The sequence below is a fragment of the Ursus americanus genome, chromosome 27 (assembly GCF_024610735.1).
Source record: "Ursus americanus isolate L20-20 chromosome 27, mUrsAme1.1.p, whole genome shotgun sequence".
Taxonomy (NCBI): Eukaryota; Metazoa; Chordata; class Mammalia; order Carnivora; family Ursidae; genus Ursus; species Ursus americanus.
In genome coordinates, this window is record NC_142153.1 from 7552807 (window position 1) to 7674702 (window position 121896).

General features: G+C 35.6%; 1 protein-coding gene across 1 annotated transcript; it reads left to right on the forward strand.

The window, feature by feature from the left end:
* The first annotated feature begins 15890 nt into the window (after window positions 1-15890).
* Window positions 15891-105055, forward strand: LOC123780331 (A disintegrin and metallopeptidase domain 3-like). Its single transcript, XM_087856380.1, has 13 exons — window positions 15891-16216; window positions 16764-16846; window positions 29583-29638; window positions 35517-35595; window positions 58739-58815; window positions 59292-59469; window positions 63672-63734; window positions 68655-68726; window positions 68961-69127; window positions 70205-70286; window positions 80748-80887; window positions 90449-90635; window positions 104667-105055. The coding sequence occupies exons 1-13, from the start codon at window positions 16159-16161 to the stop codon at window positions 105000-105002; spliced, it is 1578 nt and encodes a 525-aa protein (XP_087712506.1). The 5' UTR covers window positions 15891-16158; the 3' UTR covers window positions 105003-105055.
* The last annotated feature ends 16841 nt before the right edge of the window (window positions 105056-121896 follow it).

Below are 121896 nucleotides of genomic sequence, written 5' to 3' on the forward strand. Positions count from 1 at the left end.
TACAAAAAAATACCCCTTCTTTTTTAATAGGAATTGCAGTTTATTGACATCTTAATATTTAAACTTCAAATCCATGAACACCAGTGTCTTTCTACTTTTTTTTTGTCTTAAAATTTCCTCAGCAAAGTTTTGTAGTTTTCAGCATACAAGCCTTTTGCTTCCTTAGTTAATTTTATTTCTAATTATTTCATTTTTTTGATGTTGTTAATGAAATTGTTTTATCGATTTCCCTTTCATATTATTCAGCGTTATTGTACAGACACGCAATTGATTTTTGCATGTTGACTTTATATCCTGCAACTTTGCTGAATTTATTTATTAGTTCTAAAAGTTTGTGTGTGTATGTTTGTGTGTGTGTGTCTGTGTATGTGTGTGATCTGTAAGGTTTTCTGCAGATATAAAATTATGTCATCTGTGAAAAGAAATAATTTTACTTCTTCCTTTCTGATGTAGATATTTTTCATTTCTTTTTCTTGTCAATTTGTTCTGGCTCAGATTTCCAGTACTGAACTGAATAGAACTGGTGAAAGTAGGCATGCTTGTCTTGTTCCTAATCTTAGAATAAAATCTCCCAATCTTTCACTATTGGGTATGTGAACTTTTCCTCTATAGCCTTAATTATGTGGACATAGCGTTCTTCTCTTTCTAGTTTCATGAGTGTTTTTATTTTGAATGTTTCTTAAATGTTGTCATATACTTGTTTTGCATCAACGGAAATGATCACATTTATGCCCCTTCTTTCTATTAAGGTGATGTACTACATTGATTTTTGTACTTTGAATCAGGCTTGCATGTCAGAAATAAACCCCAGTTGGTCATAGTGTATACTCCTTTAATATGCTGTTGAGTTTGGTTTGCTAGTATTTTGTTATCAATTGATTTTAGTGTCAAAATTCATCATGGTTATTGGTCTGTAGTTTCCTTTCCTTGTAGTCCTTTGGTTTGGCTTTGCTCTCGAGGTAATGCTGGCCTCATAAAACACATCTGGAAGTGTTTCATCATCTTCAATTTTTTTAGAGGAGTGTTGTGTTAATTCTTCTTAAATTTTTGGCAGTGTTCATCATTAAAATCTAATAGTGCAAGATTTTTCTTTTTTGGAAGGTTTTTTATTACTGACTTAATCTTTTGTTATAGGTCTATTCAGATTTTCTAGTTCTTCATGAATTCATCTTGATAGATTATGTGTTTTTTCCAGGAATTTGTCAATTTCATACAGCAATACCATTTATTGGCATAAGATTGTTCAAAGTATTCCCCTAATATTTTTTAACAATTTTCTGTAATATTGGTAGTAATGTTCCTACTTTCATTTCTGATTTTAATAATTTAAGTCTTTTTTTGTGTTTTTTGTTGTTTTGTTGTTGTTGTTGTTGTTGTTCAGTCTTACTGAAGGTTTGTCAATTTAGTTGAGCTTTTCAAAGGATCAGCTCTTGGTTTTATGAATTTCTCTACTTCTTTTCTATTCTTTATTTCCACTTTAATCTTTATTACTTCCTTCCTCCTGCCACTTTTGGATTTTGTTTGTTCCTCTTTCTAGTTCATTATTATGTAAAGTTAAATTGCTGATTTGAGATCTTTTTTAGGTAAGTATTTTATTATATAAATTTGCCTCTTAGCAGTGCTTTCATTTTATCTCATAAGTTTGGCCATGTTGTGTTTTTGTCCTCTTTTTAAAAGTGTGTTATTAAATTTCCTTTATGATTCCATTTTTGACTCAATGATTGCTTAATTATCTCTTTTTTACCCTTTAAGTGTTTTCAGGGGTTTCAATGATTTCCGCTTTTTTTTTTTTTTCTGATAATGAAGAACAAAGTCAAAAAGATAGGATTTCATATTATATTCTAAATGCTCAATTGGCTTTATATACAAGAAATTGATGACATTTTAATAATCATTTCTTTGAGGAAGCTTTCCTCGAAGATGTTTGTAAGATACACTGTTCTAAAACAGAGTAGTTTGTATAAATGTTAAGAGAGAGTTTCCATGAGACAGAGGAATACATTGGTGGCTTTTTTTTTTTTCCTTTTTCCTTTTTATTTAACATTTACATTATGCAGCCAAGATGGAGTAAATTGCCTACAGTCTATTTTCCTATTGATCACAATTAAATTCTTTGGGCAGAATACAAAATTAGCTACTAAGAACTCTGAAAATAAACAATATCAGGTAGATTGAAGACTGAAGTGAAAATCTGAAAATAAATTTGTAGGAGGATAAAGTTTGCAATTTTATTTTTTCTTTTTTCTGGTTTTAATCCCAAACAGGTCTGGCAGGCAATAAGTAAAAAGGCCATCTTTCTAGTGAAAGGAATGGAAAAAAGTATTCTCAAATGTTGGAAATTGTACGAGGGAGTGAATATTCATTCTTCTCTCTCTCCTTTTCTCCCCTGCCCTACTCTGAGGCTAACTCTAGTTATGGGATAGCACTACCACAAAAGTAGTGGCACTGGTACCTAAACCCTGAGGGAAGGATTTCTACTCAGAGGAAGTAGAAAAAAGGGGGCCCCAAATGTCTGAAAAGTTTGGGAAAACTATTGAATATTTTCATCACTCTTTTCTCTCACCACTTCACCTTTTAGTTATGCAAGTTTGCACAACAGTACAGAAGGCTGAACTCTGAGTTAATGTCATCTTTCTGAACAAAGAAAATGTGTAAAATGCCCCATCATGCAAGAATGGGGGAGAAATCACAAAAAAAGGAGAGAGGTAAAAAATGGCAACTCTAATTTTGGTGTGAGCTCGCATAAGTTCTGGACTCTACCCTGAGCTGTGAACACACAGAAACACAACCAAAGAAGTATGGTAAATTTTTTAAGAACTGAACTATGATGTAAATGTTTGCCCAAATCCCCAACTAAATCTTAAATGGTATATGCATCCAGCAAATCCAAGTAGTATAGAAAAACCTCTGAACCGACTTGGAAACTACTTTTCAAAGAAGATGAGATAGAATTTGTGGTATGAACCTAACCAGCATGATTTTTTGCTAAAACAAATAACAACAACAACAAAAACAGCATTCTCCAAAGAACATTAACAGGATCTAGAGCCTTACATCATAGTAGTAACAATGTTAAAAATATAATCCAAAATTGCATGGCATTCAAAAAGCCAGGAAAATCTGGCCAAAGTTTAATGAAAAAGGCAATCAACAGATGCAAATCCTGATAGGATGCACATTATAACCATCTTCCATGCATTAAATGTGAACTTTTTTTAATAATGAGAAGATAGACATTAGTAGCAGAGAAATTAATCTGTGAACTAAATGCAAAATTTAGTGTACATTACAATGTACAGTATAAAACAATACATGCTACTGAACAACCAATGAGTTAAAGAAGAACTCTAAAGAGAAATACAAAAAGAAAAACCTTGAGATAAATGAAAGTGGAAATACAACATGCCAAAATTTATGGGATGCAGCAAAAGAAGTTGTAAGAAGATAAATTCATAGTGACAAATACCTACATCAAGAGATAAGAAAAACATCCTAACTTTACACCTCAAGGAACTAGAAGAAAAACGAAACCTAAAGTTAGCAAAAGGAAGGAAATAACAAAGATTGGAGTGGGAATAAATGCAATAGAGACTAAAAAGACAATAGAAAGGATTGATGAAGCTAAGAGGTAGTTCTTTGAAAAGATAAAATTGACAAACATTTAGCTAGACTCACCAAGAAAAAGAGAGAAAAGGCTCAAATAAGTAAAATCAGAAATGAAAGAGGAGAAATTACAACTGACCACAGAAACACAAAGGTTCCTAAGAGACTACTATGAATAATCATATACCAACAAATTTGAAACATTAGAAGAAACGGGTAAATTTCTAGAAACATACAACCTACTAAAACTAAATCATGAGGAAATAGAAAATCTCAATAGGACAATTACTAGTAAGAAAATGAATCAATAATAAAAAACCTCCCATCAAACAAAAGTCCAGGACCAGACAGCTTCTCTGGTGAATTATACCATTTAAAGAATTAATACAAATCTTTCTCAAATTCTTCCAAAAAATTGAAGTAAGAGTAATAGCCCACACTCATTTTATGAGTCCATCATTACCCCAATACTAAAGCTAGACAAGGACACAACAAGAAAAGAAAATTATGGTTCAATATCCCTGATGATCATAGATGCAAAAGCCTTTAAAAATACAAGCAAACTCAGTTAAACATAGCATTAAAAATATCATACAATATGATCAAGTGGGGTTTATCCCTGAGATGCAAAGATGATTCAACATCTGCACAGCAGTCAATGTGATACACACATTAATCTCTCTCTTTTGGTTTGCATATGCATGGAAGTATCTTTTCCTATCTCTTCACTTTCAGTTTGCATGTACTGAAAGCCGAAGTGAGTCTGTTATGCATATACTTGAGTTGCAGTTTTTTGTTTTGTTTTGTTCTGTTAAGTCCATTCAGCCACTCTTTTGATTGGAGAACTTAATTCATTTACATTTAGTAATTATTGATAGGTAAGGACTTACTTTTGTGATCCTGTTGTTTTCTGGCTCTATTGCAGTTCCTTTGTTCTTTTCTGTCTGTGGTTTTCCTTTCTCATATGATTTTTTGTAGTCTATGCTTTGATTGCTGCTGCTTTATCTTTCGTATAAAGACTTTTGCTTTGTGGTTACCATGAGGCTTACATAAAACATCTGATAGTAATAACCATCTATTTTAACCTGATAAAAACTTAGCTTCAATTTCATACAAAAAATCTATCCCGCCATTTTATGTAGTTTACATATTTTTATATTGTTTATCCATTAACAAATTTTAAATATTAAAGGTGTTTTTAATACTTTGTCTTTTAACCTTTATCTTATAGTTATGTGATTTACACACCACCATTACAGTATTTGAGTATTCTGAATTTGACTATATAATAACTTTACCAGTGAGTTTTGTACTTTCATGTTACTAATTGCTGCCTTTTCATATTGGCTTGTAAGGGAGGTCTAATGACTCCAGATTTGGTTTTCTGTGAAAATTTCAGTTTTTCATTTCTGAAGAGCAACTTTGCCAGGTAAAGTATTCTTGGTTAGCAGTTCTTTTCTTTTAGCACTTTGAATACATTGTTCTACTCTCTCCTATCCTGCAGGATTTCTGCTGAGAAATCTGCTTATAGCCTTATGCATATTCCCTTTTATATGATAAGTTTCTTTTCACTTACTGCCTCCATAGTCTCTCTTTATATTTGATTTTTGATAGTTTTATTACAATGTGTCTCAGTGAAGTCCTCTTTACGTTGAATTTATTTGGAGTTCTATGAATTTCATGTACCTGAATGTACATATCTCTCCCCAGATTTGGAAAGTTTTCAGCCATTATGTCTTTGACTAAGCTTTCTGCTCCTTTCTCTTTCTCTTCTCATTCTGAAACTTCTCTAACTCATACATTTTTTTGATTCATCATGTTCATATTCAGAAAATAATCTTTATCAGATATATGAACTGTAAATATTTTCTCTCAACCTATCCTTTGTCTTTCTTTCCTTAATAACACCTTTTGAAGAGAAAAAAAATTAATAAAGTCCAATTTATTATTGCAATATATATATATATATATATATATATATATATATATATATATATGTATTTACAGATCATGGTTTTGGTGTATTTTTGAGAAACCGGTGCTCCATTGCCATAAAAATAGTGAAAGCAGAAATGTTTGTCTTGTTCCTGGTTGAAGACTGACAGCATTCAGTCTTTCAACTTTAACCATGATATTACTAGTAGGTTGCACATACTGTTATTTGAGGAATTTCCTTTCTATTCCTAGTTAGAATAGATAAGAGTGTTTATCATGGATTAGTGCTGTATTTTGTGAAATGCTATTTCTGTGTCCTTTGTGATGGCTGTGCATTTCCCTCCCTTTATTCTATGAATTTAGTCTCAGATATCAACCCAATCTTGTATCCCTGGGTAAATCCCACTTTGTCATGGTGTGTAATAATTTTTATATTTTTCTAGCTTTAGTTTGCTAATATTTTATTAAGGATTTTTGTGTCTATGTTTATTATATTGTGATGTCTTTGCTTGGCCTTGATATGAGAATAATATTTGGCTTATGAGTTAGGAAGTGTTTTATCTTTCTCATTTTCTATAAATATTTGTGTAGAATTAGTAATTTTTTTCTTTATGTATTTCATAGAATTCATCACTAAAGCCATTTGGCCTTGTGCTTTTCTTTGTAATTGGGGAGCACATTAGATTCTAGACAAATTTAAAGTTTCCACTGGCGTTACTTCCCATCAATCCTTCTCAGGCCCCTGTAGCACATGCATGTAGCCTGCATACACAGAAGGTTTATCACTACCCTTTATAGAGCTATTATTTCCAGGATCATCCCTTTAATTTCTGTCTGGTCTGTCACTAACCCCACCTGGGACCTCAACTTTGGGCTCATGGTGCTGCTGGTTTTACATTCATCCCCTATCAAGTTTGCTACTTGTATTCAAAATGTTGATGGACAGGACTTTTTGTCCTCTTCACCAGATCTAGAACCACTCCTCTGACATTTAATTTAAAGGTTTTCATGGCCAGTCCTGTCCTGGTAAAATAATAGCATCAACTGATCTGGGAGAGGGCATAAGACTCAGGGAAGACCACAGTTCCCACTATTCTTACTTGATTTTATGGCAGCTTTTCATAAATGGTTCTCACTTTTTGTTTGTTTTGATGAGTTTTTATAGCCCCGAAATGGTTGTTTTGACAAATTTGCCCAGTTTTATATTTGTTTTGGGGGTAAATGATTTAAATATATTTTCTCTCTCTCATAGCCCCCTCATCTAGACTTATCTGTACAATTTTCTTTGTTTTCTGTCTGACTTATCACAAATCCAGTACTGATCCATGATAAATACTGTCATCTAGGAATAAAAAGGGACTTCCTCAATCTGATAAAGTTATATACATATTGTACTTCTGCAAGCTCCCATCTAGGATAAATTCCCAGTGTGAAGAACTCAGTTTACATTTTCTTTAGTCCATGACTTCTGGTGATAAATTTTCTTCATTGTTGTCTGAAAATATTGTATTTCACTTTTAAAGACATTTTCTCTGCATTTAGAATAGGAAGACAGTAGATAGCGTGTTACTTTTTTGAATCTGTCATTTAGTAATCTTCCGGTTTCCATTGTTTCTTTTGGAAAGTCAATCTTAAATTGTATTATTGTTCTTTTGTTTTTAAGGCTTTGTTATATTCTGGTTATTTTTATCACTTTTTCTGTGCTTTATAACACTATTGTTGTAATGCATCTTAGTGGTTTTATTTTATTTTATTTTCTATTTTTAGAGATTTTATTTCTTTATTTGAGAGAGAGAGAGAGAGAGAGCATGTGTGAGCAGGGGGAGGGGCAGAGGGAGAGGGAAAAGCACACTCCCCACTGATCAGGGATCCTGATGTGGGGCTTGATTCCCAGGACCCTGAGATCAGGACCTGAGCTGAAGGCAGGTGTTTAATGGACTGAGCCACACAGGAGCCCTAGTGGTTTTATTTTAGTATTTATTACATATAATGCTTATTGAGTGTGGGCTCAATGTCTTGTCAGATTGTGATGCAGAATGCTGAGAACAGGTATTATGTTTAAAAAACTGAAAATAGGGGCACCTGGGTGGCTCACTGTAGGTTAAGCATCGACTCTTGATTTTTGCTCAGGTGGTGATCTCATGGGTTGTGGGATTTGGCCTCCACATTGGCTCCGTGCTCAGTGGAGAGACTGTTTGGGATTTTTCTCTCTCTCCTTCTCCCTCTGTCTCTCCCCAGCATTCACTCCCTCTCTCTCTCTAAAATGAATGGATAAAATCTTAAAAAAAAAAAAAACTGAAAATAAATTCCAATAATAGTGGTAATTAGGTAAACTTTACCATTTTTTAAAGATAGAATAAGCTTCAAATTGAATATGTTTAAGAATCAAAGAGAGGGATCATTAGCAAAAAAGTGATCTGGCTAACTACTAAATAGTTTATATCTATTAAAATGTTCAGTCATTATTTTTTTATTATAATATGTTACTGACCATACAGTACATATTAGTTTTTGATGTAGTGTTCCATGTTTCACTGTTTGCATATAACACCCAGTGTTCCATGCAATACATGCCCTCCTTAATACCCTTCACTGGGCTAGCCCATCCCCCCACCCCTCTCCCCTCTAAAACCCTCAGATTGTTTCCCAGGGTCCACAGTCTCTCGTGGTTCATTTCCCCCTCTATTTACCCCCCCCACTTCATTTTTCCCTTCCTTCTCCTACCAATCTCCCTGCTATTTCTTATGTTCCAAAAATGAGTGAAACCATATGATAATTGTCTTTCTCTGCTTGACTTATTTCACTTAGCATCATCTCCTCCAGACCCATCCATGTTGATGTAAATGTTGGGTGATCATTCTTTCTGATGGCTGAGTAATATTCCATTGTATATTGGACCACATCTTCTTTATCCATTTGTCTGTTGATGGAGATCTTGTCTCCTTCCACAGTTTGGCTATTGTGGACAATGGTGCTATGAACATTGGGGTGCATATGGCCCTTCTCTTCACTACGTCTGTATCTTTGGGGTAAATACCCAGTAGTGCAATTGCTGGGTCATAGGGTAGCCCTATTTTTAACTTTTTGAGGCACCTCCACACTGTTTTACAAGGCGGCTGTGCCAACTTGCATTCCTACCAACAGTGTAAGAGGGTTCCCCTTTCTCCACATCCTCTCCAACATTTGTTGTTTCTTGCCTTGTCAAATTTTGCCATTCTGACTGATGTAAGGTGGTATCTTGCCGTGGTTTTGATTTGAATTTCCCTAATGGCTAATGATGTTGAACATTTTTTCATGGTACTAGAAGTCCTAGCAACAGCAATCAGACAACAAAAAGGAATAAAAGGTATTCAAATTGGCAAAGAAGAAGTCAAACTCTCTCTCTTTGCAGATGACATGATACTTTATATGGAAAACCCAAAAGACTCCATGCCCAAATTACTAGAACTCATGTAACAATTCAGTAATGTGGCAGGATACAAAATCAATGCTCAGAAATCAGTTGCATTTCTATGCACAAGCAATGAGACTGAAGAAATAAAAATTAGGGAATTGATTCCTTTTACAATAGCCCCAAAAACATAAGATATCTCGGAATAAATCTAACCAGAGAGGTAAAGGATCTATACTCTAGAAACTACAGAACACTGATGAAAGACATTGAAGAAGACACAAAAAGATGGAAAAACATTCCATGCTCATAGATCAGAAGAATAAACATAGTTAAAATGTTCAGTCATTATTAACAGTAACAAGTAAGGCCTTCAATTGAAGTTTCAAAATTAATTGCATTCTTCTTTTTGTAAATTTTCAATGCATTATTTAAATCTTTTTTCATTAGGAATCGTATTTTAATATTTCTCTTTATTGAAAACTAATAATTCTCATTTATTGGTAAATTACAAGGATCTTCAGAGTAGAAATTAATATGTAAATATGAAATACTTTCTAAATAATATTCCAAATGCTACTATTTATAGCAACATAAATGGACACAGCTGTATTATATTGGAGTATACACATAATTACTTTCAAATAGCTGTTAAAATAATAAATGCCCATGAGCCTTTGGAGTGAATACAGTCTTGACATCTTTGGTTCAACCCAGTGAAACTGCTTTCAGACTTCAGGCTTTCAAAAATTCAAGACAATATATTTAAATTGTTTTGAGCCACCAAAGGGCAGTAATTTGTTATAATGGCCACAGACTAATAATTAGTTATGTCAAGTATCTTTTTATGTGCTTATTGACCATTATATATCTTTTGTGGAGAAATATCTTTTAAAATAATGTTCTACTTTAAAATTGGATTATTTGAGTCATTAAGTTATAATATTTCTTTATATATTCTGGATACAAGTTCCTTATCAGATATATAATTTGTAAATATATTATCCCATCTTGAGTTGTATAAGTTCTTTATATATTTTGGATACTAACTTTTATCCAAACTTGCTAATATCTTCTTTCATTCAGCAGGGTGTCTTTTAGTTTTGTTGATTATTTCCTTCACTGTGAAGAAGATTTTTATTTTGATATTGTTCAGTATTTTGATTGTGGTTTCAGGATTGTACTCATATGTCGAAACACATTGAGTTGAAGGTTTAAATGTGTACAAATTGTTGTACATCAATTATACTTTAATACATATATAAGAAAGAAAACCATAATAGGCAAACCTCTAAAGTCATTTCAAAATTTAATGCCTGCTTATATTTAGGTTTATATTTGTTACTTCATTTTTTGCTGTTGATTTCTCTTACTTTCTTGAGTGTATACATTTAGATTACACTTTTTATATTCAAAAGATATATGTTCAATATACATATTTGCAGTTTTTTTTTTTTAAGATTTATTTATTTGACAGAGAGAGACAGCCTGCAAGAGAGGGAACACAGCAGGGGGAGTGGGAGAGGAAGAAGCAGGCTCCCAGTGGAGGAGCCTGATGTGGGGCTCGATCCCAGAACGCTGGGATCATGCCCTGAGCCGAAGGCAGACGCTTAATGACTGTGCCACCCAGTCGCTCCTATTTGTGGTTTTTTAAACATTTTAATTTATTTTGTACCAGAGGAATTTTTTTCAGAATATATTATCCTCCAAATTGCAGGAAATATGCTTATATTCTCTCTTTAGCTATCTTAATGAATTTATGTTACAGGGAAGCCAGTTTATGGATTAGATGAGATATTAGATATTTATGATATGACAAAATAATATAATTTATCTCCCCAAGGATCTCTTAAATTTATCATTTCCATATATGGAAAAAAAATTGAAGATCAGTGTAAGTCCAATTGAACTCTGCTCAACCATCCACGGTTCCTGCCTCCATATAGCAGCTCTTCAGCAACATTCTACGTTTTTTCTCTACATTCACTATTAAAAATATGTGTGAGGGATGCCTGGGTGGCTCCGTTGGTTAAGTCTTGGACTCTTGATTTTGATTCAGGCCGTGATCTCAGGGTCATGAGATTGAGCCCTGCATTGGACTCTGTGCTAAGCATGGAGACTGCTTGAGATTCTCTCTCTCCCTCTTCCCCTCCCCACCCATTCACTATCTCTCTAAAATATATAAAATATATTGTATAATGTTTATTATATTAATACATATTAATTATTATATTTAATATTTTATATACCTATATATTATATAATTTTATATACCTATATATTATGTAATTTATATATACCTATATATTATATAATTTATATATATACCTATATATTATATAATTATATATTATTTATATAATTATATACCTATATATTATATAATTATATTTATATAATTTATACTATATAATTATATAATTTTATATACCTATATATTATATAATATAATTTTATATTCCTATATATTATATAATACCAATATATTGTATAATGTTCATTATATTAATACATACTAATTATTATATTTGATATTTTATATACCTATATATTATATATAATACATAAATATATAATATATATAATTAATTATATATTAATTTAATATATATTAAATGAAAACCAAAATATATTGTATTATATATAATATATATGAAAACCAAAATATATTTTATTATTTATATTATATATACATATATATATATGGAAACCAAGGAGAAAATACATATAAATCTCAAACTGCCTTCGCATTGACATCTGTTTTCTCCTTGCCTCAAATATTTAAACACTTGTGTCTTTAACAATGCTTTCATTTATCATCCATTGAAAGTTGTTGGTAAATTGCTACAGCATATGTCATGGCAGTATTCCAACTCCACTCTCTTACTATTTATCTCAAACTTTGGTTTTCCTCCTTGCATGTAACACAGTTTAATAAACTGTATAGCTGATTCTTTAGGTAGTTCAACAAATATTATTCAGTGTGTTGTTATGGACTACTTATTATATGCTAGACATTGTTCTAGGCACAGCGAGAAAAACAGAAATTAAAAAAAATAAAGATATCCTTGCCCTATGCAGCTTTCATTCTAATTAGGAAAGTATTACTATCATTACTATATTCTGTGTCCCACAGTAGACAATGCCTCTTAACATTTGAACTGCTACTTTTATCACCCCTTAAGTCTTTTTTTTTTTTTAAAGATTTTATTTATTTATTGGACAGAGAACGACACAGCGAGAGAGGGAACACAAGCAGGGGGAGTGGAAGAGGGAGATGCAGGCTTCCCGCTGCGCAGGGAGCCCTACCTGGGGCCAGATCCCAGGGTCCTGGGATTGCGACCTTAGCCGAAGGCAGACGCTTAACGACTGAGCCACCCAGGCGCCCATCATCCTCTAAGTCTTAACGTCTTTTCCATGTTTCTCCCTCCTTTATTTTTCAGAAAATAGTAATAGGTTATTAACTTAACGTTTTAATCATGTCTTTTTCAAAGTGTGATTTCATTTTCTTTTTACTTTCATATTTTATTTTCTAATCACTCCTTCTTATCCACCTTCACCCTTGCTATGTTTCTTTCTCCTAACCAGACCTTTCTGGCCCAAAGTATAAACTACGCCTTCTAATATCTGCAGCATCTCATCTCCTTTTCCTTCCCAACTTTCTTCATTATGGCTTCTGTCCCTGTTCTTCTGCCAGCTTCTTGCAAAGTCTTTTTGACTAAGAGAAAAATGTACCATTCAGATCCCCCTTGAAGAAGGGCTTTGCTACCCAAGGGAGGAGGGAGACTAGCCGACAGCCTCAAACTCTTAGTTGCTTTAAGATCTGTCTCAGGTGTTGAGCCAACTGCATGACTTTTTGGGAGTGCATTAGTTCAATTACTGAGCAAGCCACCTGTATGAAGGCCTAAACTTCATCTCCTTTAGTGAGTAATCTTTGCTCTGGAGCAACCCTTCTGGACTGGCAGAAACTCTGTCAGGTCTTTATTATGGTCCTAGTCTCCCTTTCCCAAATCTGTTTCCTCTTTCACCGCTGTTACTCACTGAAAAACCTTTTGCTCTGTAACTCTTCCTCAACTTGTGCTTCCTGGAGAAGACAAATGGGGACATTCATTACTGACTCATTACCACCAAACAATAATCACCTTCTCAGTTCTCATTCTGCTTGATCTCTGAGTGGCATTTGAAATTTCTAATATTCCACTTGGAAATTCTATTTTATTTTATTTGTAGTCACCCTAATATCTTCTAACTTTTACTCACCTTAACCTTTGTTAATGTCACTTCGAATCTGGATTCTTTTCTTCTAATCCCCAAATCCTCTGTGTTGCCCACAAGTCTATTTTGGACCACCACTTTCCTTCCACTCATTTCTCTTAGATGATCTTTCTTCAATTTCTTTTTTTATGTGTTCATAAGTTGATATATTTCAACTCAAGCTCTGGGGCATCAGACACCAATTTCCAGCTAGTCACCCAGTATCTATACCTGCTATTTCACAAGTTATCTCCAAGTCAACACCTTCAGCTGAACGTGTTATCTCCCTGTCCAACTCCGCTGTTTTCAAAATTGGTGCTCCTCTCATCCAGCAGCTAAGTCATCTTAACAATTTCATCAACCTCCATAATAAAATAGTCCACAAACTGACTTTCCTTCCAAAATATCTGTTGATCTACTACTTTTCTTTTTCTTCCACTCTAATCCTGAGGACCTAGACATTTTTGGCCTAAACTACTGAAACTACCCTTTAGCGAGCCTGTTGCTTCTAGTCCTCATCATTTCAATCCCACAACACCCAAATTATTACAAGTTATTCTAACACAAAAATCCACATTTATTTGCCCTGATTTGTTTAATTATTTAAGAATAAAGTCCTGTTATGCACTAATGTCCATATGAATCATTCACTCATCTGAATATGACTCACATCTCAAATGTCACAGCCTAAGCTCACTTGATATCTGTAGAGGAAACATAATTATCTTAGTTATATTATGAGAGAATTTGGAATATCCCTGTAACAGAGAATTTTTCTTTCTAGCTGTGGCATCGTTTGTACGTTCAGTTTTCTGTTAGTTTCTGTGGTACTGGAGACATGGATGTTGTCACATATATTTTGAAATCTGTCTAGTTCCAGGCTTGTAATAAGCATGTAAAAAACAACTGTATTAAATTCAAATAATTTGAATGTCCATAAATTATGCTCATTAAAAATGAACAGTCAATACCAACAATGGAAATACAGTAATGAATTTAAATAATAAATGCATATTTCTCCTTTTGGTTTCTTGCTGAACAATGATTTTTGGTAGAATCATGGACAATGTTAATAGTTACCATGCCTCAACTGACATATATATTAGACTTCAAAAATTTGATCAGGTTATAAACAATCAGGAAGAAACTACCTTAAGAGCAACATAATTAATCTTGATATGTTAATTCCATCAAGTTTAACATAAGTTGGTAAAAAGATAAAAATACTAATTTTAAGGTAGATAGAAATAATCAAATAAATGAATATGGTATACAATGTGCTTCACAACAAGAATAAATGATTAGGCTATAAACACTTTAGTGAAATATGCAGAATTGTTATTTGGAAGTTTCTTCTGTTATCATTTGTTACCTGTAAGAATATTTTCTTGATAGACACTAAAGTTAGATTTTGGAAAAGCATGAAAAAAGAATACATACTTTAATTTTTTAAAAGATTTTATTTTTTTTGAGAGAGAGAGAGAGCCAGAGACAGAGCACAAGCAGGGGGAGCAGCAGAGGGAGAGGGAGAAGCAGGCTCCCTGTGCAGGAAGCCCGACTCTGGGTTCAATCCCAGGACCCAGGATCATGACCTGAGACAAAGGCAGACACTTAACCCACTGATCCACCCAAGTGCCCCAAGAATATGTATTTTTAAAAGGCTAGCTTTCGCCATTTAATTTTTTTTCTTTTTTTAGACTGAGAAAACAAAATCATTTGGTTTTGTGGATAAATATTATATGTAAGGAATGCAAGCAAAAGTATTCCATGGAAGGACAACTCAAGAATTGTCTGGCAGGGATGCCTGGGTGGCTCAGTCAGTTGAACATCAGACTCTTGGTTTCCACTCAGGTCATGATCTCAGGGTCCAGGATGGAGCCCTTTTTGGGCTCCACACTCAACCTGGAGTCTTCTTTCCCTCTCCTCCCCCAGTGATCCTCCCTTAGGCTTTCTCTCTCAATTTATCTCTCTCTCTTTGAAATAAATAAAGTCTTTAAAGAAAAAAAAAAAAAGAATTGTCTGACAAAAATGTCTTTGCAAAATGGAAATTATGCAGTCATCAACTTGCACAGTAAGCCAAAAACTGAAAGTTCTTTCCAGGTTATTCCCTTTGCCGGTGTGAATGTCATACTGATGGGGGAAAAAAATTTACGTTTAACCTTTCGCTAGCCACAGATTTTCCTAAGAAGCCAAGTTATACACAATGCAATAAATAAATAATGGGAAAATAAAATTGTTCTTACAGGATCATTTCATAGTTGTGATTTCTTTTTTGGATTTTTTGCCTGATATTTAAATTGCAATTCCATACGGAGGGATTAAAACACATAAATACATCCATTTCATATTTAGCTTTTTATTTAGTTTCCTTAACCAAAGAGTTTTCTAAGAAACAAAGCTATCTACCACAGAATTGGTTTAGTACTAATTTTTTTTTTCACTCTTTATCTCTGTGCACGTATGTGTATTTGTTTTGACCTGAGACTTAAATTAGAAATCCAGCAGTAGATATGGTTAAAACAGGCATCTGTCTGCTACTAAACACATGGCGAATTTCCATTTTCTGTTTTCCTTCACTACAGTAATTCAGCCATTGCGCCAGAAACTACCACGTGGACTATTAACATTGCTAAACACTTCATCAGCAAATAGCCCATTTCCAAAGGAGAAAATGCACTTTATGACCCTTACATCACTCTTGAATGTGCTTCCAATGTCTGCGTTTTGAAAAATAAAGCCCAACACCCCGTGGGCAGCAGGAAAGGCCGGCGTGTGCCTCCAGGACTGCGGCTGCGGCTGCGCGCGTGGGTCCGCAGAGGGGGCGGGGTGGGCGGAGCCGCCGCGCCCCCCTCCCCCGCTCCCGCAGCTGGAGCCCCCAACCCCAGCCCCACCCAGCGAGATTGCAGGGACACCCGCGAGCGGCCACCGTTTTGTAGCCAACAGCCATCACCGTGGCGAGGCCGGCAGGCCCCGCAATGCTGTCTCTCCTGCTGATCCTCTCAGGCCTGGGCCGGCTGACCTCCGCGGGCCCTCGTGAGTGAAGGACCCTGCTCCATAGAGGGCCACTTGTCGCAGAGCCTCTGGGCGTGGCGGGCCCCAGAACCTCGCTCCAGAACCCCGGGTCTGGCCGGGGAGAGCCCAGCGTCTTGTCAGAGCTCGCCTAGAGTCAGATCCTCCTGGGCCTGCTGCTTGGAGGGCTCAGAGCGGGACTGGGACAGTTGCCTCTCACTTGCCTGACTCTGCACTTGGAGGAGAGGGCGCACATCTTCTGGGAGGTGGGGCCTCCAGAGCAGCGCTTCTTTGCTGCTGGGGCTGAGGTCAACATGTCCCAAAAGGCTCTGGATGGTGGAGGGTCACGCTCCAAAGTGGTTGGTGGAGGGAGCCTCTTCCTGGAATGTGCAAAGTCTGATTTCGTGGCAGGTGTGTGTGTGTGTGTGTGTGTGTGTGTGTGTGTGTGTGTGTGTGTGTGTGTGTGTTGGGGCTTGGAAGTTGGAAGAGTGACGTGATGTGAGAGGACAAGTGAAGAATAAGGACGCTGCCAGGCACTGGGGAATGCTCACACATGTTTTCCTTGCTGTAGGTCCTGAAACATCACTTCTACAAATTACAGTGCCGCGGAAGATTGGGACAAACAGCAGCGACGGTGAAGTTTCAGAAACGCATGTAATTAAGAAATCCGTTTTTTAAGTTGTACTTTTATACTTATTTTTGTGACAGAGTGTGCGAGTTAAGGGGGAGGGACAGAGACAGAGGAAAAGTGAGAATCTTAAGCATGCTCCCTACTGAGGGCAGAAGTTAATGGGGGCTCCATCTCTGGATGGGAAATTGTGACCTGAGCTGAAATCAAGATTCAGGTGCTTAACCAATTGAGCCACCCAGGCATCCTGTGGAAATCCCTTTTTTAAAATGAATATTTTATTTTTATTGGACTACATGACCCAAATCAATTCATGCCTATCCCTTTGAAATTTTATGCTCTATTTATTGTGTTAAAGAGTCCTTCTGTCTGAATGAAAGCAAGAGTTTTGATTTTTTTTTATTCGTTAAATAATATATGAACATTATGAAACTACTTTAAAACACAGACTCGGGGAAAAAGTTCCCCAAATCCCTATCACACAAAATACAGTCACTGGACTATTTGTCTAGAAAATAGGGACATTTGAATATTCTTTGTAAGTGAGGTCACAATAAAATGTACCTTGTAACATGATTTTAAAATGATAATATATAAAGAACTTCATGACCATATTTGAGTATATTTACATATATAAATCTTTGTTAAAAGGAAAGTACCGATATTTCTAATCTGATTAAAATAAAACATACATTGTCAACTCTAATTAGCACAGAATGTTTTTTAATGGTAAAGCTCTTCATGTTGGTGTGATTTTTATGAATGATTCATTAAGTATAATTTCTGTGACATTTCTTTGACATATAATTTGTACCCATTTTATTTATATTTTTATAAATACATATGTATTTTATATATATGTATATATATATAATTTATTTATATAAATTTTTATTTAGATTCCAGTTAGCATGCAGTGTAATATTTGTTTCAGGTGCACAATATAGTGATTCAACACTTCCATACAACACCCAGTGTTCATCACAAGTGCGCTCCTTAATCCCCATCACCTGTTTAACCCTTTCCCCCATCCACCTCCCCAATGGTAACCATCAGTTTGTTCTCTATAATTTAAGAGTTTGTTTCCTGATTTGCGCTTTCTCTGTCTTTTTACCCCCACTTTGCTCTTTTGTTTTGTTTCTTAAGTTCCACATATAAGTGAAATCATGTGGTATTTGTCTTTCTCTGACTTACTTTCCTTAGTTTATTAATCTCTAGCTCCATCTATGTCCTTGCAAATGCCAAGATGTCATTCTTTTTTATGGCTGAATAATATTCCTTGTGTGTGTGTGTACAGCTTCTTTAGCCATTCATCAATCGATGGACACTTGGGCTATTTCCATAATTTGGCTATTGTGGATAAAGCTGCTGTAAATGTAAGGGTGCATGTATCCCTTTGAATTAGTATTTTTTGTATCCTTTGGGTAAATAACTAGTAGTGCAATTCCTGGATCATAGGTAGTTATATTTTTAACTTTTTGAGGATATTCCATACTGTTTTCCGTAGTGGCTTCACTAGTTTGAATTCCCACTAACAGTACAAGAGGGTTCTCCTTTCTCCACATTCTCTCTAATACCTGTTGTTTTTTTGTGTTGTTGATTTTAGCCATTCTGATAGGTGTGAGGTGATATCTCGTTTTGATTTGCATTTCCCTGAGTGATGAGTGATGTTGAGCATCTTTTCATGTATTTTTTGGCCATCTGGATGTGTTCTATGGAGAAATGTCTATTCATGTCTTCTGCGTATTTTTTAATTGGATGGTTGTTTTTTGGGTGTTGAGTTTGATAAGTTCTTTATATATTTTAGATACTAACCCTTTATGAGATATGTCATTTGCAAACATTTTTTTTTCCCATTCCGTAGGTTGCCTTTTACTTTTGTTGATTGTTTCCTTCACTGAGCAAGCAGAAGTTTTTAATTTTGGCGAAGTCCCAGTAGTTTGGTTTTGCTTTTGTTTCTCTTGCTTCAGGAGAAATATCTAGAAAGAAGTTGCTATGGCAGATGTCAGAGAGGCTGCTGTCTGTGTTCTCTTCTAGAATTTTTATGGTTTCAGTTCTCACATTTAGATCTTTAATTGATTTTGAGTTTATTTTTGTGTGTGGTTTAAGAAAGTGGTCCTGTTTCATTCTTTTGCATGTTGCTGTTGAATTTTTTCAATACCATTGTTGAAGAAACTGTCTTTTTCCCATTGGATATTTTTTCCTGCTTTGTTGAAGATTAATTGACCATATAATTGTGGGTTACTTCTGGGTTGTCTATTCTACTGATCTACATGTCTGTTTCTGTTTTAATCACTACAGCTTTGTAATATAACTTGAAGTCTGGAATTGTGATGCCTCCAGCTTTGCTTTTCTTTTTCAAGGTTGTTTTGGCTAGTTGGGGGTCTTTTGTGGTTCTGTGCAAATTTTAGGATTGTTTCTTTTAGCTCTGTGAAAAAGTGCTGTTGGTATTTTAACAGGGATTGCATCAAATGTGTAGATTGCTTTGGGTAGTATAGGCATTTTAATAATGTTTGTTCTTCCAATCCATGAGCATGGAATATCTTTCCATTTCTTTGTGTCATCTTCAATTTCTTTCATCAGTATTTTATAGTTTTCAGGGTATAGGTCTTTCACCTTGGTCAGGTTTATTCCTCAGTATCTTATGGCTTTTTGGTGCAATTTTAAATTGGATCAATTCCTTAATTTCTCTTTCTGCTGTGTCATTATTGCTGTATAGAAATGCAACAGATTTCTGTAAATTAATTTTGTATCCTGCTACTTCACTGAATTTGTGTATGAGTTCTAGCAATTTTTTGGTGGAGTCTTTTGGGGTTTTTTTATATAGAGTGTCATGTCATCTGCAAATAGTGAAAGTTTTACTTCTTCTTTGCCAGTTTGGATGCCTTTTAATTCTTTTTGTTTTCTGATTGCTGAGGCTAGGACTTCCAGTACTATGTTAAATAAGAGTGGTGAGAGTGAACATCCCTGTCTTTTCCTGACTGTATAGGAAAAGCTCTCAGTTTTTCCCCATTGAGGATGATACTTAGCTATGGGTTTTTCATATATGACCTTTATTATGTTGAAGTATGTCCTCTTTAAACTTACTTTGTTGAGGGTTTTTATCATGAATGGATAATTGTACTTTGTCAAATGCTTTTTCTGCATCTCTTGAGAGGATCATACTGTTCCTATCCATTCTTTTATTAATGTAGTGTATCACATTGATTGATTTGCAAATAGTGAACCACTCTTCTAGCCCAGGAATAAATCCTACTTGCTTGTGGTGAATGATTTCTTTAATGTATTGTTGAATTTGGTTTGCTAGTATGTTATTGAGAATTTTTACATCCATGTTCATCAGGGATATTGGCCTAAACATCTCTTTATTACTGGAGTCTTTATCTGGTTTTTATATCAGGGTAATGCTGGCCTCATAGAATGAATTTGGAAGTTTTCCTTCCTTTTCTACTTTTTTGAATTGTTTGAGAAGAATAAGTATTGACTCTTCTTTAAACGTTGGGTAGAATTTGCCTGCGAAGCCATCCTTCCCTGGAATTTTGTTTGTTGGGAGTTTTTCGACTACTGACTCAATTGCATTGCTGGTTATTGGTCTGCTTAAGTTTTCTGTATCTTCCTGTTTCATTTATGGTAGTTTATATTTCTAGGAATTTGTCCATTTCTTCCATGTTATCCAATTTGTTGGCATATGGTTTTTCATAATATTGTCTTATAATTGTTTGCATTTCTGTGTCATAGGTTCTTATTTTTCCTCCCTTGTTTGTAATTTATTTATTTGATTGCTTTCTCTTTTCTTTTTGATAAGCCTGGCTAGAAGTTTATCACTTCTATTATTTTTTTCAAAGAACTAGCTTCCGATTTCATGGATCTATTGTTTTTTGGGTGTGTGTGTGTGTGTGTGTGTGTGTGTGTGTGTTTTAGTTTCTGTCTCATTTATTTTTGCTCTATTCTTTACTCTTTCCTTCCTTGTGCTGCCTTTAGGCTTCAATTGTTCTTTTTCTAGCTCCTTTAGATGTAAGGATAGGTTGTATATTTGAGATTTTTCTTGCTTCTTTGGTTAGACCTGTATTGCTATATACTTCCCTCTTAGGACTGCTTTGGCTGTATCCTAAAGGTTTTGGACTATTGTGTTTTCATTTTCATTTGTTTCCATGTGTTTTTTTTTTTTTAATTTAAATTCAATTTAGTTAACACATAGTGTATTATTAGTTTCAGTTGAGTTTAGTGATTCATCAGTTGGATATAACACCCAGTGCTCTTTACATCAAGTGCCCTCCTTAATGTTTATCACCCAGTTACCCCATCCCCCTACCCATCTCCATCCAGCAACCCTCAGTTTGTTTCCTAATGTTCAGCATCTCTTATGGTTTGCCTCTCTCTCTATTTTCATCTTATTTTATTTTTCCTTCCCTTCCCTTATGTTCATCTGTTTTGTTTCTTAAATTCCACACATGAGTGAAATCATATGGTATTTGTCTTTCTCTGTCTGACTTATTTCACTTACCATAATACCGTCTAGTTCCATCCACATTGTTGCAAATGGCAAGATTTCATTCTTTTTGATGGCTGAGTAATATTGCATTGTATATATACGCCACATCTTTTTTTTTTAATTCAATTAACATATAGTGTATTACTAGTTTCAGAGTTAGAGTTCAGTGATTCATCAGTTGTATTTAACACCCAGTGCTCATTACATCATGTGCCTTCTTTAATGCCCATCACCCTGTTATCCCATCCCCCACTCCCCACCCCTCCAGCAACCCTCAGTTCGTTTCTTATGATTAAAAGTCTTTTATGGTTTGTCTCCCTCTCTGATTACGTCTTATTTTATTTTTCCCTCCCTTCCTCTATGCTCTTTTGTTTCTTAAATTCCACATATAAGTGAAATCATATGATAATTGTCTTTCTCTGATTGACTTATTTCACTTAGCATAATACCCTCCAGTTCCATCCACATCGTTGCATATGGCAAGATTTCTTTTTTTTTTTTTTTAATGGCTGGAAATACAAATCAAAACCACAATGGGATATCACCTCACACCAGTCAGAATGGCTAGCGTTAACAAGTCAGGAAACAGCAAAAGTTGGCGAGGATGTGGAGAAAGGGGAATGCTCTTACACTGCTGGTGGGAATGCAAGCTGGTACAGCCACTCTGGAAAATAGTATAGAAGTTCCTCTCAAAGTTAAAAATAGAGCTACCCTACAACCCAGCAATTGCACTACTAGGTATATAACACAAAGATACAAATGTAGTGATCTGAAAGGGCACCTGCACCCCAATGTTTATAGCAGCAATGTCCACAATAGCTAAACTATGGAAAGAGCCCAGATGTCCATCGACAGATGAACGGATAAAGAAGATGTGGGGTGTGTGTGTGTGTGTGTATGAATATTACTCTGCCATGTGTTTTTTAAATTTATTCTTTGATTTCCTGGTCGATCCATTCATTGCTTAGTAGCATGTTCTTTAACCTCCATGTATTTGTGATGTTTCCAGATTTTTTCTGATGATTGACTTCTGATTTCATAGTGTTGTGCTTAGAAAAGGTGCATGATATGATTTCAGTCTTTTTGTTTATGTTGTGACCTAATTTGTGACTTAGTATGTGATCTATTCTGGTGAATATTCCAGGAGCACTTGAAAAGAATGTGTTATTCTGCTGTTTTAGGATGGAATGTTCTGAATTTATCTGTTCAGTCCATCTCGTCCAATGTGTCTTTCAAAGCCAGTGTTTCCTCGTTGATTTTCTGTTTAGTTGATCTGTCCATTGATGTGAGTGTGGTGTTAAAGTGTTCTACTGTTATTGCATTATTATTAGTTAGTTCCTTTATATAGTTCCGTTATATTAGTTAGTTCCTTAAATAATATTTGTTATTGTTTTATATATTTTGGTGTTTCCATGTTGAGTACATAAACATTTACAATTGTTGTATCTCCTGTCAGATTGTATCCTTTATGATGATATGGTGCCACTTGTTAACAGCCTTTGTTTTAAAGTCTAGTTTATCTGATTGTACTCTTTCTTCTGACATCCATTTGGTTGATAAATATTTCTCCATCCCCTTACTTTTCTTCTGTAGGTGTCTTTAGGTCTAAAAATGAATCTCTTGAAGGTAGCATATAGATGGTCTTGTTTTATTATCCATTTTGATACCTATGTTTAAACAGCTTTTAGTCTGTTTACATGCAAAGTAATTGTTGATAGATATGCATTTATTGCCATTTCATTATTTATTTTGTGTTGTTTCTGGGCATTTTTCTGATCCTTTCTTGTTTTTGTCACTTTTGGTCTCTCCTTTGCACTCAAAGAGTCCCTTTTAATATTTCTTGCGGGGCTGGTTTAGTGATCACAAATTCTGGAATACTCTTTATCTCTCCTATTCTGAATGATAGCCTTGCTGGATAGAGTATCTTTGGATGTAGATTATTCCCATTTGGCACTTTGAATATATCATGCCACTTTCTTCTGGCCTGTCAAGTTTCTGTTGAGAAATCTCCAGCTAGCCTTAATGGGCCTTCCATTGGAAGTTAAGGACTCCTTTTGTCTTGCTGCTTTTAAAATGCTTTTTCTTTATTACTATATTTTGCAAACTTAATTACAGTATATCTTGGTGTTGGCCTGCTTTTGTTGACTTTAATGGGAGTTCTCTGTGCCTTCTGGATCTAGATGTCTGTTTCCTTCCCTAGATTAGGGATATTTTCAGTTATTATTTCTTCAAATAAATTTTTTGCTCCCTTTTATCTGTCTTCTTCTTTGGAGACTTATAGATAGCACAGAGAATTGTTAAGAAGGTGAATGTCCACCTCAGTTTCCAAAGATAGTAAATTTGAACTGAGTTAATTTTTAGATATATGCACACTCATATTTTTAATTTTTGTGATTATTTGTAAGTTTGGTATAAGTCTGTAATCTTGATATATCTATATCTATATCTATCTATATCTATATCTATCTATATCTATATATTTTACCCAAATAAATTTCTTTTGACACAGGTAGAAATACAATACCTGCTTATATATTACACCTAAAATAATGAGGTTATTTGAATTAATAATTAAATAAATTGCCAGGAAATCCTATTAGTCAAATGGTTTTAAGTTTTTATTATTTATTTTTTATTTATTTTAAAAGAGAGAGGGAGAGAGGGAGAGGGAGAAAGATAGCAAGCACAGGGGAGAGGCAGAGAGAGAATGAGAGAATCTTAAGCAAGCTCCACACCCAGCATGGAGTCTGATGTGGAGCTCAATCCCAGGACCCAGAGATCATGACCTGAGCCAAAATCAAGAGCCGGATGCTTAACTGAATAAGCCACCCAGGTGACCTGGTTTTAAAATTTTAGACAATATTCAAGGAAGGATGATGTGTCCATTTCAGAGACTGGAACACAGAATAGAACATAAATTAACTAATCCTTCCAATCATTTAGTAATTTTTAAAAATATTAATGTACCTTTGACAAGGAACAAATAAAGTATGAGAAAGAGAAATTATAGGTCCTTTCATTTAACTAAATATTTAAAAAGTGAAAGCAACACATAGTTGTAGAACATTATGACCAAGTAGATTTTCTCCTCTGTTGAAGGATGTCTTAATAGTAGAAAAATGTATTAACCTACCACACTAATATATCTTAAAATATCAATGAATGTGTCCAAAAGAACATTTTAGAAAATTACTTACACATTCATACATACATATTCACCAACTATGCATATAATACTTCTCTTCAGAAGAGAATGGCCTCAGTGTGTTTAAGTGGATCCAGGGAACAAGGGCAGTACCAACCAAAGCCATCTATAACTAATATCATACTTAATGTTTTACACATTACAGCATTCCATTTTAGGATCAGATAACACAGAGGTGCCTATTATTTCCATTTTATTCAGTAATTAAAAATATAAAAAAATTAAGAAAAGAAATATTTAAAAAATAGGGTTTAAGAGGTAATACATAGACCAGCTATCACATAGATCATATTTCTGCTTTGAGTAACTTGGGTATACGGTGATGTCACTAACTACCTAATATCCATAATATAGAAGGGAAATTATACAGATTTATTCTCAAACAATAGAAAGAGGAGAGATACTAAAGAAGTAGTACTTAAATCAATTTGTGTTCCATTTAGTTTGCATCTATGCAGTTACTGTTAGCAATACCCATTGTGAAATAAATGATTTGAGGGGCATCTTTATACTAGTAAATCTCTGAAAATTGCAACTTGCTTTTGTCCTTCAGAAAGCATCTTTAAATTCTAAATGATTATGAAACTTTGTAGAAAACTTACGTATTACATCAGAATGGATCAAATGCTAAAAATAAAAAAAGTGAAACGTGAAAAGTAAGCTCGTGCAACTATAACAATAGCAGATAAAGTTAAAGAAATACTTCAAGAGATGAAAGGTACCTTAATGATAATATGATCAATTTATCCTGAAGATATCACTAAATCTGTTTGTTCCCAACAACACAGCTCTAAAATATGTAAGGTCAAAAACTACGGATTAAAGGAGAAAGAAATAATATCACAAAAATTTGGGGAGATTTCAACACACCTTTTTCAAAAGCTGTAAGCTTCCAGAAGACTGAACATGAGAAGGTTTAAAATGACTTATCCAGGAAACTGTACCCAAAATTCAAATTCTTTGCAAATGTGGAAATTGTACCCACATTGACAATGTGCTATGCCACGGAGGACGTGTACGTTTTATGATGATGTCACAGATAAGGGTTCTTGGGGATGTAGTCTTTGAGAAGATTCCTGTGAAGGCAGTTTTTTAGGGTATGCTCTTGTGATGAGCCCCTGTGGAGAGGGAGGGGAGGAAGTGAGAAGGGGGAGACAGAGACTCAGTCACATCTCAACTTAGTGTGAAGCTAGCATGGCCCATCAGTATCTGGAGTTGAGGTGAGGGACTTCTCATTAAATGTGGGCTGTCTCAGAAAGTTGTGACTTGGTGTGAGGTGACCCTCTGTAGCTGAGGCAATTCCCAAAGAGAACATGGAGATGAAGAGTGTTCTTACAGTTAGGGTTACTTCCATTAATCTGAAAAGGGGACCTGTGCTGTATTCTTTCCCTCTTCTTTTCAGCTTCATTCTTTTTCAAATTTTTGTCTTCTGTACCATGTAATCATTCCTCTGCTTCTTCCATCCTAGTGGTCATCACATCCAGTTGATGAGGTTGTGGAATATAGGTGAGGTTCAGTGGGGTGGAGTCCAGAGCCGACAACCAATAAAGAATTCTTGAGGCATCTTTGGCGCAAAGTGGTGGTTTATTAAAGCAAGGACCCCTGAGCAGAAAGAGCTGCTGCACCGGGGTTGTGAGGGGTGGCTGATTATTTACCATGGGGTTGGGGGAGGTAAGGAAAAAAGGGAGGTTGAGAAAGTATTTTCATATGTTAAAGAACATTCGTAGGATAACTCTGGTTATTGTCAAGCCAAGGCGGTCCCTCCCTCTAATGAGGCACTAACAGGAAGACTGTTGGGAGCCTCCCAGAGAAATGTTACATTCCTCCTATCACAAGTCCTTGTCAATGGGCTTCAGGTTTAAAAGATATTCTATTTTATTTACATTTCCTTCTGCCTCCGCCTCCCTCAATTTTATGGAGGGGATCGTATTGTTAGGGCTTCAGGAAACTGAATTATGGGTCTCTGGAAATTAGGCTATTGATAAGAAAGCTTCTTCCTTGTAAATCACTAGGACATGTGTAAACTGACGGAGACTCAGGTCTTGCAGGATTGTGATCTGTTTAGTTAACCATTTGTTTTACTTTTCCTTAGCTTTTGGGCAGCCAGGGGTGCCTGAGGAATGTCACGTACATACATCCCATGGTGGGGGGGGGTTGCGGGGTGTCAGTTTCTGCTTTGTCCTTAGCTTGCCTTCTGTTCCCTCATCACAGTCAGTTTCGAGTCTCGGTTATTATATTTTTCATTTTGGCCTGACTGGTTTTTAAGTCTATTTTTTTCCCTGTGGTAAGGGACTCCCTGGTGTCTTCTATGCTTTTCTCAAACCCAGCTAGTATCCTTATGATTGTTGCTTTAAATTCTGGATCAGGTATATTACTTATATCTGCTTTGATTAAATCCCTGGCTGAGACCTTTTCTTGTTTTTTCTTTGGGGATGAATTCCTCCATCTTGGCATTTTCTCTAGGTCTCTGTCTTCTTCTGTGTGTTTGAAAAGCCAGTTAGGTTTCCTGCTCCTAAGAGTAATGGTTTTATGAAGAAGAGGTCACATACTGTCCAGGGCCTGGCACTTCAGGAAGTGTCTCTGGTGTATGCTGGGTGCACTCTGCTGCTGTGTTTAGGGGGCTCTTTCAGGTCAGTCTCCTTGCCTGAAGTGAGGGGGGGGGGTGTTTGGATCTTGGCCAGAGTGTGGCAAGTTTTAACTAGATGTGCTCTTATTTGCTTGTTTAAAAAGACCTGAGACCTGAAGTTTTGTAGAAATCTATAGTCAGTAGATGTGGTGTGTGCAGGTGTTGAGGTTGGGGAACATACGTGAGGTTCAGTGGGGTGGGGTCCAGAGCCAACGACCAAGAAAGAATTCTTGAGGCGTCTTTGGTGCAAAATGGTGGTTTATTAAAGCAGGAGACAGGACCCGTGGGCAGAAAGAGCTGCTGCCCCGGGGTTGTGAGGAATGGCCTATTTTATACCCTCAAGTGGGGAGGGGGCTAGGGATAGCGTTAGTCTCTAAGGAATTTTGGAAGCAAGGTCTCCAAGACCTTGAGGGGGCTAGCTACTGTTGGGAAAGGGTCATTTATTACCATCTAATAAAACCTTAGTCATGAGACCCTTCAGATGTATATTGGTGGGCCATATGCTTGGGGGATGATTGCCAACATGTATCGTGGGGGGGGGGTGGGCGGTTAGAGATAAAGGAAGTTTCCAAAGGAATTTTTATACGTTAAAGTAGACTTACAGGATCTTGGTGGAAGGGAGGGGATCAGGCCAGGACTGCCTTTTGCCCTTAGGAAAGTATTAACATCGAGGCAGCTGAGGTCCTAGAGGAATGTCACTGTGCCTGTTTCAAGGACTTGTCAATGGGCTGTAGGTAGTAAGGACAGTTTCTTTGTCCTTTAGGGCAGCCAGGAGTGCCTGAGGAATGTCACATACATCCCATGGCGGGGGGGGGGGGGGTGCAGGGTGTCAGCTTCTGCTTTGTCTTCAGCTTGCCTTCTGTTCCCTCATCACAGGGGTTTGTGCTGGTCTTCTTGGGGAGGGGCCCACTGTTCCAGTTCTCAGGTACACTTGCCTGAGAAAAGCAGCACCTGCAGAGTGAGAAGCATGGGACTTGGTGTAAGAGCTTTAGGCAGTCAGTGTTGGTGGTGTGCTGCTTATGAAGTTAGTTTATGCTGTGGGGCAAGAGAGAAATGGCACCAGCCACCTTCCTCATTCCTGGAGAGGGGAATTCACACTTGCTGCTCCCCAGGAACTCTTCCCAGAAGAACGAACAATCTCCCCTCCCGTGTCGCAGGAATCCCTCAGATTGCTGCCTTCACCCTGTCTGTATCTGCCTCCTGCCTGCCTGACAGCACAGTGCACCTTGGGCTCTATCCCAGGCAGGCCAGCTGAGTTTCAAAACTCCAGACTTTAGGACCTGGGCTGGTGTGGACCCATGCTGGTCCTCTGGGGTAGGGTGTCGCTCTTCTGGGACTGATGCAGGTTCATCCCAGAAGGGCAGTCACACCAAAGCACAGGGGCACAGAGTTTGGGGTAAAGTGCAGCAAAGGGCCAGCGTCCAGGATAGGATAGGCTCCCTCACCAGGTGTCTTGGCACCGATGCTGAAGAGCGGGAGAGGGTGATGGTGCCCATTGGCTCTTTTTCCCCAGAGAGGCAATGCTGCCTCTCCCAGATGCACTCCAAGAAGGGGGAATGTTCTCTCCTAGTGCCTCCCAGGGATCCTCAGATCACTCTGTCTGTCCCTGGGCTGCCCTCTGTCTCCACAGGAGCACTGCAGCACCCTCAGGGCTCCACACCTGCCACACCACTAACTTTAAAACTCCAGTCTTTGAGCCCCACTGGTCGTAAAACCTCCCAGAATCAGCCCCTCTCATTTTCCCAGTCAATGGCTTTGGGGAAGTGTTATCTCCTGTGTGCTCCTTCTGTCTTGGCTCTCCCTGTGACCAGGGCTCCCGCCCCTCTGCAGTATCTGCAATCCTTTTCTCCCCTAAACCATGTCTTCGCACCTCGTACCTTCTACAATGTGGCCTCTTCTCTCTAGTGCAGTCCTCAGCTTGATTTCTTGGGTATTCAGAGTGATTTGAGAGTTACCTGCCTGTGTTCAAGGGATGAGGCAAGCCTGGGGTCCTCCTACCGCTCCGCCATCTTAGCTCCCCAGGACCTGTGCTGTCTTCTTTAATTTTCAATTTATTTGGGCTAGAAGTCAGAAAGTAGAAAAAAGATAATTAAATTCAAGTTTCTTCAAAGATTACTCAACATATCTAAATGTAACCATTTTAAATTAAAATTTCATTATAATAAATTCTAATGACTAATGCTTTTAGTTTAGAAATAGATTTAGACTCCTTGATTTTATTTACATTGAATTATGATTAATTCTGTCATATGTACAGAATTACGTATTTGATTCTGTCATACGTATTTGAAGAAAGATAGGAACATACATGTATATATAATTTTGAGACGTGTGTGATACCATCTGTTTACATGAATGAGTACTTACCTTTAAGAAATTATAGCTTTTGAATTAAGAATTTTAGTACTAATTACTTTCTCTCTGAATACTTTGCTGTAGGTCACTTATGCCATCAAAATTGACAGGGAAATATATACTTTCCATCTTGAAAAACAGTAAGTGGCCATTTTTCTTTTCATACACTTCTTTTTCTTTTCTTCGGTTTTTACAATAACTACCCTACGTTGAGCCCAAAAAAGAGCTTGACTATTGTATTTATTTAATATGTTATATCATTGTGATTTATGACAGATTTCAAGTCTTCATCTTGAGATTTTGAATCTAGTATGGAGCCAAGTTCTAATTTAATGACACAAGTATTAACGTATATTAGGTAAATTAAAATCATTCTATGTAACTCCTTGAAATATAACCACAATAACATTAAGGGAATAATTTTATTTGTACATGTTTAATTTTGTTCATCATGTCGTTTTACATATTTATGTGACTTTAAGCATTTTACTTGATATTAGACCATTTTTTTCTCATCTTGGTATAATATATAATCTCTTAAATTTTCCGTTTTTTACTTTTGCTCTTTGAGAAAACCAATAATGATCTTGTGCGTATATTTTTCCACCATTTTCTATTCTAAATTTCATCTTTCCCTTAGATAAAACATATAGAAACCAATCAAAAAAGTTTGTTTTTGAACAAATGGGAATACTGTTTTGCCCCTAGCAGGTCTTATTCAATAATGGTGTTCATTTTCTTGCTCTATGTATATATTTTAACTCATTTTTAATAGATAACATTCCATAAGTATGTAATATTGATGGATAATGAGATTAGTTCCAGGAATTATCACTATAGAGTCTTGCAATAAACATCCTTGTATGTATATCCTTATGTAATAGAGATTTTGTTTTGTAGGCTTGATATCAAGAAATGGGTTTCTGAATCAAGAAGTATGAATAATAATAATAACAACAATAACAAAAGTAACTGACATTTATTGAGTACAAACCAAGTACCAGGCATCTGTCTTCCTTCCTTCCGTCCTTCTTTCCTTCCTTTTTCTCTCTTTCGCTCTCTCTTTCTCTCTTTCTTCTCTCTTTCTTCTTCTTTCTTTCTTTCTTTCTTTCTTTCTTTCTTTCTTTCTTTCTTTCTTTCTCTTTCTGTTTAGAGAGAGAGAGGGAGTGTGCATGCACACGAGTGGGGGATGGCAGGGAGCGACAGAGGGAGAGAGAGAGAGAGAGAATCTTAAGCAGGCTCCATACCCAGCTTGAAGCCCAACATGGTGCTTGATCTCATGACCCTGAGATCATGACCTGAGCCTAAATCAAGAGTTGGTTGCTTAACCAACTGAGCCACCCAGGCACCCCTTTGTCAGGCATATTTCTAAGCAATTTGCATGTAGTAACTGATTTAATTTTCACAACAACCTTCTTTATTACTCACCTTTTGTATTAGGATTTTGAGAGATATTGCCAGTTTCTGAAATCAGTTTAGATTTTCAAAAGTATGTAAGATGTGCTAAAATATTATATTGCATCTTTGTGTCAATTTATATTTCCCTAAATAATTTCTCTAAACAATTATCAGCTATTTGCATTTTCATTTCCTATTTAATATTTATTTTTCAGAGCAGTTTTAAGTTAACAGCAAAATTGAGTGGAAGGTACAGAGAGTTTCTGTATGCCCCTTGCCCCCACATGTGTAGAGCCTCCCCTGTTATCAACATGGCCCACAAGTGTGATACATTTGTTATAATTGATGATCCTACATTGATACATCATTATCACCCAGAGTGCATAATTTATATTAGTCTCAAAAATTTTATATTGACTTTTTTCTTTTGCTTAAAAATTAAAAAGGAAAATTCAGAGAATTGTATAAAAGTTAGTTTCTCACCATGAGTGACACATATGTGAACATTTTCTTTATATATTTTTCTAAATGTTTACATTGTAGGTAAGAGTGAAATCTATTATTCCCATGCCCAGGCATATTCAGTTCTTTCATTCCCCAGTGCTAATCACAGTTATGATACTGACACATACTCTTCTGTCATATTGTTTCTTCATTCATCTGTATGCCTAGAGATTAATAAGAATCATGTTTTGAGTATTGCCTCAAATAGACATAAATGACACAATACTCCTCTATATAATTTATTTATCTTAATATGGTGGACTACTAAAGTGACCCCAATTCTTTACTTCTCCCTGTATCTTCACTCTTCACCTTATAACTTTGAGTTCCTGTCATCAAGAGGTGGAAAATATACATCTTCCCCAGCCTCCCTACTCCCCAGCTCTTGGATCTGAGTTTATCTATGGAAGACCAACTTCATGGGTATGTGGTCTCTCAGGGTCCCATGGTTAGAAATGCCCTGTATGTTGTTGCCATGAGATTCTTAGTACTTCTGGGGAAAAAACAAAACAAAACAAAACCCCTCATATTTTCATTCCATCATGGGCCTTGCAAATCATGTGGCCCATTCTATGACTTGTGACTTACTTTGGCCAAAAAGATGTTAGCTGATTTGATTTAAACACGGGTTTGAAAAATCTCTCCTTCTTTCCTGCTCTCCATCTTGTTTCTCGGCCATCATCATGAGTATGTGCTTGGGCCAGCTTCCTGAAAGATGGAGACAGGTGGAGCACTGCCAAGGTGCCCTAATCATCCCTAGATCAGCCAACATTCAGCTGAACGAATGAATCCAGAATCCAGATGAATGAATGAATCATTCAACATTCAGCTAAATGAGTGAATGAATCCCAGACCATTGAGCAAGCCTGGCCACCATTAGCAAAACTACTACTGATACTCACTCATGACCCAGAAGTGTGAGCAGATATTTATTAGGTTCTGGTTCTGGGGTTGTGCTTTTTGTGCAACATTTTGTATAGTATTATTTTTTGAGGTTCATCCATATTGATATGTGCAAAGTAAGTTCATATATTTTAAATACATATGTAACTATCAAATAAATATATCTTATTATTTATTTACCCATATTTATAGCAAGAAAAGGTGTATTGTGGATATCCTGGGCACCAGTGAAATTGACGGGTTATAAATGATGCAGTTCTCCAGAGTGCTATATGCTTCCCAATTTTACTTGAGGGTTTATACCAGTTTTCATTCATATCAATCATTCAAAAACATTTATTTTCTCTATATTCTCAACAAAATTAGTATCTTCACTTATTTGTTTTTGTTAATTAATGGATAAGAAATTGTATTGTATTGTATTTTAATATATGGTAATGCTCTATTCTCCTTTATTTTTTTAGAAGATTTTATTTATTTATTTATTATTTATTTATTTATTTATTTATTTATTTATGGGGGGAGCATCAGAGGGAGAGGGAGAAACAGGCTCCCTGCTGAGCAGGGAAACCCACGTGGGGCTCAGTCCCAGGACCCTGGGATCGTGACCTGAACTGGAGGCAGACGCTTAACAGACTGAGCCACCCAGGCCCCCCTTTGTTCTGCTTTAAATAAGGCTTTCAATATGTTTTAATTGTTGTTTAGGAGTACCTTTTCAAATGTTCACTGACTACACTAATTGGATTTCTTTCCCTATGTCTTGTTCTTTCTTTGGGTTTTTAGTTTTAATTATTTATTTTGAGTTATTTTCAGTCTGTGGCTAATCTTTTTAAATTTTTTCTCCACAGTCAGATTGTGGGAATTTTTGTTTACTGTAGATGTTAAGCCCTTTATCTGTCCTAGATGTTGCACACATGCTGCCCAGCCTCTTGGTTTCTTACCTCCTCCCCCATGTTTGTGGGATTCATTGCTATAAAAATGAAATTTTCATGTAATCATTATATTCATTATTTTTATTGGTTTTCAGATTTTTCTCTTGTGTCTCTCATATTCTGAATTTGTATTATGATATTCCTATGGTATTAAAATTTATTTTATATCTAAGATATAAATCTGAGGCATTCGGTATTTTACAACTGTATTGCATTTCCCTAGTTTATCACTGTTTTCTTAATTGCAATTTTATGCTGACTCAGGTTATTGTTTATTTAGTATACTTTCACATTGTTTTCTTCAGATAGAATATGCAGATGGTATGTTTTCTGGATCTGTGCATATCTGCAAATGTCCTTTGTGTTCTCATAATTGAATAACATCTTGGCAGTGTGTAGAATTTGTGAGTCCTATTCCTTTGCTATTAATTTTTATAACATGATATAGTTAATCTTACATCAGTTTTCCAGTATGTTTTGTGTACATATGAGTACACATTCATGCATGTGTGGTGTTTCATTAATCCCCCCGACATATAAATGCCTGAATTTTTCATTTTAGCTTTAAATCACTGCACATTATTTAAAAATTTATGGAAATCTGTGTTTTCCTATTGGGTCATATGGATCTGCCCTCTATAGTGTAGTTTTTCCTCCAACTATTTTTAAATCTTTATTTGGCTGTGTTTTTTACTAGCAAAATATATTCTCTTTATTGGCTAGGACTCTATTTCTGTTCTTGGCAAACAAATTCTCTGACACATTTATTGAATTATTTATTTTCATCTGTCATCATTTTAGTTCCAGAGTGTCTTTTTTTTTCTTCTTAAAATGATCTACTCTGAAAGCTTACTAACTTTTTAAACTTTTCTTGAAATAATGATTATTTTCTTTAACCAAATTCTTCATTCAACTTCGTTAGGAACTTGCTTTTATGTTTTGCCTTCCGCCCTTCTGTTGTTCATTTTCCTTACACTGGATGTTGTTTTCCAGTGAGTGGTCATGGGTATTTCTGTTAATTCACTGATCAAGGCAGATCTTTTTGTTGTTTTTTGTAGAAGCAAAAGTATACTTTTGAGGATCCAGGTCGAATGAACTTGCAAACTAAAGTTTTATCCTTTTAATTATGCTTGTCAGAAATCTGTTGAATTTCCTTTTCCTGTGGATGCTTCTGGATCCCCATTTCCACCACCTCCACTGACATGCTCGTTACTAAAATGTGGCTCTGCCCTTGTGCTAGAATTCATGTTCCAGGTGCTTGCACCTCAAGCTACCCAGGCCATTTGGCATTTGCCCTTGAATGTAGGTGGAATATGAGCTGTTAAACACCAGTTTTGTTTTGTCTGGGAAGATCTCTAGTTTTGTTATTTGAATCGAGGAAAAGGAAGAGCTGTCAGGAATGAGAGAAGATGAAGCAGGTCTGGAAAGAGAAGTAGTGGTGAATGTGCACCCTCCGTAGGTCCTCTCTGATTCTGGCCTTGGACTGTCCCTTAGTGTTTGGATTCCTTGAGAAAGCCTGGTCTCCCGGCACTAAATACTGGTGTAAAATTGTTCTGTAATAATCGCAATCTTCTCTGTGAGAAGATTACACTTCAGCACCATGTATATGAGTCTTGTCTATAGAATTCATTTAGCTTATGAAATTTGAGCAAAGCACTAGCCTCCTGCTTCTAAATGAAGGCTTTAAGAACTATTGTATGCTTCTACAATTTCTTTTCTCCTTCTGCTACAAGAAAGGCATGTTCCAAGGGGTAGGAGGTATGTCTTTTCCCAGGTTCCAGAAGGAAGGCAGTGTGGAGCTGAACCTGCAGTAAACTTGGGAAGAACATTCATTGTTGTTTTGAGGCATTGAGAGTTTGGGGGTTGTTCTCACCACAGTATAATTTCATGAAAACTAATGGGAAAAGGATATATTTTTTTGTTTCTTATCAATCTATGGCTACTTGTTAGCAAATGTTAACAAATTAGCAAATATTTTTGCTATGAGATTTATTGATTGTTGAATCTAAAAGAAAACTTTCCCATTGGAATCCGGAAGTCCTGGTTTCTAGCATATGTAAATCTATGTCATTTTGGTGTCCCTACTGCTATCGGTTATACTGCTTAGTATTTTTTCTTATACAAAATATGCTACCCAAAAGGAAATGAGATAATGGAGAGATGAGCCCATTTAATTTTTGAATATTTGAGTTTGTAAAATTGAAAGTGAATTTTAATGTCATGATTCTGTTTTTGTTAATGTTACTATTACAATGAAGTGTCATTGCTTTGGTTGAATTAGGTCATTTTTAGACCCTCATTTCCTGGTGTATGCATACAACAAATCAGGAACATTGTATCCAGATTCTTCATTTATAAAGGTAAGTTTTCCTTTATGCTCTGTAGATTTACGTTTTCTGTATCATTAAGGTGCCATTGGCAGGAAGAAAAAGGATGCTTTCTACCACCCAGAATTATCGGGCAAACAGATCAGAAGCCCAAATATAATGTGGCTGTCACTGTGAAGGCAGATTGAACAGAACAACTACTTTTCAAATTTGGAGCTCCGGAATCTCTTATCCAAAAAGGTTATTTAAACTACCCGAAGCATTAGCAGGTTTCTGAGAGAGAAAGAAAGTGGGTTAAAGAGCTAAGAATAAGAGGCCCCCTAAATACAGAGTCATTTTAATTGAGATGTCATAGGACCTGAGCAGTGGAGGAAGTGGTGGAAATTACTTTGTGGAAGGACCTTATAGAAAGAATCTAAATAGTTCTCATGTGAAACACAGAAGTTTGCATTGTATCCCAAAATGCAGATAGGAGTCAAGAAATTTTTTTTAAAGATGTATTTATTTATTTATTTGAAAGAGAGATCATGAGCAGGGGCAGAGGGAGAGGGAGAAGCAGACTCCCCACCGAGCAGGGAGCCCGATGTGGGACTCGATCCCAGGACCCTGAAATCATGACCTGAGCTGAAGGCAGACACTTACCCAACTGAGCCACCCAGCGCCCTGGAGTCAAGAAATTTTTAAGTGTGTGAGAAAGTTAACTTTAGTCTGTGAGATATTTCTTTTGTGAGAAGAGATGGGAAAGAAGTAAATGCAAGCGAAGGCTCCGATTCTGTTGCTATATTGCAATTGAGAGATAATGAAATTAAAAACAAGGTAACTAGTACAGCATTGTCTTTGTCACCACCTGCAAGTAGAAAGTGGAGCAAAATACATGAGACACCTGTTTGGAGATGTTTGACAATAGTCAGGTCAGAATTTTTTTTCCTCTGAGAGAAAAAAAAAAAAAAAAGCCCAGAAGGTGAATCACTTTGACCTTGGCCCTTCTGACTGAGGATAGTCTTAACCATAGCATAGGGAGTTGGAACCAACAGAACTTGAAGAGTTTGCAGTTGAGAGCTACTGAAACAACTGGAACTGGCGTGACACAGGACCAGAGAAGAGGGAGCCATCAGATGTATGATTTTTTTTGCAGGGAGGGGAGTTGTCCTTATACTCTTGACTAAAGATTAGGCTGCCTGTGTGCTGAGACTCTGCTCAAGAACAGAGTGTAAAATGGAGGTAATACTATCACACAGTGTTGGGAGATGTCGGATTTTCAGCCTAGGCAGAGTAGAGTGACTTTGCTAAAACCCCAGACATTCAGCTGAAACCAGAAAGGCTAACCCTTAGGAGGAAGGATCAAGCTCTAGGGTAAGAGATAATCTTATCACCTCATGGAACTTTACATCAAAACCCAGGGATATACTGTATGGTGACTAACATAATGTAATAAAAAAAATCATTATAATAAAAAAAAATCTTATCACCTCTCTTCCCTACCCCAATGCCTAAAACTCAGCAACAAGAGGATTAAGGAATTTTCCATTAAATTAATTGCCTTCCAATACAAAATGCAATACCCTATAAAGAGTTAAAACATAGTAGAGGAAGGGAATAATGCAGATAAGGGTAGAAATCAATGCGAGAGAACAAGGAAAAAGAATAGAAAAAATTAAAGCCCAGAATTTAGTTCTTTAAAAGGACTAATTGACATTAATAACCCCTAGTAAGACTGACCTAGGACAATAACAATTTCCATCAATATTAGGGATGAAGGGAGACATGATACAGAACATAAAATGATATTTTGAAGTATTATGAAAACCTTGTGTTAATAGATCTGGTAATTTAGATGAAATGGACAGCTTTCCTGAAAAGGGCAACTTATCAAAATTGAGGGGAGAAATAACAGAAAATCTCAATCACTTGAAATCTATTTAAGAAATTGAATTTCTAAACAACTACATTCCCATACCAGGTTTAGATGTTTTCACACTTTACCTATTGAGAGATATAATGGTTGTGTCCAATTTAGCTATTAAAAATAAATGTTTCTATGAACATTCACATGCAGTTTGTTGTGTGGATGTAATTTTTTATTTCTCTGGAGTGCATGTCCAGGAATAGGATTGCCAGGTCATATGGTAAGTATGAGTTTATTTTTTTAAAATTTTTATTTAAATTCAATTTAGTTAACATATACTGCATTGTTAGTTTCAGGAGTAGAATTTGTTGGTTCATCAGTTGCATATAAAACCTGGTGCTCATCACATCAAGTGCCCTCCTTAGTGCCCATCATCCAGTTACCCCATCCCCCCGCCAACTTCCCCTCCAGCAACCCTGTTTGTTTAATTACTAAACTGTTTTTCTGAGTAGCTCTACCATTTCATATTTCCACTGCCAATGTATGAGAAATAAGGACTGTATTTGCCACCACTTGGTATTATCACAATTTTTAAAAGTTTTAGCCATTGTGATAGATGTGTAGTGATTTTCTTATGTAATTTTGATTTGCATTTTCCTAATGACCAGTGATGTTGAACATTTTTTCATGTGTTTGTCATCTTCTGTGAAATGTCTTTTAATATCTTTTACCCATTTTCTAATCCTATTGATTGGTTTTTTACTGTTGATTTTTGAGTAATTTATATATTCTAAATACAAGTCCTTTGCCAGATATGTGATTTGCCAATATTTATTTCCAGTCTGTAATTTATCTTTTCATCCTGTTCATAAGGTATCTCACTGATCAGAAGTTTTTAATTTTGCTGAGGGTTATCAACTTTCCCTTTTACGAATGGTGGTTTAGTTATCAAACCTACGAACTCCATATATCTTTAGTTCTTAAAGATTCTGTTTCCCTAAAAATTTTATAGTTTTATTTATATTTAATTGTATGTTCACTTTGATACAGCTTTGTATAAGGTGTGAGATTTGAATCCAGTTTCATTCTTTGGACTGAGGATATGTATTTGTTTCAGTATCACTGATAGAAAAGGCTGTTCTGCATTGACTTGCTCTTGCATCTTTGTCAGAAAGTCCGTGGGACATATTTTTGAGGATATATTTGTGGGTTCTTCATTCCGTGCTATCCTTTTATGTGTCTGTACTTCTGCCACTCTCATGCTGTCTTCTTTAATTTACCTGCATATTAAGCATTTATGTAGACTATAGTGATACCTCCCACTTATTCTTATTTTTCAAGATTTTTAGACTATTCTGGATATTTTGCTTTTTCATATAAATTTTAAACTAAACTGCTCTACGCATACAAACAAACTTGCTAGGGTTGTGATAGACATTATGTCAAACCTATACGTCAGTTTGGGGCAAGTGACATCTTCAGTATGTTGAGTCTTCCAATCCATGAATTCAGTGAGTTTCTCCAATTGTTTGGTCTTTCTCTACATGTCTTTTATTAGCATTTTGTAATTTTAGCATTTGAATTCTGTACATATTTTTTTAGGCTTACACCAAACTATTTCATTTTCTTTGATGCAATTGTAAATGGTATTGAATTTTAATTTCAGTTTTTATATGCTTGTTATTATCTAGAAATGAATTTTGTTTTAATCTCATGGCTTGCAAACTTGTTGAAGTTACATATTAATTCTATGATGATTTTTTTGCTTTTGTTTTTGTTTTTTTTGGTAGAGTCTGAGATTTTCTACATGGGCTTGCCATTTACAAATATGAACATTTTTCTTTTTTTATTTTCAATTTTTTGTGCTTTTATTTTCTGCTTTGCCTTTCTGTGCTTGCTACAACTTCCAACACAGTGTCGGATCACAATAGCGAGGGCAGACACCTTCATTTGTTCCCAATCTTAAAGATAGTTGTAGGGTTGTTTTTAAACATAATCTTTATAAAGTTGAGGACATTCTCCATTTCTAGTTTGCTAAGATTTTTTTTACATAAAAGTGTGTGTGTTTAATTTTATCAAATACTTTTTCTGCCTCAGTTGGTAAGATCACATAAATCTTTTTCAGCCTGTTGATATGATGGTCTGCACCGTTTGACATTCAAATACTGAAAACATTATTGCATATCTAGAAAAGCTACAACTTGGTCCTGCTATATAATTCTTTTTATTCACGACTGGGTTTATTTGCTGATAATTTTTGTTGTTGTTGCTGTTCTCAAAGTTCATGAGAAATATTGGTCTGTGAGTCTGTGGCCTTCTTTTTTTGTATGGACTTTGACTAATTTTTGTATTAGGCTAATAAATTAAATCGGGCGGTATTACCTTCTCTTCTATTTTCTGGAAGAAGTTGTGTAAAGTACATGGTAATTTTTAAGATACTTGGTAAGATACTTCTGTGAAGTCACTGGGGATTTATGTGTGTGGGGGAGAGGAGATTTTTAATTTCCAATTAAGTATTTAATAGTTATAGGAATATCTTGTTTATCTGTTTCATATGTATTGTTCTGGTGGTTTGTGGTTTTTAAGGAATTGGTCCATTCCATCTCAGGTGTGGAATTTAGGGGTATGATTTTGTCACGGTCCTTATTATCCTTTTAATGATACAGGAGTGTTTTGTTCTGCACATCAATGATTGTTGTCTTCTCTCTTCTTAACTTTGTCAGTCCTGCTAGAGATTTTTCAATTTATTGAATTTATCAAAGAACCAGCTTTGTCTTGCTTTTTCCATACTGTTGTCTTACTTTTAATGTCAAAGCACTTGACTGTTAGGTTTATTATTTTTTCCCTTATGCCTTACGTTGGGTTTATTTTCCCATTCTTTTCTATCTGTTGAGGAAAACATTAATATTATCAACCTGTGACCTTTCCTCTTTTCTATTGTAAGCATTTTAGTGCTAAAATTTCCTGCTCAGCACAGCTTGAGCTGCAGCCTGAAATAATATGTTGTGTTTTCATTTTAATACAGTTATATGTATTTTTAAAATTTCCTTCGATGCTTCTTGTTTGACCCATGAATTTTTAAAAAGTGTGTTATTCAATTTCCAAGTGGTTGGAGATTTTTCCTGTTGTCTGCTGATTTCTAGTTTGGTTTCATTATGGTTAGCAAGCATACTTTATATGATTTTAGTTCTTTTAAATTGGTGAAGGTTTGCTTTACGATCCAGTATATTGTATGTGTTGATGAGTGCTCTTGGATAGTTGGACAGTATGTGTACTCTGCTGTTGGGCTGGAGTCTTCCATAAATGTCACGTAGATCATATTGTTTGATGCTGTTGTCCAATTCTGTATTTTTACTGATTTCCTGTCTAGTATTATCAATAAGTGAATGGAGTGTATTGAATTCATCATTTATCATTGTGTTTTTCTGTCTTTCTCTTTTAGCTGTATCAGTGTTTACTTCACATACTTTGAAGCTCTGTTGTTTGATGCCTATACGTTTAGGATTGTCATGTCTTCTTGATGGATTGATGCTTTCATGAATATATAATGAGTCTCTTTGTCCCTAGTAGATTTCTTTGCTAGTAAGTCCACTTTATCTGATATTAATAAAGCCAATCTGCTTTATTTTTATGAATATTTTCATGTTATATATCTTCCATCCTTTTAATTTCAATCTACCTACGTTATTATCTTTGAAGTAAGTTGCCTGGTGGTTTCTTTACTCCCATATCCTAGCACTTAGTATTTTATTTGGTGTTTTTAGACTTTTACATTTAAAGTAATTATTTATATGTTAGGGATTTTGTTTGTCATAATGTACATATATATTTCTCTCTTTTTTCTGTGTTTCCCGTTCCATTGTTCCTCTCTTGTTGCCTTCTTCTGTGTTACTTGAACATTTTTAGAATTGCATCATGATTTATTTATAGTGTTTTAAAGTATTTTCCTTAATCATAGTTTTCTTAACTTTTGCTCTAGATATTATAATATACATGTATAACTTATAATAGCTGTACCATTTTAGCTGGATTTTTTACTAGTTCAAGTGAAATATTAAAAATTATTTCTATGTAGGTTCCTTTATCCTCTGCATTATAAAAATATAATTGCCAAAATATTCCTCTCTATTTCTTAAGCATCACATGAAATTTTATGATTTTCTTTTTTTTTTTTAAAGATTTTATTTATTTATTTGACAGAGAGAGAGAGACAGCCAGCAAGAGAGGGAACACAAGCAGGCACAGTGGGAGAGGAAGAAGCAGGCTTCCAGTGGAGGAGCCTGATGTGGGGCTCGATCCCAGAACGCTGGGATCACGCCCTGAGCCGAAGGCAGATGCTTAACGACTGAGCCACCCAGGCGCCCTGAAATTTTATATTTTCTTTCAACTACTAAATATGATTTTAAAAACTCATGATGGAAAAGATAGTCCATTATATTTACCACTATTTTTACCTATTCTGTTTTCTCAAATCCTTGATGTTCCATATCTTCTTATGATATTTTCATTTTTAGAATTTCTTTCTGATATTCTTTAAGGATATGTGTGCTAGTGATAAAATCTTCTGGTTCTCTTTTGTCTGACAAAGTCTTTCTTGTTCTTCCATTCTTAATGGATAAATTTGCCAGACATAGAGTTTATGTTTGACTGTACTTTTCTTTCAGCACTTGAAAATTGCTGACATTTCTTTCTAGCCTTCATTACTTCTTCTTCTTCTTTTTTTTTTTTTTTAGATTTTATTTATTTATTCGGCAGAGAGTGAGGGAACACAAGCAGGAGGAGTGGCAGAAGGAGAGGGAGAAGCAGGCTCCCCACTGAGCAGAGAGCCCCATGTGGGGCTTGATCCCGGGACCCTGAGATCATGACCTGAGCCCAAGGCTGACACTTAACCAATTGAGTCACCCAGGCACCCCTAGCCTTCATTACTTCTGAGGTGAAATCTGCTGTCGTTCAAACTGTTGTTCCTCTGTAGGTTATGTAACACTGTTCTCTGGTTACTTTGAAGATATTTTTATTGTTTTTGCTAATTGTTAATTATGATTTTTGTTGTGGGTTACTTTGGTGAGGAGAGGTTGCGGGGTTGTCCAGAGCCCAAATTATTGACCAGGACCCATGCAGTGTGCACTTGTTTTATAGGGACCTTAGGGATGTGGGCTTCTTGATTTTTCAGCCTGCCTTCTGGGGGAGGGGCCTGCCGCGCTGATACTCAGGCAACCCTGTTTGGGTAGAGTCTCCGTGTCCCCTGCGAGGGGGGATGGGGATGGGCACACTGTGAGCCGTGCTTTCCAGGCTTTTGTTCTCTGGCAGCTTTCCCTGGCGGTTTGCTGTGCCTCTTCTGAGAGTCAGAGCAGCAGTGGCCAAATCTCAGCCTCTGTCTCAGAACAGAGAGATCGCAGTCTGCTCTCCACTGAGCTCTTCTGGCCACTTTAACTGTTTCTGTTGGTGCTGCTAAACCCTGCAGCGTCCTGGGATGTGTGCTCCACAGCAGGCGTCCTAGCCCTCACTTCCAGGGCCTGCACGTCTCTGTCCTTTGTGTTTCTAACACCACCAGCTGCCAGCCGCCCCCGCAGCTCCGGAGCTCCGTTTCAGTGTGGCTCACGCGCACTCCGGAGCTCTGGTTTTCAGTCTGGTCTCGTGCGTTCCCTGGCTCACCGTCTCAGTCTGCTCTCTCGAGGGTGCTGGTCCGCTGGTCCGCGAGTCCGCCCGCTCCCCCGTGCAGGTGGCTACCGCTTCCCGACGCCCGAGCTCAGGGGCTCCCTCCCCCTTCTGTTTATCTTCAGGTTCATGGCTCCCCGCTTCATACCTCAGTACTCAGCGCTGGAGATGTTCATTGTAGAGATCCAGATGTATCTTCCTGCGTCTCAGGCTGATTCCGTGGGTGTTCAGGATGGTCTGGTACCTCTCCAGCTCCACTCAGGGGACCAGCTGAAAAAGGGGACCCCTACTCCTCTGCCATCTTAACTCCTTCTCCTACCATGCCTCCTTTTAAAGTCTGTTGTGGGTTACTTTGGGTCCATTCCCTTTGCAGTTCACTCAGCTCATGGAATCCAAATGTTTATACCATTCATTGATTTTTGAAATTTTCAGCCATATTTCTTTTTCTTAGTTTTTATATTTTATTTTATGTGATAAAAATACTTAGCATGAGTTCCACTCTCTTAACCAATCTTACGTATACATTACATTATTATTGACTGTAAGTATGATGTTTTATAGAAGATGCTAGAACTTATTCATCTTGCTTGACTGAAACTTTATGCTCATTGGTTAGTAACTATCCATTTCCCCCTTTCCCCAGCCCCTGGAAAGCACCATTCAAGTCCTTGGAGGTATGAATTTAAATATTTTAAATATTTAATATAAAAGGAATCATGCAATATTTGTCTTCCTGTAACTGGCTTATTTCACTTGGCATAGTGTTCTCAAAGTTTATACATGTCACATATTGCAGAATTTACTTCTTTCTAAAGGATGAATAGTATTCCATTGAGTGTATATACCATATTTCTTATCTACCTATCTACTGGTGGACAATTAGGTGGTTTCCACATCTTGTCTATTTTGGATAGTGCTGCTATGAACACAGGAATACCAATATCTCCTCATGATCCTGATTTCAGTTCTTTTGACTACACAGAAGTGCTATCACTAGATCATATGGTAATTCTACTGTTAGAAAACTGAGTGAAGACTCAGTTTTCTATAGTAACTGCACCATATTGACTCCCACTAACAGTGTACAACAGTTCCAATTTCTCTACATATTTGCCAATGTTTGTCTTTTTTTATATAATAATAGCCATCCTAACACGTGTGAGGTGATACCTCTTTGTGGCATTGACTTGTATTTCCCTAGCGACTAGTGATATTGGGTGTATTTCATATACCTGTTGGCCATTGGTATGTCTTCTTTGGGAAAATGTCTATTCAACAATTTTAACAATGTTATGTCTTGCAATCCATGGACACAGAATGTTTTTCCATTTGTTTGTGTCTTGTTTAATTCGTTTCACCAGTGATTTGTAGTTTTCAGAGTACAAGTCTTTAACCTCCTTGGTTAAATTTATTCCTAGGTATTTTATTAGTTTTGTGTGTGTATGTGTGTGTGCGTGTGCATGTGCGTGTGCGTGTGCGTGCATGCACACCATTGCAAATGGAATTGTTTTCTTAATTTCCCTTTTAGATAGTTGTTAGTATAGAAATGCAACTAATTGTATTTTTGTATGTTGATTTTGTATTCTGCAACTTACTGAATTTCTTGTGTGTGTGTATATGTGTGTGCATGTGTGTGTCTGTGTGTGTATGTGTGTGTGTAATCTTTAGGGTTTTCTATATATGAGATCATGTCCTCTGCGAACAAAGACAGTTTTACTTCTTCCTTTCTGATTTGGGTGCCTTTTATTTCTTTTTCTTGTCCAATTGCTGTAACTTCCAGTGCTATGTTGAAGAACTGGTGAGAGTGGGCATCCTTGCTTTTTTCTGATCTTAGAGAAAGAGCTGTCAATTTTTCACTGTTGAATATAATGTTAGTTTCATAAATAGCCTTTAATAAATGGGCTTTTTTATATTATATTGAGGTTGGTTATATCCTAGTTGGTTGAGAAGTATTATGAAAGTATGTTGAATTTTGTCAGACTCTTTCTCTGACGATATGCAGGTGATTTGTGATTTTTATACTCTAACTGTTAATATGGTTTATCACATTAATTGATTTTTGTGCATTAAACCATCCTTGCACTACAGAGATAATCTAACTTGGTCTTCATGTATAATCATTTTACATTTTTGGATAACGTTGGATTTGGTTTACTTGTATTTTGTTGAGAATTTGCATCTATATTCATGAAGGTTATTGACATAGTTTTCTTGTGATTGTGTGACTTCTATATCAGGATAATGGTATCCTCATAAAATAGTTTTGAAGTGTTCCTTCCTGTTTAATGTTTTGGAAGAGTGTGGGAAAGATTGCTGTGATTTTTACTTAAATGTTTGGGAGAGTTCATCAGTTCATTTGGTTTGGGGCTTTTCTTCGTTATGAGGTTTTTAATTACTGATTTAGACTCCATGCTTGTTATGTTTGTTCAGATTTTCTATTTCTTCATGATTCAGTCTTGGTAGGTCCTATGTTTCTAAGGACATGTCCATTTTCTATGACAATCCGTTGTTTGTGTATAATTATTAATAGTATTCTTTTTTGATCCTTTTTATTTCTGTGACATCAGTTTTAATTTCTTTGCTTTCATTTTTCATTTTGTCTATTTGTGTTTTCTCTTTTTTCTTACTTTGGCTGGGGGTTTATCAGTTTTGTTTATCAAGCTGTTCATAAAAACAACTCAGTTTGATGATTTTTTTCTGTTGTTTCCTCTTCCTCCTCCTCCTCCTCCTCCTCCTCCTCCTCCTCCTCCTCCTTCTTCTTCTTCTTCTTCTTCTTGATAGTAAAGCAAAGTTTATTGAGTGGTAGTACAAGGCTCCCAAAGAGAGAGGAGACCCAAGAGGGTTGCCCATTTATTTACTTTCTGTTTTCTTTATTTCTGCTCTAATCTTTGTTATTTATTTTTACTACTTTGGCCTTAGTTTATTCTCTAGTTTTAGCTTTTTAAAAATTTCAAAGTATGCTCCACACCCAGTTTGTGTGTGTGTGTGTGTGTTATTTTTTTATTCCTATTCAGCCACTCTATGTCTTTTGTTTGTGGAGTTTATTTACATTTAAATTATTGACAGGGAAGTTATTTAGTATTAAAATTTTGTTGTTTTGTAGTTATTTTGTCTGTCTTTTCCTATGTTGTTGTCTTCTGTTGTGTTTCACTGATTTTTAAAATTTTTTTCCCTTGTCTTTTTCTTTTGTGTACTTTCTATTGGTATTTTCATTTTGATTACCATGTGGCTTACATGAAATACTATATAGTTATAACAGTGTATTTTAAGCAAATAACAACTTTAGTTACATACAAAAATTTACGATTTTACTACTCCCCCTCACACTTATGTTATTGATGTCACAATTTACATTATTTCCTATTATGTATCTTTTAACATATTTTTAGTTAAAGTTAGTTTTGATATTTTGCCTTTTAACATTCATATTAGAATTAAAAGTGATTTACCCACCAGGATTTCAGAAATATAGTGTTCAGAATTTTCTATATATTTACCCTTACCAATGAGTTTCATTTATTTTTATGCCCTTATGTTGTTGTTTAGCACCCTTTCATTTCTACTTGAAAAACTCCCATTTGTATGTATTGTCATGTAGGTATAGTGGGGAGAGCTACCTTGACTTTTGAAATATCCCTGCCCTGTCTGATTCTGATGCTTGCTTTATCTCTTCAGATTGTTTTTTGACTTTTAGTATGCCTTGTAATCTTTTTCTTGATAGTTGGACGTGATGTAATGGGTAAAAGGAACTGCTGTAAATATATTTTTAGTAATGTACTCATGAGGTGTGGGGAGAGAGAAGGTGTCCTACAGTCTTATGATTAAGTCTCAGTTTTGTAGTAAACTTATGCCTCTGCACTATGAACTTCACAGGGGTTTCTCAGTTTTATTTCCCCTGAATGCAGGCCCTCTTACGAACAGAGTGCTCTGATGTATTTCAGAATGGGTTCTTTTGCCCTCCCATTGCTGAAAGTATGAGGGGTTTTTCTCTGATATTTATTATGGCAACTTTGTCAAGCTCCTGTAGGTAAATCTCACAAAATTCTGGGGGCTCCCTCATGAGTTGTCTGGAATTTTTATTCCAGATTTGTCCATACCAATCTTCTAGCGTTTCATCAGTTATAATCAGAATTACATGCCCTGATACTGGTTCCAGCAGCACTTTTCACTACTGATTCTGTACTTTAGTAATCTGCGTCTCTCCGTGTTCTCTCCAGTCCTGGAGTATGTGATTTGCTCTGTGTCCTTGCCTCTCTTACAAATCCAAGAAGACTTGTTGATTTTTCAGTCTGTTCAGCTTTTTGCATGCTGTTAGGGTGGAGTGGTGACTTCTAAGCTTCTTACATGTAGGACCAGGAACCAGAAGTCTCTTACTCATTTCTTCAGATTTGCAGGGTATAATGTTTTGGGCTGACTTTTTTTCCCTCTCAGTACTTTGAATATATCATCTCACTGCTTTCTGGCTTGCAAGGTTTCTGCTGAAAAATCTACTAAAAGTCTTAATATTGTTCCATTATATATGATAAATCAGTTTTCTCTTGCTGCCCTCAAAATTCTCTCTTTCTGTTTCACTTTTGACAATTTAATTATAATATATCTCAGTGTGAATTTCTTTTTTTTAATGATTTTATTTATTTATTCGACAGAGATAGAGACAGCCAGTGAGAGAGGGAACACAAGCAGGGGGAGTGGGAGAGGAAGAAGCAGGCTCATAGCGGAAGAGCCTGATGTGGGGCTCGATCCCAGGTCGCCTGGATCACGCCCTGAGCCGAAGGCAGAAGCTTAACCACTGTGCCACCCAGGCGCCCCTCAGTGTGAATTTCTTTAGGAACATTTTATTTGTTGTCTTTTGAACTTCTTGGATCTAGATATTAATTTTCTTCTATACGTTTAGGGAGTTTCAAGCCATTATTTATTTGAATAAGCTTTCTGGTTTTTTTTTTAAATTAAGATATAATTGACATATAACATTTTGGAAGTTTAAGGTATATAGTTTGTTGATTTAATGCATTTGTATATTTCAATATGATTACCACTATAGCACTAGCTAGCTCCTTTAACATATCGCATTATTCCTTCCTTTTCTCTCTTTGCCTTCTGAGACTCCTATTATGTGTATATTGTTCCTCTTGATAGTGTTTCATAAGTCCCTTAAACTTTTTTCACTCTGTCAATCGTTTTCTTTTTACTCCCCTGACCTGTCTTTGAGTTCAGTTAATTTTTCCTATGCTTAATCTAGTTTGCTATTGAAACTTTCTAGTGAAATTTTTGGTTCAGTTTTTCAGCTCTGTGATTTCTATTTGATACTTTATTTTTTCAAATTTTTATTTAAATTCTAGTTAGTTAACATAAAGTATTATTTCAGTTTCAGGAGAATTTAGTGATTCATCACTTATATATAATACTAGTGATCATCATAGCAAGTGTCCTCCTTAATATAAATATCCCATTTAGCCCATCCCCCACCCACTTCCCCTCCATCAACCCTCAGTTTGGTCTCTATTGTTAAGAGGGTCTTATGGAAAAAAAAAAAAGTCTTATGGTTTGCCTCTCTCCCCCCCCTTTTTTTTTTTTTGCCATATGTTCATCTGTTTTGTTTCTTAAATTCCACATACAAATGAAATCATATGATATTTGTCTTTTTCTTACTGACATTTTGCTTAGCATAATACACTCTAGATCCATCCACCTTATTGCAAATGGAAGATTTCATTCTTTTTGATGGCTGAGTAATATTCCATTATATATTTAAAAAATCACATCATATCTTGTCTTTATCCATTCATCAGCTGATGGACGTTTGGGTTCTTTCCATAGTTTGGCTATTGTTGATAACGCTTCTCTAAACATCAGGGTGCATGTACCCCTTCAAATCTCTATTTTTGTGTCCTTTGGGTAAAATCCTAGTAGCGTAGTTGCTGGGTCATAGCGTAGTTAGTTCTATTTTAAACTTTTTGAGGAACCTCCATACTGTTTTCCAGAGTGACTGCTCCAGTTTGCACTCCCACCAACAGTGTAAGAGGGTTACCCTTTCTGTGCGTAATTGCCAACATCTGTTGTTTCCTGATTTGTTAATCTTAGCCATTCTGACAGGTGTAAGGTGGCATTTCATTGTGGTTTTGATTTGTTTTTCCCTGATAATGAGTGATGTTGAGCATCTTTTCATTTGTCTATAAGCCATCTGCATATCTTCTTTGGAAAAATGTCTATTCATGTCTTCTGCCCATTTTGTTATTGGATTGTTTGTTTTTTGGGTGTTGAGTTTAATAAGTTCTTTATATATTTTGGATACTAATCCTTTATCAGATGTGTCATTTTCTAATATCTTCTCCCATTAATAAGTTCTTTATATATTTTGGATACTAATCCTTTATCAGATGTGTCATTTTCTAATATCTTCTCCCATTCCATTGGCTGCCTTTTAGTGTTGTTGATTGTTTTCTTCACTGTGCAGAAGCTTTTTGTCTTGATGAAGTCCCAGTAGTTCATTTTTGCTTTTGTTTCCCTTTCCTCCAGATATGTGTATTGTAAGAAGTTGTTGTGGTCAATGCCAAAGAGGTCTCTGCCTGTGTTCTCCTTTAGGATGTTGATGGTTTGCTGTCTCACATTTAGGGCTTTCATCCATTTTGAGTTTATTTTTGTGTATAATGTAAGAATATGGTCCTCATTCTTTTGCAGGTTGCTGTCCAGTTTTCCCAATACCATTTGTTGAAGAGACTGTCTTTTTTTCTATTGGAAAAATACTTTTATTCCTACTTTGTCAAAGATTAGTTGACTATATAATTGGGGGTCCATTTCTGGGTTTTCTATTCTGTTCCATTGACCTATGTGTCTGTTTTTCTGCCAGTACCATACTGTCTTGATAACTACAGCTTTGTAGTATAGCTTGAAGCCTGGAATCATGATGTCTCCAAGGTTTGCTTTTCTTTTTCAGGGTTGCTTTAGCTATCTAGGGTCTTTAGTGGTTCCATAGAATTTTAGGGTTTTTGATCTAGCTCTGTGAAAAATGGCATTTTGGTAGGGATTTCATCAAATGTATAGATTGCCTTGGCTAATATAGACATTTTTAAAAAGATTTTTAAAGTTTATTTTAGAGACAGAGAAAAAAATGCAAGAGAGTGGAGGGGCGGAGTGGGAGGGAGAAGCAGAGTTAGAGAATTTCAAGCAGACTCCATGCTGAGTGCAGACCCTGATGTAGGGTTTAATCTTCCAGACCCTGAGATCATTACCTGAGCCAAAATCAAGAGTTGGATGCTTAAGCAACTGAACCATCCAGGTGTCCCAGGTAGTATAGACATTTTAAAAATGTTTGTTTTACCAATCCATGAACATGGAATGTTTTTCCATTTCTTGTGTCCTCTTCAATTTCTTTCATCAGAGTTCTGTAGTTTTCAGAGTACAGATCTTTTACCTCTTTGGTTAGGTGTATTTCTATGTATCTTACGGGTTTTTGTTGCAATTATACATGAGTTTGATTCCTCATTTTCTTTTTCTGTGGCTTCATTATTGGTGTATAGAAATGCAACATATTTCTGTACTTTGATTTTATATCCTGTGACTGTGCTGAATTCATGTAGTAGTTCTAGCAATCTTTTGGTGGCATCTCAGGTTTTCTACATAGAGTATCATGTCATCTACAAATAGTGAAAGTTTGACTTCTTCCTTGCTAATTTGGATGCTTTCTATTTCTTTTTGTTGTCTGGTTGCTGAAGCTAAGACTTCCAGTACTATCTTAAATAACAATAGTGAGTGGACATCCCTGTCATGTTCCTGACCTTAGAGGAAAAGCTCTCAGTTTTTCCCCATTGAGGATGTTATTAGATGTGGGTCTTTTTTATATGGCTTTTATGATGCTGAGGTGTATTCCATCTATGACTACTTTGTTGAAGATTTTTATCAAGAATGGATGCTGTATTTTTTCAAATGCTTTTTTCTGCATCTATTGAATGGATCATATGGCCCTTTTCCATTCTCTTACTGATGTCGTGTATCACATTGATTGATTCGAAAATATTGAACCACCCCTACAACCCAGGAATAAATCCCCTTGATCATGGTGAATAATTCTTTTTTTTTTTAAGAGACACAGAGAGAGAGAGAGAGAGAGAGAGACAGATAGCACACAAGGGGGGAGGGGCAGAGAGAGGAGGGAGAGAATCCCAAGCAGGCTCCACACCCAGCACAGAGCCCAACACAGAACTCGATCTCAAAATCCTGAGATTATGACCTGAGCTGAAATCAAGAGTCAGACGCATAACCAACTGAGCCACCCAGACACCCCATGGTCAATAATTATTTTAACATAATGTTAGATTCAATTTGCTAGTATGTTGTTGAGAATTTTTCATAGTAATTTTCCTTTTTAGTGGCATCTTTATGTCTGATTTTGGAATCAAGGTAATGCTGGTTTTATAGAATGAGTTTGGAGTTTTTCCTTCTTTTTCTGTTTTTTTTTAAACAGTTTGAGAAGAATAGTATTAACTCTTCTTTAAACGGTCCAGTAAGTTTCTCCTGGGAAGCATCTGGCCCTGGACTTTTGTATTTTGGGAGATTTTTGATTACTGATTCAATTTATTTTCTGGTTATGCGTCTTAAATTTTCTATGTCTTCCTGTTTCATTTTTGCATGTTTCTATGAACTTATCCATTTTACCAGATTGCCCAGTTTGTTGGCATATAATTTTTTCATAATATTCTCTTATGATTGTTTGCATTTCCATGGTATTGGTTGTGATCTCTCCATTTCATTCATGATTTTACTTATTTGGTTCCTTTCTCTTATCTTTTTGAAAAGTCTGGCTAGGGATTTATCAATTTTATTATTTCTTTTAAAGAACCAGCTCTTAGTTTAGTTGATCTGTTCTACCAGTTTGTTTGTTTGTTTGTTTGTTTCTAGTTTATTTCTGCTCTAATCTTTATTATTTCCCTTCTTCTGCTGGCTTTCAGTTTTATTTGCTGTTCCTTTTCTAGCTCTTTTAGGTGTAAGATTAGGTTGCATATTTGAGACTTTTCTTGCTTCTTGAGGTAGGCCTGTATTACAAAATACTTCCCATTTATGACTGCCATTGCTGCATCCCAAAGGTTTTGGACTGTCGTGTTTCCATTTTCATTTGCTTCTATGTATTTCTTCAAATTTCTTCTTTAATTTCCTGGTTAACTCATTCATTCTTTAACCTCAATCTTCTTTTTTTTTTTTTTAAAGATTTTATTTATTTATTCAACAGAGATAGAGACAGCCAGCGAGAGAGGGAACACAAGCAGGGGGAGTGAGAGAGGAAGAAACAGGCTCATAGCGGAGGAGCCTGATGTGGGGCTCGATCCCATAACGCCGGGATCACGCCCTGAGCCGAAGGCAGACGCTTAACCGCTGTGCCGCCCAGGCGCCCCAAACCTCAATCTTCTTTAATCTCCATATATTTGTGGTCTTTCCAAATTTTTTTCTTGTGGTTGACTTCAAGTTTCATAGTGCTGTAATCTGAAACTATGCATGGTATGATCTCAATCTTTTTGTACTTGTTGAGGGCTAATTTGTGACCCAGTATGTGATCTCTTCTGGAGAATGTTCCATGTGCACTCAAAAAGAATGTGTGTTCTGCTGCTTTAGGATGAAATGTTCCGAGTATATCTGTTAAGTCCATCTGGTCCAGTATGTCATTCAAAGCCATTGTTTCCTTTTTGACTTTCTACATTGCTGTAATGAGGTGTTAAAGTCCCTTACTACTATTGTATTATTACCAATGAGTTTCTCTATGTTTGTTATTAATTGAGTTATATATTTAGTTGCTCCCATGTTGGGGGCATATATATTTACAGTTATTTGATCTTGATGGACAGAACCCTTAATTATGATATAGTGCCTTTCTTCATCTCTTGTTACAGGTTTGGTTTAAAATCTAGTTTTTCTGATATAAGTGTGGCTACTCCAGCTTTCTTTTGATATCCATTAGCATGATAGGTGATTTTCCATCCCCTCACTTTCAATCTGCTGGTGTCTTTAGTCTAATGTGAATCTCTTGTAGGTGGCATACAGATGGGTCATGTTGTTTTTGTTGTTGTTCTTGTTTTTTTAATCTGTTCTGATACCTATGTCTTTTGATTGGAACATTTAGTCCATTTACACTCTGAGTGATTATTGATAGAAAAGACTAGCGCCACTGTGTTACCTGTAATTTTGCTGTTTCTGATGATGTTCTCTGTTCCTTTAGAGTTTTTGTTGCTTTTGGTCTTTCTTTCCCACTCAAAGAGTTCTGTTAAATATTTCTTTCAGGGCTGGTTTTAATGGTCATTAACTCCTTTAGTTTTTGTTTGTCTGGGAATCTCTTTATCACTCCTCCTATTCTGAATGACAACTTTGCTGGATAAAATATTCTTGTCATATTTTTTCTCATTCAGCATGTTAAATATATCATGTCACTCCTTTCTAGCCTGCCACATTTCTGTGGATTGACCTGCTACAAGCCTAATATGTTTTTCCTTGTAGGTTAAGGACTTTTTTTCTCTTGCTGCTCATAGGAGTCTTTCCTTATCTGTTTATTTTGTGAATTTGACTATGATATGTCTTAGTATGGGCCTGCTTTTGTTGAATTTGATGGGAATTCTCTGTGCCTCTCCAATTTTGATGTCTATTTTCTTCCCCTGATTAGGGTAGTTCTCAGCTATGATTTGTTCAAATAAACCTCCAATTCCCCCTCTTCTTCTGGGACACTTATGAAACGAATATTATTATGCTCTAAGGCATCACTGAGTTCCCTAATCTACATTCGTTTTCTTTCTCTCTTTTCAGCTTCATTATGTTCTATAATTTTATTTTCTGTATCACTGATTTGTTCCTCTGCTTCATCCATCCTTGTTGTCATTGCATCCGACCAGTTTTGTATCTTAGTTATAGTATTTTTTATTTCACCCTAACTAGTTTGTAGGTCTTTTATCTCTGCAGTAAGGGATTCCCTAGTGTCTTCTATGCTTTTCTCAAACCCCACTAGTATCCTTATTATTGTTGTTTTAAATTCTGGTTCAGTCATCTTACTTATATCAGTTTAGATTAAATCCTTGTCCCTTATTTCTTCCTGTTCTTTCTTTTGTGATGAATTTCTCCATGTTGTCATTTTGTCTATGTCACTGATTTTTTTGTGTGGTTGTTAGGAAAGCCTGTTATATCCCTGCTCCTGAGTGTAATGGCTATACTAAAAAAAAGTTCCTATAATGTCTTGGGCCTGGTGCTTCAGGAGGTGTGCACTCTGCTGTTGTGTTTCAGCTGCTCTTTCCCTCAGGTCAGTCCTCTGCAGTTTCTCCTTGCCTGCAGTGGCAGGTGTTTGGACCTTGTTCACTATGTGGCAAGTTTTAACTAGGTGTGTTTTGGTCTGCTTATTAAAAGAAGCGTATCCTATTTCTGCTAGAGCTGAAGTTTTTCAGTGCTCTATGATCAGTGGACTTGGTGTGTGCGAGGAGTTTGTGCTGGTCTTCTGAGGGAGGCGCCTGTTGCACTGATTCTCAGAAAGACTTGCTGAAGTGGTGTTATACCTGCAAGGGTGTATGGGGGCAGGGCTTAGTGTAAGCGGCTCTGGTCTCCACTGGGGTGATGCTGTGTTGCTCACTGAAGTTGGTCAGTGCTGATGGGGCGGAGGGGAGGAATGACATCACCCCACTCTCTTCTCCCTGGAGTGGGTAGTCCATACCTGCCACTCCTGAGGGAGCTCTCACAGAAGAGCAAACTTTCACACTTCTTGTGTCCCCAGCTTCCATCAAATCCCTGTCTTCACCCCGTCTATGTCCAAACTATCTGCCTGCCAGGTGGCACAGTACTCCTGTGTTTAACTCAGGTGCTCAGTTGAGTTTCAAAATTCCAAATTTTAGCCACCCATGTGGTGGGGACCCATGCTGATCAGTTAGAGGTCTTGCCATACTGTGGCCAGTGCCAGTTTGTCCCAGAAAATCAGTCACATGACCACACAGCAGTTCGGAGTTTATGGTAAAGTCAAGGTTTGCTGCCCTCAGCCAGTGTCTCTGGCCCTAGGCTAGTGAACAAGGCACTATATTGGCACTACTAATTCTTTTGTCCTTGCAGAGGCCATTCTACTACTCCCAAATGCACTCAAAGAAGAACTGTTTTTCCCTATTCAACCCATGGGATTTTCAGACTATGTTGCCTGCCTCTGGACTTCTGCCCTCCCTCCCTACTAGAGCACCGCTGAGCCCACCCAGGCACCACCCCAGTGATGGCCCGGACTTCTAAAACTACAGACTTTGAGCTCTGCTGCTTACAAAATCTTGCAGTAGTCAGCCCCTCTCCTTTTCTCAATCAGTGGTTTTGGGACAATGATGCAATCCCCTGTGTGCACTTTCACTCTTTCTCTCTCTCTCTTTCTCTCTCACTCCTCTATCCATGATCAGGGTTCCCTCCCCTTCATAGCACCCACAGTTCTTTTCTCCCCCAAATCAACTCTCTGCAGCTCCTACCTTCCACAATGTGACTGTTTCTCTACCTGTAGATGTGCGGTTTGTTCTCTCAGTCCTCAGATTGATTCCTTGGGTGTTGAGAATGATTTGATATTTATCTAGCCGTGTTTGAGGGATAAGGCAAGTTTAGTGTCCCCCTCAACCTCCTCCATCTCAATTCTATCCTGTTTCATGCTTTAAGAAAATATTTTCTCTCTCTCTTTTTTTAATTCTCACTTTGTTCATGCATAGTTCTTTTGACTTCAGTGAGCGTTTTTAATTCTCTGTGAAGTAAATTATTTAATTTCATTAGGATAAGTTTCTAGAGATGTCTTCTTCCTTTGTTTGAAACTTCTTTTCCTGATTCTTCATTTTACTTGACTCTGCTTTGGTGTCTGCTCATTAGACAAAACTAATTGCTTTGTCCAGTCTTTCCTGACTGGCCTTGTACAGAAAAGGATCCTTAGAAGTTATCCTGGCCAATGATTTTGGGGGTCTCTACCAAATCTTTATCTCTCCAAGGGGAAACATGCATCTGTGTCTTTTTTTCCACTCTGTCTGTGTTGGGCAGGAGAGAGACTCAGTAGCATCTACCCTCACGAGCTTCTGCCTCTGTTCTCACCCTAGCAGCTGTATTGTGCTTGGCCCATCTGTGCTCCGGGATTGGTGAGACAGATGCTGATTCTGTGGGCAGTTTTGGTGAAGTAAGAAAACTGCACACATGGATCAACTTTTTTCTTCCCCAAGGAGAAGCAGAGCTGGCATCTTTTTGTCCATTTACTCTGTGCTTAGTGGGGACATGGGGGGAGAAATCAATGGTGTCTACCAGCCCAAGTAACCATCTCCATTTTTGCCTGGATGGTTAGATTATGCTGAACCCATCAGAGCTCCAAGACAGGTGAAACAGGTTCTAGTTCTTTGGATAGCCCCTTCAGAAAAATTTGGGCACTAGACAGGTGGACAAACCCTTCTCATGCTTTCGTTCAAGCTGAGAGCCAGAGGATCTTTTTGTGATCATTTGGCAGTGGTCTGGGGTAGTGTCTTTGTTGAAAGAGTATGCCAAATCTCCATACTGGCTTGGTGACTCTGATTTTGCATTCTCCCAGAGTCTGCAGGGGCCTTTCAATTAGTTTCTGATTTCTTATAAAGGAAATTTGTTTGTGAATTATTGCTGAATTAGTTTGTTTTTTAAGGGATGGAGGGTTCAGGGCTTCCTACTCCACCATCTTTCTGGCCAGAGTTTCAGCCTTTATTTTTTTTTTTTTAATACTTTTTAGCCCCAAATTCTTTCTGTTCTTCTTGTCAGATTCTGATAGCTATTTTAGATCTTTTGTTATTGTTCCACAGGTCCTTGAGGCTCTATTCATTTTCTTAGTTCATTTTTCTCTTTTTTATATGTTGAGTAACTTCTGCTGATCAGTTCTCAAGTTCACTGATTCTGTCCCTTGCCATCTCCACTTCACTTATAGACCTATCAAGTATGGGTTTTTGTTGTTGTTGTTGTTGGTAGGTTTGTTTATTATATTTTTTAGCTCACATATTTTTATTTGTTTTTTATTACTTCTATTTATTTTCTGATATTTTCTGCTTTTTAGTTTTTTCAAGATTATTTGTAATTGGTTACTGAAGCAATATTATCACAGCTACTTTAAAATCTGTTAGTTCCAGCCTGTGACTCATCTCAATATTATTATCAGTTGGTTTTATTTTCTCATTCTTGTGATTTTCTTTGTTCTTGGTATAGCATATGACTTTTTGGTTGTATTCTTAACACTCAAATCTAGTTTTTAGACAATAACCCAGGTTAAGTTTAGATTTATTGTGGTTTGTTGTACCAATGACAGTTTCACTTTTTGGGGGGCTTTTAGTGTTATTCTATTGTGATTTGTTCTTCTGACTCTTCTCAAGTGCCTGTTGGATCTCTGCTGGTGCAGCCTATAGTGGTAAAAGGTACTTTCCTGGGCCTTTGTATTGCTAGGTGGGGTTGGGTGATGAAGGTCCCATGGTATAGAGAACATTTATTCTGGCTCTCTCTAACCCTGTTGGTGTACTTCTCACTCTTGCTCTATTAGTGCCCTTGGGTGAGAAAAGTTCCTATCTGGGTCACTTTTTGTGCTTTGTGTTGGGAGTGTTGAGAATTATCTTATGAGGCTCATTTTCTCCCCTGGCACAAGGCCAGGAGCTACAGAGACGGACCTACTCTCTGCTTCTGGGTAGAGGGTTGGAACGTGGTTTGCCTTATACCTTTTTGTGAAGGGCTTGTAACATAGTCTGCTGGAACTAGTGCAGGCAGAGGTGGCTGCTGCTGTTGCTTGGCATGGGGCAGGGTATGCTCCACCACTGTTAGTGGGTGGGGGATAGGAGTTAAGCCTAGTTTTGAGAAAAAGTGAATGGTTCCTGATAGAGATGTATGTCTGGGAGCTAATAACATATAAACAGATTCATAAGCAAGATTGCGATGACACTAAAGTTTTCATAGCACAGCATTAACAAAGGAATAGGACTGACTCTAGATATCAGTAGATTTTTTAGGGGAAGAAAAGGAAATAGTCACTTAATGAGAATATTAGGGGAGAACCTGGGTAAACTAATGCTGTGAAAGTTCATGGGGAGGAGTGCTTGAACTGATGTTGGTGGGATGTTAAATAGATTAAATAATATGGTGAGATATTAAAGAAAAATAAAAATGAGGAAATAAATGTCAGGATGCTTTTGGGTAACTTAGAAAAAAAGTGAAGTGTTGACGTTTGAAGTCAAACTAATGTTCTTTATATTGAGTTAGCAGTTATAGATTATATATTCAGGATTATATATTCAACTATACTCAAATAAAAAAATTAAATAACCTGACAAAAGGAAAAGAATCCAACTGAGTCATTAAACGTAATACTGTAAAATAAACTAAGATCATAGAACAGAATAAAGCAGAATAAAAGTTAGGAAAAAAAACAAGAAAAAGTGTGGCTGAGAAAGAAAAGACATAGATAAGAAAGTTATTTGTCAAAAATTTAGAACTATAGCAAGAATTATTTTGTGGAAGGACAGGAGTCATGATTATTTTTAGGCAAAAGAGGGTTAAGAGAAAGAGATTGTGGATAGATAACAAGGAAATGGGATATCTGGTGAATAATATTATGGTAATTACTAAATCTGAAATTTTGATGTTGTCTAGGAAGTAAGGATAAACCAAAAAATTTATTTAAAATCATTCATGAATGTATCCTCATATACTCCTTTTTAGGGCCATTGCTTTTATCAAGGTTATGCCACAGAAGTTCCAAAATCAGCTGTGACCCTTAGCACCTGTTCTGGACTCAGGTAATGGCATATTCCAGAGATATACATAACTAAAAATCTTTTGTGACCCTTTAATTTTTAGAAACATCTTAAAGGATAGAGTGAAGGCAAAGAAAATAGACTTTTGTTGTGTTTCTTCTCATATACTTTCCTTTCCTTCTCCTCATCTTATCATTTTTCCTATTCTCTTTGTCTCCATCCCAGGCTGACAGTCATAAAACTTACGCAGGAAAACTCCCACTAGTATGAAGAATATTCACAGTCCTCAGTCCTCTGTCATACTAAAACCACAATAATTCTAAATGACATAATAGACAGAAAATGGTATAAAATTAAGTTTGAAAGTTTACCCATGTAGAAGGGAGGATTCTTAGACATTAGACTGCAAAGACCACTATTATATTTCTATAAAATGTTCTTATTTAGTGGTGATTTATATTCTCAGTGGGAAATCCATATTAATTTTCTTTTTATTTTCTATGTGTTTAAATATGTAGGGGATTTTTGCAATTGGAGAATGTCAGTTACGGCATTGAGCCATTGGAATCTTCAACTGTATATGAGCATATGCTTTATCAAATAAATAATGATAAAATTGATTTTTCTCTCTTAAAAGAAAATTTTCCTATGCCCCAATTGGTACAAAAGTCCTACAAGATTCTTGTGAAATCAAATGTAAGTAACCCCTCTTATGAAATCTTCATTGGTGTTGCTTCTTATAAATTTATTCACATTGAAATGTGTTATATTTGGGAAAAAATTTAACTGATATTGACTATACTAAACGCTTCTGTTGTAAGATATTTATTTTAAATACTTTTTATGTTTAGTCATAATATTTAGAAACAGTAATACATATAATCACACATAATTTAAAAATCAAAGTACTCATATTTCCCTAATTGAAAGTGTTTTTATGCATATAGTTTCATTGTTACCAAATTTGCATACTGCTAATATATGATATCCAGATTTGCTTATTATTAGTTTGTCTGCAGTTTCCTTGACAATGCATGTTTTCTTTATTATTTGATAAAAAAATTATAATTAGAAAAGAGGGAAGAAATTGTTCCAAAGGTCATCATCTAGAAATAGTGCTTAGAATTTTTGATTATTTGTTCCAATTCTTTTTATATATCCAGTTATAAATGTAGATATATAAATATATATTTTTAAACAAAAAGTGATATAACCACATATGCTTCTTTGAAATTTCCTTTTTGCTATTAAGAGGATAATACACATCACATTACACTTACTATTTACAATTAAATAATAAGTGGGTTAGCAACTATTAAAATATTAAACATATGCGTTTGCAAGGAAAATAAGCATAGAACATAACGTTATTTTCTAAAAGTAAATGCAGTTGTGGAATCCACTGTGATCATTTTGAAGTATACTGCTTTATAGCTTTACATATATATATATATATGCATAAACCTGAAATATATATATTGTACACAATTATGTCATATTTGTATATTTATATTTTTACATTAAGTAATCAGTTTGCATGCATGTACCACAGTTTTGAACAATTACATCTTGACTATAATTGCTTACATGTAAGGGTAAGCATATTTCCAAAGGCTTTTTGATATATACATATATACGTATAGATATATGTATATATGTGTATGTATATATGTATATGTATACATATATGTATGTATCTTTATCTATATCTATATATAGCCTAATTTTCTCCTCATTTGTACAACTTTATATTTTATCATCAGTGGTTAAATAAATGAATCTCTGTCCACACATTGTCATCACAATTGGATATCATATTGAAGAGAAGCAAAACAAAATAGTTATGAATGAAATCTGAATTGAATTTATGATAAACTCCATCTCCCTATTGCTTTAATTTGCTTTTATTTATTTTGACAGTGGTATGAAAGTTGATTAATAAAACTGCACTTTCAGAAACTAAAAAAAATGAAAAGTGTAACCATATATAGAGATGAAAATTTCATTTTTGATGAAACTAAGATGCGACCTCAAACTTTATGCCAGCTCTGGAAACCATCGGCATATTGTAATACAATATTAGACACAATTGAAACAATTTTCACCACTGAAATAGAGCACTGTCACATAAGTAAATTGAAAAACTTTAAAAGATTCTATGAATACTCTTCTGTGGCGGAGGAAGAACCTGAAGGGATGGACATAACTTTGGAAAAGACAAATAACACTGCACTTGAAGCCATTCCCCTCCAGTGAATTAGCAATAACTCAGAGATTAGACAACAAAGAGATAACATACTGTCCCAGTTGCCTTGGTTTGAATTCCAAGTCTGTTTTAGTCATAAGAACTTGGGCAAATGTTTAAATGTTCTTATCTGTAAAAAAATAAAAATAAAAATAATACCTAACTCATACAGTTTTTTCAAAGATTAAATAAGTTTATTAATAGAAATTATTTAGCATAGTATGTGGACAGATAAAAAAGTGATCAATAAAAATCACTACTATTAATATTTGCACACTGTATTTTCTAATGTAGTGGAGCAAGGTAATTGCAAGTGATGATGGAAAATTTGGGCACAAAACAAAATGTAATAATGAAGTAAAATAGAGACAAAAGTTTCAGAACATAAGAAGAAACCAGGATTATCACTGCAGGAATGGAGATAAATGACTATTGATATGTGTTTGTGAATTTTATCTTTCATGAAGTAATTCGATAATTGCTTTTCATCCTGAATTTGATAGACTTATCTATAGGTTTGGTTAAGCATGTTTCCACATGACCAGTGCTTTTACAAGCACAGATATATAAAATTAATATCTTCAATATATCAGATTTTTAAAAGGAACAGAAAAAACAACATAAAAGCTTATATTTTAGGTATATTTTTATATTTTTGAAAGTAAACAGAAATAAACTTATAAACAAGGTAAACACCTTCATTATAACCAGAGTTGAAAAGTTGACAGAAAGCAAACAAAATACCATAAAGGGCTTATCTGTTGAAAGCATCTTGGGCACATGCATTTGCTCATCCCTCCTTTAAGTCCCCCTAAAATGAAAAGGGATTTTTAAAATATCAAGAACATACAAAAACAAACAAACAAAAAAAACCAGGAAAGGAGTAATAACAATGGACATTGAAGAGCAGATAGCTAGTTTAAAAATCTGAATCCTAAACTGGTAATTGGGATAGGTTATGGGAAACTTGAAATGTACTGCAGTACTCTTCATATGTTTCTGGAATTGCATGTCCAGTTCCCTCAGGGATTTTAAAGGTGGGCCTAAGAAGATAAATGGTTGAAAATAAGTTGTGTAAGTATGTAGGAACTGACAGACCACTGGCAGTTGTTTTCCTTGGGGAGTCTAGAAATGGGGACACCAGGTACAGATGTTCTGTTGTATTTCCCAATAGAGGAGGAATACCATACTGAAACTAGTGTGATTAAGTTAAACTTGGCACATTGGATATTGGGAACCAAGCTTGCACATTCTAAGAGGTATATTGGAAGACCCTCTTCAGGAGGGAATCAAAACAAAAACAAACAAAAAACTAACCACATTAATAGCAGGGTTTTCCCAACCAACAACCCAGACAGAATTACTCTCTGTAAAGACAACAGCTCATAAACTCCATATGTAGTTATAAAGATGTTGAAATAAGCTATTAAATGCTCAGTTGCTAATATGAAGAGGCACTAAACATATGATCAATTTAGTATGAAAGATAGGGACATTAATAAATCAAAATTTTCAAGTTTGAGGTACCAAAGAATACAGAGGGTGAAGAAAACAAAATAAGAATGAAGTGCTATTTAAAAAATAACATTCAGAGGATAAGTAACAGTTGTTGGAAATTAAAAGTATGAAAATAAAAATGTAAAAACTCAATAGAAAGTTCAAAGGATAAAATTCCAGAAATTACACAAAAAGAAAGAACAAAGACAAATGACGGAAATTTGGGAGATAAGAAATGAAATTAAAATGACAATATAGGTGGGCGCGTGGGTGCCTCAGTCCATTAAGCATCTGGGTTTCTGCTCAGGTCGTGATCTCGGGGTCCTGGGATGGAGCCCTGAATAGGGATCCCTGTTTGGCAGGGAGTCTGCTTATCCCTCTCCCTCTGCCCCTCCCCCTTCTCTCTCTCTCTCTCTCTCTCAAATAAAATCTTTTAAAAAATAAAATAAAATAACAATATGGGTGATAGAAGTTTCAGTATGAATAAATAGAGAAAATTGAACTGAATAACTCATAAAACAATTTAAGAAAAATTCTCAGAGTTATTTAAGATTGGGGCTTCTGGTGGCTCAATTAATATAACTGTGATAGAATTAACATAAATAATTAAAAGTAAAAAATAATGAGAAATTAAAGGCAATGTTTGGGGGAAAGATGATGGGAGTTAATTTAGCGTGAAGGTTGGAGGAGGGTCCAAGATGAAGTTTTTTAGGAAAAGGAAACATGGGTTCTCCCTCATTTCATTAACTTTTTTGAGGAATCTAATTATAAAGAATATAAGATAAAAGCTTTTGATTTGTTCCTAAAACTTTTATTTGAATCTCACCTGCTTATTCTTTCAGGGACCTCCATCCTCTCATTTTCCTATTCCCTATATCTATATCTTTATGTATCTTTAGCAAACTATCCTATCATCTATCTATCTACCATCTATCTATCTATATCTATCATCTATCATCTATCATCTATCTATCTATCTATCTATCTATCTATCTATCTATCTATCATCTATCTATCATCATCAGTCTGTCTATCCCTTTCTGTGTGTGTGTGTGTGTGTGTGTATATAATGTGAGTGAGAATAACAAACAATATAAGAATTTTTTCTTATGTTTTATTTTTCTGTTTTATTTAATTCATGTCCTCTGTTTTACAGAAAGATTCAGATGAACAATTGAAAAAAATTCTGAAAATACAAATCATTATGGATAAAGCTTTGGTATGATTATTGATATTGATAATATCTTTGTTTTGTATTTAAATTCAAAGGGAATATGAAAATGAGAATTCCACTTGTCTGAAATACAGATATATTTTACTCTGTTCAAAATATGTATCTTGAGTGTAGCAGGACATAAAGAAATGTCAACTGCCTTTGCACTGACATTGGGGGACTAGTATTTATAGTATTGATTTCAAAATCAATATAGAACTCTAGCAAAAATGTATAATTTGTATGTATGGAAGGGTTCTACTACATTTTAATATAGTCAATTATAATGAGCTGCATGTATTTCTGGATCCACCCCAAATAGTGATGAAACTCTTACGTAAATTAATTTTCATTTTAAATTAAGCTATTTAATTTATTATTCAATTGGAGATTCCTGTTATTAAAAAGACCTTTTATAAGGTTATTTTTTGCTTTATAATTTCTTGGATTCTCCTGGATTCTCTGATGGAAATTTTCTATTTTAAAAGTGGGAAGAATTATTCATAGGAATACTCATTTAGTTAGGGAACATATTTTTAAAGATTTTATTTATTTATTTGAGAGAGAGAGCAGGGTGAGGGGCAGAGGGAGAAGCAGACTCCCTGCTGAGCAAGGAGCCGATTATGGGACTTGATCCCAGGACCCTGGGATCATGACCTGAGCTGAAGGCAGACGCTTAACTGACTGAACAACTCAGGAGCCCCAGTTAGGGAAATTTTTGTTTATATAATCAGTTTTAGCAAAACCATTATGCGTAGCAATTAGGAAATATGATCTTTTCATTATCATTGATATTTTTGAATAAGATATGTCAATATGTGCCATAATTTTCAAAATTAGATTTTGTCGATAAAAGGAACTATTTAGATCTTTAAGTAATTTTTTATAAAAACAACAGGAAAAAATAGGCTAAATAATAAAGAATAAAGAACATATAATTTTATTATCAGGAGATAATTTTATGTACACATTTCCTTTTTTAAATACACACACACACGTATATATACACACATGTATGTGTATGTTCTTATACCTTTGTTTTATATATGCTATTTTGTAAGTTATTTCATAATGTTTTCCCACATATTAATAAAATATATTATTTTAATTTAATTTTAACATTTACATAGTGTCTGATTAATATATTTAATATAATTTAATCTATTTTACTAGCTAATGCCCTTTGGGGGGGGGCATTTAGATTTAGGTTTTGTTGTTATATGGGGAATAATACTCTTTTGTCTTAATACTAGTATCACAAGCATTGAAATTACGCTCTGCCACAGCTGCCCCCATGAGGTTGATAATATTAATTCTAGACAGCCTATTTTCCTCTCTCCATTTAACTGGATAACTTCTTTCATTCCAATAAAAACAGAAGGCATTTTCAATGCAAATGTCATCACGAGAAAACAACAACAAAGAACTCCAGAGCTTTTATATCCTATGATTAGTATTCCCTCTCTTTTTTAGGTTGTTTATCTGTCTTAAATTTTAAAATATGACTTTGAAAACTATTTTTTTCCTTACTCAGATAATCCCTGCCTTTTCATTAGAATGTTTAGTTGACTTAATATTTATCAAAATGGTTTCTCCAATCTATGGAACATAAGAACTAGGAAGATCAGTAGGAGAAGAAAGGGATAAAGAAAGGGGGGGTAATCAGAAGGGGGAATGAAGCATGAGAGACTATGGACTCTGAGAAACAAACTGAGGGCTTCAGAGGGGAGGAGGTGGGGGAATGGGATAGGCTGGTGATGGGTAGTAAGGAGGGCACGTATTGCATGGTGCACTGGGTGTTACACACAACTAATGAATCATTGAACTTTACATCAAAAACCAGGGATGTACTGTATGGTGACTAACATAATATAATAAAAAATATAATTATAAAAAAAAATAAAAAAGAGTACATTTATCATAATGAAAAAAATGTTTATCAAAATTACTAATACTGTGGACGTAGGTTAAGTACTGCTATGCTATTAGTGTTCTATTTGTCCTATTATTCTTTTGTTCCTCCTTTGTTACTCTTGGATTACTGGGTTATTTTTAGCTTTTATCTTTGTCTCCTATATTGTTTTTTTCTGCGATCTCTTTTTATCCCCCACATTTTACCCCAGTGGTTTCTCTATTGGTTGGAATTAACATTCCTAACTAGAATTAATATTATACCCTTCACATATAATGTAAGAGCTTTATAACACTAAAGTTCCATTTAACTCCCATGTGAATATTAACCCCTTAACAAGTATATCATTGGCAGATATCTTCTCCTTTTCACGGGTTTTTTTTTTGTTCTTGTTGTTGATGATTTCTTTCACCATGCAAAAGCTTTTTTTTCCCTAAAAGCTTTTTATTTTGATGTAGTCCCAATAGTTAATTTTTGCTTTTGTTTTCCTTGCCTTAGAAGATAAATCTAGAAAAATGTTACTGGGACCAATGTCAGAGAAATTACTGCCTGTGCTTTCTTCTAGGATTTTTATGGTTTCAGGTCTCACATTTACATCTTTAATCCATTTTGAGTTTATTTTTGTGTATGATGTTAGAAAGTGGTCCAGTTTCATTCTTTTACGTTTAGCTGTCCAGTTTTTGCAGCATCATTTATGGAAGAGATTGTCTTTTCCCCATTGTATATGCTTGCCTCCTTTGTTATAGAGTAAATAACTATATAATTGTGGGTTTATTTCTGGGCTTTCTGTTCTGTTCCATTGATCTATGTGTCTACTTTTGTGCCAATACCATACTGTTTTGATTACTACAGCTTTGTAATATATCTTGAGATATGCAATTGTGTTACCTCCAGCTTTGTTCTTTCTCAACATTGTTTTGGCTATTTGGGATCTTGGTGGTTCCATCACATAGCCATAAAATACAATGAGGTCATACTATTTGTGACAACATGGATGGACCTAGAAACTATTATGCTAAATAATATAACTTAGACTGAGAAAAACAAGTACCATATGATTTTACTCATATGTGGAATCTAAAAATAATAAACAAGAAGCAGAATTAGACACGTAAACACAGAGAAAAAACTGATGGCTGCCAGAGCGGAGGGAGTTGGGAATTAGGTAAAATGGGGGAACGGGAATGGGAACAACAGTAATGGAATGAATGTTATGGGAATAAAAGGCACAACATAGCATTAGAAATAGAGTCAATGATATTGTAATAGCTTTGTAAGGTGACAGATAGTAACTACACTTGTGGTGAGCATAGGATAATGTGTATACTTTTGAAATTACTGTGCTGTACACCTGAAACTAATGTAACATTTTGTGTCAACTACACTCAAATAAAAAATTAATGAAAATAATGGTAAAAATAACCCTATGTGATATTTTCTGAAACGAAATTTGTCAATTTCTATAGGACCTAAGGGCGATAAACTCTTTTGTAATTCCTTGGCACCCTGTGGTCCCAAATCCAGCTGTTATTCTTTTTTTTTTAAATTTTTTATATAAGTTCAATTAACCAACATATAGTACATCATTAGTTTCAGATGTAGTGTTCAATATGTGATGTTACTATCTTTTACATTGTCCTGTGTTATAAACCACAAAATAATTTTTAAATATTCACTTGTTTAAATAAATTAAGGAAAAAAAAGAATTTAATTTTCCCCTCATTTTACCATTTTCAAAGCTCTTCTTTCCTTCTTATAAGTCTGTGTTTCTGATATTTCTGTTTAGCCTGTTAATGAATTTGCTTCAGCTTTTGTTCATCTGAAATTATTTTTATCTTCACTTTTTAAATATTTTATTTGGAAATATTTTTAAATTTTCAAAAAAGTTGCAAGAATAAGAATAAGACAAGAAATACTTATACTCTCTTTACTTAGATTTATTAATATTGTATCCCATTATCACTTGTGCTCTATTTGAAAGTAAGTTGTAAATTGCATCATGGAGCTTTTTTTTTTCAGTGTGCATTTACATAGAATAAGATCCTTATCTTATAAAACCGCAATAGAGTTATTCATGTAAGGAAAAATAACATTGTTAAAATACTTTTTGTCAAGTCTACCATAACTTAATTGCATTATAGTTGGACAGTGTGATCTAAGTGACACTTAATGTTTTTTATTCAAATAACTTTTTAATGACCTAATATGGGTCAATTTATATAAAACTTCCATGTATGTTTGAAAAAATATATATACATATACATTATCTGATTGCTTTATGTAAGCCTTTATTCACCTTTACTCATACCACACATGTTGCACTGTGTAAATATACAATATGATTTATTGAGAAAGGTTACATACAGAGAAATAGCAAAGTACAAATAATTTCCAGAGACCTAGGAGGATAACATCTCCTTCGTCTATATCAGACAACTCTATCCATTTATTTTCTGTTAGTAGTTTTCGGCAGACCTGCTGCAGATTACTGAAGATCTCAAGCTGCCACTTTTCATGTTTTCAGCAAAACCTTAGAAATGGGTGTACTCATACAATTAAAGTATTTAAGAGGAAATATGTGATTTTTGTTTCCTTGAATGAGGAAAATTGCCTGAGTTTATTCTTATTATTATGGTACATTGTTTATCCAGGATATGTAGTTCTGTTATCTTATTGCAATGAAGATAAATGGTGGCAGATATAGCAGATAAAAATGACTTAGTAGCTTAGAGATTTGAGTCCTGGTTTTTATCTTACACAGTCTTGGAGCCTGAACTTTCAACCCTTCATTTTTATATGTGTAAAGAGGAAAATACTCACAACCTTCTCATTTTAACATTACTGATTGATATGTAAGCTTCATATGTTTAAGCCTAAAACTTACTAAGCAATTGATAAATCTTAATTCTGCTTTTTTTCCTTTCACTGAACACCACCTTATTTTAACATTTTATATTCATTTAAAGTGTGATCGTGTAGTAATTTTCACTAGTGAGACAGAATTTGTCTTTCAGTTTGATTATATGGGCTCAGAAGTGGCAGTTGCAGCTGAGAAAGTTGTCCATATCTTTGGTCTAATCAACACGGTAAGTGTTTATGTCTCGTTTAAATATTAAACATTGCTCTTAATGCAATAAGATTGTTTGTATAAATAGCATTTGCGATTTTATTAAAAAGTATAGTCTTCCCAATTAGTTTCATCCACCAATGGATTTCATCTCCAGAAATGAGTAAATTGAATATATTAGCATTATGTATAGAGATGAAATATAATACTCATGACTACCTAAACCTGTATGTGATGTATCTTCTATTTTTAGATGTTTTTCCAGCTTAAAGTGACTGTTAAGTTAACTTCCTTGGAGCTCTGGTCAGATCAAAATAAGATTTCAACTAAGGGGGATGCTGATGAAGTACTACAAAGATTTGTTTCATGGAAAGAACGATTTTTGTTTCAAAGATCTCATGATATGGCATACTTATTAATGTAAGTGTGTTTTTTGCATTGATATAAGTTTTATCAAATTATATGAAATGTTAGCTATCAAAATTATATATAAAATATATTATGTATAATGATAAGAAACCTCAAAAATTGTATGTATATTGTTAGCAAAGTGCAAAATATAAAAATCTGATAACAATGTAAGACACTGAATCATGGTAGGCCATTATTCTCAGAGTAGACTGTTTATCCATGAAAATGTAATAAACTTGAAAATTTGGAAAGCCTTGGGAGAAACATGGGGCCTCAAGGGTTTTGAAGATTTACTCAGAGGTAAATAATTGAAACCATCTTTTTAACATTAAATAAAATATAAATTAGTTAACAGAATGCAGTAATTGCATATAAAGCTGGTTACGATGCGAAACATTTAAATAGTAGTATGGTTACCTTCTGGTATTTATATACTTACCCAAGGTGTGGCTATATAACCTATATGTATTGTACCTTTCAAAAGTTTTCCTTTTGCTTGACTCATTTGATTACATGGAAAAAATAAACACGCAATTCTGAAGGTCTTAAGCAATATGGAATACATTTATACATCTGTTGGTATTTCCTGTGGCATTTAAAGTCAGATTTGGGGACTCAGGAGCCATATTAACAGGAGTGAAATGTGTGAGGACGCTTTCTGTGTCCTGTCTTTTTCTGTTAGCGTACTGCACATTCTCTTCTCTCTCCCTGTCCTCCAATCCGATGTTTTTTACACACCTTAAAGGACCACTATGTACAAATCATGGCAGTAAGTTATCCTGACTTGTACACCTTAGAATTATGTCCATCCAGTGGTGGCAACAGTGATGATTAATGTTTTGGAAGGATTAGGCACTGCTGGGTTGGGGGCTGTGCATCATATAATGTTAAAGTAGACCTTAGAACTTAACTTTTCAGGAACTGTGGGAGATTACCCAAATACGAAATGATTGAAAGCATGAGATGTATATGTAATATTTGTATTTTAAAAAATGTAGCTTTATTGAGAAATCCAATTCTTACAATGTCATTAAGTTAGTAATAATTTAAAATGCATTTATTCAAAAGAAAAATTTTATTATTTAGTTACAGGGACCATCTTAATTATGTGGGAGCAACATATCATGGAATGGCATGCAATCCAAAGTTCGCTGCAGGAATTGCTCTGGTATGCATTTTATTCCCATCTATTCAGTAATAATATCATGTTTTGAAAGTTAATATTCACTTCAAGGAGCCAAAGTACAGAGAGTATATTCACCATGCTGTTTTGACACATTTTCATAAAATAATTTTTATTTGGATTTTGAAACTCAAATATTACAATTTTTAAAAGATTTTTTTTTTGTGGTAAAATACGCAGAACATGAAATTTACCGTCTTAACTATTTTAAGTATATATAGTTCAGTAGTGTTAAGTATGTTCCATTGTTGTGTAACAGATCTCCAGAACTCTTCATCTTGCATATCTGTAGCTTTGTAGCTTTTCACCAACATTGTCTCATTTTCCAAACCCTCTCGCCCCTGGCATCCACCATTCTACTGTCTACTGTGAATATGACATTTTTGGATTCCACATATAAGGTGATCATACGATATTTGTCTTCATATGTCTGGATTATTTCTCTTAGGATAGTACCATCTAGGTTCATCTGTGTCATTGCAAATAGCAGGATTTCATTCTTTTTATGGCTGAATAACATTCCATTCTGTGTGTGTGTATAGGTGACATTTTATTTTTCCATTCTTCTGTCAATGAACACTTAAGTTGTTTTCAATACCTTGGCTATCATAAATAATGCTGCAGTGAATGTGGGAGTACAGATATCTCTTTATGATGCTGATTTCAGTTATTTTGGATAGAAATGCAAGAGTGAGTTTGCTGGATCATATGGTAATCTTATCTTTAATATTTTGAGGAACCATCATACTGATTTTGAGAATGGTTGTGAAATTTTATTTTATTTTATTTATTTATTTATTTTTTTATTTTATGATTTTTTATTATATTATGTTAGTCACCATACAGTACATCCCCGGTTTCCGATGTAAGGCTCGATGATTCATTAGTTGTGTATAACACCCAGTGCACCATGCAATACGTGCCCTCCTTACTACCCATCACCGGTCTATCCCATTCCCCCACCCCCCTCCCCTCTGAAGTCCTCAGTTTGTTTCTCATAGTCCATAGTCTCTCATGTTTCATTCCCCCTTCTGTTTACCCCCCCTTTCTTTATCCCTTTCTTCCCCTACCGATCATCCTAGTTCTTATGTTCCATAGATGAGAGAAATCATATGATAGTTGTCTTTCTCTGCTTGACTTATTTCACTTAGCATTATCTCCTCCAGTGCCGTCCATGTTGCGGCAAATGTTGAGAACTCGTTCTTTCTGATAGCTGAGTAATATTCCATTGTATATATGGACCACAACTTCTTAATCCAGTCATCTGTTGAAGGACATCTCGGCTCCTTCCACGATTTAGCTATTGTGGACATTGCTGCTATGAACATTGGGGTGCATATGGCCCTTCTCTTTACTACGTCTGTATCTTTGGGGTAAATACCCAGTAGTGCAATGGCTGGATCATAGGGTAGCTCAATTTTTAACTTTTTAAGGGACCTCCACACTGTTTTCCAGAGTGGCTGTACCAACTTGCATTCCCACCAACAATGTAGGAGGGATCCCCTTTCTCCACATCCTCTCCAACAATTGTTGTCTCTTGCCTTGTCTATTTTTGCCATTCTAACTGGCATAAGGTGGTATCTCAGTGTGGTTTTGATTTGAATTTCCTTGATGGCTAATGATTTTGAACATTTTTTCATGTGTCTGTTAGCCATTTGTATGTCTTCATTAGAAAAGTGTCTGTTCATATCTTCTGCCCATTTTTTGATTTGTTTATTTGTTTCTCGTGTATTGAGTTTGAGAAGTTCTTTGTAGATCTTGGATACCAGTCCTTTATCTGTAGTGTCATTTGCAAATATATTCTCCCATTCCGTGGGCTGCCTCTTAGTTTTTCTGACTGTTTCCTTGGCTGTGCAGAAGCTTTTAATCTTGATGAAGTCCCATAAATTCATTTTATCTTTTGTTTCTCTTGCCTTTGGGGATGTGTCATGAAAAAGTTTGCTTTGGCCGATGTCGTAGAGGTTGCTGCCTATGTTCTCCTCTAGAATTTTGATGGATTCCTGTCTCACATCAAGGTCTTTCATCCATTTGGAGTTTATTTTTGTGTATGGTGTGAGATAGTGGTCAAGATTCATTCTCTTGCATGTAGCTGTCCAATTTTCCCAGCACCATTTGTTGAAGAGACTGTCTTTTTCCCACCAGATGTTTTTTCCTGCTTTATCAAATATTAGTTGCCCAAAGAGCAGAGGGTCCATTTCTGGGTTCTCTCTTCTGTTCCATTGGTCTATGTGTCTGTTTTTGTGCCAGTACCATGCTGTCTTTGTGATCACAGCTTTGTAGTACAGCTCGAAATCCGGCATTGTGATGCCCCCAGCTTTGTTTTTCCTTTTCAACAGTTCCTTGGAGATTCGGGGCCTTTTCTGTTTCCATACAAATTTAAGGACTGTTTGTTCCAGTTCTTTGAAAAATGTCCTCGGTATTTTGATCGGGATAGCATTGAAAGTGTAAATTGCTCTGGGTAGCATGGACATTTTAACTATTTTAATTCTTCCGATCCATGAGCATGGAATATCTTTCCATCTTTTTATGTCTTCCTCAATGTCTTTCAAGAGTGATTTATAGTTTCTAGAATATAGGTCCTTTATGTCTCTGGTTAAGTTAATTCCAAGGTAATGTATGGTTTTTGGTGCTATTGTAAATGGGATGGATTCCCTAATTTCTCTTTCTTCGTTCTCGTTATTCGTGTATAGAAATGCAACTGATTTCTGAGCATTGATTTTGTATCCCGCCACGGTACTGAATTGCTCTATAACTTCTAATAGTTTGGGAGTGGCTTCTTTTGGGTTTTCCATATAGAGTATCATGTCATCTGCAAAGAGAGACATTTTGACTTCTTCTTTGCCGAAATACCTTTGATCCCTTTTTGTTGTCTGATTGCTGTTGCAAGGACTTCTAGTACTATGTTGAATAATAGTGGCAAGAGTGGGCATCCTTGTCGAGTTCCTGATCTTAAGGGAAAGGCTTCCAGCTTTTCCCCATTGAGAATAATATTTGCAGTAGGCTTTTCATAGATGGCTTTTATGAGATTGAGAAATGTACCTTCTATTCCTACACTCTGAAGGGTTTTAATCAGGAAAGGATGCTGTATTTTGTCAAATGCTTTTTCGGCATCAATTGAGAGGATCATATGGTTCCTGAGTCTTTTCTTGTTGATATGATGTATCACGCTGATTGATTTGCGAATATTGAACCATGCTTGCATCCCAGGTATGAATCCCACTTGATCGTGATGGATAATCCTTTTAATGTACTGTTGGATTCTATTAGCAAGTATCTTGTTGAGGATTTTGGCGTCCATATTCATTAGGGAAATCGGTCTGTAATTCTCCTTTTTGAGGGGGTCTTTGCCTGGTTTGGGGATCAAGGTAATATTGGCCTTATAGAATGAGTTTGGTAGCTTTCCTTCTGTTTCTATTTTTTGAAATAGCTTTAGGAGAATAGGTATTATTTCTTCTTTGAATGTTTGGTAGAATTCCCCAGGAAAACCGTCCGGGCCTGGAGTTTTGTTATTTGGAAGGTTGTTTATCACTGACTCAATTTCTTCATAATTAATTGGCCTGTTTAAGAAATCAATTTCTTCCGGTTTCAATCTTGGTAGTTTATAGGTTTCCAGGAAGGATTCCATCTCTTCCAGATTGCTTAGTTTATTGGCATATAGCTGTTGATAAAAATTTCTAATAATCCTTCCAATTTCAATGGTGTTCGTCGTGACCTCTCCTTTTTCATTCATAATTTTAATAATCTGGGTCCTTTCTCTTTTCTTTTGGATAAGTCTTGCCAGTAGTCTGTCAATTTTATTGATTCTCTCAAAGAACCAGCTTCTAGTCCTGTTGATCTGCTCTACTGTACTTCTGGTTTCTGCTTGATTGATTTCAGCTCTAATTTTGGTCAACTGCTTCCTCGTGCGTGGATTAGGCCTGTCCCTCTGTTGCTGTTCCAGCTTCTTGAGGTGAGAATTTAAAACTGCATTTTAGGTATTTCTATTCTTTTGAGTGAGGCTTGGATGGCTATGTATTTCCCCCTTAGGACTGCCTTTGCAGTATCCCATAGGTTTTGGACTGTTGTATTTTCATTCTCATTGGTCTCCATAAATTGTTTAATTTGATTTTTGATTTCCTGGTTTATCGAGTCATTCCTGAGCAGGATGGTTTAGTCTCCAAGTGTTTGAGTTTCTTCCAAATTTTTCCTTGTGGTTGAGCTCCAATTTCAGAGCATTGTGGTCTGAGAATATGCAGGGGATAATTTCAATCTTTTGGTATCGGTTGAGACCTGTTTTGTGTCCCAGAACATGGTCTGTTCTTGAGAATGTTCCATGGGCATTAGAATAGAATGAGTATTCTTTGGTTCTGGGGTGTAGTTTCTATATATATCTATGAGGTCCAACTTGTCGAGTATGGCATTCAAAGCCTTTGATTCTTTGCTTAGTTTTTGCCAGGGTGTTCTGTCTATTTCTGATAGTGGAGTGTTGAGGTCCCCTACTATTAATGTATTTTTATTTATATGTCTCTTTATTCTGGTTAAGAGTTGGCTTGTGTATCTTGCTGCTCCCCTGTTGGGGGCATATATATTTATAATTGTCATATCCACTTGTTGCATATTTCCCTTAAGAATAATATAGTGCCCTTCTGCATCTCTAACGATAGTCTGTAGTTTAAAATCCAATTTATCTGATATGAGAATTGCTACCCCAGCTTTCTTTTGAGGTCCATTGGCGTGAAAGATGGTACTCCATCCCCTTACTCTCAGTCTGAATGCATCTTTGGGTTCGAAATGAGTCTCTTGTAGACAGCAAATGGATGGGTCATTTCTTTTTATCCAATCTGCAACCCTGTGGTGTTTATGGGATGGTTCAAACCATTTACGTTAAGACTGATTACTGAGAGATATGATTTTAATGATGCCATGTTGCCAGTAAAGTCTTTGTTTGTATTGGCTGTGACTTTCTGTTTTGTATCACTCTTGGGGCCTTTTTACTTTTATAGAACCCCCCATAATATCTCCTGTAGGGCTGGTTTCGTGGTTACGAAATTGGTTAGTGACTGGCGATTCTGAAATGTCTTTATTTCTCCATCAATTCTGAATGACAGCCTTGCTGGATAAAGGATCCTTGGCTGCATGGTTTTCTCTGAAAGAGCTTTAGATATGCTCCCCCAACCCTTTCTCTCATTCCAGGTCTGTGTAGACAGGTCTGACGTAATTCTGATGCCTTTGCCTTGGTACGTGAGAAATTTCTTTGCCCTGGCCGCTTTCAATACTCTATCCTTGGATCTAATATTTGCGAAATGCACTATGATGTGACGTGGCATAGGTTTGTTGTGGTTGAGCTTGGGAGGGGTCCTCTCTGCCTCTTGGACACGAATGTTTGTTTCCCTTGCTAGATTAGGGAAGTTTTCAGCTACAATTTGTTCAAATATCTCTTCTAGACCTCTGTTTTTCTCCACCCCCTCGGGGATGCCGATGATTCTAACATTGGATCTTTTCATTGAGTCAGTAATCTCCCGTAACCTACATTCGTGGGTGTGGATTTTTTTAAGACCGTCTTCTATTTTCATTTTTTCCTCTATTAACCCATCCTCCAATTCACTAACCCTTTCCTCTGCTTCTGCGACCCTGGCCGTCAGAGCCTCTAGTTTTGCCTGCATTTGGCTCATAGAATTTTTAATTTCTGTCAGATTCGTTCTCATTTCTGTCCTTAGGGATTCTATATTCTCAGTAACCTTTTCGTTAATAGTTTTTTCAATTCTACTCATCATTTTGACCATCGTTACTCTGAATTCCATTTCTGATAATTTGGTTACATCCATATCCATTATTTCTGTGGCAGAGGCCACAGACTCACTGTCTTTTCTTTGCTGGGGGGGGGCTTCTCCTTCTTGTCATTCTAATGAGGAGAGGTTGCGGGGTTTCCAGAGCCCAAATTATTGACTGGGTCCCAGGCCGTGCCCCTTGTTTTATAGGGATCTTAGGGATGTGGGCTTCTTCTTTAAAGATTTTATTTATTTATTTATGTGGCAGCCAACCAGCGAGAGAGGGAACAGAAGCAGGGGAGTGGGAGAGGAGAAGCAGGCTCCCAGCGGAGGAGCCCGATGAGGGACTCCTTTCCGGAACGCCGGGATCACGCCCTAAGCCGAAGACAGGCGCTCAATGACTGCGCCACCCAGGCGCCCGGGTTGTGGGCTTCCTGATTTTTCAGCCTGCCTTCTGGGGGAGGGGCCTGCCGCGCCGATACTCAGGCAACCCGGTTTGGGTAGAGTCTCCGTGTCCCCTGCGAGGGGGAATGGGGATGGGCACTCTCTGAGCCGGTATTTCCAGGCTTTTGTTCTCTGGCGGCTTTCCCTGGCGGTCTGTTGTGTCTCTTCTGAGAGTCAGAGCAGCAGTGGCCGAATTTCAGCTTCTGTCACAGAACAGAGGGTTTGCGGCCCGTTCTCCACTGATGTTCTGGCCACTTTAACTCTGTTACTGTTGGTGCTGCTCAACGCTGCAGCATCCCGGGATGTGCGCCCCACACCCGGCGTCCCAGCCCTCACTTCCAGGGCCGGCGCGTCTCTGTCCTTTGTGTTTCTAACACCGCCAGCCGCCCCGCGTGCGCTCCGGAAGCTCCCGGTCTCAGTCTGGATCCGGTGAGCGCACCGGGATTCCGGTGTTCCGCAAGATGCCTGGTGGCACGCGCACCCGGCTCACGGTCAGTCTGCTGTTTTGCGGGTGCCGACCACGAGCCCGCCTGCTCCCCCGTGCAAGTGGCTGCTGCTTCCCGGCGCCCAAACGCGGCGGCTCCCTCCCTCTTCCGTTTATCTTCCGATATCTGTGCGCGGTTTCATGGCTCCCTGCTTCGTACCTCAATACTCAGCGCTGGAGATGTTCATTTGTAGAGATCTAGATGCGTCTTCCTGCGTCTCAGGCTGGTTCCGTGGTTGTTTAGGCTGGTCTGGTACCTATCCAGCTCGACTCGAGGGACCAGCTGAAAACGGTGTCTCCTACTCCTCCGCCATCTTAACTCCACCTCCTGGTTGTGAAATTTTATGATTCCACCGGCAGTTCACATTATATTCATCACATCCTCACCAACACCTGTTATTTTCTGTGGTTGCTTTTTTTTTTTTTTTTTATGGTAGCAATCCTATTACGTATGTGGTGATATCTCAATGTGGTTTTGATTTGCATTTCTATGATTATTAGTTATTAAGAATCTTTTCATATGATTTTTAGTCTTTTGTATATCCCCTCTGGAGAAATGTCTATTCAAGTCTTTAGCCCATTTTTAATTGGTTTATATGAATTTGATTTTTTTATTCTTGGATTGTAGGAGTTCTTTATATTTTGGATGTTAATCTGTTATCAGGTGTATGATACGCAAATTTTTTCCCCCACTTTGTAGGTTGCCTTTATAATCTGTTGATCATGTCCTTTGAAGCACAAACATTTTATGTTTGGTGTAGTCCCATTTGTCCATTTTTGCTTTTGTTGCCTGTGCTTTTGGCATCATAGCTAAGAAATCGATGTCAAACCTAATGTCGTGAAGATTTTCCCCTGTGTTTTCTTTCAAGAGTTTTATACTTTGGGGTCTTACATTTAGGTTTTTAAGCCGTTTTTGAATTAATTTTTGTGTATGGTGAAATATAGAGGTCCTAACTTTATTCTTCTGTATGTGCATATCCAATGTTCCCATCACCATTTATTGAAAAAGTTACCTTTTCTTCATTGAGTATACTTGCTGAAGAGACTGTCCTTTCTGTATTATGTTATTTTGGCACATTTAACCATATATGCAAGGGTTTATTTCTAGGGTCTCTCATCTATTTCAGTGACATATATGTCTGTCTTTATGCCAGTACCATACGTTTTGATTACTTTGTTTTATAATATGTTTTGAAATCAGGAAGTGTGTGTCCTTCAACTCTGTTCTTCTTTTTCGAAATTGGCATGGTTATTTATGGTCCCTTGAGATTCCATATTAATTTGGGGATAATTTTTTCTATTTCTATTAACAGCTTAACTTCAATTGAATACAAAAGCACTACTCCTTTATAATTCTAGTCCACACTTTGTGTTGCTACATAGATTATAGAATTTGTTTTGTTTCGTTTGGTATTTGTCCTTCCAATTCTATACAATATTTAAAAGTAAATTTATCCACCAAAATTACAATAATGCATGTTACTATATTTGTCCATGTATATACCTGTATTACAGAACTTTATATTTTTCTTTTGGCTTTGGGTTGCTGTCTAGCATCCTTTCTTTTCAACATGACTACCTCCATTTAGCATTTCTTATAGATCACGTCTAGTGGTTATTAACTTTTGTTCATTACCTCAGCTTTTATTTTTCTGAAAAAAGTCTTCATGTCCTCATTATATTTTGAAATACAGTTTCGCCTGATATAATTTTGGTTGACAGTTTCTTCCAGCATTTAAAAAGTATTCATCCCGATCCCTTCTGGCCTATAAGGTTTCTTCTGAAAAATCTGATAATCTTATGGGAACTCCCTTATAGGTGACAGGTCAGTTTGTCTTGCTGCTTTCAGGATTCTCTCCTTGTCTTTGGCTACGGGGAATCTTTGTGAGTCTCTTTGGATTTATCTTGGTTGGAATTTGTTGAGCTTCTTTTGTATGTTCACTCAGATTTCTGAAGTTTGTAATCATTATTTCTCCAAATAAACTTTCTGTTCCTTTATTTCTCTCTTCTCTTTCTGAGACCCATTATAGAAATAATACATACATTGGTCTGCTTGTTGATGTAAATAGCTTCTTTTTATATTCTTCATTCTTTTTTTCTTGTTATTTCTCTCACTGGATGATTTCAAATGATCAGCCTTCAGGTCTGATTCTTTCTTCTGCCTGATCAAATCTGATTTTAAATAATTCCCTTAAAATTTTAGTTCATTTATTGTACTTTTCAGCTCTAGAATTTTTTAAATAATATTTTAAATCTCCTTGTTGATATCTATACCAAGAATTTATTCAGAATTTATTCAGATATCATTTGAAAATCAATTAATGTAACCAATTCCACCAATAGGTTAAACAAGAAAAATTCTTTGATCATATCAATAGATGCAGAAAAAGAATTTGACAAATCCCACACCATTTGTGATGAAATTTAGGAAAGGAGGTCTGGAAGGGAATTTCCTTAACATGAGAAAGAACAGCTAGAAAAAACCTATAGCTAACACTTCAATGGTGAGAAACTAAATGCTTTTCCAGTGAGATCAGGAAGAAGGCAAGAATTTAGCTTACCAGTCCTTTTCAACTTTGTACTGGGAGTGCAAAACACTGGTAACACAAAATGCTGTAAGGATGAAGAGCAACAGAAACTCTCATTCATGAAGATGGGAATGCTAAATGGTACAGCCACAGTAGAAGACAGTTTGGGGATTTCTTACTCTTACCTATGATCCAGCAGTTGTCCTCTTGGCAGTCACCCAAATGAGTTGAAAACATGTCCACACAAAATCATGTACATGAATATTTATAGCAGCTTTATTCGTAATTACCAAAAATTGGAAGGAACCAGATGTCTTTTAATAAGTGGATGATAAAAACACTGAAATAAATACATATAAAGAAATGTTATTGAGTGACTTAAGAAGTGAGCCATTAAGCCATGAGAAGATATAGAGGAATCTAATACTTGTTAGTGAAAGAAGCCATTTGGAGAAAAAGCTAAATGCTGTTTTATCCTGTATTATACTGTATATTGTACTGTATTATTATTCTGTGATATTCTATAAAAGGCAAAACTATGGAGATAATGCAAAGAGCATTGATTGCCAGAGGTTTCTGTGTTGCCAATATCGCTACTTCTCAAGTTTTAGTTTTTAAGACAAAAGAAATGCTACTTGCAAGGTGTTCTAGTATTCTCCCTTCTTTAGAAAACAGTTTGATTTATCCCCCTAAAACTATTTCTGAAGTCAAAACTAATTGCCAAGTGAACCTTTAAGAATCTGTGTATTTTTTCTGAGTGTTCATTTGAAAAGTAATATAGTTACTGAAGCAATGCTTAATCTTCTCAATTTAAAAAGAAATTAGGGACAGTTGGGTAGCTCAGTCAATTAAGTATCCAACTCTTTATTTTGCCTAAGGTCATGATCTTAGGGTCATAAGATTGAGCCCTATGTTGGTTCTTTCTCAAATAAATAAATCAATAAATAATAAAAATAAATTTAAAACAAATTTAAAAATAAAAAAAACAGGATTTAAGTCAGTAATGTCATAAAATCATGAGATTGCATTAATCTTAATTGTTATTTCTCAATGCCATTTGGACTAAAAATGCTATTACTCAAAGATAATAACAAAATTTACCTAATATTTTCCACATTTTTAAACAAATAATGAACTTTTGTATACTAGTTCACTTTTTAATTTGTATTTGCATTTACTTGAAAAGATAAAATAAGTGAAGAAACAACTTAGATAAAAATTCTGATTTTTTTTTTCTTTTTAGTATCCACAGACGATAACTTTAGAGGCATTTTCCGTTGTTATGACACAGTTGCTTGGAGTGAGTCTGGGATTAACATATAATAATGATGCCTTCACTTGTTACTGCCCAGGAACTGCATGCATAATGAACACCAAAGCAATGTAAGGTTTTATTTTTGTCAAATCTATATCTTCCCTTGGGAAACGTTTGTAGTATTTTTAAATGTATAATCTCTTCCAGTATAACCTGATTAAGAATATTTTTTATTAAATGAACATGCACTTATTTAATGTTACTAAAGGAAGGGAGTACTTTATATTGTAAAAAATGTGCTTAATCATTCTATATTCTATGTGATAGTGTAGAGAGAAGGTGGATGTTGATGATGACTTTCTGGGTAAAATTTACTCATTCACCCCCAGATTTTTAATGAGCACCTACTGTGTCCTGGTTATTGTGTTAGGTTGACTACAAATGATTAACAAGATACATAAGTCATAAATATATTAGTTCATCAGGGACAGAAAATTAAAAGTGGGTATAAGAACAAACAAAATATAAATAGTTTAAGATAGGTGCCAAGAAGAAAATAAATAGGGAAAATATGGGGAGAAAAAATTTTCTGATACAGTAGTCTGGGAATAATTATGGAAATAATTATGTTGGGATCTGAAAGAGAAGGAATGAATCTGGTTATTAAAGACCTCATTGAAAACTTTTCAGTGAAACCAAGTGAAGTAATAGTTGAATAGGAACAAGCTCGAAAAACTTGACAGACTGAAATAAGGAGGTTTCAGGGACGATAAAAATGGGGGAAAAAAATAGCTGAGACTATAAGGAAGAATGTTTTAGACATAAGAAAAAGAAGTAACATAGAGTGAGGCTAAAGAATCAGGGGAAGAAGTCCAGGATGTGATATAAGAATGTAGAAAAGAGCCTGATCATGCACTCATGATGTGGGAATTGGGGTTTTATAACAAATGTAATGAAATATATTTTTAATTGGTTCATTCAGTATGGATACTAAAAATTATCTTGTAAAATATATCAGAGAGAGCACTAATATAGTGATATTTGGGAAATGATGAATTTCACAATAATCAATAGCCATTTCTTAAGACTGAGAGAAAAGGAGATGTCAAGAATTATTTGGAGGTAGGGGTTCTGGATCAAGAAGGCAATATAGGAAGAATCTGAACTCATGTCCTCCTACAGACACAACAAATCCATAGCTATGTATGGAACATTTTCCTCTAAAAAATATAAAAGTTAGCTGAGGACTCCCTACATATTGGGCGAACAAGAAAAAGCCCATATCAGAGTGGGTAGGGGAGGCTAAGACATAATCTTACATCTTTCTGTAATTCCCACCCCTCCCATAACAACCCACAATTAGGAGGAAACTGAAATCAGGAGTTTCTCCATGAGGAATAAAGGGTTTGAATCCTCATTGGACACCCCAACTGTTAAGATAGCAGGTACTCATTTGGCTCTGTCCATCTGTTGTACTCTAGAATGTCAACTTTTAGAGTTGTCTGGCATACCAATTTTGGTAGCTGCTACCCAAAAGGCAACCTTTGATCACCTACCTCTCGTGGCCAGAAAGGTTTGTATTTCTGGGTCTCATGGAGCTATAACAAATGAAGAGACAGTTCTTGGCCAGCTACTGCTTTCCTAACATTGCAAAGATAACAGACTGAAACACAACCTCAGACTTTCTGTGAAATGGCCTATTTGCTCATCCTGGAGCTTCTGCATGAGGGTAAGGCTTCTGGTTTGGGGCACCTCTGGAGTCCTACTAAGGTACACTCTGGAAATGGAGTCTGTGCCATTTTGTGCCCTTGCTCTGCTTTATAACAGATCTCTGAGATCTCAGAGAAAGGAACTTTTACAATCATCTGGTACCCCAATTTTTAAAAATGCTGCACAGTGGACACCTCTGTATCTCCTGGCTCTTTTGGCCATCAGGATGTATGTTTGTGGTCCCATAGCACTGTGTATATTTTCATACTTAAAAATATGTTGCTTGAGGGTCTGTCTTCCAATCACCCTGAACCTAGGTGCTGATTGAGATCCTCCCCTTTGGGGCAATGAAAAGTCTTGGTACATCCTTCACCACTTGGAGCCAAAAACTAAAATATGCTGCTTGGACAATCACAAGAGTTTAAGAGACAACCAAGAGTTAGGACAAGATTGAATGGCAAGATTCATCTCCTGTGTGAGGCCACCCCTTCAAAACTAGAAGAGGTGGCTGTTTCTTCTAATACATATCAATGGACAGAGAAAAAAACAAAATGAAGAGACAGAGGAATGTGTTCCAAGCAAAAGAAGGTGGCAAAACATCGGCAAAGGACCTTAATGGTAGAGAAGTAAATAATCTACCTAATGGATTTGGAGTACTGGTCATAAAGATGCTCATCAAGCTCAGGAAGAGAATGAATGAATAAGGTGAGAACATCAACAAAGAGTTATAAAATATAAGAAAATACCCAATAGAAGTCATAGAACTGAAGAATAAAATAACAGAACTGAAAATTCAATAAAGGGATTAAACAGCAAAATAGATGAAGAACAAGAAAAGAACAGTGAACTCAAGAATAGGGTGGTGGAACTCACAATCAGAGCAGCAAAAAGAAAAAGAAAATTGTAAAAATGAAGATAAATAAGGGGCTTACTGGACAAATAAAGCAGACCAATATTCACATTATAGGGATCCCAGAAGGGATCCCAAAGGGACAGAAAACTAGTTAACATTTGTCACCATAAAGAATAACATGTCTTTTTTTTCTTGCGATAAGAACTTTTAATATCTAATCTCTTAGCAACTTTCAGAAGTGCAATACAGTGCCCCTCCACCCTTCCACTCCTGGTATGCACCCTTGGCCAGTACAAGAGCGCCATCCAAGCAACAACCCATCCTGACATATCAAGTGGGTGCCATCAGCCAGCACTAGAGCCCCTCCCAAGGGCCCCACACTGGGGATCCAGCCACATACTGGCCTGCAAGAGTCATGGCCTGGACTCTCAGGTGGGACAAGGGCCAGCCCTAATCACCGGTGTGCCAGTAGCAGTTGTGGCTGCACCTCACAGGTGCACTGAGAGACAGCCCCACTAACCAGAAAGTTTATACCAGTCATGGCCTACCCAGAACAGGAGAATGCACACAGCCCATACAGGAGACAGTCCTGGAGCAACTGGCTTTGGTGTCCAGGTGGGTTTGCACTACTGGGCCCAACAGGACTACCTTCTGCTTAAAGCCACTCCTTCAAGACATAACTACCTAGTACATAGAAACAAACAGAAAGAAGCAAAATGAGGCACCAGAGGTTGCAAATGAAAGAACAAGACGAAACCTGAGAAAAAGAACAAAATGGAGATAAAGTTCAAAGTAATAGTCATAAAGGCGGTCACCAAACCATAAGAAGAATGGATGATCACAGTGAGAACTTCAACAAAGACATAGAAAATATGAAAAAGAACCAATCAGGCTGAAGGATACAATAGTGAAATAAAAAATACACTAGATGTAATCAACAGCAGATTAGATGATGCAGAAGACTGGGTAAGCAATCTGGAAGACTGGATAGTGGAAAGCACCCAGAGAAGCAAAAAGAAAAAAATAATTTAAAAAATTGAGGTTATTTTAGGGGACTTCTAGAGTAACATCAAGCATAATAGCATTCATGTTAAAGGTGCCCCAGAAGAAGAAGAGAAAGCGAAAGAATCAGAAAACATATCTGAAGAAATAATGTCTGAAAACTTACCTAATCTAGTGAAGGAGATCCAAGTTCAGGAAGCACGGAGTCTCAAATAAGATGGAACCAAAGAGAGCAAAGACACATTATAATCAAAGTGTCAACATTTAAAGATCAACAGAGAATCTTGAAAGCAACAAGAGAAAAACAACTAGTTATGTATAAGGGAACCCCCATAGGATTATCAGCTGGTGTTTCAGCAAAAACTTTATAGGCCAGAAGGGAGTAGCATAATATATTCAAATTGATGAAAGGAATATTTACAATCAAAATATGGTACCCATCAAGGTTATCCCTCAGAATTTAAGGAGAGATGAGGAGTTTCTCAGACCAGCAAAACTAAAGAGTTCATCAATACCAAAGAGGTCACACAAGAAATGTTAAGGGAATTCTTTCAATAGAATAGAAGAGGCCATAACTAGAAATAAGAAAATTATGAATGAAATGAATCTCACTGGTAAAGGTAAACATATAGTAAAGGCAGCAGGTCAACCACCTATGTAACTAGTACAGAGGCTGAAAGACAAAAGTAGATAATCATCTACCTATAATTGGTCACACAAAATAAGATGTCAAATATGATATCAAAAAGAAAACATAGGGGGAGTATAAATGTAGCACTTTTGGAACACACTTGAACTTAAGCAACCATCAACTTAAACTAGACTGCAATGTACATAGGATATTACATATGAATCTCATGGTAAACACAAAACAAATACCAATAATAGTTACACAAAAAATAAAGAGAAAGGAACTTAAACATAACACTAAGGGAGGTCACAAAATACCAACAGAAGACAGCAAGAGAAGAAGAAAACAGAACTACAAAAACAGTAAGAAAACAATCCATAGAATGGCAGTAAGTACATATCTATCAATAATTTAAATATATAAATGGACTGAATTCTCCAATCAAAAGACATAGGGTATTTAAATGGACAAATAAAAACAAGACATATATATATATATATATATATATATATATATATATATATATATATATATGCTATCTACAATAGACTCATGTCAGATCTAAAGACACACAGAATGAAAGTGAAAGGATGGACAAAGATATCCCATGCAGATGGAAATGAAAAGAAAGTTGGGTTGCAATACTTCTAACAGACAAAATAGACTTTAAAACAAAGGCTGGGGCGCCTGGGTGGCACAGCGGTTGAGCGTCTGCCTTTGGCTCAGGGCGTGATCCCGGTGTTATGGGATCGAGCCCCACATCAGGCTCCTCCGCTATGAGCCTGCTTCTTCCTCTCCCACTCCCCCTGCTTGTGTTCCCTCTCTCACTGTCTCTATCTCTATCGAATAAATAAATAAAATCTTAAAAAAAAAATAAAATAAAAAAAATAAAAAATAAATAAAACAAAGGCTGTAGTAAGAGACAAAAAGAGATCATTACATGGTGATAAAGGAATCAATCCAACAAGATGATGTAACACTTGTAAATATCTATCTGCTTAACATAGGGGCACCTAAATACATGAAGTATATATTAACAGATGCAAAGGGAGAAATTGACAGTAATACAATAATAGTAGGAGCTTTAACACCCCACTTATATCAATGGATAGATCATCCAGACAGAAAAATCAATAAAGAAACATTGGCCTTAGATGACACATTAACCAGATGAATTTAATAGATGTATATAGAGCTTTCCATCCAAAATTGGCAGGGAGCACATTCTTTTCAAGTATACATGGAATATTCTCCAGGATAGACCATGTTAGGTCCCAAAACAAGTCTCAATAAATTTCAGAACTTTTAAATCATATCAAGAATCTTTTCCAACCACAACAATATGAAACTAGAAATCAATTGCAAATCAATCAATTTAACTTTAGTAGAAGAAACTAAATAATAAAGATGAGTGGAAATAAATGAAATATATACTTAAAAATTAGAAAATCTAAGGGAAACTAAAAGCAGATTATTTGAAATGATAAACAAAACTGATAAGCCTTTAGCCAGACTTTCAAGAAAAGAAGAGAGACATTGACTGAAGACAACACACAAAAAATGGAAAGATATACCATGCTTATGGATTGAGAGAATTAATATTGTTGAAATGTCTGTACTACTGCATATATAGATTCAATGCAACCCCTATCAAAACCATGACATTTTTCACAGAGCTAGAACAAATAATCACAAATATGTATGGAATCACAAAAGACCCTAAGCAGTCAAAGCAATCTTGAGAACAACTAAAACTGGAAGTATCACACTCCCTGATTTCTTTTTTTTTTTATTGGTGATCATTTTTTTAAATGTTTTTTTATTATATTATGTTAGTCACCGTACAGTACATCCCTGGTTTCTGATGTAAAGTTCGATGATTCATTAGTTGCGTATAACACCCAGTGCACCATGCAATACGTGCCCTCCTTACTACCCATCACCAGTCTGACCCATTCCCCCACCCCCATCCCCTCTGAAGCCCTCAGTTTGTTTCTCAGAGTCCATAGTCTCTCATGCTTCATTCCCCCTTCTGATTACCCACACTCCCTGATTTCAAACTCTACTACAAAGCCATAGTGATCAAAACAGTGCAATGTTGGTAATTAGGACACCTGGTGCATTTGCTTGGGGGTTATTTTTTATTGAGTTTTGATTTGCATAAAAACAAATGCACATATTTTACCTGAACATTTTGATGTCTTTTGACAACTTATACATCTTCACAAATACCATCCCAATCAGGATATAGAATACTTCCCAACACCCCCAAAGTTCCTTGTGTACCCTTCCAGTCAACCCTCCCCCCAAGGCAACTACTTCACCAATTTCTATCACATTAGATTAGTTTCATCTGTTCCAGAAATTCATATACACAATAGGCAATGTTCATGTCTGACTTCCTTTGCTCAACAGAATGTTGTTGTATGCATCAGAAGTTCATTCCTTTTTATTGCTGGCTAGGAGTCTGCTGTGTGAAAAAAACACAATTTGTATATCCGTTCATTTGATGGACATTGGATTTGTTTCCAGTGTTAAAACTTTATTAATAAAGCTGTTATGAAAATCCTTGGCCCCTCAAAACAAAACAAAACAAAACAAGAGTGCAATGTTAGCACAAAAACGAACACATAGATCAGTGGAACAGAGTTCATAAATAAACTTACACTTAAATGGTTAATTAGTCTTCAAAAATTTAGGCAAAAAATACAATGAGGAAAGACAGTCTCTTCAATAACTGGTGTTGGAAAGACTGGACAACTACATGCAAAACAATGAAAGTGGATTTTCTTGTATCATATACAAAAATAAAGTCAAAATGTATTTAAAGACTTAAATATAAGACTGGAAATTATAAAACTTTCAGAGGAAAACATAGACAGTAAGCTTTAGACATTGGTCTGAGCAATATTTTTTGGATCTGTTTGGTCAGTAAAGGACAATAAAAGCAAAAATAAACAAATGGGACTACATAAAACTAAAAAAACTTGTACAATGAAGGAAAACGTCAATAAAATGAAAAGGCAACCTACTGAATGGGAGAAGGTATTTGCAAATAATATACCTAATAAGGGGTTAATACCCAGAATGTATAAAAAACTTGTACAACTCAACACTAAGAAAACAAATAATTCCATTAAAAATTAACAGAGGACCTGAATAGGCATTTCTCCAAAGAATACATACAGCTGGCCAAAAGACTCATGAAATATGCTCAACTTCACTAATCATCAAAGAAATGCAAATCAAAACCACAATGAGATATCACCTCACACTTGTCAGAATGGCTGTTATCAAAAATAAGAAATAACGAGTGTTGGTGAGGATGTGGAGAAAAGGGAACTCCATGCACTGTTGATGGGGATGAAAAATGGGGGAGGCGCTATGGAAAATAGTATGGGAGTTCCTCAAAAATTAAAAACGGAACTACCATATGATTCTGCAATGCCACTTCTGGGTATTTATTTGAAGAAAATAAAAACACTAATTTGAAAGGATATATGCACCCCTATGTTCGTTGCAGTATTGTTTACAGTAGATAAGGGAGCAACCTAAATGACCACTGATAGATATATGGGTGAGAAAATATTTTTTATATATATCAGGTATGAGAAAAAACTATGAGATCTTGCCATTCGTGCAACATAGATGGACCTAGAGGGTACTATGCTGAGTGAATAAGTCAGAGAAAGACAAATACCCATGATTTCACTTATCTGTGGAATCTAAAAAAACAAAACAAGCAAAACAGAACAAAACAAAACAAAAACAACAAACAGAAACATACCGTAAATACAGAAAGTAAATTGGTGTTTGCCAGAGATGAGGGGATGGGAGAATGAAAAAATAGCAGAAAGAAACTAAAAGGTACAAACTTCCAGTTATCAAATAAATAAGACATGGGGATACAATGTACAGCATAGGAAATATAGTTAATAACACATAACAACTTTGTATGATGACAGATGGTAATTAGATTATCATGGTGATTACCTTGTAATGTATACAAATGTTGAATACAAATGTGCAGGTGAAACTAATGTAAGATTATTGTCAATTACCCTTCAATAAAAAGAAATAATAAAAAAATTCTATTCTCCACTAAAAGGAACTGGGACACCTTGGAGAAATGATTGATTCTAGGGCTAAGGCAGAAATATCAAATGAGTGTGGAACATCTCACGCATGTCAGAATATAAGGAGGTGTTCAAAAAACTATGGAGATTTGTCAAAGGGACACAAAACCAGTTTGAAGTGGCTCCCGGTAGCCAAATCAGGGCAATTCGAATGTCATAAATAACAATGATAGTAATGGATTATAACCCAGTTAGTATAATTGGAAAACATGTTCAGAATTAAAATTGTGAAACATTTGTTAGTATGCAATGAAAACAGACTCAGCAACGATTCCGTAATTAACGTTGCCAAGTTGCATAACCTCAGCGTAGTTACGAGAAAACATTTTATGATCCTAAATCCTAAATTGAGGAAAAGGATTATTTTAGCAAATAATCAGCCTGTAATCATAAAACTTTTCAAATTCAAGAACAAATGTAAATAACTAAACTAAACAAACTTAGATATTGAGAACTAAATGGTTGATTCTGAACTGTATCCTATTGCTATAAAGTGCCAATACTGTGATGATGGGGAAATTTGAATGGAATCTGAGGATTAGATGTTAGTAATGTGTCCTATCTCTGATTTTGAAGGGTATGCTTAAGGAGAATTCATTTCTATGTAAGAATTATACATTAAAATACTTAGAGTTATTAAGATTGTTTTTGGCAATTATTCTTAACTGTTTCAGGAAACAAAATTTATTCTTTGAACTATATTGTATCATTTCTCTAAGATTTAGATTGCTACAAAATTAAACAAAAGCCCATTAAGCAGTACACTTAGAAATCTACAAATTTAAAATGAAAAAGAATCTTGGACTTACAGATTTTATGTACTCAATGTTGATATATTTTAGTTGGTAGATTTTGATACCAAAGAATAAATAACCCTGATTTTTCATTAGCATAATCATCTTTTCTTCCTTCAGCTTACATAAATTTCCTAATGCATTTCATTTTCTTATAACTATTACTTATTATTATAATGATAATAATTATATTGACAATAATAATGAAAATAAGATATATTTAAAGAGAGCTTTTTGTGTGTGAAGCACTGTTAAGAGTTTTAATATATTCTAACTCATGTCATTTTAACTTCCTCTACATGCTAGCTATTATATGGAATTACGATACAAAGGGACTTACTGCTTTTATTTATGACTTGCATTAGGAAAAAAACACATGAAACTATTAATACACTATATGTTAACTAACTGGTAGTTAAATAAAAACTTAAGGGGGAAAAAAGCTTCTCCCCTTCCTGGCTCTTCTGTAAGTGAAGTGTACAGAATTCATAGTACTCTATTGAAGAGGGTTTCTTTGAAACTGATTTTCATCCATTTATCTGAAGAATATAATTTATTTTTAGACGTTCCCATGGTGTAAAGTTTTTTAGCAGTTGCAGCATGGATGAATTTAAACGTATGGTTTCACAGCCTGAATTTGAATGTCTTCAGAATCAAATAGTTTCAGAAGTGGCTTACCAAGGAAGAAGTTCACTCTGTGGCAACGGAATTTTGGAACCGCCGGAACAATGTGATTGTGGTAGTAAACAGGTCAGTGACAAACATAATAGTTTATCTAAAGATTTTTCTTGTGTTTTCTGTGTAGCCTTATAAACATAGATGTGATATAAAATGGAAAGACTTTTTTTTTCCCCCTAAATGCTGCACCATTTATCAAATATCTAAGGGAGATGTTGGGGCATGTGATAATTGACTCATGCTGAATTTAAAGCATTTGAAGAGTTTAAGTAAAGGGTAAGTGTAGCGTGGATTAAAGAGGTAGATTTTCTTCATTGTGTAACCACTGATAGCAATACCCGCTTTTCTGTATTATAAACACGGTTAACGTCAATACTATTACCATCACCTCAGTGATCTCCTGAACACCTCCAAAGCGACTGCGTTGGTTCACTAAGTTATTACATGTGTATTGTTTATCTCCTCATCTCCTAATTTCCATTCTTGCAACTGTGGGATCTTTATTTTTAACTCGACTTCACAGAATTTGATTAATAATAATTCTTGATGTGTTGTTATATTTAGCTTTTTGCTATTTTTTAAATTTGTGCTTGGTAAGATGGCTAATCATTGAATTTTGTTATAACCACTTTCATATAATTATAAATAGTGATAATTTTGAATATTTCATATTTGCTTGAGAAGATGTGAACTGTTAGGAACAAAATTCTATATAATTTGGTTGCATTATAATTTTTAAGTTAATGACTCATACTCTATATTTTTATTAGTTTCGTTTGCTTGAACTCTCAGTACTTAAGAAATAATATTGATACCTCCAACTATACAGTTGTATTTGCCCATTCTCATTAAAACTGACTCAATTCATACTTTGTATATTCTGAAGTTTTTTATGTGGTGCAAACATATTTACAATTTTTATATCTTCCTAGAAATTTAACATTTACCTTTAAATACTGAATCTGTTTTTCTCTCATGTTGCTTTCTGTTTTAAAATCTATCTGGTCTGGCATACATCTGTATCCGTACACACACAGGCTTTCTTTAATTCTTATTTCCCTGATATTTTTCTATTTACATTTAGTTTTTGTGTACTATTAAGTTCAATATTTTCATTGGGTTTTAATTTATTATTCACTCTGTCTTTGATATATTAGATTATCCCTGTAAACATTATTATGACTTTTTGCCTATTGTTTTAATTAACTAGAGTCCATAATTTATCCATTTGTTTTTACCTAATGACATCTTTCTGTCCCAAGATCATCTCCAGGATACCTCATTACATTTACCTGTTATGACTTTTTTTTTTTTTTTTTGAGAGAGTAGGAAGGGGTCTAGGGAGAGGGAGAGAGAGAGAATCTTAAGCAGGCTCCACACCCATCCTGCAGAGCCCATCGCAGGGCTGGATCTCACAACCCTGAGATCATGACCCCAGCCAAAATGGAGTTGGGCACTTAACTGACTGAGCCACCCAGGCACACCTGGCTGTTATGACTTCTATGGTCCTCTAGACTACATATTATTTATAAGTTTAGTTGTCTCAAATGTTTACATTTTCTATGTAAATGTAACTTTTCACTTTGCCACATCTGTTTCTCAACTGAATTTTTTCTTTTGATCTGTATGTTTTGTTTTCTTTCTTCCACTATTTCTTTCAGTGATTCAGTAAATACGTACTTTCTCCCTTTAGTGATTATCCTTGCATTTTTTTAAGAAATATACTTAAGGTTTTACCATATCTGGGCCACATTCCCCCCAAATAACCGGATTTATGATCCAATTAACTTACATGACATTTTTGTAAAATATTTAATTTCTGTCATTTTTATTTACATTAGAAAATACTCCAGAGATTTTATTCAGAAGATAGTTGCTTTATTTGATCTAACATTCCTTTTGCTTATTAAGGGTTTTTTTTTTTCCATGTAAAAGTTTCCTTCTGAGATAATGTCCTTTTGAATTATATTCTATTCCTTAAAATATACATAAATACATACTTAAAATATACTTTATATATTCTCTTTATGTATGTTCTCTTGATAGGGCAGTTCACTGCCCACTTTTGTTTACCAAAAAAAAAAAATATGTATGTCGTACTCATCATTTCATTGTGATATATAATACACATGAATAATGAATGTAGAGTGTTAACAAATAGATACTTAACAAGCACCTGAATAACTTACTCTAAGGTCAAAACAAAACCTTACCTCTGCCAAAGGAGTTCTGTGTTCACATGCCCCTTTCTTCCAACCATCATTTACAATGTAATGATGATCATTTCAGTGTTTTACTCTCCAACATAGTTTTACCTCTATTTTTTGCAGCCTTAGGCAATATACTTTGGTTGACTGTTTCGTACATTTATATTGCAGTCCTATGGTTTATATCATTTGGTAACTCGGCCTTTCACTCAATATTATACTTGCAAAGTTCATCTATTTTTGAATGTAGCTGTTATAGTCCAAATGTTTTCATTGCTTTTAGTGTTAATTTTTATGAATAATATAGTTCATTTATTGATCTGTTCTATGTCAGTGAAAATGTAAGTTTTATTATTAAGACTCATGCAGTTATGGCTTTTTTTGCACATGTTTCCTGCTGAACATGTGCCTGCATTTCTCTAGGCTGTACCCCAATAGGTGAACCTGCTATGTCCTGAGGTAGATGTGTATGTATTTTTTGAATTGAGAATGTCTTACCTACTTTGGGTTTTCTTATTCTTGAATGGTCTGTGCATGTCTTTCATACATTTTTTGGCTATTTCATCAGCATTCACTTCTGTAAACTATCAGCAGTCTATCACTTGTTGGTAGAAGGCTCAGAGGTACGCTGTTTCTCCAGTAAACCAAGTTTTCTTAGCATGAGACAGGTCTTGTAGGCAGGACCCCAATGATCTAATAGTTCAGGTGAAGCAGTAGGTGGGCTGGTGATATCAGTTTCTTATGGGTGAATAGCCTTCTATTTGTGGGTTTACCAGTGTCAGAGGCCAATGTGTTTATGATGGAACTTTTGGGGGTTTTCCCACCCAATTAGATTGGATTGTATCATAAAGAACTTTTAATGGGAATATCAGAATCATACCTTTACTTCACTGAACTATGGAATAAAGTTCTTTGGTTCCAATAAGCCAGTGAATGTCAAAGGAAATTCAGGGCCAGAGGATGAAATCAGCTGTGTATAGTCAGAGATGCCTGCAATTTCATGGGATCGTAATTAGAAATAGGGCCCAATGGCAAGGCTTTCTTCCCCCATTATCCTGGACTGCTTTCAGTGATCTTGTTGCTGAACTCCACCTACCTCCAATGAAAGTTACCTGGTTTTTTTTGGTGATTCATATACCAGCATATCAAGAATATTATTTGGATTGTAAAGTCTGTCTTTAGTCATATATGTTTAAATTAAATAGCATGCAGCATACAGCAATAAAGTTTTTCAGTGCAGACCATTATAAAAATGTTATGATTGTGACAGAATTATCTACATACTCGATAATGTATCACATTTCACAAGAGTTAGTATAATCCAGAGAAGACACATCACTGTGGGAGTCCAGAGCAGTAAAGCTATGCTCTAAGCATGCCTGATGAAATTAAAATGAATTTGGTCAACTTCCCACAATGGTATATAAAGTAGTAGCTATACTCTTTGCTATATGCCAAAGGCCATTAGTGGAAAAAATATTTTAATTTTTTAAAGATTATTTATTTATTTGTCAGAGAAAGAGAGAAAGCGTACAAGCAGGGGGTGCAGCAGGCAGAGGAAAAAGCAGGCTCCACGCTGATCAAGGAGCCTGATGTGGGACTCAATCCCAGCATCCTGGGATCATGACCTGAGCCGAAGGCAGACGCTTAACCAACTGAACCACCCATGCATCCCAGAAAAAATGTTTTAATTATTGTTAATTTGTTGTTCACTCTGGGTACAAAGGTTTCTAATTCTTGTTTATATTTCTGTGGTATAATGCAAGCCTCTCCTTACTCAGGACTTCCCCAGCCCCAGAAAGTACTTCTTCATTTTTTCCTTACATGTGACATTTTACAACTTTTAAATATTTTAGGAGTACAGGCAGTTCTTACTTTATCCAATCATTATAGAAGCTATGAATACATATCATGTTGAGAACCAAGAAAAAATTTATCAAGGGATTAAAACTAACACAAGAACAAAAAAATACACAAAAGGCATAAAAAAACAATAGCCAGGTTAGTTCCAGTGTTGACTAAGCTCAAACATACATTTTCAGAATGTGTTACCTGCTGTAAAATATTAATCTATTTTTAAAAATAGTTGATGATTTTTAAAAAAATATAGTAATAGATTTGTGGCAAAATAGAGCAAATAACACAGTGAACTCTATGTACCCACCCCACCCACTACCCCAATTCCAACGCACAGTTTATTTATTATAAGCATCTTATGTTAGTGTTGTACATTTGTTATAATGGATGAGCCAGTATTGATACATCATGATTAACTAAATTCAATAGTTCACCTTTCGTGTTATACAATTTTGAGGACTTAAATAAAATTTATAATGACATGTATTCACTATTATAGTATCACACAAAATAGTTTCACCACCCTAAAAATCCCCTGTGTTTCACTTATTTAACCCCCCTTCCCTTCTCCCTAACTTTTATTTCTCTGATCTGTTTTGGGTCGATTTTTGCAGAAAATATAATGTCTATGTCCAATTTTTTTTTTTTGCATATGCACATCCATTTGTTCCAACAACATTTACTCAAAAGATCATTCCCTATTCAATTGCTTTTGTTCTGTTCTCTTTTTTTTAGTTAAGGTGGGAGTGATACTTCCAAGCCCTTTACATGTCAGAGCTGAAACCAGAAGTCCCTGAATTGCTCCAGTTTCCATTTCACTGGTTAGCACCTTCAGATTTTGAATGATCCATTTGTTTTGGGAATTTCAGACCCGACTGATATATTTCCCTATCCTCTTTGGAGCCTCAGGCTGCCAGCTTTGCCACTTTTCCTCTAGATGGCCTAATCTTGTCCTTGGGAGACCCCTAGGTAGCCCATTGGAACCATCACTTCCACAAAACACACAGAGTCAGCAATGTATGACCTGAGTGTGTGCCTTCTTAAAATTTGTGGTGTTAGGTGGCTTGACTGCTTTACCCAAGTCCCACCATTGGTAACCAATATCTGTCATTGCCCCAGTAATTCTTTTCTGTGGGTAATACTGGCCTTATAAAGTACCTTGCCACACTGAATAGGGTCTACCTCTGTGATCATTAGGATCTGTGAAAATGATGGTGTGTTACTTTTGTGGATAAGTCAGAAAGAACAGTTGTAACATCTGCATTTTATAGCATATAGAGAAACACACACAAATGTTCACGTGTTCCCAAAATATATTTGGAATTTTTTGTGCAGTTTATGTTTAGGTATGCAATCTATCTGTAATTTTGTCTTACATGGCCAAAGGGACTTCGAATATAAGATCAAGCTAAGGACTTTGATAGTGTTAGGCATCCTCTATTATCTAAGCAGATCCAATGTACTAATGACAAGGGGCAGGTCAGAGTCAGAGGACATGTGAAAATGATATTTGGAGATGTTTTTCTGCTGATTTTGAAGGTGAAGATTCCATGAGCCAAGGAATGCAGGTGGCCTCTAGAATCTGTAAAAGGTAGGGAAATAGATTTTCTCTAGAGCTTCCAGAGAATTCACAGCTTTCAACATCTTGATTTAAGTCCAGTAAGACCCCTTTTGGACTTTTAATCCCCAGAATTATAAAATAATGCATGCGCAGAGTTTTAAGCCACTAAGTCTGGTAGTTTTTTGTTTTTGTTGGGTTTTTGTTGTTGTTGTTGTTGTTTTTACAGCAGAAACAGGAAATGAATACAAGACTGTGTCAATTCTGTGTTTCTTTTGATAGGCAAATTCCTTGAATGTATTTTATCTATTTCCTGCCAAGTAGCCTGCAGTTTTCTCAAGAGAACAATAATTTGGCTATCATAGCAAGCCTAGATCCAATACATTGACCTATTTTGGGAGAAATCAATTGCTGCCAAGACATCTGTTGCAATCTCAGCAACATTTTGCTGATGCGTGTTCAAGGTCCAGTTCTTAGGAGACTGAAGCATAATGTAGGAGAAACATAAATACCAGAAGGGACCTGTAGGAGGTAATCTATATTCTATACCCCTTCTCCACCAACTGAGCCAGCTAGGCGTCCCAGAAATTACCATATTCAAAGACTTTACTGCCTATCTTGAGTGTGTGTTCCACTGGGAGCTAACTCTTGGTTGTCTACCTACCTTTTAAAATTTCTTCTTTAGGAATACATTTCAGGACACCTGGGTGGCTCAGTCGGTTAAGTGTCCAACTCTTGATTTCAGCTCAGGTCATTATCTCAGGGTCGTGGGATGGAGCCCCGTGTCAGGATCCACGCTCAGTGGGGAGTCTGCTGGAGATTCTCTCTCTCTCTCAAATAAATAAACCTTAAAAAAAAAGCATACATTTCATCTTTCTGAAGATGAAGATCTTCTGTAGCCCAGTAGTGAGAGAGAATTTCTCCTAAGAACAGACCATCAGATTCCTCATTAGATTTTCTCTGGCGTAATATCCAGATCTACATGGTCTTATGACTCAGACTTGAATTATTGGTTGGTTTCTTTTTCTGGCCCTTGGCTTGTAGGGAATTTTGTCTACATTTTGTAGAAGTGCGTATTCAGAGTATTTTATTGCCCAGTTCCTGAATATTTTTTCAGAGATTATTCCTGGGACACAAGAAGAGATTCAGTTGTTTCTGATAGCTTGGTCACACTGTTTATATGAACTGATTGATCTGATTTACATGCCTATTTCAACATCTGGGCACTCTTAGTCTTCATTAAAAACCTAGGATGGAGTCACGGTGGACCAAAGAAAAACGGTTGCTTGCCCCACTAGATTTCAAGGGCATCTATTGGAAAATTGGCATTTATCTTGGATAGGCCATTGTTTTATTATAGCTGTAAAGCCTGTTAAAAACAAGGTAACAGGGGCGCCTGGGTGGCACAGCAGTTAAGCGTCTGCCTTCAGCTCAGGGCGTGATCCCGGCGTTATGGGATCGAGGCCCACATCAGGCTTCTCTGCTGGGACCCTGCTTCTTCCTCTCCCACTCCCCCGATTGTGTTCCCTCTCTCGCTGGCTGTCTCTGTTGAATAAATAAATAAAAAATCTTTAAAAAAACAAAACAAAACAAGGTAACGGGACCACAAGGGAGTCACTTGGGCAACGCCCCATGTTACTAAACCAAGACTTAATTGGTTTTAGCTCTCCCAGAAATAGAATCTTAAACCAGCCAATCAGGAATCACCTGATCAGTATTAGTTATTGCCCCTGCTGTCCCCTAAAGGAATGTAACTTTGCATTAACAAGCCTGCTTTTTTGCTAGTATAACTTCCTTGTTCTTGCTCCCTTCTGCCTATAAAATTATTTCATTTTGTACGGCTTCACAGATCTTTCTTTGGCTAGACTGGATGCTGCCCAATTTGAATTGAGTTTTGCTCAGTTTATCTTTTAACAAGACCTTCTGCAATAAGCTGCAGTCAGTCTTTACATTCTCTTCCTCCATGTCCCTATCATTAACCAGAGTGGTCACTGACCAGTGATGCTTAGAGCGTGAGGTTGGTTCTTAAGCGACCACGTGATTCCTAGTCTTCAGATCCCGAAAAACCTGCATTGATCCCTAATATGTTAGTCAGATGAACCTAGGTTTTAGGATTTCATTAGGCTTTTCCCTGCATATATCTCTAATTTCTTCCCTTTCTCGTGCATTAAGAACATATCTCGGTAAATGTTAGAGTGACTAACTGCTCTTGATCACCAGGGATTTTTCTATCTATATTTATGGCTACCAGCAGAAGGAAAGTAGTTTTATTTTCTTGATAGTAGATGAATGGACAACCACCACAATAAGCTTTCCTTAATATTACAAGACCACCAACCCCACTGATGGAAATCATCAGGAACCTCAAGAATGATGGTCAAAGACCATTAGTCCCCATTATCACTGAAAACTTCAGCAACCAAGTTAGCTCCACACCTGGCCCAATGATCCACAGAACCCATCTGTCTTTACAGGCATTGTACTTTGTCTTTTGTTTCAGCACAAAGATTTAGGATGTGTCTAGGTAGTCTTCATTATATTTATTTATATTGTTTTCCTTCTGGCTTGCTGAATTTTGTTTTGTTTTTTGATTTGACTTATGTTATACTTAATTAGATGTGGATAAAATAAGTATTAAAATATTTACATTACCACAGACAGTTCTCCCATAACTCCATTGACATGGAGGAGTCAATCCCATTAGTACCTGAAATTTCTAATCCTGTCACAACATATTATTTTTGCCCACTACTGAACTTCACTTGAATGAATCATAGATTTTGGATCCTTTTTGATTCTAGATTTTTTGCTTATATTTTTGATATTTAACTGCATAATTGAACATATCTATAGTTCATTGGTATTTATTGTGGAGTAGTATTTTTTTTTAAAGATTTTATTTATTTATTTGACAGAGACAGCCAGCGAGAGAGGGAACACAGCAGGGGGAGTGGGAGAGGAAGAAGCAGGCTCACAGCGGAGGAGCCTGATTTGGGGCTCGATCCCATAACGCTAGGATCACGCCCTGAGCCGAAGGCAGATGCTTAATGACTGCACTACCCAGGCGCCCCTGGAGTAGTATTTTTTGTATGAATATAACATTGTTTATTTGTGCAATTACTTATGAACATTTAGGTTGTTTTTGGTTTCAAGTATTATGAAAAATGCTTCTAAAGAATATGTCTTTTTTTTTTTCTCTCTATTTCCAGGAATAGAATTTCTGGGACATATGTTAATTTGTATTATTAAATTTGTAACAAAGCATCAATCTGCATTTTAAAATCCTCGTAATATTTTATATTCAAACCATCTATGTATGAGAGTGGCAGTTGTTCCTTATTCTTACCAACTTCTGTTACTTCCAGTCTCTTGCATTTTCGTCATTTCAATGTGTGCTGGTATTTCACTGCAGTTTTAATTTGTATTTCCCTGATGACTAATCATACTGGACAGTGTCTCATGTGGTTGTGAGACATTCGTATGTCTATGTCTCCTTTTTGAATGTTCACATATTTTACAAATTTTGATGGGATTTTTTAATTATATGGTTATAGGAATTCTTAATATAAACTATATGCAAATCTTTTGCCAGATTTTCTCCGAATATGTGGCATGGCTTGTACTTTGTGTCCTATCAATCCGAAGGTTGTGAAACTTTCTCATAAGCGTTCTTCCAGAAATTTACTGATTTTAGCTTTAATGTGTATGCCCATAATACATTTTGAGTAATTTTTGTTGTTTAAATAGTAGGGCATATTTTTTCTCTGTATGTATATCCAATATCTCTAGGCCCATTTGTTGGAAAATATCCTTTTGCCATTGAATTACTGTGCTATCCTTATTGAAAAACAGTTCACATACTTTGTGTTTTATTGATCCATATATCTATCCTTACACCAATATCAGTCCTTCTTACCCTGACTCACAAAATTAGGTAAATTGTGTCTTCATATTTTGTATTTTTTCCTGAAGATAGATTTGGTGATTTTAGGTCTTTGTATTTCTATGTAAAATTTGGAATCAACTTTTCCATTTCTACTCATACCCCCTAAAAATATAAAAACTTTGCAAAATTTTGATTGGGATTTTTTTGAATCTATACATGAATTTGTGGGGAATTAATGTATTCAGAATGTGATTTTCAAACCATGAACATAGGTATATCATTCCATTTATTTAGATGTCTCTAATTAAATTAAAACCTAAATATTTCATGTTTCTGAATGTTATTATAAATTGTGTACCTTTTTAAAAAATCCATTTCCAGTGTCCTTTGCAAGCATATAGAAATAGAATTAAATCATAAAAGTTGATTCCTCTGACAACCAGCTTAACATTACTTTGAATGATTGATCCATATTTTGGAAAATACCTGCAAAATGTCTAAATTAAAATGATCAAATAATCCCAGTGAATATGTGAAAAAAGAATATACTTTTGGAGTTTATTCCAGAAGTAGAGAAACATTTCAGTACTTTCCAACATCTATCAAAATGAACAAGAGACAAAAATTATGATATTAAATATTGAAAAGATATTTGATAAAAGTTTGGATAACTAGAAGTAAAAAAAATATTTTTTTGATTTTTCTAATTTCTCAATGGCATACCACATTTACTTATTTTGTTTTCTATTTTCAAGATTTCATTTATCTGAGAGACAGAGAGAGGGAGCGAGAGCTAGACAGCACAAGTGGGGGAGAAGGAGAAGCAGGCTCCCACAGAGCAGAAAGCCTGATGGTGGGGCTTGGTCTGGGGGCCCTGGGATCATGACCTGAGCTGAAGGCAGCTAATTGATGGACTGAGCCACCCAGGCTCCCTAACAGTTGCCTATTTTAAAAAGTTCTCACACCCAGTCCCATGGTGGGATTCCATTTTTAAACCATGATTCATTGAACATCAATTTCTAAGCCCAGCATTTAGTATAGCTTTCCATTATACATCAAGTATTGTCGAAAGATGCTCTTCACTATAGGCTTTCTCTTTGATTCTAGCTTTTGGAGGCTTTCTCTTTCATGTCATTGACCCCCCCCCCAATATTAATATTTAGTGTGTGTTCAATCTTCTGTTACTTTACTAAATACTCTTGATAATTTTTATTAAAATCTTAATATTATGAAGCATAATACATTCTTTTTAATAATGAAACATGAAAATGGAAAAATATCTGACTCCTGTAAATATTAAACATATAATAATAACTTTTAAAAATTTTATTTATTTATTTGACCCAGAAAGAGAGATAGTGAGCACAAGCAGAGAGAGTGGCAGGCAGAGGGAGAAGCAGGCTCCCTGCTGAGCAAGGAGCCTGATGTGGGACTCAATCTCAGGACCCTGAGATAATGACCTGAGCCAAAGGCAGATGCTTAACCGACTGAGCCACCCAGGCACCCAATAATAACATTTTAAAATATGCTTTAGTACATGCAGTAATGTAATTGAAGACATTGACGTTGTATCTAATTTTATATAGTATATTATATAACAATCTAGATATTACAAAAGATCGGGAATAAATTATGAATAATAATTTTATAGAATATATAAAAACAACTGATAAATTTAATTTCTGTTTTGGGAAAGAGATATATCATTATAGCTTCTTTCACAACACACTCCTCAAATCAGTCAACAAAAAATAAATAAATACATACTATATATAACACAAACATTTTACACATACACTAAGACTCACATATTTACTGGGGTTAGGGTGGAAGAAATTTTTATCCATAAACTCAAGAACAAACCATGAAAAAAGATGATAGTTCTCAGAGTTCTACCATTTCACAATCTCACAATATCTAAAATTTACCCAAACAAACAAACAAACCCAAAATGCACCAAAACAAAAGTCAGTTGTCAACGACAAATTGTAAAACATAATAAAGATATAGTAGTTGCCAGGGGTTATTATAATTAATATAAAAGTGCTTACAAATACAGGAAATAAACAGAATGCCTTACAGAAATATATGCATAGAAATATAAACTAAACCAGAATATGTATTTTTAAGAATTTGTAGCATTAGTAATGAAAATAATAAAAATTGAAACAGATGTAAGCACTTAGTTATTTTTGCCTTTCACACCTATCAGTTTACTAATTTTTAAAATATTACTATCAGTCTTGTGAAACATCACTCTTGCACTGAATAGATAAGTATATAGAAAGAAGTAAATAAGAGTATTTTATAGTCTTTAATATTTTTGTACTCTATGACCTAATAACTTCTAGAATTAATCTTTAATATAAAATCTTGGAGGCAAAAATAATAATAAAATTTTCATTGAAACATCCTTTAAATAATAAAATATTATAATATCAAAACCTCTATTTTGTTACATTCATAAATTTTTATATATTCTCAAAATGATATCTTGAGGAGAATTGGGGAGATGAAAAACTATTTATGATACAATAAATGTAAAAACTTTTAAATTTACAGTGTATATATTTATGAACACGAAGAAGATTGACAGAAATTACATTAAATTTTTAACAATTCAGTTTCTTAAGCATGAATCATAAATAATTTCATTACTATCTTTTTTTCCTATACTGGAAATATATTAGTTTCATATGAAGTGGTGTTAAAAATAAATACAGAAGTAAAAAATCATACTGTGATTGTAATTAAGAGACATACTCAAGTATATTTTGACAATAAAGAAAATGATTTATTTGATTGAAAATTCCTATTGAACTTGATTACATTTACCTTTAGCATTGCAAAAAATTTGAAAAATGCTGTAATCCTGAAGATTGTACTCTGACTGAATTTGCAGAGTGTGGCACTGGGCCATGCTGTAATAAAGATACTTGCCTGGTAAGCTTTCAAATTACTACAGTATTTTCTTTCATGATTTTTTTTTTTGTTCTTGTGCATTCACTTATTTTATTTTTTTCCCACACAACTTTCAAATATATAACTTTAAATTCTTGATTCATACACAGTTGACTTCAGAATTCAGAAGATGTTCTTAGACTTTTTCCAACCTCTTTCTTATCTTTGCCTTCACTACGTTGTTTCAATTTCTACTCAAGATCCATCCAGTTATCCAATACCAATTCCAGATTATTTGGACACAATGGATTCCTCTTGGTCATACCTGAGGCCATAACTGACTGTAGCTCTTCATGATCCAACAACTTTACAAAGTTACAAAGAAGCCACGCAACACACAGTTGACGTACAGTGTTTGAATAAGCTAATAATAATAATAATAATATAATAAATCATCTCATTTTGAGAACAGCAGAAATGGAGTCCATGTAGAATAGTCAGCATGTAGCATTTCTAATACTGAAGTTTAACTTTGGAAGGACTCCTGGTCCCAGAATTAGATTGAATCCTTGACTTCCCTTGAGAAGTTTTCCATTCAATTTTCCTTTATAGCTACACTGAAAGGACACTGAGTAAGATTTGTCTTTTGGGGATCACTTCATTGAAGCACCTTGCCTTTTCTGTGTCACGTTCAGGAGTCAGCGACAATTATAGAAGCTGATTACTTAGAGATCTTGATTGCCAGATTTCAGATTTGCCAGGTTCTCTGTCAATGAAATATCTTCTAACGTCATTCTACTTCGTTCTATGTGTGCTCTTTTCAATGAAATATCTTCTAACGTCATTCTACTTCGTTCTATGTGTGCTCTTCTTCATTCTGTGTGCTAGTAATTAAAGCCAGTGGTCACTTGTCTTCAAGCACGAATATAGAGGCAAGCCTAGAGTTTCTACTACTTAGCAGTAAACCTTGTCTCTCTTCCCTTCACCAGGGCTCTCATCTTGGCCTTTGTCTCCAAATCAGCAAGATTGAGCACAAAAGCTTTTCTACACAGTCCCTTTCCCTTCCCTTAGACACGGGATAATTCCTACATTTGGCAGAGCCTTTAAAAACATTAGAGTGAAAATCATGTACCATGACACTTGCCATTTTCAGGTGAACAACTTAGTGGCATTCAGTACATTCACAATGTCATGCAACTGCCACCTCTATCTAGTTCCAAAACATGTTCCTCACTCAAACAGGAGACTCCCATCCCTTTAAGCCCATGTTCTCCTTTCTCCCTTCCCCTCAGTCCCTGGCAATCATCAATTTTCTTCTGTGCGGAGTAGCCTATTCTGGATATTTCATATAAGTAAAAGTATAGAATACGTGAGCCGTTGTGTCTGGCTTTCTTCACTTAACATAGCATTGAAGGTTCATCCACCTTGGAGCATATGTATCAGTACTCCTTTAAATGGCTGAAAATATTCCATTGTGTGAATATACCACAATTTGTCAATCTATTCATCCACAGATTTACATTTGGGTTTTTTCCAATCTATTTCACTGGAGCTTTCAAGTAAATTCATAATTTGACTTTAAGTAGTTAAAAATGTAATAACAGAAATGACAGAAATACATTGCTCTTATTTAAGTTATGTTACATTTTTGGTTTACTTTTTTACAAAAAAAATTGTTTTTCTTTGTCCTACAGATATCTGTAAGAGGAACTGTATGTCGGAAAAGCAGAGATCCATGTGATTTTACAGAATATTGTAATGGAAGAACTGAATTTTGTGTACCTGATGTGAGATCTGCTGATTTAGAACCATGCAATAATAAGACTGCCTATTGCTACCAGGGAATATGCCAAGATACAGATAAACAGTGTGCAGAATTATTTGGAAAATGTAATAGTTGTGCTTTTTTCTGGGGTTCATTTTCATTATTTTATCTTGTATTTTTTCCCAGCAAAGTTGACATTATATTAGCTTCAGGTGTAAAATATAGTGATTTAACAATTCTATACATTACTCAGTGGTCATCATGATAAATGTATTCTTTAATCCCCATCACCTATTTCACCCATACCCCCCACTTCTCCCCTCTAGTAACCATCAGTTTGTTCTCTATAGTGAAGAGTCTGTTTCTTGGTTTGCATCTCTCTTCCCCCCCTGCCCCGCCGTTAGTTTGTTTTGTTTCTTAAATTTCACATTTGAATGAAATCATGTGGTATTTGTCATTCTAAGATTGACTAATTTTGCTTAGCATTGTACTCTAGCTCCATCCATGTCATTGCAAATAGCAAGATTTTATTTTTTTGTGGCTTAACGATGTTCCATTGTATATATATACCATTTATTCATTGTCCATTCATCTATCGATGGACATTAAGGCTGTTTCCATAATTTGGTTATTGTGAATAATGCTGCTGTAAACATAGAGATGCATGTATTCCTTTGAATTAGTGTTTTTGTCTTTTGGGGATAAATACCCTGTAATATGATTATTGGATCATAAGATAGTTCTATATTTTAGCTTTTTGAGAAATCTCCACACTGTTTTCTACAGTGGCTGCACCAGTTTGCACTCCCACCAACAGTGAAAGAAGGTTTTCTCCACATCCTCACAAACACTTCTTATTTCTTGTGTTTTAAATTTTTTAAATTTATTTTTTTAATTTAACTTCAATTAACAGATAATGTATTATTAGTTTCAGAGGTAGAAGTCAGTGATTCATCATCTTATATAATATCCAGTGCATTACATCACATGCCCTCCTTAATGTCCATCACCCAGTTACCCTATCCCCTGACCCCTCCCCTCCAACAACTCTCAATTTGTTTCCTATGATTAAGAGTCTCTTATGGTTTGTCTACCTCTCTGACTTCATTGTTTTACTTTTCCCTTTCTTCCCCTATGATCCTCTGTTTTGTTTCTTAAATTCCACATGAGTGAGATCATATGGTAATTGTCTTTCTCTGATTTATTTATTTTGCATAGCATAATGCTCTCTAGTTCCATCCACATTATTGCAAATGGCAAGATTTCATTTTTTTGATGGCTGAGTAGTATTCCATTATACGGATATGTGTGTGTGTGTGTGTGTGCGTGTGTGTGTGTGTGTGTGTGTGTGTGTGTGTATGCACCTGTGCCGCATCTTCTTTATCTATTCATCTGTGGATGGACATCTGGGCTCTTTCCATAGTTTGGCTATTGTGGACATTGCTTCTATAAACATTGGGGTACAAGTACCCCTTCAGATCACTACATTTGTATCTTTGGGGTAGATACCTAGTAGTGCAATTCCTGGGTTGTAGGATAGCTCTATTTTCAACTTTTTGAGGCACCTCCATACTGTTTTCTACAGTAGCTGCACCAGCTTGCATTCCCACCAATGGTGTAAGAGTGTTTTCCTTTCTCCACATCCTCACCAACATCTGTCATTTCCTGACTTGTTAATTTTAGCCATTCTGATCAGTGTGAGGTGGTATCTCATTGTGGTTTCCATTTGTATTTCCCTGATGTCGAGTGATGTTGAGCATTCTCTCATGTTGGCCATTCATGTGGATGTCTTCTATGGAGAAATGTCTATTCATATCTTCTGCCCACATCTTGACTGGATTATTTATTCTTTAGGTGTTGAGTTTGATAAGTTCTTTATATATTTTGGATACTAGCCCTTTATCTGATAAGACATTTGCAAATATCTTCTCCCCATTCCGTAGGTTTTCTTTTAGTTTTATTGACTGTTTCCTTTGCTGTGCAAAAACTTATTATCTTGATGAAGTTCCAATAGTGCATTTTTGCTTTTGTTTCCCTTGCCTTTGGAGTTGTGTGTAGCAAGAAGTTGCCATGACCAAGGTCACAGAGGTTGCTGCCTGTGTTCTCCTCAAGGATTTTGATGGACTCCTGTCTCACATGTAGGTTTTTCAACCATTTTCAGTCTATTTTTGTGTATGGTATAAGCAAATGGTCCAGTTTCATTCTTCTGCATGTGGCTGTGCAATTTTCCCAACATTATTTGCTGAAGAGATTATCTTTTTTTTTCCATTTGGATATAATTCCCTGCTTTGTCAAAGATTAGTTGACCATAGAACTGAAAGTGTCCATTTCTGGGTTCTCTATCGTGTTCCATTGATCTATGTGTCTGTTTTTGTGCCAGTACTATACTATCTTGTTGATTACAGCTTTGTAATAGAGCTTGAAGTCCGGAATTGTGATGACACCAGCTTTGAATTTCTTTTTCAACATTCCTTTGGCTATTCGGGGTCTTTTCTGTTTCCATACAAATGTTAGGATTGTTTGTCCTACCACTGTAAAAAATGTTGATGGTATTTGATAGCGATTGCATTGAATGTGTAGATTGCTCTAGGTAGCATAGACATTTTAACAATATTTGTTCTTCCAATTCATGAGCTTGGAACGTTTTCCCATTTCTTTGTGTCTTCCTCAATTTCTTTCATGAGCATTCTATAGTTTTCAGAGTACAGATCCTTAACTTGCTTGGTTAGGTTTATTCCTAGGTATCTTAAGGTTTTTGATCAGTTGTAAATGGGATCGATTCCTTAATTTCTCTTTCTTATGTCTCATTGTTAGTGTACAGAAATGCAGCTGATTTCTGTGCATTGATTTTATATCCTGCCATGTTGCTGAATTCCTGTATCACTTGTAGCAATTTTTTGCTGGAGTTTTCCGGGTTCCCCACATAGAGTATCATGTCATCTGCAAAGATTGAGAGTATGACTTCTTTGCCGATTCAGGTGCCTTTTATTTCCTTTTGTTATCTGCTGGCTGAGGTTAGGACTTCTAGTAGGATGTTGAACAACAGTAGTGACAGTGGACATCCTTCCTGTGTTGCTGACCCTAGGAGAAATGCTCTCAGTTTTTTTCCCATTGAGAATGATATTTGCTGTGGGTTATTTGTATATGGCTTTTATGATATTGAGATATGTTACTTCTATCCCTGTACTGTGAAGAGTTTTAATCAAGAAAGGATGCTGAACTTTGTCAAATGCTTTTTCTGCATCTATTGAGAGGATCATATGGTTCTTGTGCTTTCTTTCTTTAATATAGGGCATAACATTGATTGATTTGTGTAAGTTGAACCACCCTTGCATCCCAGAAATAAATCCCACTCAGTCACGGTGAATAATGCTTTTAATGTACTGTTGGATCCTATTGGCTAGTATCTTGTTGAGAATTTTTGCATCCATTTTCATCAGGGATATTGGTCTGTAATTTTCTTTTTTCATGGGGTCTTCGTCTGGTTTTGGGATCAAGGTAATGCTGGCCTCATAGAAAGAGTTTGGAAGTTTTCCTTCCAATTCTATTTTTTGAAACTGTTGATAATAGGTATTATTCTTCTTTAAATGTTTGGTGGAATTCCCTTGAGAAGCCATCTGGTGATCGACTCTTTAAATGTTTGGTAGAAATCTGCTGGGAGACCACCTGGTCCTGGACTCTTGTTTGTTGGGGGATCTCTGATTACTGCTTCAATTTCCTTGCTGGTTATGGGTCTGTTCAGGTTTTTTATTTCTTCCTGGTTCACTTTTGGTAGTTTATAAAACTTTTCTAGGAATGCATCCATTTCTTCCAGATTGCCTAATTTGTTGGTATATAGTTGCTCATACTTTGTTCTTATAATTGTATTTCTTTGTTGTTGGTTGTGATCTCTCCTCTTTCATTCATGATTTTATTTGTTTGGGTACTTTCTCTTTTGTTTTGGATAAATGTGGCCAGGGGGTTATCAATCTTAATAATTCTTTCAAAGAATCAGCTCCTAGTTTTGTTAATCTGTTCCACTGTTCTTTTGGTTTCTATTTCATTGATTTCTGCTCCAATCTTTATTGATTCTCTTCTCCTGCTGGGTTTAGGCTTTATTTTCAGTTCTTTCTCCAGCTCCTTTAGGCGTAGGGTTAGGTTGTGTATTTGAGACCTTTCTTGTTTCTTGAGAAAGGCTTATATTGCTATATACTTGCCTTTTAGGACCACCTTCACTCCATCCCAATGGTTTTGAAAATTTCTGTTTTCATTCATTTTTTTTCATGGTTTTTCAAAATTCTTCTTTAATTTTTCTGGTTGACCCATTCATTCTTTAGTAGGATGCTCTTTAGCCTCCATGTATTTGAGCTCTTTCCAAATTTCCTCTTGTGATTAAGTTCAAGTATGAAAACATTGTGGTCTAAAAATATGCAGTGAATAATCCCAATCTTTTGATACCAGTTGAGACCTGATTTGTGACCCAGTATGTGATCTGTTTTGGAGAATGGTCCATGTGCACTCGAGAAGAATGTGTATTCTGTTGCTTTAGGCTGGAATACTCTGAATATGTCTGTGAAGTCCATCTGGTCTGGTGTGTCATTCAAAGTCCTTATTTCCTTATTGATCCTCTGCTTAAATGATATGTCCATTGCTATGAGTGGGGTGTTAACGTCCCCTACTATTATTGTGTTATAATCAATGTGTTTCTTTAATTTTGTTTTTAATTGGTTTGTATAATTGGCTGTTCCTATGTTACAGGCATGAATATTTACGATTATTAGATCTTGTTGGGTAGACCCTGTTATTATGATATAGTGTCCTTCCTCTTCTCTTATTACAGTCTTTGGTTTAAAATCTACTTTGCCCTATACAAGGATTGCTACCCCAGCTTTCTTTTGATGTCCATTAGCATGATAAATTGTTCTCCACTCCTTCACTTTTAATCTGGAGGTGTCTTTGGGTCTAAAATGAGTCTCTTGCAGATGGCATATTGATGGGTCTTGCTTTTTTTATCCAATCCCTGTGTCTTTTGTTTGGGAGCATTTAGCCCATTTATGTTCAGAGTAATTATTGAAATATATGAATTTAGGCCATTGTATTACCTGTAAAGTGACTTTTCTGGATATGGTCTCTGTTCCTTTCTGGTCTTTGTTACTTTCCAGCTATGTCTTTGCTTAAAGGATTCCCTTTAATCTTGTAGGGCTGGTTTAGTGATCACAAATTCTTTTAGTTTCTGTTTGTCCTGGAAGATTTTTATCTCTCCTCCTTCTCTAAATGACAGCCATGCTGGATAAAGTGTTCTTGGCTGCATATTTTTCTCATTTAGTACCCTGAATATATCATGCCTGTCCTTTCTGGCCTGCCACGTCTCTGTGGACATGTCTTCTGCCAATCTAATGTTTCTACCCTTCTAGGTTACAGACCTCTTGTCTCAAGCAGCTTTCAGGATTTTCTCTTTTTCTCCAAGATTTGCAAGTTTCACTATTATATATGGAGGTATTGACCTATTTTTATTGATTTTGAGGGAGGTTCTCTGTGCCCCCTGGACTTGAATGCATATTTCCTTCCTCAGATTAGGGAAGTTCTTCACTATAATTTTCTGTACTATACCTTCTCTTTCCTCTTCTTCTGGGATCCCAATTATTCTAATATTATTTCATTTTATGGTATGACTTATCTCTCAAATTCCCTTCTCGTGATCCAGTAATTGTTTATCTCTCTTTTTCTCAACTTCTTTATTCTCCATCATTTTGTCTTCTATATTAATAATTCTCTCTTCTGCCTCATTTATCCTAACAGTTAGAGCCTCCATTTTTTATTGCTTCACATTTTAGCCTTTTTAAAAATTTCAACTTGATTAGATTTTAGTTCTTTTTCTCCAGAATGAGATTCTCTAGTGTCTTCTATATTTTTTAAGCCCAGCTAGCATCTTTAAAATTTTTTTTTTTTAATTTTTATAATATTTTTTTATTATATTATGTTAGTCACCATACAGTACATCCCAGGTTTTTGATGTAAAGTTCCATGATTCATTAGTTGCATATAACACGCAGTGCACCATGCAATACATGCCCTCCTTACTACCCATCACCAGCCTATCCCATTCCCCACCCCCACCCCTCTGAAGCCCTTAGTTTGTTTCTCAGAGTCCATAGTCTCTCATGCTTCATTCCCCCTTCTGATTACCCCCCCTTTCTTTATCCCTTTCTTCTCCTACCAATCTTCCTAGTTCTTATGTTCCATAGATGAGTGAAACCATATGATAATTGTCTTTCTCTGCTTGACTTATTTCACTTAGCATTATCTCCTCCAGTGCTGTCCATGTTGCAGCAACTGTTGAGAACTCGTTCTTTCTGATAGCTGAGTAATATTCCTTTGTATATATGGACCACATCTTCTTAATCCAGTCATCTGTTGAAGGGCATCTCGGCTCCTTCCATGATTTAGCTATTGTGGACAATGCTGCTATGAACATTGGGGTGTATATGGCCCTTCTTTTCACTATGTCTGTATTTTTGGGGTAAATACCCAGTAGTGTAATTGCTGAATCATAGGGTAGCTCAATTTTTAACTTTTTAAGGGACCTCCACACTGTTTTCCAGAGTGGCTGTACCAACTTGCATTCCCACCAACAATGTAGGAGGGATCCCCTTTCTCTATATCCTCTCCAACAATTGTTGTTTCTTGCCTTGTCAATTTTTGCCATTCTAACTGGCGTAAGGTGGTATCTCAGTGTGGTTTTGATTTGAATTTCCCTGATGGCTAATGATTTTGAACGTTTTTTCATGTGTCTGTTAGCCATTTGTAAGTCATCATTGCAGAAGTGTCTGTGCATATCTTCTGCCCATTTTATGATTTGTTTATTTGTTTCTTGTGTATTGAGTTTGAGAAGTTCTTTGTAGATCTTGGATACCAGTCTTTTATCTGTAGTGTCATTTGCAAATATATTCTCCCATTCCATGGGCTGTCTTTTAGTTTTTTTGGCTGTTTCCTTGGCTGTGCAGAAGCTTTTTATCTTGATGAAGTCCCACAAGTTCATTTTCTCTTTTGTTTCTCTTGCCTTTGGAGATGTGTCATGAAAAAGGTTACTGTGGCCGATGTCGTAGAGGTTCCAGCTAACATCTTTATAATCATTATTCTGAACTCTCGTTCCGAAATCTTACTTATACCCAGACTGATTATGTCCCTGTCAGTCAGTACTGCCTCTTGTTCTCTTTTTTGATGTGAGTTTTTCCTTCTTGTCATTCTGCCCAGAGAAGAATAGATGAATAGGAGAACAAAATATTAAAATGGTAACAACAACCCCAGAGCATTGTACACTAAACAAATCAGAAGAGATCTGAAACTGAAAAATAAAATTAAAAGAATAAAAAAAGGAAAATATAATCAGATGGGTGAACAGAACAATATATTGGATCCTGTGTGTATTTTGGTCTGTTTGTTAGAAAACTAGATCCCAAAATTGTAAATAAAGAAAAACTTATATCAGTACAAAAATAAAATTATATACAATGAAAGGATAGAATGTAACTGTAAAAATGAAAATTAAAAGACAAAAAAACCCCAAACAAACAAGAAAAGAAGGAATATAAACAGACAGATGAACAGAACAAAATGGTACACTATATCCTGGGTGTATTTTGGTCTGTTTGTTGGAAGAAACTACATCCCAAAATGGTAAAGAAAGAAAAATGTATATATGCACAAAAATAAAATGAAATACAATGAAAGGATGGAATGTAATTGTGTAACTGTAAAAGTGAAAATTTAAAAAGACTTAAAGAAGAGCTGATAAAATAAGAAATTGATTGAAAAAGGAAAGAGAAAAAAATTAAAATCAAAGGATTAAAGAATCATGGGGACAAAACCATGAATTCTATATACAATTTTCCCTTATCACTGGAGGTTTGCAGTTATTTATGGTCAATAAACTTGGTCTTAGATAAATGTTCTTTCTGATCTTCTGGGGCAAGGGGCCTGTTGCACTGAGTCTCATGTCTTTGCCTCTGGTGGAACTGCACCACCCTTTCCAGGAGGCTAGGCTAAGTAACTGACTCGGGGTTGCTCTAGGTGGCTTTTGTTCCCTGAAGGCTTTCTAGAGGATGAGAATGAAAATGGCGATTTCCCAATCTTCTGTTCCGGAGCTGAAAGCTTTCACCCCCTCACTACTCAGTGTCCCCTCAGGGAAAAGCAATCAATCACTCCTGTCTCCTTAGTCTCTGTCCACCGTCAGTGCTCACTTGGCCTGTGATCAAACGTTTCTATCTCAGACACGTGATCCCGCTTCAAGTCTCCAAACCCTACAGACTCCTACAGCAGGCACCTGTGCTGCTCCTGATGTGGGGGGAGGTGTCTCACCCTGGTTTTGCTGCTTGTTGGGCCCCTGCTCAGAGAGCGGTAGCCTGATCGTGCTGCAGTTTGGCGTTTATGGCAACCCTGAGGTGAGTGTCCACTCCTGGACTCACTGAATGCAGCTGGCTTTCCTGCTCAGATGCCTATGAACTCTGCCACACTCAGGCACCCCTGTTTTTTCTTGACTCTGGGGATTCTGAGACCATGCCGTCCCACCTAGAATTCTGCCCGGCTTTGCTACCTTAGTGCCTTTCAGGCAGAGATGTCCCTCACTGGCGAAGACTTTTAAAAGTTCTGATTTTGTGCTCCACTGCTATATCACTTCCCTGTAGCCAGCTGATGGAGGCCCCCTTCCCCCACAGTTTATCTTCCCATATATTGCCTTGGATTCACTTCTCCTCACCTCCTACCTTGCAGAAAGTGGTGGCTTTCCTATTTGTAGAGTTGCAGCTATTCTTTTCTTAGATGTCCAGTTGAGTGCACAGGTGTTCAGAATGATTTGGTAGCTAGCTGAATTCCTGGGACCAGACGAAACTAAGGTCTCCTACTCCTCCATCATCTTGCACCTCTTCCCTACCAATTTGGATGCCATTTATTTCTTTTTGTTGTCTGATTGCTGTGGTTAGGACCTCTTGGTAGTATAAATCACCTTTTTGAGGGTTTTTATCATGAATGGATATTATACTTTGTCAAGGGTTTCTTCTGCATCTATTGAAATGATCATATGGTTCTTAACCTTTCTCTTATCGATGTGATATTGATTTGTGAATATTGAACTACCCTTGCATTCCAGGAATAAATTCCATGTGTTCATGGTGAATGACTTTGTAATATATTGTTGGATTTGGATTGCCAGTATTTTGTTGAGGATTTTTGCCTCTATGTTCATCAGATATATTGTCCTGTAATTCTCTTCTTTTTTCTCTTCCTTCTTTCCTTCTGTCCTTCCTTCCTTCTTTTTTTTTTTTTTTTTTTTTTGGTGTCCTTATCTGGTTTTGATATCAGTGATTATGGTCTCACAGAATGAGTTAGGAAATTTTCCTTCTTTCTATTTTTTGGAATAGTTTGAGAAGAATAGGTGTTAATTCTTCTTTACATGTTTTGTAGCATTCATCTGTGAAGCCATCTCGTCCCGGACTCTGTTTTTGGGAGTTTTTTTTTTTTTTTTTTTTTTTGATTACTGATTTGATTTCATTTTGCTAGTAATAGATCTTTTCAATTTTTTTTGTTTCTTCCTGCCTCAGTTTTGGTAGGCTATACATTTCTAGGAATTTATCCACTCTTTCTAGGTTGTCCCAATTTGTTGGCATATAATTTTCATAATATTATCTTATAATTCTTTGTGTTTCTGTGGTGTCATTTGTTATTTCTCCTCTTTCATTTCTGATTTGTTTGGGGGGTCCTCTCTCTCTCTCCTCTCTCTCTCTTTATTTATTTATTTATTTATTTATTTATTTATTTATTTATTTGAGTCTGGCTAGAGGTTTATCAATTTTGTTGATCTTTTCAAAGAACCAGCTCTTGGTTTTATTGATCTGTTTTACCATTCCTTTAGTTTCTATATAACTTATTTCTGCTCTAATCTTTATTATTTCCTTCCTTATGCTGGTTTTAGGTTTTGTTTCTTGTTCTTTTTGTAGCTCCTTTAGGTATAATATTAGGCAGTTTATTTGAGATTTTTCTTCTTGAGGTAGGCCTGCATTGCTATAAACTGCTTTTTTTTCTGTATCTCAGCAATTTTGGACCATTGTGTTTTCATTTTCATTTGTTTCCATGTTCTTTTTAATATTATCTTTGATTTCTTGGTTGACCCATTTATTGTTTGGTAGAATGTTATTTAACTTCCATGTATTTATGCTCTCTCCAGGTTTTTTTCTTATGGCCGATTTCTAGTTTCATAGCACTGTGGTCAAAACAGATGCATGGTATGACTTTGATCTTGAATTTGTTGAGGTTTGTTTTGCGAGCTACTAGGTAATCTATTCTGGAGATTGTTCCTGTGCCCTCGAAAAGAATGTGTATTCTGCTCTTTTAGGATAGAAGGTTCTGAATATATCTGTTAAATCCATTTGGTACAGTGTGTCGTTCAAACCCACTGTTTCCTTGTTGTATTTTTGTTTGGATGATCTGTCCATTGATGTAAGTGGGGTGTTAAATTCCCCTACTGTTATTGTGTTGTTATCAATTATTTTCAGTTATTATTTCTTCAAAAAAATTTTTTTGCTCCCTTCTCTTTCTCTTCTAGGATCCCTATAATGCAAATGTTTTATACCTGATGCAGTCACTAAGTTCCCTAAGACTATTCTCAATTTGCATAATTATTTTTACTCTCATTTGCTCAGATGGATTACTTTCCAGTACTCTGCCTTCCAGGTTATTAATTCTTTCCTCTGCTTCATCTAGCCTTCTATTTATTCACTTGGGTGTATTTTTAATTTCGTTTATTGTGTTCTTCATCTCTGATTCTTTTTTATCTTTTTCTTAAAGAGTCTCACGGATGTCCTCCACTCTTTCCTCAAGTCCAGTGAGTATCTTCATGGTTACTACTTTAAATTCTCTATCAAGGATATTACTTATATCTGTTTTGGTTAGATCTCTTCCTGTGGTTTAGTCTCGTTCTTTCATATGGGGCACATTCCTCTGTCTCCTCATTTTGTCTAACTCTGTGTTTGTTTCTCTGTGTTAGGAAATTCAGTTACTTCTCTTGCTATTGAAAGTAATGGCATTATGAAGAAGTGCTCCTTTAGTACCCTGCAGTATAGTGTTCCCTGTTCCCGAGGACCTCATGTTTCAGTGAGTGTCTTCTATGTGTGTTACCTGAGCCCTGTCTCTTTTTCCTTCAGTAAGGTTGTCTGCAGAGGCTCTCTTTGCCAATCGTGGGCAGTGTTTGATCCACGGCTGGGTGCAGCACATTTTAACAAGGTGTGTGCTGGTCTTCTTGTGAAATGAGACCTGCTGCCACCATCACTGCAGGAACTGAGGTCTCAAAACACATGTGGGTCTGTTGACTGGCTGTTGGTGGGTTTTGCACTGGTCTTATGGGGTTGGGTGGCCCATGGCACTGGGATTGAGGCAAGCATGACTGGGAAGGGCTGATTCACTGAAGCACGAGGGATGGGGCTTGATGTAAAAAAGTTAGGTAGCAATTGTTTGTGCCATGCTGTTTCCTGCAGGTGGCCCTCTGTTTATACTAGGGGTTTGGGGAGGAAAATGGCACCTGACAGCTTCTTTATTCCTGGAGGCATTTCTTCATTATCCTTACTTCTCAAAATGATTCTCTGAGATGAGTAAATCCTTCTCCCTCCTGTCTGCCCCTGGTATTTTTCAAAGTGCTGCTTGCATGCTATATCTCTGCTAGCTGTTCATCCTACTGTCTGAGAGTGGGGACTCACCTTCCTAATGCCCTCTGGGTTCAACTAGAGCCTAGCTGCTGATTTTTAAAATTCCAGGCTTTAAGTCCCACCGGTTGTAAGAATTCATAAGATTTGGATCCTCCTGCTTTCAAGGCCAAATATTATGGGGATTTGTCTTTCTTGTGTGGGCTCCTCAGGGGTTCATTTCTAAACTACATTTTCTTAAAGTTAGTAATCTACCTTGTAGCCATGATAAAAGGTATTGTTTATGTAAATCCAAATTTGAAAATAAAATTGTAAATCAAAACAACTTTAAACTACATCAAGAGATAGATCTAATAAATATAAGACACAAAAAATAAGATATTAGTCAAATTTCAGGTAATTGGTGGAAAAGGAGTAGGATATTAGAATTGCAGGTAAGAGAGTAAATGATTGTTTGATTTCTTAATAATTTCTTCACTATGATAACAATTTTCCTATTCTGAAGTGGATAGTTTTTAGTGTTTCTTCTTCTTGTATAGCCAGTAGATGACACCCAAAATTTATTGTAGCTGACCCTGACTGGGCATTGGTGTCATCTAGATATCTCTAAATTAATTTATCATAGTTTCAGTTTTTAATCTTTTTAAAGATGAATAATTGGAACTTTATTTATATTTTCAGTTGCAAAGGGTTCTACTTTTCTGTGTACACAAGAAGTGAATATGCATAATGATGATTTTGGAAACTGTAGAAGAGACTCTTGTAATTTTAGGTGTGTATTTAGCAAATTATACCTTTTCCAGTTGTGTTTGTGTGTTTATACTGCAAAGAGTTGTTTAATACAAATGAGAAAAAATGCATTATATACAGATCAATATTTATGTTGCATTTCCTAAGATTGTTTTGTTTTGCTTAGCTTTGGTGTTATGATCTGTAACATATTCAATTATCCTCGTATTTTGAACTGTTATTTCCCTTATATTTTTGTCCTTATGTGACATTTAGATAACTTTTTCTGCCTTATTGCCAGGGATATACTTTGTGGAAAAATAGTTTGTCACTGGACACGTTTAGAAGTAATACCATTTAAAAAATTTGATATTCAGTATACTTACATGGAAGGCCATCTGTGTGTCTCTGCATATTTAAGAATACCAACAGCACATGTAACAGAAGATTATACCTATACGTCAAATGGCACTATGTGTGGTCCAAATATGGTAAATAAAAATTTGACTTGATTATATGTGGTGTGTGGGTGTCTGTGTGTGTGTATGTGCACATGCACACATATGAAATAAAAACAGAGAAGACCTTAACATTTGTTATTATAATTAATATTACAAATTTTGGTTACTATATCATGACTTTAAGATTTAAAGTTCAGAATTTCTGTGGGTCGAAGGAACACTTGTTTCACTATCATTTTGTTTATTATCAATTTTGCTATAGATAAACTTGTTTTCTCATACTTGAGAATATTAGCTTCTTCATTAGGCTAGGATCTGGTCTGCAAAATTTTATATAAACCACAAAAAAGAATCAAGTAATACAGCAAAAAAAAAAAGTAGGTGAAAACAATCTGAATAATAAGAACAACAAAGAAAACAAAAATAGCCAAGTATTTAGTCTTACAATAATTGACAAGGAAGAATTAATTTGGTTGTAATAAAAGTAAAACAGCTATTTGCTCATTAATCAACTCCTCTAATTGTTCTTCCAAAAGCATAATAAATACTGGTTAAAAATTTGGCCCTCCCACAAGACCCAATAATAAAATGGTGTTTAAGCTTTATTTCTTTTTCTTTTCCTTAAGAAACAAAATAAAGGATCTTTACTACCATTGAAAAATTGGTTGACTAATGTAAAACACTACTCAAGTATCTCCTGTTTAAATTTAGATAATTTACATTTAGATACAATATTTTAAGAAATGAAAAATAGAGGAAAATGGAAATGAATAGTAAATTTATCTCAAAATGGGAATACATATTCTTGCATAAAAATAATGAAACAATCACAAAGGAACACATAGTGCTGATTGCCTGATAAAGTAATATGTTATCTCTTTAAAGATTATTTTAAAAATGTTTACTATAAAAGTGCGAGATTAAATACATAAATTTATCAGCTAATTTAATTCATTAATTGGGGGGGAAAAGCACTCAAATGATTTATTTATGGTTTAACACACAAAAACAATTCGATCTTTGTCCCTGATTTCTGGCACAGAGCTCCTAAACCCCTTGGAATTTCCTCAGTAATAGGAATGTGGGGTTTTTTTGTTTTTCTGTTTTTGTTGTTATTCATAAAGAGCCTCTTCCAATCAAACCGAATTTATGCTAATGAAGTGACAGGATGAGGCCTCTAGATAACTTTATGATGGAGCTGATCACTAGTAAGCCCAAGTGATTAAAGAGTTGTAACTTTCAGCTTCATCATAAGTTTCAGAAAGGGAAGTAGTGTGGCTAGAGATTGAACACTATAAAAACTTTTGAACAATGAGATTTTTGTGCTTCTAGGTTGGTGAAATAAATACAAACTACATGAATATCTAGTTACTGTTTTTGTCTAATTAAATAGGAGTTGAAAATAATAATTGATGATGAGAAGCATAACTTATTATCATCCAAAAACAAATATAAATTAACACATACTTTCTGGAAAGTGATTTAGAAATGTGTATGGAGTCAAATAGATTGTTACACATTTTTGTTGATTATTAAAAATTATTTGTTACTATTTTTAATTGACATATAATTGAAATATAACATTACCTTAGTTTCAGGTATACAACATAGTGATTCAATATTTGTGTATATTGTGAAATGACGCTACAAGAAGTCTAGTTAACATCCATTACTATACATAGTTACAAACTTTTTTTTATTATTTTGACAACATTCAAGTTTTACTCTCTTAGCAAGTTTTAAGTATGCAATAGTATTATTAACTATAGTTATCATTGCTTATTTATTTTATAACTGAAAGTTTGTAATTTTGGCCCCATTCACCTATTTTATCCACTCCCCAAATCCCCACCAATCTGCTCTCTGCATCTATGAGCTTGGATTTTGTTGTTCTTTAAATTATACATACAACTAAGATCACACAGTATTTGTCTTTCTCTGTCTGACTTATTTCAGTCAACTAGTGTTCTCAAGGTCCATTCATGTTGTCAAAAATGGCAAGATTTAATTCTTTTGTATGGATGAGTAACATTCCATTGTGTATATTTGCTACATTTGCTTTATCCATTCATTCATCAATGGACACAGGTTGCTTACATATCTTGGCTACTGTAAATAATGCTGCAATGAATATGAAGGTGAATATATATTTTTGAATTACATGTTTTCATTTATTTTAGATAAATATTCAGAAGTGGAATTGCTGTATCATGTGATGTTTCTATTTTTAATTTTTGTAAGAACTTCCATTCTATTCTATCTATTCTATCATACTATTTTCTTTACATTTCTGCCAATAGTGCATAAGGGTTCCCTTTTCTCTACATCTTCACAAACATTTGCTATTGCTTTTTGGCATGATAGAAGCCATTCTAAGATCCTAGGAGAATAGGAGAAAGATTTTAAGGATGGAAAAGTATTTCAGGGAATAATGCTCGGCATAAATACCCAGATACAAAAAGCAAAGAACATCATATAGGATGAACCCAGTGAAATCCACAGCCGAATACAGCATAATGAAATTTCTGAAAATTAAAGACAAAGAATCTTAAAAGTAGTGAAACTGAAATAACATGTGCAAGAAAAGTACTATTATAATGGTAACAATTAAAATAAAACATACGTATGCCTCAGAAGATTGCCATGCTGGTTTGTCCCACTCCCACATGTGACCACTAAAACCTTTACAGATCACTCATCTCTCCAGCAGTGATTCTCTGCCTGGGAAAGTCTGATCATTAGCCTATGCCCCACTGGCTAATGTCCCCATGGAGGGAAAACAAAGAAAAGAGTGAGGGAGGAAGGAAACTGAAGGTAAGGAGAGGGAAGAAGAAGGAAGGAAGGAAGGAAGGAAGGAAGGAAGGAAGGAAGGAAGGAAGGAAGGAAGGAAGGAAGGCAAACCTAACTTTTCTTACTTGGTTCTGTAGGAGCTTTCAGCTGACTTGAGTTTTTCTCCCACACCATTTTTAATTTAAAAACAAAAACAAACAAAAAAGCAACTGGAGTAGAATTTAGCGATTCATCAGTTGCACATAACACCGAGTGCTCTACTCCAGAAACCAATATTGCACTGTATGTTAACATAAAATTAAAAACAAACACGCCCCCCCCCAAGTAATTGGCAGTCTTCTCCATGTAACAGGGGTTTGTCACATGACAGTCTTCATCAAGGAACTGGCTTTTAGGCCATGGCACTTCCAGTAGTCTAATTGGATAGTGACTCTCCTAGAGGATAGACTTGAAAAGCCCAAATTCTAGTCATCATTAATTCAATTGCTTTAGGAAACAAAATACCTTTCTAAATTTTCCTTGGGATGAAAGTGTTGTGCTGACTGCATTTTGTAATTGAGAAAAATAAAAGGTGAATAGTGAATATGAGAGCTGACCTACTTCTGTGGTTTTGCGGACACTTCCATGGATAATTCCACATTTTAGCCTCCCTGCCCAACCTGCCCTTTTGGCTCTTCCTCCTCTGCTTTTCCTTATTACCCTGAGGCTGCAGATCCCCCAGAGCATTGTGAGGCTGATCAACCAGGCTCTCTCCTTTACCATTGTATTTGATGTGGTTGCTTCCTAGCTTCATTTTATCCCTCAGTGGCCTTCATTTTATTTTGAAATCCCAGGAAGTTCCTAAATCTCTCATCTTCTAATTGCCTTGTTCTGATTCTCCTTTACTCACATTAATTAGGGAAAGGGGAGCAATTGTGAGTGCCATGCCTGTGAATTTGAATTGGAATTCTTCTGTGATAATTTTAAAAAATTCATCAGATATACTTTATTTTCATTTGCTATTCTACACTGTTCAGTTGGTTTCAGAGTGGTTTGAAAGAAAAGATGTCTTTACGTTACTCTCATTAACTGTGGATCCTTTGTAAAAATTATCTTGATAAGAAGAGACAGAGGGAGAGAGGGGAGACTTTATATCTTCTTTATTATCATGAAGAAAAGAAGGTCTCTTATTAATCAGAACAAAATTTTAAATAAAACGCATGTATTTAATAGTGTAATGTACTGAGCAAAAAGTATACTGCATAGAGATAAGCATTATTCCAATAATACAAGTTTGCTGAATATTGGATATGATAGAAAGCTTTTATGATTTTTTTTTATTTATAAGACTTAGAACAGGAGAATAGTTTATCAAATTGATTTCTAGCTCACTTAGGTAGGGTAGGGAAGATAAACACATCTCAGCACATTCATTTCAAACTTGAGAAAAGGGGCATTTAACTGTCCAAAATTAGATAAGCTAATCAATGAATAAATAAATGAAATTAATTGCCTTTTTTTTAAAAACTCA

Bases quoted from the DNA above. Each gene is read 5' to 3' on its own strand.
- LOC123780331 (XM_087856380.1), top strand. From the start codon at position 16,159: ATGCTGTCTCTCCTGCTGATCCTCTCAGGCCTGGGCCGGCTGACCTCC. The intron at 35,596-58,738 runs GTAAGTTTTCCT...ACTCCTTTTTAG, and splicing joins CAGATTCTTCATTTATAAAG to GGCCATTGCTTTTATCAAGG. The intron at 90,636-104,666 runs GTCAGTGACAAA...TTTGTCCTACAG, and splicing joins GTGATTGTGGTAGTAAACAG to ATATCTGTAAGAGGAACTGT.